The sequence below is a fragment of the Euphorbia lathyris genome, chromosome 5 (genome assembly GCF_963576675.1).
Source record: "Euphorbia lathyris chromosome 5, ddEupLath1.1, whole genome shotgun sequence".
Classification (NCBI taxonomy): Eukaryota; Viridiplantae; Streptophyta; class Magnoliopsida; order Malpighiales; family Euphorbiaceae; genus Euphorbia; species Euphorbia lathyris.
The window spans coordinates 3,674,697-3,818,875 of record NC_088914.1 but is presented as its reverse complement, the minus strand read 5'-3'; the positions used below and the strand labels follow the sequence as shown (position 1 = coordinate 3,818,875).

Below are 144,179 nucleotides of genomic sequence, written 5' to 3'. Positions count from 1 at the left end.
AACATATTGTGAGGTCCTTATATCTCTTGTGAATATTAATCTTTTAGTCATTCTGTCTATTTTTTTTAGATTTTTAACTGTTATATTTATCATAAACAGACAAACAGAAAATAATAGAGTACATGGTCATTTTGTATTCTACTATGGTTGTCTTGAAAGTTAGGATATGTTTGGTTAAGAATCTAAAAAAAGTAGACAAAAGGACCAAATGATCAATATTGACAAATCATAAGGATCTTATAGTGTGTTTTGCAAAATAGAGGAATTAAACAGTGTATTACGTAAAAAAAAGTGGGGACTAATAAATTATTTACCCTATTTTAAATGTTCCGGTGTCAAAAGTAAAATATGCCAAGTTTAATGGGAAAATTACACAGAAATTCATTTTTTAAAAATTATTTACAACTATGTCAAGTGATAATTTTAGATTATGTCAAATTAGTAAAATCAATACTTTTAATATATTTTAAGAATTAGAATTTATAAATTAGAAATCTAGAATATATTTTATAGGGTTTATGATTTATGAATTAGAGTCTAGAATTTTTAAATTATAGTGTAAAATCATAATATATAGAGAATAGTGACATATTAAGAATTAAGTTTAGTGATACATAACTTAATTGTAATTTCATGTATTTGACCCATTTTTTTAGGGTGAATTACATAAACATCACCTATGATAATAATATTTTGGCTTTAATCAAATTGATAATTTTTATTTGTATGATATCAAATAGGTTCTTTTTATTTTAGAAATGGCATACACTAATAACCACCATCTTTTAACCTTATTCAAAATAAATAGTTATTGATAACTTTCATATTGACAAAATTCAAAATAAAATTTGACATAACCATAAAATTTTCATGACATGTGATTTTCCATATAGTTTTTTTTTTTTTTTGAAGAAATTACAAGTAAAATCAGTTTTGAAATTTTTATTCTACCTTTGTTAAATATACAGTTATTTTTTTATTTTTTAAAAACAAAAAAAAAAAACAGTTTTATAGATTTAATTTGATGTTAAAAGTATTGTTAGTTTTAAAAATAATTAGTCTAAACATGATTATTATGCAACTTACCTTTTTTTTTACCAAAGCCCAGTTAAGGCCCACTTAATTTCCCTTCTATATATGCTCGGGTCAATTACATGAATATCATAATTAAGTACAAAATTACAACTAAATCATATCACCAAACTTAATTCTTAATATGTCATTATTCTCTATTTATTGTGATTTTACATTATAATTTAAAAATTATAGATCCCAATTCATTAATTCTAAACCCTAGAAAATATATTATAGACACCTAATTTATAAATTCTAATCTTGAAAATATATGAAAAATGCTGATTTTACTAGTTTGACATAATTCAAAATCATTACTTGACGTAGTTGTAAATAATTTTTCGAATATGAATTTCTGTGTAAATTTCCCTATATGCTCGGACTTTAAACTAAGTGGAACTTACAAGCCCAGCTCAAGCACGTCCATTTAAATATTTTAAAAAAATATTATTATTTTATTTAGAAATAAGGGTCCATTTTGCCCCTAAGATTAATGGAAAAGTTCAATTTGAACCTCGTCATACAAAACAACTCAATTTTACCCAAATAGTAAAAATCCTAATTCAATTTTACCATTTTCCAAGAAATTCCGTATGCTAATTTTTGTTGATATTTACTTATAAAAGGATAAATTCGAAATGAATATGGTTAAGATTAAATTGAATAGTTAATATCAGTAATGAAATAATTAGGACAAAGTAGGGGTCATATCTATTGAGAATAAAATGAGAGAAAATCGACTAAGGTGGTTTGACCATGTGAGACGTAGAGCGCTTGATGCACCGATTAGGAGAACCGAAGAGTGGCAAAGGGATGTAGTGGTGAGGGGTAGGGGAAGACCTAAGCAAACTTGGAGGAGGGTGATCGAGAGTGATATGAGTTTACTGGGAATTGAGGAAAATATGGTAGTGGATAGGACGGAGTGGAGGGAGCGAATTTGTGTCGCTGACACGACTTGATTTCACGGTTTTATATGATGGTTCATGTTAGCCGATCCCGAATCATTTCGGGACTAAGACTTTGTTGTTGTTGTATTTATTTTAGCAAATTTGATAATAAATTTAAAAGTTACCTTAAGTAGAAAGGTATGAGTATCAACTGCAGTTTGAATGTCACCAGTTGTGTACTTACTGACATTTTTGGAGTAAGAAAGCCCTACCGCACAAGGAGAGTCCAAATATATTATATTTGATACCTAAAAAGAAAAATTATAAATTAAATAAAAAAGCATAATTAAAATTAAAAAAATTGAATATAAATTAGAAAAAAGATTAATTTCAAAAAAATCTACCTAGTTTCGCTAATTTGCAGATTAGTTCTTATATTTTTTTTTGGCTTAATACATCATTCGTCCCATGAATTTATTCAAAAAGTTTCATTGACCTCCTAAACTTTCAAAATGTTCTGATAGCCTTATGAACTTGCATAAAATGTTCAGTTAGCCCTTTAAACTTATGTAAAATGTAATCAATTAATCATTCGATTGTAAAAAAAAAGTAAGTTAAATGCGGAAAATATGTTACACGTGCTCTAGAATGTTATTACATAATTCACAAAATAGATTAAAACATATTAAAAAATAAGTTCTTATTTGTTCAACTATAAAACTTTTCATTCTCTAATATTAGTATCGCATACTCTGACTGACCGTGGCCATTTTACCTTTTTAAGATGCATGCAATATATCTTACACATTTAAATTACTTTTTTTTTATAACCGAGTGATTAATTGATTATATTTTACGAAAGTTGAGAGGGATAAATATTTTATGCAAGTTCAATGTGCTATTGGAACATTTTGAAAGTTCAGGGGCCAATCATGTTTTTTGGACAAGTTCAGGGGCAAATGTTGTATTAAGCCTTTTTTTAAAAGAAAAGATGACTGGGGTTCTCGTCCATTTATAAATCAATGAATTTTAAGTTGAACTTGCTGATATCAAAATAAAAAATTCCAAAAATTGAATTTGTTAAGTATTATATTTACCATGAAATCACATTTTTTTATTTCTTAAAATCATCATTTTAAAGCTTTATCTCTTTAAACATTCAATTTCTCTCTCCTAACCAAACAACACTTAAATTTATATCAAAATTAAAAAGTTGAAAAATTAAAGTTTTGTAGAATATTATTAATTCTTAAAATTTTTTATTCCGATATTCAGCAACAGTCAAATTGGAAATATCAACGTAAAAATTCTTGATTTGTAACTGGATAAGAACCTCAATTTTCTTTTTTCAATAAAAAACGATAGATATCCATCTACAAATTCGGGAACCATGAAAGGTTTTATTTTTTAAATTAACCCTTAAAAATTTTTTAAAGAGTTACAAAATTTAGATAACCTTGGACCAGCTATATGGATTAAGATGCAATGTGGGCCCACTTCCTTTGGGCTGTCCTTCTTGGAAGTTGAATGGTCCTACAGACATTTATATAAAAGGATCAAATACATGGATATCATAAATAAATACTAAATTACAATTAAATCATATTATCAAATTTAATTCTATGTTATTATTTTCTATATATTACAAATAAAGTATGATTTTACACCCTAATTTAAAAATTCTAGATCCAATTCATAAATTCTAAACCCTATAAAATATATCCTAACACCTAATTTATAAATTCTAATATTTAAAATATATTAAAAATGCTGATTTTACTAGTTTGATATAATTCAAAATCATTACTTGACATAGTTGTAAATAATTTTTCAATTAGTTGTAAATAATTTTTCAAATCTGAATTTTTGTGTAAATTTTCCTATATAAAATTGTAAATTTTTAAGGGCTTCTACATAAATATCATAATTAACTATAAAATTACAACTTAATTAGATTATCAAACTTAATTAATAAATAAAGTATGTTTTTACACTCTAATTTAAATAATTTAAACTCCAATTCATAAATCTTAAACCTTAGACAATATATCTTAGATCCTAATTTATAAACTCTAATTCTTAAAACATATTAAAAATAATGATTTTATTAGTTTGACATAATTATAGATTGTTTTTAAAAAATGTATTTTCATGTAAATCTCCCAATTTTTAACACGATAATACGAAATTTTAAAAAATGTGTTTACTATGATTGCTTTTGTGTCATTTCATCATTTTATCATTGTTAAAAGACAAGGCTGCTTAGACCGTCTAGGTTCTCAAAATCGAGAATTTGTTTCGAACGTTTTTTTGGCCCTTAGACGATTTTTAGCCATCCGCCAAAACAACGTAGAACAAAATAGTTTTTATTATATTGTGAATTTATTGTTTGCTTTATTATAATTTATTTTTTAGTTGTTTCAATTATATTGTTTGTTAAACTGTTGATGTGTTTGTATATTTTTAAAGATATATGTTACAAATATACGTGTTTTTCTAAATTAAATAATTTTATATTATGATTTTTAGGTAGTATAATACATATTTTAATTGAATTTATATAACAATTTGTTGATTAACAAATAAAAAATACAAAATACAAATCCGATTAATTCCCAACTAATCTCCGTTTAATCCCAAAAACCCTATCCGTCCTACTAGCATCTAACCTTTTTTTACAACCTATATATATATATATATAAAATTAATTTTCTATTCTTTAACCAATCAAATAAAGATGCCAAAACACTCATGTGATAGTGTCATCATTTATTCCATTTCTATATGAAACAAAATTGAAATTAGAAAATGCTAAAAATGTCTCTTTCTTAAACAAAAGTTGTGGTTGTAGTACATGACCATATCCTAAACTTTTCAAATCAAATTTATAATAAGGTAAATAATTTATTAGTCACTGTATTTTTACCTAACATATTGTTTAGTCTTCATATTGTAGTAATATATTATTTAATTTTTAACCTTTTTTATTCAAAAGTTTATTCCCTTAGGACTAAATTGATTAAGAATTCAAATGTTTAAGGATTAAACTGTTAAATAGAATAAAAGTTATTGATTAAACAATGTAATAGTATTAAAATATGAGAACTAAACAGTGTGTTGTGTAAAAATATAGGGACTAACCCAATAATGTCATTTTGAGTTTGTATAGGGAGTCATTCCCGATGTGGTTCTAGTAACTATTCGAGTTTGTATAGGAGTAATTCCCGATGCAATTCTCGTAACCGTTTGAGTTTGTATAGAAGTCAATCCCGAAACAATTTTAGTGACCGTTCTAGTTTGTGTATGGGTTATTCCAAAATGGTATTGCTGAACATTTGAGTTTGTATAAAGGGCCATTTTTGACACGTTATGGTGACCGTTTGAGATTGTATAAGGAGTCAACCTGGTGCAGTTCTAGTGACCACTTAAGTTTGTATAGAGAGTCATTCCCGACGAGGTTCTAGTAACCATTCAAGTTTGTATAGGGATTCATTCTCGATAGTGACCGTTTGAGTTTGTATAAGGAGTAATTCCCAACGCGGCTCTGGTGACTGTTCGAGCTTGTACATGGAGTCATTCCCGACACGGTTTTGGTGACCATTCAAGTTTGTATAAAGGGTCGTTTCCGATACGGTTATAGTGACTGTCTGAATTTTTATAGGGAGTCATTCCCAATGATGTTCTAGTGACCATTTGAGTTTGTATAGAGGGTCATTCCTGACCTACAGTTCTATTGGAAAGCATTCTCAACGTGGTTCTGGTGACCATTTTAGTTTGTATATGAAGTCACTCTCGACACATTCGAGTTTGTATATGAAGTCATTCCCGACGCAGTTCTGGTGACCCTTCGAGTTTGTATAGGCAGTCATTCCCGACACAGTTTTACTGACCCTTCGAGCTTGTATAGGCAGTCATTCCCGACACAATTTTTGTGACCGTTTGAGTTTGTATAGAGAGACATTCCTAATATGGTTCTAGTGATTGTTCGAGTTTGTATAGAGGTCATTCCCAATAAGTTTGAGTTTCTATAGGAAGTCATACCTGATACGGTTTTGGTGACCGTTCAAGTTTGTATAGAGAGACATTCCTATCACGGTTCTCATGACCGTTCGAGTTTGTATAGAGAATGATTCCAGACGCAGTTCTAGTGACCATTCAAGTTTGTATAGAGAGGCATTCCTAACACAGTTCTAGTAACCATTCAACTTTGTATAGAAAGTCATTCTCGGCGCGGTTTTAGTCACCATTCGACTTTGTATAGGTATCGTTCCCAAGTCCGAGTTTCTATAAAAAGTCATACCCGACACAGTTTGGTCACCGTTCGAGTTTGTATGGGGAGTTATTCCCAACACTATAGAGAGTTATTCCTAACACGGTTTTGGTCGAGTTCATATACGTGCCATACGCGACGCGATTTCGGTAACCATAAATAGCCACTAAACCAAAATTTCAAAAATTGAATGAGTAGAATATAGAAGAAAGAGAAATACCATGTTCATAAACAAATCCATCAAAGCTAGAACATCCAGGTCCACCATTCAGCCATAGAACAACTGGATCTTTCACAGGATTCCTTTCAGAAACAACGAAGTAGTAGAAAAGATTCTTCTCCTCAAAACTCACATACCTAATTACACATAAATTCAATTAATTTTGAATCAAAACATAACAAAAACTAAATAAATTAAAAAAAATTACCCTGAATAATGATTTGATGGAAATTTTCCATTAAAACCAGGAATTTTGGTGATGAGAGAACCTTTTTGAGCTGCTTCAATGGATAATAAAAAAATATTGGAAAATAATAAAAATAAAACTAATTTCAAGGACTTATTATCCATAGCCATTTTATGGATGTTTGTTTGTTTTTCTTATGGCAATAATTGGTACAATTTCTTGTATATATATATAAAGTAGTGAGAGAAAACATAGGTGAGGTCATGAGGGCATTATTGATAAAGAAAAAGAAAGATAGGGATGAAAAAGTTATTTTCTTTTTTTGGTCAAAGAAAGAGAAAGAATGGAAAAAAGGAGAGTTGGTATGTAAAGTTAAATTCCTATGAGAGAATATTATTTAAAAGGGATTGGAGCAAATTTACCTCTATGGTAAAGTGTAAATTTACTTCTTAAGAGGTAAATCGTTTTACAAGTAAGGTGTTGTTTGATAAAACTGAAAATTAAATGTTGAAAAAATAAGTACTGAATTTTAAGTGTTAAATATTATAGGTACTAAAAATATTGAATGATATAACCTTTATAAAAATATTAATTGTTAATGTTTAACTTAAAATGTTAAGTTAAATATTCTGACTTATTAAAATAATTTTTAGCTTAATTAACTAATTTAAGTGATTATTATCAAACACACTTAAATTAAATAAGTGCTTAATATTTTAATTTAAGTGATTAAGTGAGTTATCAAACAAGGTCTAAGTATGACATGTTCATGAGTTGCGTCGGACCGGACTCGGACTGGTAATCAGACTTTGCATGTAATTACTTTGTCTAAGTCCAACCCAGTCCACCTATATTTATATCAGGTTCGGGCTAGGCTGGGCTAGATTATAAAAAGTAATTTCCAAACCTGACCCTGCCTGCCATCTAATATGTTGATATTAAAAAAATATAAAAATAAATAAATTTTGGGTTAAGGTGCAAAAATACCCCTAATGTTTTGCGTCAGGAGCAATTTTACCCCTAACGTCTAAAATGGTGCAATTTTACCCCTAACGTTTGTATCCAAGAGCAATTTTACCCCTAACGTTGATAAATTGGGTCAATTTCAGAAATAATTCATCAAAATGTCTTCTCGGTCATGAATCATATCATCTACACTTCATATATCCGTCATTTTATCAGTAACAAATCATAAACATATGTTGGGTTGTGAAAAAAATAAAAAAATAAAAAAATATACTGTCTTTTGTACGAATTAGACAAAAAAAATAAAAAAAATCACCGAATTTATAAATATTAATCTTCAATTCTATTATTAAATTATAAAAAACATGAAATCTTTTTTTAGAATGAATTGATATGCAATTGGTACAAAATAATGAACAAAAATATCTGTGTTTTATAATAGTGTTTGAAATTGACCCAAATTACAAACGTTAGGGGTAAAATTGCTCTTGGCTACAAACGTTAGGGGCAAAATTGCACCATTTTAGACGTTAAGGGTAAAATTGCTCCTGACCCAAAACGTTAAGGGTATTTTTGCACCTTAACCCATAAATTTTTTAAGACTTTATTGATATAATTCTCTTAAGTTATTTTCATTACAATGTGGCAAGAACAATTTTTTTCGAGAACACCATCTAATTATATTATTAACTAATTAGATACATTGTTATTAATTTCCTTTTCTCATCTAGTAATCTAATATACTATACATAATTAATAACATATATATATATAGAGTTAAAAATATTATATAATATAAAATCGGGTCGGACCGGGTTCACTTGGGGTTTTGAGACCAACACAAGCCCAACCCATTTTATGCCCGGACTTGTGCGGGCTTGGGCTGGACTGGGCAAACATCAAATATGAATGTTCAAGCCCTACACATAAAGTGCGGGATAAAAGAAACTTAGTAGGTACATTAGTGTTTTACATAGGAATAAGATGCAAAAATACCTCTAACGTTTACACCTAGGAGCAATTTTACGTCTAACGTCTAAAATCTTGCAATTTTACCCTTAACATTGGCATCCAAGAGCAATTTTACTCCTAATCTTGCCAAGTTGGATCAACTAGATAAATTATTCATCACATTGTCTTCTCGATCATGAATCTTGTCATCTACACTTCACATGTGAATCATTTTATCATTCATTAGTAACAGATCACAAATGTATGATCAAATGTGAATTTTTTTTAATAAAATTTTTAAAAATATACTGTATTTTGTACAAGTTGGCAAAAAAAAATTCAAATATTTTGCCAAAATTAAAAATATTAATTTCCAATTCTATTATTAAATCATAAAAAATATGATTTTTTTAAGAATCAACTTACGTTTAATTGGTGCAGAATAATGAACAAAATATCTGTATTTTATAATAATGTCTGAAATTGATCAAATTTGCCAACGTTAGAGATAAAATTGCTTTTTGCTACCAATGTTATGGATAAAATTGCATCATTTTATACGTTAAGGATAAAATTGCTCATGTATATAAAAGTTCGAGGTATTTTTTCACCTTATCCTTTTTACGTATTTTAATTAATGTATTATTATTATTATTTAAATGACTTATATAAAAAAGGAAGTGAGGAAAAAATAAAGGAGAGGTGAGGACACCAATTTTTTTTTTTTACTTTATTTTATGGTAAGGTGAGGATAACATTGATAAAGGAAAGAAAGGGATGTAACTTATAAGGGATGTTATTGAAAAATTTACTTTTTTATGGGTCAAAAGAAAAGGAAAGAATTGAAAAAGAATAAAAAGTTGGTATATAAGTTCAATTTCATATAATAAAAATTCTATATAAATTATTCTGTCATAATGGTTTGTCCAATCATCACACCATTATGATGATTTAATTTGGACCTATTCTATCCAAAAGAATCTAGTGAATTCATGTAAATTCCTCATCTTTTCAACTTTAATCAATCTTGCCCCTCATCTTTTATTTTTTTATTTAAAATAAATTTTTTATAATTTTTCTTGAAGCACATTAAATACATAAAAAAATATTTTTAAATTATTAAAAATGAAAATTTTATCTTAAAAAAATGAAAATTTTACATGAAAATAAAATTATTATTATTATTGTTAACTGGGTTTATTTTTTTAAATTTGTTTTAGCTTTTCGGAGCAGTATCTAATGTTTCACTTCAAATTTTTAAAAATATTACGTTTGGTTGGATTTATACAACAATACTTTTTAGCTTTTTTTTTTTTATAAAAATCGTAGCATTTTGGAGTTTTTTTTACGAAAAGCTCATTTTTAAAGTTTTTTATAAATAGTTATTAGTATTTATTTGATGTTGGCAAAATTAAGCTTTTTATTTCTACTATGATATTATTGTCGAAAGAACAAGATTTACGCTGTTTAATAAATTATTATTTTTAATTTCTATTTATTTAGATTATTTTTGTTAATTTGTGAATTACAATTTTTATTTTTGTAATTTATTTGTCGGCTGTAATTTATTTGTCGGCTAATTTAAAACGTCCTCATATTAGACATTTTACATACTAACAGTGGGGCAGAAATAAAAGGGATAGTTCGGTCCCCTGTTTTCAACAAATTAATGTTTGAGGTGGTTAATTAACTCATTGAGTTTGTATTTAATTACAAAATCCAACTTATTTAATATATGATTGTGGTTTACTTTTTGTCAAAACGAGGATTGGAGTTTCACACTTGGATTAATGCTATTAAAATCATCTTTAACGATCTGAAAATAATAATTTTCAAGAATTAAAGTTGTTAAATGTCATATTTTTTATGGAACTACATTTTCGATTTTCGAAAATCATCTTTTTAGAACTTTATCTCTCTAAACATTAACTTTCTCTCTCTTTACCAAACATCATCTAAATAATCTCAAAATAAAAAAGTTGAAGAATTAAAGTTGTTTAGAATATTAGTAGTTCTTAAACTATGTCATTTTTGAAGTCGTCAAGGGTGATTTTAATAGTATCAATTGAAAAAGTCCTTATTTGGCTAAAGTTGAAAACCTCAATCCTCGTTTTGACAAAAAGTAAACCACAGTCCTTTATCTAAAAATTAGTGAAATCACAGTGGTTTTATTTCAAATTTACCCTACTTTTAAAGTCCAAATTTAACTTAATTTTGGGATTTTCTAGCAAAAAAAACTTGAATGAGTCCGATTTAGCAAAAAAAAATTTTACGCAAACACGTGTAAAATTGGTCCCCCAACGGATTTATTACTGTACTGACTAACATTAACAGTTAATCACAATTTTACCAAAAGTTAATACTAACAAACAACTAATAGCAACATCAAATAGCTAATTGCAATAGCTAACAATAACAGTAACAACTGTCAATTAACAAACAGTTAAAACCAAACAGACTCTTAATATATAAAATTAAAAGATGTTTATCAATAAAAATTAAAAATCATGCTTTTTTATATTAGTTCTATTTATATTCCTACAATTTAATTTTTCAAAGTATAAATGTATGTCCTAAAAAGAAGAAAACAAAATAGATTGGTGACATTATTGGTGTGGTGGTGGGCAATGAAAACAAATGAAGAGACAAAGGGGAACTTTACTATAACCAGAAAATGGAATCTGGCAGCCCATAGGACATCATGGCCCACTTAATTCATTTTTAATTCTCTTTCTATTTAAATATTCTCATCTAATTGTTTCAAATATAATATAAGGTAAAATATTGCAACAACCCGGTTTAGAGTGGCTGACGCTGGGGTACAAGGTCTGAGCAATGAGCGGTTTTAAGGAATGATGATGTAAACAAGAATGAACTGAATCCCACATCAGAAATGGAGAGTGAGTGAAGACTTAAGATTCGTTTGTTTTACGTACTATTTGTTGTTTACTGTTACGATTTGCTGTTTGATGTTGGAAAGAGCTGCTTTTCCAAAAAGTATGGATTTCCTGCTTTTGTAAAATATTACTTTTCAGGTGTAAAAGGCAAACAATAGCTCCCTAACCAAACACCTAAAACTCTTCATTTTTGAAGTGAAAAGGTAAACATGAGCATGAAAAGTAGCAACTAAACACCCCTTTAATACATCATTTGCCATTTGAACGTGTCTAAAAAGCTTGATTGGTCTTGAACTTTCAAAGTGTCTCGATAGCCCTTTCAACTTGCATAAAATGTTCATATAGCCTCATCAAAATGTGTCAAATATAAGCAATTAATCACTCGGTTGCAAAAAAAAAAAAAAAAAAAATTACATGCGGAAGATGTATTGCATGCACCTTAGAAAAGTAAAATAACCAAGGTCGGGGTATCTGATTCTAATATTAGAGAAGATAAGTTTTATAGTTGAGAAAGTAAGAACTTCCTTTTTTTTAATATGTTTTAATCCATTCTATGAATTATGTAATAACATTTTAAGGTGCGTGTGATACATCTTTCGTATACAACTTATTTTTTTACAAGTGAGTGATCAATTGATTACATTTTACGCAAGTTGAGGGAGCTATCTGAATATTTTATGCAAGTTGAGGAGACTACCGAGAAACTTTGAAAGTTCAGGGGGACAATTAGGCTTTTTAGACAAGTTCAAGGGCCAAATGATGTATTGAGCCGTGAGTGAATGAGGCTTATTTAGTAAGGTGTGTATTCAATACATGTAGACACCTTTTAAATTCGACTTGGTTCGGGTGAGTAGCGCGGAGGTAAAAGGCCTGATAAGGAGCATCTCTAAGGGATTATGATATGGGCAAGAATGAACTGGATTTCACATTAGAAACATAGAGAGAGTGATTGAACCTTATTAGTCAGGTGTGTATTCAATACATGTAAAACGTAATATTGGAGTTAAAGCAGACAATATCTACATGATATTGGATTAGGTTGTTACAACTATACTAATAGCCATTGAACTTTACTCATTTTCATGGTATGGCCACCAGTGGCGAATCCAGGATTTGAGGGAGGGGGGGGCAAAATTCTACGTAAAAAAAATTTAGAAAAAAAAAGTAAAATTGTTCAATTTTTTATGACAAAAAAATGCAAAATTGTTCAATTTTTGGTGACGAAAAATGCAAAATCGTTCAATTGTCATGCATTATTTTCATGATTTTTTTGATAAAAAACGTAAATTATAATGTTTCCGACTCGTAATTATCCATTTCCGAGATTCTCGGGTTGTTACGCATCAAATATCCCTAACGTTTTGGGTCAGGTGCAATTTTACCCCTAATGTTTGTAGCCAAGAGCAATTTTATCCCTAACGTTGATAAATTGGATCAATTTCAGACACTATTATAAAATACAGTCATTTTTTCTTTATTTTGCACCAATTGCATATCAATTTTGTAATTTTGCACCAATTTTACCCCTAACGTTGATAAATTAGATCAATTTCAGACACTATTATTCATGACCGAGAAGACAGTTTGATGAATTATTTCTCAAATTGACCCAATTTATCAATGTTAGGGGTAAAATTGCTCTTGGCTTCAAACATAGGGATAAAATTGCTCCTGACGGGTATTTTTGCACTTTGACCCTTATTTTTGGACTAAAAAATTTGTTTTTTTTTAATGGGATGAGGGAGGGGGAGGGGGGGCCTACATCCGCCCCTGATGGCCACTAAACTTCAAAACGTAATATAAAAATCACTCAACTTTACACTTTCTAATATTATAAAACTAAACTTCAATTAACGTCTTAAAAAGACAGTTTATGATCTCAAAATAAAAAGAAATCAAGAATTTATGATATTCTAAGCAACTTTATAGGTGTTATTTAGTTAGGAGAGAAATTGAATGTTTAGAGAGAAACTCTATAAATGGTGATTCTGGACAATACAAAATGCAGTTCCATGGTAAATGAGATTCTAAACAACTTTAATTATTAAACATTTCTATTTTAAAGTCGTTAACCGTCATTTGAGACGTTAATTGAAGTTTAGTGACCAAAATATTAGAAAGTGTAAGGTTGAATGACTTTTATGTTATATTTTGAAATTTAGTATTTATATATATATTCACTAAATTAAAAACTTAATCAACTTACCAATTTAGGATTGACAAAATTGATGCAGCGGATACACTGTCATGGATTCAGGCGTGTATGGATGTGCTTCGGCCTTGGGAACAGGTACGTGCTGTTTGTGTCATGTGGTGGCTTTGGTTTCGCAGGAACAAACTTGTGCACGATGAGGAATGGATCGATGATGCGGTGCTCCAAACAAAAATTTTGGAATTTATGGTTGATTGACGAGTTAATGGCGAAGGAAATGTTCGTCGGAATTCCGAAACTAATTCTCTTACTCCTAACAAGATTTGGTATCCACCCCCGCGAGGGGTCACAAAAATTAATTGTGATGCTTCTTTTGGGGATAATGGATTGATCGTAAGGGTCGGGGTAATAGCGAGGAATGGAGAGGGACAAGTTCTTGCATCTGCTGGATTGCCAATTGATCCGTGTGCAGACATTGAAACAACGGAGTTATGGACTATTATGGAAGGGCTTAAACTAGCCAATGATTGTTTTTTCACCCGGATCTACATTGAGTCTGACGCCCAGATTGTTATTGATACGCTTCTAAAGAGACGGTCTCCTCTGGCATCCTTAACTTTTCTTTATGATGACGTTCTACAGTTCAGTTCGGGCTTTGAACTTTGTACTTTTAATTTCATTCATAGGGAGGGGAACGAATCGGCTCATAAGATGGCTATTTGGGCTCGGGACTTTAATTCTCCATTTGTTTTCATTGAGGATTCTCTGTCTTCTGTGTGGGAATCCATTTGTAAGGATGTTTCAAGAATCTGATTTATGTTATTTAAATTTTTATCAAAAAAAAAAAAAGATTGGCTCGAGTGATCAATGGTCTTAAGTTGTTTAAGTTAGATCTCGAGTTTAAATTCTAACATATGCAAAAAAAGAAAAAAAAAACTTTAATTGGAAAAGAATCTACCTAAAGGGGCTCTGACGAGCCTCAAACCGAGAAATTGGACAAACCGTAAAAATAAAAAAAAAATTGCTTAAATCACTATTTGACCCCTGATCTATCCAAAATTTTATCATTTGGCCCCCCGATCTATTATTTGATCACATTTGGCCATGATCTATCTCAATTAGTGAAATTTCATCCAATTTGTATTGAAACTTAACGGAATTGTTATCTCATTGATAAATAACGATATTTTGACAATTGGACTTAAAAGATTTTAGTTTAAGATTTATTTTTTATTTTCTTAATCTAATTAATTATTTTCATGTAATGTGGCAAAAAAAAAACTTTAAGAAATATCAAGTGTTAAGTTCAAGTGTCAAAATATCGTTATTTGTCAAATTGAGTGAAATTTCACCAATTGGAATAGATCAGGAGCCAAATGTGATTAAATAATAGATCAGGGACTAAATGATAAAATTTTGGATAAATCGGTCAAATAATGTTTAAGCCTAAAAAAAACATAATCAACTTAAACATATTTATACAATAATACAATCCATTCGAATTAGTTAAGTTCAAATATTTTATGCAATTCAATTAAAATTATTTGACTATAATATTAGTTTGAGATGTGAAATAAGTACTTGCATTAGTCCAAATTGGTGTCCTAACTTTTCATCTTTATTGACTACTGATTACTACGACTCACCACGAATCTCAACTTTTTTTGAACTGAATCGAATATTTGAATAAAAAGATTCAGAATTAGATTAAACTGTCAACTTTTTTAAAGATCGAATTGAATTGTATTATTGATTTCTATTAAATATAATTGGAGATTTTCAAATTCCTACTTATTGAGCAAATATATTAAGGATTCTTAAACTAGACTGAATACCCAATTAAAAAGTCAAGTTTCGAATTGAATCGTTGATTTTTTTATTAGGACCGAATTGAATTATATGATTGACTCTATTAGGTATAATTCTGGAGATGTTTAAATCTCCGAATTGGACCGAAAAAAACTCACCCTTACTATTGATTTAGCTTCTTCTTAAAACATGTGTCATCTCCAATTATAAATAATTAGGGGCCGTTTGTTTTGGGGTTTCAGGAAATGGTAAGGGAAAGGGAAACAAACTAAGCCTTTTAGTCCACACTTTAAAAGTAATATAAATAATTTCGCTCTCAACTACATAAGATATTAAAATACGTGTCATTTTCAACAATACTCTTCATACTCACTTCTTATTTATTTGTTTATTTTCATTACTAAATTTACTATTATATTTATCAATATGGAGATGAGAGACTCATCAATAACAAATTATTAATAAAAATTAAAATAGATAGTGGAGATACCCCTCAATAATAAGGTAAATTATACCCATGGCTATTGAACTTCGCTCATTTTCATGGTATGACCACTGAACTTTAAAATGTAACATAAAATCCACTAAACTTTACAGTTTATTACCACTAAACTCCAATCAACGCCTCAAAATGACCATTAATGGTCTTAAATTAAAAAATTCTAAGAATTGATGATATTCTAAGCAACTCTAATTCTTGAAAATTTTCGTTTTGAGGTCATTTAGGTGTTGTTGGTTAGGAAAGAAAGCGAATTTTTTAGAGAAAGAAATCTACAAAAATGGTGATTTTGAAAAATAAAAAATGTGCTTTCATGGTAAAATATCGTTCTAAACAACCTTAATTCTTGAATATTTTCATTTTGGGGTCGTTAAAGGTCATTTTAAGGAGTTAGTTAAAGTTTAGTGACCACAGATGTAACAAAGTGTAAAGTTCAATAACTTTTATATTACATTTTCAAATTCAATGGTCATACCGTGAAAATAGGTAAAGTTCAATGGCCATGAGTGTAATTTATCCCTCAATTTAGTGATTTGAGAATGAGCTAAAAACTATTAGAATTGAGTTTTGCGACATTTCAAAATTTAACCCGCTTGAGAATGTCATTGCAACACTTTATTGGCTAAATTACACCCATGGTCATTCAACTTTACGCTTACTAACATTGTGGCAACTCAATTTCAAAACCTAACATTAAAGTCATTAAACTTTAGTTTATTAATATAAAGGCTAAATTACACCTATAGCCACTTAACTTTACTCATTTTCACAATATAATCACTAAATTTCAAAATATAACATAAAAGTCTCTCAACTTTACATTTTCTAACATTATGAACATTAAACTTCAATTAACACCTCGAAATGATCGTTGACGAGTTCAAAATGAAAACATCCAATAATTAAAGTTGTCTATAACCATGTTTACCATGGAACGAAGTTTTTTTATTTTCCAAAATCAGCATTTTATGAGCTTTCTCTATCTAAACATTCACTTTCTCTCTTAACCAAACAACACCTAGATGATCTCAAAATAAAAAGGTTGAAGAATTAAAGTTGCTTAGAATATCAATAATTCTTGGAATTTTATATTTTGAGACCATCATTAGTCATTTTGAAGCATTAATTGAAGTTCAGTGACCCTAATATTAGTTGAGGTAAAGTTCAATGACCATGAGCGTAATTTTTTTTTTTTTTTTTTGATAGTAAAGCTTCATCATTTCAATAGATAACAAAGTACAAGTACATCATGAAAAGAGTAAGGAAAAAAACCTTACACAAATACATGCTAATGCCTAATACAACGTCCATAGAGGCAATAAAAACACTACAAAGAGTAAAAATAACCATGAAAGGTACAACTAAAACAGTAAAACAATAAAACCCATACTTTTCAGGAATCCAACTCCGCAAGAAGACAACTGCAAACCAATCGTCATCATTTAATCCCTTCCGGCTACTCGGATCTGAGTCCGTTTTACTGGTGCAACCCCGTAGATCTGTAAATCTACGAATAAAATAATACGTTTCCGCTCTTGCTAAACCCGAAAAGAGGATAAACCATGAGCGTATTTTACCCTTAACATAAAAGTCACTCAACCTTACCCAGTTTAATAGCGGGTAATCCTCAATTGTAGAAATGATGGTAATTGGTTATAAGAAACTTTAATTCTTTAACTTTTTGGTTTTTAGGTCATTTAAGTGTTGTTTGGTTATGAAAGAGAAAGTTTCAAAAATAACGATTTTGAATTTTTTTTTGTAAACACGGTTTCATATTAAATATAGTTATAAACAACTTTAATTCTTGAACTTTTTTATTATGAGGTCGTCATATTTTCATATTAAAATAATAGATGTGAGGAGGAAGAAGAAGATAAGCTTCATTTCATCCTTCTAGAAAAACTAGAAGTAAGATCCAAATTTGTCTATATTATTTTTTAAGAAATACCGACTTACTCCTAACTTATGAAATGATGCAATTTTATCCCAATATTTACAAAGAAGGTCAATTTTATTCTAACCTAACAAAAAAAATTGAACAAACTTATTGATAGTTACTCGACTTCCACACCATATCTTGTAAACAAATCCGTTGATAAACATAAATAATTTGTTTATTTTGATAAGTTGTTTATAACTATTTTAATAACATAGTAGACAATTTTTCATGGTTAACTTTTATTTGGCAGACTAAATGTTAGTATTTTGAAGAAAGAAAAACTTGTAATTCTGTTAGTGAAAGAATAATATTTTAAACCCAATTAATATTGGAAAGTTATAATATTACGTTTAAATAATAAGTTAAATAATAATAAAATAGTCTGTTAATATTTTCTTTTAGATAAAGTTAAAATTGTATTATTTCGTATATTAAAAGTATAATTGTACTTTTCCGTTCCTCCTTCTTTTCTGTTACCTTCTCTTCTTGAGGATAGGATTGGGGTCAGTCTTCCTAGACTGATCCCGGGTTAGGTTTTTGTTTGTTTGTTTTTTTTCTTCCCTTCTTACCAAAAAAAAAAAAAAAGTATAATTGTACTATTTCGTATGATAACAGTGAATATGCACTTTCTAAAAAAAATTAGTATTTATCTTCAAAAATTAAGAGTGACAGGTTTTTTTTAGGGTAAAGTACACCCATGGCTACTGAACTTTACCTATTTTAATACTATGGCTATTGAACTTCAATTTTTAACGGTATAACCACTTTTATAATCTTTAATACCGATGGCCAGTCAACTTAACTAACTCCTTAAAATAATCGTTAACGACCTCATAATGAAAATATTCAAAAATTAAAGTTGTTCAGAACGATATTTACTATGAAACCATATTTTTTTATTTTCCAAAATCACATTTTTGGAGCTTTCTCTCTATAAATTCACTATCTTCCTATCCAAACAACACCTAAATGACCTCAAAATGAAAATTTTAAAGAATTAAAGTTCCTTAGAATATCATTAACTCTTCGAATTTTTGATTTTGAGCCGTCAACAGTCGTTTTAAGGCATTGAGTGAATACTAGTGTTAAAAATTGTAAAATTCAGTGGCTATACCGTTAAAAATTAAAATTCAGTAGCTACAATGTTAAAATGAGTAAAGTTCAGTGGCAATGAATGATTAAAGTTCCTTAGAATATCATTAACTCTTCGAATTTTTGATTCTGAGGCCGTCAACAGTCGTTTTAAGGCATTGAGTGACTATCAGTGTTAAAAATTGTAAAATTCAGTGGCTATACCATTAAAAATTAAAATTCAGTAGCCACAATGTTAAATGAGTAAAGTTTAGTGGCAATGAATGTAATTTCCCCGTTTGTTAAGAAGAAAAGAAGGATGGCTATATTTTTTTTAATGTTAAAATTATTGTTTGAAAGTTGGCATAATAGCCAATGGGTCTCCAAACTAAAGTTTGGAGGTGAACTTAAACTATTTAAATCATCAATTAAGTCTATGAACTAAGTAAAAATTATAAATTAAGTCCTTATATTATCCTAAAATCAGAAACTGTGGCTATTTGGCATGGAATGTAATGATGTTTGTGTTGACTCAAAATGGATTTGGGAAAGAAAGTCTGAAACTGTGAAACCGAATGATTTTCAATAGTAGCTCAATTAATGATTTTTGCTTAGTTTAGGGACCTGATAGATGATTTTGATAGTTTAAGATCCTAATTAACTTTCAAGCTTTAATTTGAGCCAAATGGATATTATGCCTCCCTCCCACCTCCACCTCCACCTCCACCGCCTTCTGCTTCTTCTTCTCTCACACCCTTCTTAAACCGTCGTCTCTCCTCGTCTGCCTTTCTCTCCGCTGCTAGGAGGAAGAAGAAAGATTGTCTTCCTTCTTCCTCCTCCTACCGTTCTTGTTTTTCTGTTCTCGTTTTTCTTTTGTTTGTGTCAGTTTTTTAGTTGGATCTTATATATTTTATCGTATATCTGAATCCGTTTGAACTGCATCTGTTGGCTAAACTCTTTGTTTTTGTAACCTTTTCTGTTTTAGCAAGGACAGAAACGGTAGATCTTATCCGTAGATCTCTGGATCTACGTGGTTGTAAAAGAAAGGACTTAGATCTGAAGGTCCAGAATGGTTCAAAGACTGAAGATTGGACTACAGTTGCTTTGCGGTGAATTTGGAGTTACGATCTATATATGATTCAAATATTGTTTATTTTTAATGTATCTTTAATGACTTTTTTTGCTTTTAATAGTCATTTTCTTGCTTTTAGTAGTCATTTTCTTGCCCTCGTGGACTTTGTATTAGGCTTAGTCTATATGTATGTAAGGTTTTATTTCTTATCTGTCTCTTGTGTACTTGCAATGTTATGATTTAATGAAATATTAATATTATTATAAAAAACTCTTTTCTTTAATTTATTATTGAAAAATAATACTAATAGAATTATAGAAAAATACAAAAAGAATAGCATTAATTGGGTGTATGCCAGCTTTAGATGTTTCAAAAATTGGACCATGGCAGTCAACTTATTATGCTCCACTACTCTCATACTTGGGCCCATTTTTCCACCCATTTTTCTATTCTAATTTAAGGAAAATTTTGAACATAATTTTTTTTTGTTTTAAAAAAAAACATGTGTTTCACATATTTGTAGATAAAAGAGGAATTTATAGTATTATTAATAGCATGACACCTAAAAAAATTCACTTTTTAAAGTTTGTTTTGGTTTGTTTTTCTTAGATTGAGCATATAAATCCCTCTCAACTTGGCCAAAAAATGATTGGTCATTCTTAACTTTAACAATGTCTTATTAGACTTCAAACTTATTTAAATTTAAATGATTAATTTCTTAATTTCTAATTTTCAGTATCAGTAATTTCAGTTTAGTTTAGTAGCATTCAATTTAATTCAATTTCAGTCAAAAAGAAAAGAGTCTTAATTAAAGTGTCTAGTAATTTAAGTAAGTTCTGGAGATTAAAGGTCACTTTAAACCATGTTAGGAGATTGGTAAGTCATTTTAAGTAAGTTTAGAGATTAAATACGTCAGTTCCAATCAATTTTCTAATACAAGTATATAACCTTATGTATGAAGCTTTTTTCTTATAGTAACAAATTTTCTCTAACCGCTTTTCAATTGTTTTTCAACTGTTACAAATGTAATATTTTTTTGAGAATATCTCAGGGGTAAGGTTTAGATAAAAAAAAGTTTTTCATTGTAATACTAATTTGAGTCTTGTTATGATGTGATATCGAGATAATCAGGATGAAGTTCTCTGGGCTCATTGACCTATCTTGAGAGTGGTTGCCAGTGCACACTTTGATAAAGAGAAGGTGAGAGAAAGGGAGAGAGAATCTGACCCCTTGTTTAGAGGTCTTAAATGCCTTTATATAAGCTTTGGGGATATGAGGAAGATTACATTGTTGTCCTCTAGAGGGATCTGAAATATTCCCCTTGAGTAGGTCTGGGCTTAGTGGGGTTGTTGATGGGCTTTGAGCCACATGCCCTTACTTGGTGGGTATAGGCCATGTTGTGTCCATGCCCGTAGGGGCGAGGGACACTTGAGGTATTCTCGGACTCTCTCATTGCTGCATACTTCTCTCTTTTTTAAATGAGCGGTAAGGTTTCTCTTGGGAGGCCTATCAATGTTTGAACTTGAGCCGCCACCAGTCAATACGTAAGTATGACTATACGCTTTTTCTGTTTTATTTTGACCCCATAGAGTAATTTGGATAAAGTTGGTTTGCAAAGAGATTTCGGTTCGTTATCCGCTTATGTTTAGGGAAGAGATATAATCTCACTCTACCTAGACGGATAAATCGGTACTATTTGATGGGTTTTAAAAACGAAGAAAATCATGGTGGAAATATTTTCTAAGCAACCAAAAATCGATCCCAAGGATCCAAGCATGTAATAAAAGGTTAGAAAAACTATTTACCTATCTCCTTCGGATTGAGTATAGTAAACAAAGATGATTTGAATCGAGACGAGAATCTATAAGGCGAACTCCCTCTATAATACCACACGTGAAAGAAACGGCTAAATACAATAGTGTACTAGCACCTTCTCAATTGATCGAAGATGTTGAATTTTTTTTCTTTGTGCAAAGAAAAATCTCTATATGCAAGCTCTAGGGATAAAAACCCTAACTTTGCCCTTAAATACCAATATGTCTAAATGACATAATAGACCCTGGAGAGGGAGAGGGGGGCTAGGGTAGGTAAGGGAGAGAAATAATAAAACTTTTTTTCCATTTTCTTGGCATTTGGCATAGTATAACGATAAATAATAAGATTAAATTTGAATTGAGTGGCAGAAAAAAAGAATAAAATTGACCTAACCTAATAACAAAAAAGAATCATAAAATAAAAATAAAAAACAATTGTTAAATGAGGAATTAATCGAGAAATCCACATGAATCCATGTGGGGGGAATGTCAGGGACGGGATCCCCATGGGGCGGGGATACATATCTCGTTCCCACTTGCAGGGGACAAAACAATCATCATCCTCATCCCCACCATGTGGGGAATCTTCGTACCCATCGGGGCATCCTCATCCCGTTTGCATCTCTATATCTCCAAAATCTAAGGGTCCAATCAAGTTTCCGGACCAAGTAAACCCTATGTATTAAGCTTTTTTCTTATAATAACAAATATTCTTTAAACGTTACAAATGTAATATTTTTCACTTTTTTAGAACAATGTTTATTGAGAGAATATATCAAATGTAAGGTTGAGATAAAAAAAAGTATTTCATTTCAATACTAATTTCAATATTATCATGATGTGATATCGAGATAATTGGGGTGAAGTTTTCAGAGCTCTTTCTGTCGGGAGTGGTCCTTTACATACACCTCAAGAACCAAGTTAGTAACACATAGAGAGAGATTACCTTGTTGTTCTCCTACATGGATTTGAAAATTCCCCTTGAGTGTGTCTAGGCTTAATCGGATTGTTGATGAGCTTTGGACCGTAGGCCCTTGCTTTGTGGGTATAGGTTGTGTTATGCCCATTCTCGTGGGGAGCGAGGCGTGCTCGAAGTGTCTATGCACTCCCTCAATGTGGCGTGCTTCTCCCTCTTCTTAAATGGGGTAAGACCTATTTTGGGTGGCATACCCGTGTTGAAACTCGAGCCGCCACCAATCAATATGTAGCTATGATTAAACGTCTTTTCTGTAACTCTCATATCCAAAGGAGCCACATACCATATGACCAATGACATTGCACACTTACAAAACATGGAACCATACCAAGGGCATGACAATATTCAATTAGATAATTTCACTCGTGCACCTCAATCTTTAATAACTTTCATCTAAAAGATATTTTACTTTTGCCTCGCCTTACTAAATCTCTTATTTCTATTAAAAAATTTATTTGAGACAACTCATGTTATTTTGAATTTGACCATCTTACTTTCTAATAAAGGACTAGGTTAGTAAAGAAATCCTCTTGCAAGGACCGAGTAAAGACGACTTATATATCATCACTATGCCAAAAACCCCTTCAGACGACGGTTAGAAACCGTCGTCCCGCGAGATATAAATCTGTCACAGGGCTCGATACCGTCTGTTGCACCTTCAGACGACGGTTAGGTTCTGTCATTTGAAGATACTATACATGACATCATCTTAGTTTCGTACTGTCATATGAATATTGTTACGATACATCTTTTTATTTATTAACGTCACCTTTAATGTCATCACATGCCATACTAATAATTAAAAATATCAAGTAACTTGTATCAGATGGCATAGGTCTTAATCAATCATGTCAATAGATTTATTTTAGATGATAGATTCTTTTATTTTAATGTTTTTTTATTGTTGTTTAGATGATATTTTTTTAACCGTAAATGTCACTCTTTGCCTTCTTCTTCGAATGAATCTGGAAATGAACAATAATCAAATGAACAAGAATTTCTGTATATCAATGATTTTAATTTTATTAGAGACTAATGCTCATAATTTGTTTAGATTTGAATTACACAAATTTCTGAATGTAGTAAGATAAAAAATAAGCAATGTACATCTCCAAATCTGTCAATATGTCAATCTTTCAAGAGGTGTGGTGGTGTTGATTGGAAGCCAAATCCAACTTGATCTGCAGCATATCTAAGTCATTATTTCCTAGAATCCCCAAAGTCTTGATATCTGCAAAACCAATTGACGATGCTCATTAATTACGTACCGTATACAGATAAACCTAATTAATCTCGTTTTACCCTTTTTCCATTCTGAGACCCTTCACTTACCCACCCACATTATAAATATGAAGCCTTTAACAATTCTCAAGAGTCACCCAGGGCAACCTAACACTATACTTACTCTAGTTATATCGAGCATGGATAGACTTATAAGGAACCTCTATCGTAATGTTGAGTTTCAGATTGCCCTACTTCGATATGAGGCACCCAGGTGGCTTGTCAATATATATGCAGGTCCTAACCGTTGGCAATGGACTGCCATAATGAAGGGCCCTCCAAACACCCCTTATGAAGGAGGTGTATTCATAGTCCACATGGACTTCCTTGTCAATTTCCCCTCCACACCTTCAGTTGTAAGAACATGCATAAACTTGTTAACACACATAAATCAGTTCATATATATGCAAATACACTCATGACATTACTATTGTTCGTAGGTCATATTCAGGACCAAAATTTATCATCCTAATATCGGTCCCTTGGGGCATGTTTCTATGCCCCAGCTACTTGATCGCCCTGCCCATAGTATTGCCACGGTAATTACAAATCTACTTGGTAATCAATCTGATCTTCAATGTTGGCTCTATGCCCCTCCAATATTCTACTCCATCCATCCAGCTCCAGTGTTTCTTTAGCATCCAAATCTCATTTCTATTCGCGCATCACGCCCCTCTTGTATGCTATTCGCACGTCACATCATAATGCCCCCCTTCCACACTATCCTTTTTTTATAGGCAATACAAAGTAGACAACTTATTCAAGTAGACATATATATTTATATTCAAGCGACGCATAACATGCTATAACAAGTAGTCAACTTATTCGTTTATGTCTATTAAATTGAATCAGTTCTACTTCCTAACATATGTATATTCAAGTAACACATAACATGCTAAATTGATATGAAACATATGTCTATTCCTGAATCAATTCTACTTCCTAAACAGAACATAAAACAAGCCAACATGCTTCATACGTAGACATATAACACATAACATGCTAAATTGACATGAAACATATGTCTCCTCAGCATAACTCATGTTAAAATAGAAAGGAATCAGGCAAGTTCATCATTTTCAGCTTTAAGAGTATGCATGATCAGCTACCTTCTTAAACAGAATATCAAGTAGGCAACTTATTCGTGCATGTCTATTCCTTACTTATTCATAACATTTTTAGCTTTAAAGTATGCCTAACATGCTATAACAAGCTTAGTTATAAACTTGTGTTGTTAGAATTACTATGTACCTGCCTAAAGCCACCACTATGTACCTGCCACTTGGATTGAACAGTTCATGATGAAGTTAGCATGGTGATGAAGTGTATGATACTGTCACCACAAGCTTAGTCATAAACTTGTGTTGTTAGAATCATACAACTTCATCACCATGTTAAATACTTTTCCATAAGCATAACAAGCCAAGTGACATGATACATAGTAATGGAGATTTAGGTTGACCATATGACTATGCTTCACAAACCATATGTTGTAGGCATGAACATTATTTCACTCAATGAACATTCATAGCATAAGAGTATGGCCAATCACAACAATATCATACATGTAACTAATAAGTTACATGCCCAAATGAAGATTCATAGCATAAGAGTATTGCCAATCATAAAGAACATTCAAAGCTTTAGAGTATGCGTAATCAGCCACATGCTTAATGATCATTCATACATAAACTCTATGAGTCCTAGCTTCCTAAACAGTTATATCTAACCAATCAGTTCATACCAATCATTTCATCATCACCCACAACATCATACATATATGTAATCGTTTAGTTCAAACCCACATAACAATATATATACTCAAAATCAGGCTAGTTTCCTAAATCAATGAGTTCTATGTTCATATACATACACATACTCATTCAGATAACAAGCCAAGTGGAAGATATATTGCAAACCTATCTCAGCAGCACCACCCACAACAACATCATACATGCAACCAATCAGTTCAAACCAACATAACAACAATATATACTCAATAAGTTAAAGAAATTTCCCATATGCTAAACGCAAGAACTTATTGACAATCTCTTCAGTCAGCCTTCACATGTAGCATTCTTACTATCCTTGCAAATATTATGTTCAAATAAAAAGAAATCAGAACATCTTCAGCAACCGGCACTATATTGCCCTAGGTTAAAAAAGATAAAGACCCAAGCTTTTCAGCGGTGAATCTAACAATTAATACAATAAAATTAGTATCTAAGCGAGAGATCTAACCCTTTAAATCATAGGTCTGAAAATCAATAGATTCTTATTCCAGCTGCTGAAATCGACATACAGAAAAGTAAATCGGATGAGGAAAAGAGAGAGTAAGGAACAATGAAAATCAATAGATACTTACCAGTACCGTCTTTCGAGCTTACTAATTGCATGAATCAACCATGGAGATAGAGAGAGATGATAGGGGATCAAGATTGCGTAACCTAGAAAATGGGGTTTTGGGTGAGAGACAGACTTTTTATACAAGCTGGAATTTCAGTCAAACCATCCAGCGCCTAAATTTGGTATATGACCGCGTAAGTGAAATTTCGTTTGCCGCTTTTTTTTGTTTTCCGTATACAATGACAGTCATTTATTTCAGGTGTCATCTGATGAGTAAGCGAAATTTAACAAAAACGCACGTTTTCTTTGGATGACAGACTTCTGTAATCGTAATGTCATCTGAGAATCGAGCACATTTTTTATTTCCCCTTCAGATGACATAGAGTTAAAATACTGTCACGAAAAATATTCAAACGATACGAAAACAAATGTCTGTTATATATCTTGTGTCATGTGAAAGGGAAAATGACATAGTGCATGCCCCACTTTAAGACAAGCTTTGGTTAGAGAAACAATGACATGTTCGTTTTGGTCACTATCATCCTAAGATAGTTGCTCAGATCATCCAACACAACGGTCTTCCTTCTTCCAAAATTGATCAGAAATGCTTCTTATGTCCAATGGGCAAACTATCCAAATTTAATTTAAAGTCTACTTCTCGTTCTAGTAGTTTTATATGTGAATCAATACATTCAGATGTTTAGGGTTCTGCCTCTATTTTATCATTATTAGGCCATCATTGTTTCATTGTGTTTGTTGATGAATACGCTGGTTTTAGTTGGATTTATTGCTTAGAAAATAAAATTAATGTCCATTATGTGTTTTTGGAGTTTTATGCCAAGATAGTTCGTGAGTTTAATGTCAAAGTTTTAAAAAAATTATTCTGACTTTCAGGGACAATACCAGAAATTATGCCCCTTCCTTTCTCAAAATGGCATTTTGCGCAAATTGGCTTGTCTATTTATAGAGCCGATAAAAATGATATTTTAAGTAATTTTAATTCTTAAATCTTTTGGTTATAAAGTCATTTATGTGTTGTTAATTTGGTTAGGAGAGAGAAAACTCCAAAAATGGTGATTCTGAAAAAATAGTGCAATTATACCATTAATATTGGCATCCAAGACCAAATTTACTCATAATATTGACAAGTTGGGCCAATTGCAGAAATTATTTATCAAATTGTATTCTTGGTCATAAATCTTATCATTTACAATTCACATGTGCGTCATTTTATCACTTATTAATAACAGATCGCAAACATATGATTAAACTTGAATTTTTTTTAAGAAAAAATAAAAAAATACACTGTATTTTGCACGAGTTGAACAAAAAAAATCAAATATTTCATCGAATTTAAAAATATTAATCTTCAATTCTATTATTAAATCACAAAAATTATGATTTTTTTTTAGAATCAACTTACATGCAATTGGTACAAAATATCTGTATTTTATAATAATGTATGAAATTGACTCAATTTGCCAATATTATGGATAAAATGGCTCTTAGCTGCCAATATTATGGGGTAAAATTGCATAATTTTAGACATTAATGATAAAATTGCTTCTGGTTATAAATGTTAGAGGTATTTTTGTACCTTATCCCGAAATAAAATTATTTTTGACTTACAACAATAGAAATATTTTCCTAGTTTATCTTATTTATCTAATTTGGAATGAAAAAAAAAGAAAAAGAAAAATGAACATGTTTTATTATTGAATTAATTGAAATTAAGACAGGTTTATAATTGTGTGAAATTATATTATATTTGTCCATCATTGTCCAACCAACTCCTATAAAAGTCCAATGACTCTCTTGGCTTGTATTCAGGAACTGTATGTCCTGCACCCTGCATTAATTAATTAATTAATTAATTAATTAATTAATTAATTAATTAAACAAGTTTATTTAGTAATTAGCAGTTTAATTATATATATATATAGATTATGAAGTTAAAAAAGTAATTAATATTTATTAAATAAAATCAATAGATATATGCATTTGCAGAATATTTCAAACCTTGATGGTTAGAAAAGTGAGGTTATAATCATATCCTTGCAAGTACCTGCAATATTTAAATAATTAAAGATAAATAAATTTGATTATTATAATAAAAAAATAGGGAAAAGTAAAAAAAAATAATGCATGTGGTTTGTTTTTAAAAGTTTGCAGATAGAGGTCTGTGGTATGATTTAATTTACAAAATAAGGTATTTCATATTACACTGTTAAGTTCTGATTACAACCAACAACATTTTTATCTTGAAATTTTTTTTTTTCTTACATATCAACAAAACAAGGTCCTTCTCCCAAAATGAAGCTCCCTAAATCGAACCATAAATCATATGGTGGAAATTTTACGTTTTTTTACGGTTTATGAACTAAAATTGATATTGACATTCATTTTACACAACTGCAGTTTAATTTTTTAGTATGTGTTTTGTCAATATGTAAATGTAATTAAAAAAATAAAATAAAAAATTTCCTGATTTACATAAGAACATAACAATATAACATGAAATACCTTATTTTGTAAATTAAATCATACAACAACCCTCTATTTGCAAACTTTTAAACCACAGACATCTGTTTACAAATAAAGCAAACCACAAGCATTATTTTTGTACTTTATCCTAAAAAATATACCTAATTTTAATAAGAATTTAATTATAAGTGCTAATTCCAAAAAATAACTTTACGGATGGGATGCATGCGGGTTTTTTGTTGCAAAAAGAGGACAGAAGTCAACCTTTAGCAAAACCAAAGGTTTTTAGGTTGGCACTATCAATTTGACCATTAATGACATCAAAATAGAAAATTTCAAGAATTGATGATATATTAAACAACTTTAATTCTTCAAATTTTTAGTTTCAATGCCATTTAAGGTTGTTTGATTAAAGGAGAAAAAATTAATTTCTAGAGAGAGAGCATTGAAAATTCCATGGTAAATGTGGTATTAAACAAATTTAATTTTTGGAGTTTTCTATTTTAAGGTCATCAACGGTCAAGTATATATATATATATATATATATATATAGATAAGTCATTTGTTTTACTAGCAACGATGAATGTTATCGTCTTTTTGCAATAAAAAATCTACAGGCATCCATATGCAAATTAGTGAAACCAAAACGGTTTTTTTAATTATCTCTAACTATAATTAGAGAACCCCGAGAGCGGTCGCAGGGAACCACACACTACATGAGAGGCGGGTAGATACACTATGCGTGGTCGCAAGGAACCACACCATGCATGAGAGGCGGGTATATATCTAGAAAAAGGTCGGGAGGGAGTTTAAGTACCCGCTGTCGAATTTTTTTATTGAATATTATGGGGCTTTAATTATTTAGGGTAATGATACCCAGAAAAAAAAATGAAACATCTATAAACAATAAAACACTCCCTATAAATGAATCTTAAATCCATCACTCATAAGAGGGTGGTTCCTTCTGCCTTCGGTATATAAAAAAGTTATGTCCTAGTTAAAACTAAAAATACGTCGTTTTGGCTTAACTAGGGAAAAAATGAATAGATTGATAAGTCCTCTAATTTGCTCGTATTCTTCCTATGCAGTTAAGGATGTAAACAGGGCATGACAGAGTGATGATTACATTCTTCATCCTTGTTCCCCAACCAACCTATCGCTTTCCACACCCCATAACGTAAACTGCACAATTAGGTCCCCGTCCTGCCCTTCGACGAATCCATGTCCGTATGGGGATCCCATTTCCCCGTTTCATTATATTTCTTTTTTTATATATACATTACTTTATTTTTCTCTATCTTCTTAACATATGACAAACACATCAAATAAATACACAACCATAAAAATAAGTTTGAGTTTGAGTTGGTGGACAATATATATATATATATATATAGAGGAGAGATCAGGTATGATACATTTCTTATGGTGTGACAAGCCTTATTTTGTGACAATGACATATTTTATAATAAACCAGGGGAATGTCGCAAATTTATAAATAAAAGGAAAGAGAAAATTATTTTATTTCTTTTCTTTAAAATGCATTTTCCCGAATTTTTCAACCTCGTTTTTTAAAAAATTTTATACCGTTGGACTCGTCTTAATTAGACGGTCATTTTAAGATCCCAGAAGCTCAGGTAAAAAAAATTTTGGTGAATAGAATCCGGCGATTTGTTTTTCTGTGAGACAAAAAATACCCAAAAAAATTTCAAAAAATTACAGAAAATGTAAAACATTATTCTGAGAAACTTTAATTCCTGACTCAAAGTGAGATTCCTTACGGTTTAGTCCCAAATCAACGGAATCCGGCGATTAGGTGGGCGTTTTCCGGCGAGAAAACAGAAAGTACCCAGAAAATTCTCAAAAAAATTCCAGAAAATGTAAAACATTATTTTGAGAAACTTTAATTCTTGGGTCAAAGCATGATTTCTTACAGTTTAGTCCCAATAAAATAATTTCCTTAATTTTATCCATTTTATATGCTTCAACAATTTATTGGGTCAAAACCGTAAGAAATCTCGTTTTAAGCCAAGAATTAAAGTTTCTTAAAATGGTGTTTTACATCTTTTAGAATTTTTTAATAATTTTCTGGACACTTTTTGGTCTTGACTTTCAGCACTATGTGTTGCAATATTTTGTTGGAATAATATAACAATTTTGTTGGAACAATATAACTATTATGTTGGAACAATATAATTATTTTGTTGGAATAATATAAAAATTAGAATTATTTTCTAAATAATATAAGTAATATAAATTTGAAGATACTATATTAAATACTAAGAAACAAAAATGAAATTGAAGACATAGATAATAAAATTGATTTGTAACAATTGGTAAACTGATTTATTATGTTGGAACAATATAAGTATTATGCTGGAATAATAGGACTATTTTGTTGAAAAAATTGGTACGCTGATTTATTCTGTTCGAACAAATGATACACTGATTTGGAACAATTTCGTACACTGTCGGAACAATATAAGTAGGATAAAAAACGTGCCCAGAAAATTATCAAAAAAATTCAAAAAATGTAAGACATCATTTTAAGAAACTTTAATTCTTGGCTCAAAATGAGATTCCTTACGGTTTTGACCCAATAAATTGTTGAAGCATGTCAAATGGATAAAATTAAGAAACAAGTTTTATTGGGACTAAACCGTAATAAATCTCCATTTGTTCCAAGAATTAAAGTTTCTCAGAATAATGTTTTACATTTTCTGGAATTTTTTTAGTATTTTCTGAGTGCTTTTTTTTCGCCAGAAAACGCCCACCCGTATTCCGTTCACCGGAATTTTTTTTACTTGATCTTTAGGGATCTTAAAATGACCGTCTAATTTAGACGAGTCTAATAGTATAAAATTTTTCGAAAAACGAGGTTAGAAATGTCGGGAAAATGTATTTTAAAGAAAAGAAATAAAATAATTTTCTCTATCCTCTCTTTCCTTTTTATTTACAAATTTGCCACATTGCCCTTTTCCATTATCATCAAAACTATGTAGTTTTGTTATGTCACACAATAAGCTCATTGTCACACTGGATCTCACCCATATATATATATATATATATATATATAGGGGAGGGATCAAGTGAGAACCTCCTCTTAGGTGAGAACCACTAAAACTATGTAGTTTTGAGTCTAAAAATTAAAAAAAAAAACGCTGCTGCCATATATATATATGTATATATATATATAGGGGTGAGATCCAGTGAGAACCTCCTCTTAGGTGAGAACCACTAAAACTACGTAGTTTTGAGTCTAAAAATTAAAAAAAAAACGCTGCTGCCATGGGGGTTCGAACCTTAGACCCCTTTGTTTACACTCCAAAATACTTACCACTGAACCAATTACTTTCCTTATGTGTTATGTGCCGCGCTGATTAATATACCATCGCACTGTAGCTTTCATTGTTTTTTTTTTGTTTGGTAGAAAAGGAAAAGAAAAACGAATAACAACAAACTACCCAGGAATTAGCCTAGGGAAGCTAACCCCAATCCTATCTTCTAAGAGAAGATGAGAGATGAAACTAGGGGAAACAGGAAGGGTAGTAACGCCTAACGTCCCTTCATGGCCCGCCGCCGCCAAGCGATCAGCAACACGATTCTGCTCTCTAAAAATGTGTCTGAACTCTACGAACTCAAAGGAGGAGCAAAGCCTTATAATAGCTTTGATGAGGTTGCGACTGTTAAGACCCATAGAATGATTCTCAGAAATCATTTTGATTGCTTCCAAATTATCAGACTCTACAGAGAGCCTCTTAACATCCAGCCTTTTAGCAAGATTGATTCCAGTAAGAATAGCCCAGAGCTCCGCAGAAAAGGAAGAACCCAACCCTAAATTCTGGGAGAACCCAGAAAGCCAGACGCCCCCTACATCTCTAAGCACACCTCCAGCCGCAATCTTACCGTTACTGAGGCAGGAACCATCAGTATTCAGCTTCACAACCCCCTCTCTTGGCCTGCTCCATCCCACGAGATGGACATCACAACACTGAGAGGCTCTGGCAAGGGACTCTCCTTTGAAACTATCGATAATAGAGAAAAGTTTTTTCGAGAAGAAATCAGCTAAGTTTGTCATAAAAACAGTTTTATCTCCAAAAATCTCCTCGTTTCTCCATTTCCAAACTTGGTGACAGATAATAGCAAAGAAAATGTCACCATGCTCCATGTATGGAAGCAACTTTCCTCTAACACCATCAGAGAACCAGTCGACCTCAGAATGTGCCATGAAGGAAGAGAAAATATGGTGTGGGAGAATTTTCCTCCAAACCTCTTTACTATTAGAGCAATCTCTAAGAGCATGGCACAAAGTCTCAACATGGCCTCTGCATCTACTGCAAGCTCCAGAATCAGCCAAGTGCCTTCTGTGCCTATCCGAATTAGTAAGAAGCCTGTCCTTAACGTCCAGCCACAGGAAACTCCTAATACGGAAAGGAACTTTAAGGGTCCAAATCGACTTCCACACATCCGAGGGAGGATCAGATCTAAAGAGAGAGAAAGCTTCAAAGGCCGATTTGCAAGAATAAACTCCATTGTTAGTCAGCGCCCAACAGTGCCTATCCAAGTCTTCCTCTTGATTACTCACCTTCACTCCCCGCATTCTAAGAAGAGTCTCAAGGCTAAAGAAAGTATCAAACTTTGACCAGATCCAGTCCCCTTCCGAGTCAACCACATCGGCAATCCTCCAGTTGCGTATATCACTAGGCGGGGGTAGCTTTCATTGTTTAATATTTGACGCATGCACTTATTAATAGAAAAAATTAAGAAACAAGTTTTATTGGGACTAAACCGTAATAAATCTCCATTTGTTCCAAGAATTAAAGTTTCTCAGAATAATGTTTTACATTTTCTGGAATTTTTTTAGTATTTTCTGGGTGCTTTTTTTTCGCCAGAAAACGCCCACCCGTATTCCGTTCACCGGAATTTTTTTTACTTGATCTTTAGGGATCTTAAAATGACCGTCTAATTTAGACGAGTCTAATAGTATAAAAATTTTCGAAAAACGAGGTTAGAAATGTCGGGAAAATGTATTTTAAAGAAAAGAAATAAAATAATTTTCTCTATCCTCTCTTTCCTTTTATTTACAAATTTGCCACATTGCCCTTTTCCATTATCATCAAAACTATGTAGTTTTGTTATGTCACACAATAAGCTCATTGTCACACTGGATCTCACCCATATATATATATATATATATATATATATATATATATATAGGAGAGGGATCAAGTGAGAACCTCCTCTTAGGTGAGAACCACTAAAACTATGTAGTTTTGAGTCTAAAAATTAAAAAAAAAAACGCTGCTGCCATATATATATATATGTATATATATATATAGGGGTGAGATCCAGTGAGAACCTCCTCTTAGGTGAGAACCACTAAAACTACGTAGTTTTGAGTCTAAAAATTAAAAAAAAAACGCTGCTGCCATGGGGGTTCGAACCTTGGACCCCTTTGTTTACACTCCAAAATACTTACCACTGAACCAATTACTTTCCTTGTGTGTTATGTGCCGCGCTGATTAATATACCATCGCACTGTAGCTTTCATTGTTTAATATTTGACGCATGCACTTATTAATAGAAAAAAAAGAAATGTGCATAATAATGAATTATTAATAGAAAAAATTCAAAAACATGCTCCAATTTCTTATTTATTTAATTCCTTTATATTTTGTAATTTATGTTATATAAGAAAATATTTTTTTTAAACATACGTTATAACATATAATTTAACTTTTTTTTGAAACAACATATATTTTAACTTTTAAAACACGAACTATGAAGTTTAGAACATACGTTATGTTTTTTAGAACATGTGTTATGTTTTTTCGAACATGAGTTATAAATTATATTTTTGGAACAAATGAAAAAACGATCCAAATATCTACTGATTTTTTTAGAACATTATACTTAATTTTTGGAACACAAACTACAAACTTTAGAACATACGTTATGTTTTTTAGAACATACGTTATGTTTTTTAGAACATGAGTTATAAATTATATTTTTGGAACAAATGAAAAAACAATCCAGATATCTACTGATTTTTTTAGAACATTATTATACTTAATTTTTGGAGCACAAACTATAAACTTTAGAACATACGTTATGTTTTTTAGAACATACGTTATGTTATTTAGAATATGAGTTATAAATTATATTATAGAACAAATGTAAAAATTGTCCATATATTTACTGTTTTTTTAAACATTATACTTAATTTTTAGAACACAAATTATAAAGTTAAGAACACATGTAACAATATTTAGAACATCGTCATTAACATTTTAAAACATAAATATGGAGATAAATAAGAAATTAGAGCATGTTCTTGGATTTTTTTCTATTAATAATTCATTATTATGCACGTTTCTTTTTTTTTCTATTAATAATTCATTATAATGCATATTTAATCGATATTAATAAGTGCATGCGTCAAATATTAAACAATAGAAGCTAGAAGTGCAGTGGTATATTAATCAGCGCGCGACATAACACATAAGAAAAGTAATTAGGTCAGTGGTAAGTAATATGGAGTGTAAACAAAGGGTCTAAAGTTTGAACCCCCATATATATATATATTAAATGGGAAATTAATTGAAGAATCTGTGGGGATCTCCGTGGGGGCAATATTAGGGACCGGTATGGGGATCCTCACGGGGCGGTTATACTTATTCCCATTCCTGCCAGTCGAGAACAAATCAATCCTGGTCTCCACCCTGCAGAGATTCTAATCGGAGATTTTCTATCCCCGATGGGACGGATTCTTGACGGGAATAAGGAAACCCCACCCTACCTGCAACAAAGAAAAAGGAGCAGGTTGCTCCTCCTTGTCCCTCATTGCATGTCCTGCCACACCGACGATCAGTGGTGGAGCCAGAATCAAATAATCAGGGGATCGATGAAAATTTAGTAAGGAATACAAAAATTTTTGGGGATTAAGAATCACGACGGACTATCCATTGCAATTTCCATATGCGATGATAAATTTTGTTGTAAAATTCTAGAAATAACCAAAGTACCGACAGAATGTTTATGTTCATCGCTAAATATAATAATTTTTTTTTTGCTATTTTCTCCACGAAATCAAAGGCTCACGAGGGGTTCGTAGTCCGCCCCTATTGACAATCAAGCTCCAATAAAGTAAGTAAATTTGTATCTTCGGACATGAATTTCTGACTCCGCCACTGATTATAATTAATAAAAGAATTGAATTTGAAAATGAAAATAAAAATTACTTACCCAGCAACTTGATCATTAGAAATCCAAGACCTCCATTCATCAACTATCTTATAGCCAAGTGATCTAGTCCATGCTTGAGTCCCAGTATATGGCACACACATATCATGGTCTCCACTGCAATTAATATAAATTGAAATGCATAATTAATTTCTCACAACTCTACATATTTAATTAATTTCGGGGTTTTAGACGAATTCGATTAATCAGTTCGAGATTACTCAGACATTTTTTTAGTTAGTTGTTTTAAAATGTAAATAAAATTAGAGCTGTAAATGAGCTGAGCCGCTCATGAACGGCTCAGTATTCTGCTCAATTAATGCTCGAGTGTGTTTGGCTCAATTTATAAATGGTCCAAGTTTGAGTATGACAAAACTCGGGTCGAAAACTCGCAAGCAAAATTATAGATTTATGAAAATTTGAGTATAATGTTTATGAACATTCTTGTGAGCAAGCTTAATTTGGTTATTATTTTAATAATAGTATTTTTATAAAGCGGAAATATAAAACAACGTAGTTTTTTTTTTTTTGTAAATCTTAGTTTTGTAGGTATCAAAACTATGCAGTTCATGAACAAAAATAACGAGTTGCTTGTGAGCAAAGCTTGTGAACAAAGTTGCGAGAGCAGAATGTTGAGCTCGAGCTCGTCAATTTTGTAATGAGTCGAGCGCACACAGGCCAAATTTTGGCTCTAGGGCTGTAAGCGAGCCAAGCTGAGCCGAGCTTTGGTTTGCTCATACTCGGCTCGTCAGAAAATTGACGAGTTCGAGCTCAACATTCTGTTTGTGAGTTGTTAAAGAAGTGCTCACGAGCAAGTCGCTAATCTACTCATGAATTTCACTCGCGAACAACTCACTAATCATATTGATTTGAAATTTCTTTAACACAATTGAAACTTACAAAACTAAAATTCACACAAAACAACGTTGTTTTACATTTCCTCCTTTATATAAATACTATTATTAAAAAAAATAATCGAACCATGTTTGCTCATAAACGTGCTCATCAACATTATAATTAAACTTGTTCATGAACCTATAACTAATCGAGCCTGATCACAAGCTTCCACTTGAGTTTCACCCTGCTCAAACTCGGCTCGTTTATAAGTCGAGCCGAACACGAGCAAGTTTTTATCGAACCGAACACTAAGCTGCTCATGAGCAGTTCAGCTCATTTACAACCCTATTTAGCTCGACTCGGTTCGATTACAGTCCTAAATAAAATCAGGTTTTTGTCTTCATGTTTCAAAGATCAAAAGACAATATAGAGTATAAAAAATAATTACCCATCAATTTAATTTTTTTAGTTGAATAATTAAATAATAATAATAATAATAATAATAATGAAAATACCTGTAAATAAGTGCTCTATAGCCTTGAGTAGTTAAGTTGATGTGGTAAGGAAGCATACTTCCAGAGCTGAATCTTGCATAGCTAATTCTACCTGAGCATAATTCCCATTTTCCTGCTATTGCTACCTATTTCCATAAAAAAAAAAAATAGTAATAATATTTTTTATTGAAATTAATTTCAAAATAAATACCTATATTTATAGAATTTTCAAATAGGTTATAAAAAAACATTTATAACGTTGCTAATCAAGAGTAATTTTTTATCTCTAATGTCATACGTAAAAAAAAAAATACTCATAGTTACTGAGTTTGGTCGTTGTCACAACATGATCATTAAACTTTAAAATAATACAACAAAATCACTAAAATTTTCTCCGGACACAATAAAATCATTATTATTGTTTACTGTCCACATGACGCTGGATGATGATGTGAATGCTAGTCAAAAGAACTCCTTTGACAATTGTCTACTAGGTATGATAATTTTTCCACGTGGTGCCACGTGGAAAAATCATCCTACGTGGCATACAATTAGCATAAGGGTTCCTTTGATTAGTGTCCATGTCACCATCCCGGTGCCATTTGGACAATAAAACGGTAATAATGATTTTATTGTGATCAGGATCAAACTTTAGTGATTTTATTGTACTACTTTAAAGTGTAATGACCATACCGTCGGAACAACCAAATTTCAGTGACCATGGATGCTTACTATTTCAGTATATAGGTCAAGAGATAAGTTAGACAAGTTTAGACATCGTAAAAAAAACTCAAATATTTGTTTACGTGTTATACACTAATTACATATCAGTTGGTTACAAAAACAAGAGTTTTGATTTTTTTTTACGATTTCAATATATAGGTCAAGATATGAAATGTTTTTAAAAATCAACATAACATTTGTCTTTTTTTTATAGTCCACACGTGCAGAAACGTGATAATTAGGAATTCGGATGAAACGAGACATACACAATCACGACGCCAAGGATATACATATGTATGTCTTTGATCCGTTACTGATGAGTGATAACAATGACACGCATGTGGAGTTGAATGATAGGATTCATGACTAGAGAGAGCTCCGTTAAAATGTCTAAAATTGGTTCAGCTTGTCAACATTAATCTTTTCAATTGTATCGTTTTTTATATATTGGAAGTAAAATTGTTGTTAATGGGCAACAATATACACATTTTTGTACCTTATCCCGATAAATAAGCTAAATGATTTCAAAATAAATAGCTAATTTATAGAATTTTTATTGATTTACTTACTGGCTGAGCATGAATTGCTTTCCTTACAGATTCATCATTTAGCCACGCAGTAGCAACTTCATCATCCTGAAATAAATAAATGGCACAACCATAAATTTGATTTAATAATACACGAATTTTGATCCGGGGAGGAATTACATGAGTCAGAGGGTCCATCGACCCCGACTCAAGAGAAAATAACGAAAAATTAATTTACCGATAGACACTCCGTCAGTAAACATAAAAATTCCACCCAAAATTTCATTACTTACAAATTTTGTCTCAAATTCAACGGTGCGGAAGAAATTAGCGATGGAGTTTCACCCATGTTGGTCGTAGTTATACTTTTTTAACACTTGCAAATCGTATCGAAAAGGGTTTGGATAATCTAATAAAATTGGAGCAGGTACGCAGAAACATCCATCCCGCAACTATTCGTAGATTTGAATAGCTAAATTGTTTATTGTATAGAAAATTAATTTGGCAAAACAGTATGAGCGACTAAATTGAACCTTTACCCGTCGCGAAAAGAATAGGAAAGTAGAAGACTTACAAAGCACATAACACTGCCATATTGGTCGGCGAGTTCAGGCCACAAAGTACCGGGTTGAAGTTGACCTTTAAGGGGCCAAGCACGTCCGAACATTCTCTTTCGAACTTTCATCGGCTTTTCAGTTTCCCCTAATTTCTGAAAACTCGGAGGCAAGGTTGTGTTTCTTTCTCCGTTTTTGTATGCATTTGGGCTATGGTAACACGGTTCCAATATGTCATAAATGTTTAGTCCATCCAAAGCCTGATTAATTCAACACAAATATATATATTAAACATAATTAATTGTAGGACCCTCGATTTAGGGGAAAATTATTAGCAACACCAGTCAGATTGCGCCATGTGGCACAAAATCTCAAATTGCGCCACATGACACAATTTGAGCGGGATGTTAGCAACACCCGGTGTTGCTAATAAAACCTCCAATTTAGGGGGAGAAATCACTACAAAAGAAAATGCTTTTACTGTATCGTAGACGGTTAACGGTCGGTAAAATATTAGCGACGATTTATGAAACCGTCGGAAGTGTTATTATCGCTACCGTTATTATTATTACCGACGGTTTTACTAGGGCGTCAAGTTAAAGACAAAAATAGAATTTCTATTTGTCGCTAAATGTATAACTTCCATCAGTAATTCCTTTCTTTTCGGAATTTGTAGCGGATGTAATATAATTTATTACGGAAATATCCGTCCTTAATGCTTTTTGTAATTTTGAACATGTTTTCGTCCACTAACTCTAGTCTTATTTGTTTTGGATCAACCGTACTATCTCTTATATTGGCGGGGCTAGAGAAGAGTTTCTCGGAGTGCAATTGCAGACTCTTAGACCCTTAGAGTGAACTACTTATCCAAGATACATTTCGATAGTCGGGAATGCATCACACTATCCGTAACAAATATATATAGAGAAGTTAATTAGGATACTCTCACCGTTCCTTTTTACTGGCCGCTTTTCACAAAATTTCAAATTCCTTTATATTTATCGTTTTGAATTTCCATTGAAATTTATTATTCTTTTTCCAATTTTACCCGTATATTTTCATTCCATAATTATTAATGTTATTAGAATACCCAAATCGCAAATCAAGAGTAATATAGTCTTTAATAATTTAATTTTATCGTAAAGTTAAGATTGATTATACTCTTTAATCCTACCGAAAATAACAAAAGCGACAAAGTAAAATGAAACCGATCAGAGAGAATCAATTCGAACTAAATTCAAATACAAATTTTACCTCGTAAACTTTGTCGATGCTATTGGAGCAATTATCATTTGTGCCATTTCCATAGCAATTAGCTTGAACATCCTGAAAATTTTATTATTCTTAATTAGTTAAATCAATTAAACAAAATTTTCGGAATAAAAACAACAATTCAAACATATTGAAATTTGGGTCCGTCCATAACGAGTTTTAGCATGGATCCCACCCAACGGTGTAGGCTAATCATGTGGACCATGTGGATATAATAAGAATAAGATCGTATCCTTAATTAAGTTTATATCTACATGGTATTGGACCGGGGTGTTACAAAGTTGGTCGGGGTAGAATAAGATTTTATTTCTATATAGGATAAGTTTTTATCCTTTCATCACTTTAATAACCGTATAAAATTTCGAAATATAAGAAGGTACTTTTTACAAGTTGTACGGATTCCGAATTCTTGAGTTTTAAGGTTTTCTCTCATGCTCCCGAAACTATATCAATTATGCTCTTATTAGTTCGTGGATGGACATATTCTCCCTCATCATTTGGCGTGGTTGATACATGTTCATTAACACGAGAACCGTTCCAAATTCTAAAAGTAAATTACATCCATGACCTTTTAACTTCGCTTTTATGTTCATTACGAAGTAGGGAAGCTCCCTTTGATGTAGCTTGCCTTACAAGATGAAAGGCTGACCTGGATTTTAAAGTCGTCCATTATTATAGCTCCTGAACTTTGTACTTTACTAGTATTATGACCCTTTTACTTTTGACCAAGTCAAAATGATCGATACCGATCTCAAAATGAAAACTCTAAGTTGTAAAATTGCTTACAACCATATTTTCTTTGCAATCAGTGTTTCGATTTTTTAAATCACCATTTCCGGAGCCTTCTCTTTCTAAATAACCACTTTCTCTTTCATAACCAAACACCACATAAATGACCTCAAACTCAAAAAGTTTAAGAGTTAAAGTTGTAGCGAGTACATTTTTCGACAGAAAGAGCTTTTGCAACGCATATTCTGCGGTGAACTTTGCGGCGATTTTTGAATTCACCACTAAAAGCTTTTGTGGCAAAATTTAAACATTTAGTCGAAAACGTTTCCCCACAAAAATCATGTTTTGTAGTAAATGGATGTTAACTACTATTGGAGTGGTCATCTTAAAAGGGACTTAAAGTACAAAGTTTAACGGTTGTTATATTCGATTTTAAAGTTCAGGGACTATAATGAAAGTAAGAGCAAAGTTGAGGGTCATATGTGTAATTTACCCAAATTCTATATGTTTTCCTTATATTTTTTTATTTATATGTAGATTAATTTTTTTTAAGATTATAATAATTAAAATCCATTAATTTACATAATATATAATATACCTCATAAATATTATTTGAGATAAGTCCCATTCCATGTGCAAAAGGAACAAGGGAGATTAGCTCATCTTCAAAAGTAGAATCAGTAACTCCATTTCCTATCAAGTAACCCTGTTTTAATTTAATTAATTAAAATTAATTAATCCTTAATTAATAATCAAATTATTTCAGAAAAATAATTATAAGAAAATAAATAAATAAATAACCTTGAAATTGAGAACAGGTTGTACACCAGCCTTTATTCCTGCAGGAAAAATGGATAATAAAAAAAAACATATAGGGATAAAAGTTTCCGCTGCGAATTTCTGACACGACAACAGAGATAATCCACTCAATACAACTTGTTTGGCACTGTTATTTTTCAAAAAGCATAATTTTTGTCGTTTTAAAAATCAAGCTCCTGATCGATTATTTTTCCACATCAAACCTTTGATTATTCATTATGTTATGGATATAGTCTTTATTTAACTTTTTCACGTCGTTAGGGCGACATACATCGTTAGCGCGATTCAGCCTGTTGACGTGGACAAATACAAATAATAGTTTGGTGACTAGGAAAGGTATAGAGTAAAATGTAAAAAGAAATTACAGAAAACGATTTCCGTCTCTCCTATTTCGCGATTTCCAACATCAGAATCACTAAATCGATCTTCCCCCCTAACACTAAAATTCATTTCCAGCAGGTTCTTCCAAACTTGATTACAGTTTGGAAGAACCTACTGGAAATCGATTTATGTAATTGCTTTTTACTTTTTACTCTCTCTCACCCTATTAAAAAAACTTATTTTTTTTATTTGTCCACAGAGAAGTGAAAATGCCCACATTAGCAAGTCCAATCCCTTAATGTCGCGTGTCCTTCAAACTCGATGGAAAAGTAAAATAAGGACCGATGCATAACAAAATCAATAATTAATGGCTCAATGTGGAAAGATAATTGATCAAGATGCTTAATCCTTAAAACAGACAAATCCTTAAAACGGACAAACAGACAAATCTTAGGGGCTTAATTATTTTATTTTTTTTGCCTATTATTTTTGTTGTATTTATGTATATCGTATATAATCAGGTGTAATATAGAGAACATATAACACGATTATGACATGATAAACATTTTTATATAGAGAGAGAAACGATTTGGGTTTATTAGGTCGTAATTGTGCTTTATTATCTATATATTTTATATAATTAAATGCACAAAAAATGTAATCGTCTCATACATGTCGTGTTAGTTGAATTATCTATATAAATAGTATTATCGTGTTAGAAATTATCACCGAGTAAACTATATTATATTATATTTTATAAATATGTACCTACCTTGTACTACATTGAAAGAAAGAGTTGGGACATAAATTCCAGCATAAGATTCTCCAGAAATGTAAAATGGATTTTTCAGAAACTCTGGGTATAATTCAAACCACTGCAATTTCAAAAAATAAAATAAAATAAATAATAATTATAATAAAAACTATTAAAAAATTGGAATAATTAAATGAGAAATTCAGTTTTTTATTTAATTTAATTTAATTTAAAAAAAGTACCTCGAGAAGGAAAGAATGAGTATCAGCAGCAGTATGCCAATCATCAGTTTGATAATTACTTGAATTATTTGAGTAAGAAAGGCCAACCCCACAAGGAGAATCTAAATATATTATATTTGAAACCTGCACAATAATAATTATTTCACCAAAATTAATTAATTAAATCAAATTAATTTACAGTAAAACCTCTATATAGAAATAATCTATATTTTGTTATAAAAAAAACTCGGTCCCAATTTGGTAATAACATCTATGACCAAACTCTATTTAGTAATAACATCTCAATTGTTATACAAATAACCCGGTCTCAAATGTATTCCCATATAGAGGTTTTACTGTACTACTATTTTATAATATAAATAGTAACACTCGGCCCATTTGTTAATGGGAAATATCGTGTTTTGAAAAAAATTAGGTATGAGAATTTTTTTTGTTGGAAAATAAATGGCTACAACATCGGTAAACGAGATGAAGTGGTAGGTGGTTACTATTTTTAAAAGTGTAAGAAGAAATCGAGTAGGATTTCAAAAGTTTAGAAAAATGTTTTTTAGGGGTTATTTGTTTGCTACTTTTCATGCTAATGTTTGTCTTTTCACTTCCAAATAGAGAGTCTTAGGTGTTTAGTTAATAACCACCTGTTTGCCTTTTACATCTGAAAAGTAGCATTTTACTCTGCTTTTTGGAAAAGCAGTTTTTTCCAACAGCAAACAATAAACAATAGGTAAAACAAACGGACCTTTACTCTTTTCAAAAGGATAAAACATTTTCTTCACTTATTTCATACATTTTCGTGTTGACTAATTTAAAATTTCCTGTTAACTTATTTTACTAAACAAACAAACACCGAAAAATCAGGAAAATATTTTCATGCACAAAATTTTCCTACAAACAAATAGAGGCTTAGACAGTGACGGAACGGGAATAAATACCTCGGGTCCGTGGACAAAAATTTAGTAAGAATATATAGATTTTTATGGGATTAAGAACTAGTAACGGATTAATCCGTACTGACATGTCACAATTTATGTATACATTTTTATGGGGGCCTCATTGGGGCATTCACCAAGTTTTGTATGACGGAGTATCTGGGGTTCTCAACTAATCATTAAAAAAAGGAGTCAGATGGAAAATTGGAAATGGTCAATCAATAAACGTGTGGAGTGAGAGATGGTTACGTAATGAGGATGATGGCTATATACGAACCCCTATGGTGGAAGGGTTGGAGTATTTGAAAGTTAATGATTTGTTTATCCATAATTCCAGGGATTGGGATGAAGAGCTGTTGGAGGAAATTTTCGAGCATAGAGATATTACAGAAATTCATAAACTGACCGTTGGTACGTTGAGTAGTGAGGATCGGTTAATATGGAAATTCCATTCTTCGGGACGCTACACAGTGAAAAGTGCTTACCGATTAGCTAAAACGATGGAAGCAGGTGAAAGATTTCATGTTCAGGGAGCCTGGAAAAAATTATGGTATGCTGAAATTCCACAAAAGGTCCGGCATTTTGGTTGGCAATTAGCACGCAATTGTCTCCCAACGCGTGTGAATCTTCAATTTCGTGGGCTACATGTATATAGTAATTGTGTGATATGTAACGAACCTTGGGAGGATGGATGACATCTTTTTATTGAATGTGTAGGAGCTATAAGAGTGTGGAAGAAGGCGGGACTTCTGGAACGAATTAATGCGGAGGCGGCAGTGGCTGGGAACCTAACAGCATGGTTTCATAATATGATTAGAGCAGCACCGGAACAAATTGTAAAAACATTTTTGATGCACCTCTGGATTTTATGGCAGACTAGAAATACCCGTCTTTGGCAGTATGAAATTCGCACAACAGATCAAATAGTGGCTCAAGCTTGCACAATGTTTAATGATTGGTCAGAAGCAAATGCCTTGAGGAATCGGACTGGTACGGGAGAACAGTGAATCGGAAATACAGTAGCAGGAAATATTTCATCTGCTGGTTGCATGGCTTGGCACCTGCCATCGGAAGAATTTCTCTCGTGTTGTGTTGATGCCGCATGCTTTAACGCTGATGGTCGTGCAGGGATGGGAGCAGCAGTACGAGATGCAAATGGACAGTTTGTAATGGGGAGATGTGCGGGTTTGTTATGTTGTCCGACAACACGAGAATGTGAGGCCGAAGCTCTATTACATGCTATGCAATGGCTAGAAGCTGATGGAATAAGAAATGTGGTTTTCGAATCTGATGCTAAACAAGTGATTGATGCAATTAATTCTAGCTCTGTTGATGATTCTGAATTTGGGAATAGAATTACTCAAATACGATCGATTCTAACATCAAATGACTCTTACTCAGTCAATTGGATACATCGGCAAGCGAATGGGATGACACATGTGTTAGCACAGTCTTCTCGTTTATCCACTTGCCCTTCTTTTTTTAATTTATTACCGAGTTATGTTTCTGATTCATTGTTACAATTTTGTCATGATTTGGCTCATTAATCCATTGTTTTTTTTATTCAAAAAAAAAAATGAAATTTCAGAGTTTTGGAGAATTATCTAATAATTTGAATTATCTCAAACTAAACAAATCATTATTTTAAATATATTTTAAGGATCAAGGTTTATAAACTAAAGATGTAGGATATATTTTTTTAGGAGTTTTTAGGAGTTTTTATATTAAGCACTCGGTTTTTCATCACTCGGAAGACCTCTAATTCATAAATCCTAAACCCTAGATAATATATCTTAAATTCTTAATATATAAACTTTAATTCTTAAAATATATTAAAAACAATGATTTTATTAGTTTGCATATGACTTGATATAATTTATAGATAAGTTTTTTTGATATAATTGTAGATAAGTTTTTAAAATTGAATTAAATCTCCCTATAATTTTTTAGATAGAAAGCCCAAAAATAATTACCTTGGACCAACTAAATGGATTGAGATGCAATGTTGGGAAGCTATCTTGCTGTGGGCCTTTTTCATAATTGAATGGGCCTGCAATATTTTTAGGAAATTTTGATAATATCCAAACATAAATAATTAGAAATAATAACCCAATTATTTACAAAAAATAAATAAATTATATTTATGGCCTATTTAAAATTGTATTATTATAATTTTTAAAGTTTGGAACATTGTATTATTAGAACATTAAAGTTCAAATTGATGAAAATTAATTTTTTTTGGATAACTGTAACTACATTATTCGCTTTTTTTTTATCCATTTCACGTAAATATTATCATACACCTATTTTACCCTCGTATATAAAGAAAGAGTTGGAGAAAAATAAATAAAAATAAAATAGTGTAAAGAAGAAATTATACGAGGATAAAATAAATTTTGACCATAATTTATTGTGACAGATAAAAAAATAATATAGTTATCTTTATCTAAATTATCATTTCGTTAAATTTTATAATGGATGTAGTATTTTTTATAACACCCGTTTGGTTCTCTTTTTGTAGTTTCTTTTTTAATATTTTACTCCAAATAGAAAATAAATGAAATGTTTGGTTAGAATAATTAAACAGCGGCTTATAATTATTTATTTAGAAAGAAAATCTGCTACATCTAACAACTACTAGTAACGATAAACAACAATAACAAATAGTAACACCAACGATATTCAAACATGTCCTAAGTAAAAAAAAAGGAAATTCAAAAACCACGCTGTTAATTGCGCTATAATTTCAAAACCATGAATACATTTTACCCTAAAAAAAATCAAATTGCAAAAAAAAAAAAAATTGCATTAAAAACTAAATAATAATAATAATAATAATAATAAAGATATAAATATAGAAAATAATACCATGTTCATAAACAAAACCGTCAAAACTGGAGCAGCCAGGACCACCATTGAGCCATAAAACCACGGGATCTTGCGATGGGTTTCTCTCTGAAACTATGAAATAGTAGAATAGGTTCTTCTCATCGAAGCCTACATACCTACATACAGTGGTGGAGCCAAAATTTCATATTAGGAGTGGTTAATTTCTGTTCTATATGAAGAAAAAAATTTACATCCAACAGAGGGAGAAGGTCGACAAAAGCAAAAAGCAAAGTAAAAAAAAAAGCGTCCAACAAAGAAGAAAAGATGAGGGTAATTTTGGCAGAGGCAATACCCTACTAAGGGTCTCATCGGAGCAGGGAGCTCTGGCCTCGCCAATGGGTTGCCTCCGCCACTGCCTAGATACCGCTTCCAATTTTTCTTTTTTCTCAATACAATTTACATTTAAAAAGTATAAAATATAATTTATTAACATTAATATATAATGTTTACATACAATAATTAATATTAGGCCAGTCTAGCCTATTTTATAAATCTCAAGTCTGGTATAAAAATATATAGGCGACCTGGACTGAAGCTATTGTCATTTTGTTTGAGCTAAGCCTGATTCATTAGAGACGGGCCTCAACATATACTCGATCTCGAGAATATGTATACACAAAAATACAGGGTGCATATTCAAGATAAAGTTACAGGGGGATAAAATTATAAAAGGGATTGTTGATTAGGCTGAGCTTGGGGCTAGCCGAGGATTTTGACAGGGCCAACATCCTTTATCCACAATACTAAAATGTATTTTTGGGTTGGCTGAAGGGCCGAGGCTGCTCTTCCAGCCATAGTGTCAGTCCGCCCCTGCAAAAGTATGAAATGTGTGTAATACTATCTCTAGTATGAAATGGATTTTAAAGCTCAAATCCAGTACAGTCCGAATCTGCCTAAATTAAGAGCAATTGGTTGGACTTGAGCTAAGCATTTTTAAGCGAACACATGTTGGTCCCACACGACCCCAACCCAACCCGACTCATGAATATATGCTTACCCTCCATAGTGTTTAGAAGGGAGAGTTCCATTGAAACCAGGGACATATGTGATGAGATCATTTTCTGGAGCTGCTTCAATTATGATTATTGCTGCAAATAACAAAAAATAACAAATTGAGAGAAAAATCAATTTTATTTTTTCCATAACTCCCATTTTATGTTATAGAAATTTTATTAATGTGTTTAAATAGAAGAAAGAACAAAGAAAATGACAAATTGAGTAATTTGTTATAAATCTATGGAGTTTTCAATGTATTTTGTCGTATGGTGATATTGAGAAAATTATTATATGTTATATATTAACAAGAAATTAGCATTGTAACCAGAAATTTACTTTAAAATTAAAGGCTAAAAATTTAAAAATAAAAATAAAAGACGAAGTCATCCTTTATGTAATTATTCCATTCATAAAAAAAAAAAATAGGGTAATTAATTTATTAGTCCCTATATTTTGACAAAATACACTATTTAGTTCCTATATTTTAAAAAACACATGGTAAGGTTTCTAACCTTTTTCTCAGTGAACTGTTTAGTCCTTCCGTCTGTTTGTTAGATTTTTTACTGTTTATGACTTCGGAAATGACTAAATTACCTTTTACTATTTACCTTCAAACTTCAGAAGAGGAAATCCAATTTAGAAGAAGAAGCTATTTATATGGAGAACAAGAAAAAGAACAGACCCAATGCTTACGAATTTGAACGATTAAGAAGAAAATCAAGAAGAAGAACACTCAAAGTTGATTTCAGATGCATTAGAGTTTAAAGGAAATGAAAATAAATGAAAAGAATAACGCAAATCCAAATTGACTAACAGAATCTTCATGAGAGTCTAACGGCAGGGACTAAACAGTTCACCAAGAAAAACGTTAGGGACTAAACAGTTCACCGAGAAAAACATTAGGGACTAAACAGTTCACCAAGAAAAACGTTAGGGACTAAACAGTTCACCGAGAAAAACATTAGGGACTAAACAGTTCACCAAGAAAAACGTTAGGGACTAAACAGTTCACCGAGAACATTAGGGACTTTACCGTGTATTTTTGAAAATACAGGGACTAATAAATTAATTACCCTAAAAAATAATAGTATATCTTGATAAAAAATAATAGTATATCTCGATATAAATAATTAAAAAATGGATTAATTACAAGTAGTGTTCTATGGTTAGATAGATTTGTAGATGAGTACATGTGGTATTTTCCTTTACCAACACAATCATGTTGTGGCAAAATTTTACATTTTTTTCACTTTGCCAAATTTGGCCGATAACGACATCACAATGAAAATTTTCAAGAATTAAAGTTGTTTAGTATCATATTTGCTATAGAACCATATTTTTATTTTTCAAAATCATTATTTTTTGAGTTTTCTCTCTCTAAACATTAACTTACTCTCTCATAAAAAAAACATCACCTGAATAACCTCAAACCTAAAAAGTTGAAGAATTAAAGTTGCTTAAAATATCATTTAACTCTTGAAATTTTTTATTTTGAGGTCGTTATCGGCCAAATTTGACAAAGTAAAAAAAATGCAAAATTTTACAAACCAGAGAATTGAGTTTGTAATGAAAAATACTACATGCATCCATCTGTAAATCCGTGTAATCACAGAGCATCCACTTATAATTAACTCTATTTTAATTTCAATTGCTAGAGTGGCACAAATGGAATAAAATAAGTTTTACCATTAAAAAAACAAATTAATAATGAGATTGAAATTAATTAAAAGGGTTTCTTATTCATTTGTGTTTGTCTTAAGATAATCAACAACAAAATACAAACAAATCAAAGGTAATAATCAAGTCATAAATTATAATGGCAGGCCATTGTGAAACTATTTGCACAACAACATAATAAGTTTGACTTTGGGAAATTTGTACTTTTCATCCCAGCTAGGTTGACACTTGCATCCAGAACAGGTCTATAGGAAATTTAGGGTTAGAATACTCACTGATTGCTGAAAAACGACAAAAATTCTATGGAAGATGTGTATGGGTTTTTTTTTTTTTTTTTGTAAAAAATACTCCAAAAAGGATTAATTTAACATCTATAAATCAAAAGAAATCACAACAAGCACTCTCTATCAATGATTTGAGGATGCGTCACTGGTTACACCCATATTTTAATTGGACCGATTTTATAATTAATTAATTCATAGTTACTTAAATGATTTATTGGTTATTATATTAATTATTAAGTAATTATTTGATTAATTATAATTAATTAGTTTATTGAGTTAGTTATGTGAAAATAAGAGTAAAAGTTAACAGAAAAAGTTTGGAGAAAATAGCACGTGAGAGTCGGTTGTGGGTGACTGGCAAAAGCTTGGGAGCAATTTTGATCATGGGGAAACTTTCATATACGTGAATCATGGGGCAATCGATTTTTTGGCTTGACAACTGCAATATAAAAGGGAGAGAGCGCGTCAAAAAATGGGTACAACAAAATCAGACTGCAGTCAGTTCGACCGAACAAGCTATTATCACTAAAGAAGCGGGCTTTAAAGCGGTTAAAATTTAGCAATTTGTCTATAATGAACGTTTGTTGGAATGCCAACATTCGATCATTGGATGTATTACTCTGGCAAAAGGAGAATCATCCCGAAGCATACCGATTTAAGATTAAAATTGAAACAAAATTTGGAATCGTTCTATGGATTGGAAACTAATTTCTTGGGCAGGGATTTTATCACATTATTGTGCCATCTGTCGACACACTTCATAAGGTTTGGAGTCATGAGGCTCTCCAACTTAAGCCAGGTATCCTGCGCTTCTAAGCATGGTCTCCCAGCTTTAATCCAGACACCCATAAATCCACAACGGCTCAAGTTAGGGTAAGATTTTATAACTTGCCTTGAGAATTTTGGGATAAATGTATCATTGCAAGTATAGCTAGGGTAGTTGGGTTACCTCTCTAATTTGATAGGAATACGGTGGAAGGAGAATTTAGACATTATGCTCGGGTTTTAATTGATGTTGATCTCTCGAAGGAAATACAGTACCATTATGGGTTGATACAGATTCTGTCATTCAGTGGGTCCATCTGGAGTATGAGAAACTCCCGAAACTTTGCACTATCTGTCATTCATCAGACATACGACTATTGCATGTCGACGGAATCTAGGGAAAGATACATAGAAAACTGTTGGTACAGGTCAGCATGAGGGTAAGCAACAGTACGATTCTAGGGCTCGTTCTCAGTCTCGCCGAGTTCAAACAAGGAAGCAGCCTTCTAACCTAAGTAATCCTGAAATTTCCCATAAGGTTCAGGGATGCACTGATAACATGTTTCAGCTGGTTTTGCATTCGGTTGTACATAAATTATAGTCAGCACCTCTACCATATGGTATCCGACAGGGGACTAATTACTGTGACACGAATGAGGACCCATCAGGCTCTTCAAGGTCAGATAATGCATCTATTGCCGAACTATTAGTAGAATTTCCTCCTAAGAAAACAACAATTCATATTTGTTCTAATATCCCTGCAATAGAAGGTCGGGCGAGGGATTTTTTTTCAAAGTTTCCCGAGTGGGACATCTCACTGCCTCTGAATTTCCTCTGCAAATCGCAATTTGTCGGCCTCAAGTCAATTTCCCAGCAGCTGCACTCTTCGTCTCCGGTGCATCCAACTGAGGTGACTACGGTTACTCCGGTTTTGCAGCTAACATCCATTGAGTCGGAGAGCTCTTGGATGCAGGTTGTGTGGAAGAAAAAAACCAAAAATACAAGTCAGTAGTCAGATGCTCGAGCCAAACAGACGAGTGATAAGGCCAAAATATACCTAAATTAGCATTCATAAATATGTTAAATTTCATGTAAAATATATATTAATTATTTTATTTTGAAAAGATTTCACATTGGTATTTATTGTTTGTGTGCAAGGTGTTAATTATTTGGAAAAAGCTAAATAGGAGCAAAAATGGATTAGAAATGAGTGAGAAATCAAGCTTTCAGTGAAAATCACGTACGAGAATTGGAAGTCACGTCTAAGAATTGAAACAAATTAAAGAGGAAAAGAAGAGTCTCTGTCACTGTCAAGATTCTGAAAATCTCGACAAGGACGCGCACAGCAGCAAGAGAGGAGCCTCCTCCTTCCATTCTCCCCCCTGTCACTGCCGAGATTCTACGTTTATTTCTCCAAACGACGCATCATTTCATCCAGATAGAGGCAACTCTTCACCAACGGACACGTCTCTCCAACGTACCTTTTGGAAGATTATAAATAGAGGAAGAATTCAGAGTTTAATTGTTACAAAATTGTTACAAAAAACATAAATAGTTAGAAATACAAGTTATAGATTTTATTATTTACATTAAGGCTTACCCAAGTCGAGTTTATACTTCGTAGACAATCGATAGATTGCTATTTCGAAGGGTCAACGAGAAGATCCTGGATTAAGGGCGAACCACGGTGTGACAAACCTACGAAGTTGAGTAAAGGATTGACAACCCGGAATTCATGCTTCGTTCAATGCTTTTCAAACTTCTTCTTCTCTGTTAACTTGAGATGTTTATAACTCAAACTAATAAATATCTTTTAATTCAATTCCATTTTCACTATTGTTTTATTTAAAGTTGGATCTAGCGATATTCTTTAAGTAAGTATAAATGGTGTTTTCATGCAAAAATATTTAGAAAAAGATTTTTGTATTTTCTTATGCAAACTTTGTTGAACACTTAAGCAAATTCAGATTTATATTTAGTCATTAGGATAGGTCGAATAATTGGGTTTAGATTCCGAATTTGATTAAGGTTTTCAGTCTTAGGCCGATAGGAAAGATTGATAATAGTTCAATTTCTTTAAATTGACTCAATTGGTAATTTATTATGTCTTTTCTAAACCAATCAAAGTTTTAAGTTGTGTTTTTGCTTAGTATAAATTAACCTTAGAATAAGTTTTAATCTAAATTTAATCTCTGTAAATTGTAATTATAATTGTAACCATAATTAGAATTAGAAATCATTTAAACCATTAACGATTTTCTATAAACCTCGAGAAAACGAATTTAATCAAAACAGTAATTTTTAATCAAATTATCAGAAGTTCTCAGTGGGATCGATATCTTTTATTACTACAAGCGAAACCGTGCACTTGGGGAATTCGCCCAACAACGAGTCGTCCCCCCAAAAGGTATCAATGATTGTGCTCTTTTTTTTTTGGAATTGTAGGGGCATTATCAACCCCCGTATGGAGAGGAATTTAAAACTCCTTTGTCAGCAGTATATGCCTAATTTTTTATGTCTTGCTGAGCCCAAGGTCGGATTCAGAACCATTCCTATTACTTTCTCGAGTTCATTGGGACTATCATTGATTGTTTGCAATATTATAAATTGTCCGTCAAATTGGGTTTTAGCTTGTCACAGTTCCTCGATTGCTCTGGTGACTTCACATAACCGTCATGTTACTATTAGCTATACTTTTCAAAATACTAACCACCAATTGTGTTCACTTGGTCATTAAGGTCCATGTGAGCGCAACTGTACTAACCACTGTCTTTCATTTGTGTATGGTACTAACTCGGCTACTGGGCATCTTTCACTTTGGGCGGATCTTCTTGGTTTAGTTGACTCTTCAGTTAAACACTAACTTGTCATAAGTGATTTTACGATGTAACTAGTGCACATGAGAAAACTGGTGAGCCTCCATTTCCTAGCTCCTCTGGGGATTTTAAGAGTTTTTATTGATAGCTCCAGATTGTTGGATATCGTATCCTCGGGTGCCAAGTACACCTGGAATAATGACCATAGTGGCATTGCTCGAGTGGAATGTCATCTTGATAAAGCCTTGGTTTCTGCTGATCTATTGGACTTCTAGGATACTATCTCTTGTGCGGAACTTCCACATCACCACTCAGATCATAATCCTTTGCTTCTATCCTGTACTTCTCAGACTCCGATGGTGTCCAGGTTCCATTTCCTCTCAATATGGTGTACACTTCCTTTTATCCATGAGATGGTGAGTTCTCACTAGTCTTCTGCACATCTCTCACTTCCTCCAGCTCAATTGCTCTGTAACAAACTTCGATCCCTACAACCTATTCTCAGGAATTGGAATCGCTCTATTTTTAAGTTAGTTGGGGCTAACACATCAAGGAAGCCTCTGATATTTTAGCTGCTATTCAACTTGATATTGAAACTCTTGGCTTATCTTCGGATCGACAATTGAATGAGCTGGAGACTTAAGAAAGTTTAGACCTCCAATTAAATTGTCAGGAACTTCTGCTTCGAGATAAAGGCTGTATAAAATGGCTATCAGCAGGGGATAGAAAAACTACATTTTTCTACCATGTTGCTAAAATAAAGAAACTACAAATAGGTATGAATTCTTTACTTATTGATGGGGTTCTAACTTCTTATCATGTTTACATCTCTCAACATGTTATGGATTATTAGTCTAACCTCTTTAAGGGTAATTTCGCAGATGTTAGTCTCGTTCCTATTGCCACGGTAATTCCATCTTTAGTCTCTTCTGATGATAACACCTTCCTTACGGCTTGCCCCCCAGATGATGCTATCTGCACTACATTATTTAGTATGGATCGGGATAATGCTCCGGGTCCAGATGGCTTTAGTGGGGCATTCTATCAGAGTTTCTGAGATGTTATTGGTCCTGACATTTGTAATATGGTTAAACATTTTTTTAGTAGTAGTTACATTTTCCCAGGTCTAAATTCTAACCTAATGGCACTTATTCCAAAGACTCATTCTGCTAATCAGATTGAGAATTTCAGGCCTAATTTGATGAGCAACTTTAGCTTCAAAATTATTTCCAAGATTATTGCTGACAGGTTAGCGGTCATTGACGCAAAAATATCAGTTAATCAGTTTGGGTTTATGAAAACTCATAACGTTCATCATTGTATTGTCGTGGCTTTTGAAGGGGTTAATATATTGGGTAAACGTTGTTTTGGCGGAACTATGGCCTTGAAAATTGATATTAAGAAAGATTTCGATACATTAGATTGGAATTTCCTTAACGTCTTGGAAGCTTTCAATTTCTCTCTTAAATTTCGGGACTAGATTTTAAACATTCTATATTCCTCTCGTATTTAAGTTATGGTTATCGAGACAGGAAAATGATACTTTTGTTGCTCTAGGGGTGTCAGACACGAATTTTTTACACAACCAATTAAATTGACACGATCTCACCTGCTAACACGACCTAACATGCTAACACGACACGACCTGACCTGCTTTTTTTATACTCTTTATATTTATACTCTAATAAATAAGAAAAGTCATGTCTATTTTTAACCTAGTTTATTATAATTTTTAATTTTTTTAATTTCTTTAATTAAATTCCGGGTCAATTTCGTGTTTTCTGGTTGACACGAAAATTAACGTGTCATTTCGTGTCGTGTCATAAAACCCTAAACACTAACACTAAAAAAACATGTCGTGTTCGTGTCGTGTCATCGGGTCGTGTGTCGCTTTGCCGGATCTACTCTAAAGCACGGTTTCTCGGTCCTCTATTTCTGTCTTATTTTAGTAAATGGAAAGGAACGTCTTTATCATTCAATGTTCGATTAACATTAATTAAATCGGCCTGTTGCATGAGGAACTTTCTCTGGACTGTTGCATCGATTCCATGGAAAATCTATTGCAACCGTGTTGATCAGAGGGGTCTCAATATAAAAAATTCCAGCAGATTTAATACTGCTCTACTGGGGAAATTAATTTGGGATTTTCTTCAGGGATCTTCCTTTGTGATCAACCTCCTAAAAAACTATTTCTTCGCCTTGTCCGGTCTGCCTTGGCTTTCGTATTCAGGTTGGGGAGCATGGTCAGCTCGATCCTCGTTTTGTTTTTTAGTTTTTTTGAGTTGGCACCAATCATCACTTGGAAATATGTGTGCGGGCGTGATTGGTCGCCCTATATATTTGGATTGACTCTGTATATTTTAGTTTTGATAAGGATGGTCCTTAGAGAGATCGAAATTTGTTTTTCCGGTTACGTGTAGGGAAGAGACGTGATCTCACCCTAACTCGCCCGACGTATCGGTACTATTGTGATATTATGTGTTTCATGGCTTATTGGGTTATGTTTGTTTTAATTTGGAATTACGTATATAACATACATGTATCGAATTAAAATCTCATTTTTACACTTACGTATATCCCATATACAATAAGTAAAATATGAATTTCAATGAGGAATATTTCAGATGAATTCGAATGACATTTTCATATTGATTCGAATTAATTTAGTTAATTTTATTGATTCGAGATAACATCTCGAATTGATTTAATATAATTTGGACCTACATGTATAACATACACATAATTATATTTATTGAGTTAAAATTAGTTTTACGTATATCACATATACGCTGAAAAAAATATGAATTTCAATGAGGAATGTTTTTTTTTAAGTATATTATAAATTTGAATTATATTTTCATATCGATTCAAATAACTTAGACTATTTTTATTGATTCGAAATAACATTTTAGATAGTTTTATTTATTATTTTAAATTATGCATATAACATACACGTAATCGCTATTTTATTGAATTAAAATCCAATTTTATTTTACGCATCTCCCATACGTGCCAAATAAAATGTGAACTTTTAATAAAGAGTGTTTTGAGGAGTCAAATTAAAATTGGAACAAGTTAGAGGAGGGTAATTGTAATTCGTACGGACTTAACTGAACTTAACTTAAACGGCTGGGATCTAATTAAAACATGGAGGGATTTGTTCGCGACCATTAGAGAAAGGGGGTTGAATTCACAAATTAATAAAATGGGGGGGGGGGGGGGGGAATATGTGATTTGTAGGGGTACGTTCGGAATAATGTAGAACGGGGTATAAAATTTGGATATTAGGATTTTATTTCTCATTTATGTTTAGCAGCGTCCTCTCTTCTTCCTCTCTCAGAAAAACGCAGCTCCCTAAAATTTGGATATTAGGGTTTTAAACATTAAGCCCTCGTTTAGTAAGTCATAATGGACGTTATAATGGAATACCTATTATAATGGAAGTCAATCACCATATTTGGTTAGCCAAATCATGTATGTGATAATGTAATCACAGATATATCACTCAATTTTTCTTACAAATTTATGTAATGACATTAAAGATAAAACATGCACAATTGACATTACATGTAACCCTTATATTATTATTATTATTATTATTAATCATTATTATTACAATTGACATAAAATGAAAAAAGAACGAGAAGACGAGAAAACAATAAAAACGAGAAAAATGAAAAAAAAACAAAAATGTAAAAAATATGAAAATCAAGAAAAGTGGAAAAAAAATGAAAAACAAGAATAATGGAAAAACGCACAAACACAAAAACACACAAAAAAAAAAGCATCGGAAAAAGAAGACGGTAATACCTTGGTAATTTGGTATGCAAAGCTAGAGTGAGAGTTTGAGAGATAAACCAGAACCATCCAATTTTTCATGCATCACGTTTTCAAGAATTTTCTTCTTCGAGGGGCTTATATGATCAACCCATTTCCCCACCTCACCTTTCCTAAAATAGTTCTTATTTGGGAATGTGGATAAGTATAAACCTGTTTTGTTCACCTCTAAGTTCTTCAAGTTGCTTAAACTAGAGATTTCCGTAATTTCTTGAATGGCTCCATCTCTCTCTTCCTCCTCAGTAAAAGGATAACCAATAAACTCAGCTATTCTCTTCAAACAAGAAACAATATCTTCCTTCATATCTTCGTACTTTAAAAACAACACCTTATTCGGATTCTCTAAACTTTCTTTCCAGTACCCCAACACATGATCCCAGTAGGGTCCATACCAACCCCTTCCCTCAAAATACACATCAAAAAAATCCTCGATATGCATTTCACCATCTTTGTATAACCCCATTTCACGACAATGGTGCCAAAGAGAGACTGCAGAATCAAAAGGGTTGCGGCAAATGTAAACAATTCGACACTTCGATTCCTTAATAGATTCGGGCAAAGCTGAAAAAGGAAAGTGCGAGCTTAATAACCGAGATGCAATAGTAGTGGTAAGAGGGTTTGGAGGAGTTAGATTGTGATCAATGAACGGAACAAGATCGTGAGGGTTTGAAGTAAGCAACGGAGTGTTAAAACGGGTATAATGGGTTCGATTAACAATCGAAAAGGTCAAAGCTTTAAGCCAAGTAGTTCCGGATTTTGGATTGGAGATAACTAAAATGTCTTTGTCATGAGCTTGGAAGCATCTTTGGATGAACATCACACCAGGAAGATAGTATATTGGACACCAAAATCCATTATAAAAAACCAACTCACTAATTGTCCCTTCCAATGTTTTGGGAAGAAAAGGAAGCATCTCTTTAATTTTTTTATCAACATCTTCAACTACTATTAAAGAAGAGGAAAATTTGGTCTGGTCTTGCTCCAGTTTGTTTTGTCTGTCCATCTAAAAGGTGTCTGACGAACCTCGAACGGAGAAACAGGATAAACTAAAAAAAAAAATATATGAGCTTGATTTATATCGTATTATTAGGTGTTTTATGCATATGATTAGTTAGTTGTTAGTTATAAAATCTTAATTTTGTATCTATTTTAACTATTAAGTTTTAGATAGAAGTGCGTACGGACCGGTTCGATGAGATCATCGAAACGAATTCTAATGTAGTTTAATGAAATTCTTTTAGCAAGTACCATTAATATTGAGATTACGACTGCAATAGAGCCAAGCGGAGCTGAGCTTTGCATGCTCACGCCTGGCTTAACAAAAAAAATTGAAAATTAATATTACTTTTAATGCTTATATTTATATAAAACTTCAGTAAACATATATGAAAATTAATTAGTGATAAAATGGTAAAATTATCATTTTATATAAACTTTATGGATGGCTAAACTAAGTAGTTAGTTCTATTAAAAATCAGGAAAGTTATGGTGTGTTTCTAAAAAGAGAGAGACTAACTAATGTAATATACACAAAACTCAAGGACCAATAAATTATTTATCCAAAATATTTTTAAAACAATAAAAATATTTTTATCTCTTTATTAATACACAAAAAAAATAGAAAACATATGTTTATTAGGTAACGATAACCATTACAGGCAAAATAGTCTTTTTAATATAAATATTTCAATCATCCGTTTAAAAAAATTCATTTCACTAGCTTTTATCAAATTAGCAGTTTGAATCCAATGTGTTTTTTCAAACCGTTTTTCACCAAATACTACTCCTGAAATCTCTAAATATGATCCAAACTTTTAATTTTCCACAAAAACTCTCTCCACCAAATAGGCCAAGATGGATCAAAAGAAATAACTTTAAAAAAAACATAGGTTATTTGAACTTAACAACATCGGAGACCGAACCACAATCAAATACAAAGGTTCAATGGCCAAAAAGAAACACACAAAAAAATTTGGTGGATGGGGGTTAAGACCACGGACGGAAAATTCCGTCCCCAAGTCCGTCAGTGATGTTAAATTTGTCTCAAATTTCTAAAATAATGACACAAGTTTTATGTTTAAGGACAGTAAAATCTGTTAGTACATCTAATTTTTTTATCTCTGAGTCAGAGGGTTGACCGACCCTCTGTAACTCTCTATAGTTCGCCAATAAAAAAGATCGAATTATCTAGCTACAATTATTCAATAGTGAAATTCAAATAAAATTAGAATATATGTATATATATATATATATATATATATATATATATAGGTTAATTTTGAAAAAAAAAACCTATTTTGTTAAAAACAGAGCTACCAAAAAAAACACTATCTCCGACGGATCTGACGACAACATTTTGCATCAGAATACCGATAGAATATATGTGTTAGAAAGCACATACACATTCACCTACAGATTTTCAGCTTGTGTAGGTAATTATTACCGTCCTATTTACCAACATATATTGTCGGTGATTAGAAAATATCAGAAAAATCACCAACACTTTATTTAGACCCACATAATATATGTGGCGGTGACTAAGAATTTTTTCCATTTACAAATCAAGAATTTTTAGGATGACGTTGTCAATTTGACCGTTGATGACCTCAAAGTAGAAAATTCCAAGAATTAAATTTGTTTAGTATCATCAATTCTTGGAATTTTTTATTTTGAGGTTCATCAACGGTTCAAGTGGCAATATCAACCTAAATGTCATTGATTTGTAGATAAAAAAAAAATCAATCCTCTATTTTTAACCCAAAAAAACACAGACAACTATTTGTAAATCAGTAAAACCATATATTTTCTTTTAAAGTAACTCATATATATACTGTAATTTAATAGTAATTTAGTATCACTCACGTGAAATAATTATAAAAATGTAAAAAACATTTAATTGGAAGAGTATTCACCAAAATGATGTGATGAGCCTCGAACCAAGTGATCGGAAAAAGAAGGGTATTTTGGGAAATGTTGAAAGCTTCTTTTTGTTAATGGGTGAAAGTTTACAGAGTATCCACAGCTTAAATAGCAAGAAAGTTTGAAAAAAAAAAATGAAAATTAATTGGTGATGATTAATAGCTGGAATTTTAATTTATTTAATTTACACGTCACTATTATCAACTTGTTTATTATTATTACTATTATTATAATTATTTATTAGGGTAATTAATTATAAAACACACTGTTTAGTCCCTGTATTTTCAAAAACACATGGTAAGATCCCTAACCTTTTTCTCAGTGATCTGTTTAGTCCTTCCGTCTATTTGTTAGATTTTTTTATCGTTTATGACTTCGAAAATGACTAAATTACCTTTTACTATTTACCTTCAAACTTCAGAAGAGGAAATCCAATTTAGAAGAAGAAGCTATTTGCATGGAGAAAAAGAAAAAGAACAGACCCAATACTTACGAATTTGAACGATTAAGAAGAAAATCAAGAGGAAGAACATTCAAAGTTAATTTCATATGCATTAGAGTTTAAAGGAAAGGAAAATAAAGGAAAAGAAGAACGCAAATCCAAATTGACTAACAGAATCTTTATGAGAGTCTAACAACATGGACTAAACAGTTTACTGAGAAAAACGTTAGGGACTAAACAGTTCACCGAAAAAAACGTTAGGAACTTTACCATGTGTTTTTAAAAATACAGAGACTAACCAATGTGTTTTGTCAAAATATAGAGACCAATAAATTAATTACCCTATTTTTTTATTATTTTATAAATATTGTAAGTTGGATGTCACATCTATCAATCAGATGTTTTTCTAAAAAAAATTCTTTCATTGAATAATATACTATGTTTTCATTCGATTATCATAATTAAATATAAAATTATAATTAAGTCATATATCTAAATTTAATTCTTAATATATCATTATTTTTTATATATTATGATTTTATATTATAATTTAATTTTAAATTTCAATTTATAAATTATAAATCTTAAAAAATATATTACAGACTTTTAATTAATAAATATTAATTTTTAACTGTCACTTCAGACATTCCAATGGGAGCGAAACCATCCTTAATAAAAATAGTTCCAACAGTCAGTAAACTATTCATAATAGGGATAGTTTATGCGGTAGGGAGATCTATATCATGTGGGTCCTCCACTAATTCTAGCTAAACATCAATTACTTTCATATAGATATAGTAGAAGATCTCTCAACAAATAAATGATGACATATGATAAATGGGGAAGACTATAATAGAAAAGGATGGACCTATATAAATTGGCAAATCAACAACTATAAATATTTTAATATTTTAAAAAAAAAAAAATTGTGCGCAATGTATTTATATTAAACAAATGAAGATTACATTAAAAAGAAAGAAAAACCTTCAACCCACCTCATTCATGTGATTCGAACCCATAACTTCTACGGTCACAGATAAGCTCTCAATCATCTGGCTAAAAGCTTCACCACAAATATTTTAATATCTTATTTATAACCAATTATACAAATATATCTTATTCATTTATGTCTCTCAAGAAAATATATCTTATTTATGTTGGGTAAATTACACCCATGGCCAATGAATTTTATTCATTTTAACATTATGACCAGTGAATTTTAATTCTTAACAGTAGTTCACTGAACTTTACACTTTTTAACACCGATTGTCACTGAACGCCTCAAAATGACCGTTGACGGCCTCAAAATAAAAAATTCGAAGATTTGATGATATTCTTTAATTCTTGAATTTTTTTGTTTTGAGGTTATTTAGATGTTGTTTGGTTAGGAGAGAGTGATTTTGAAAGCTCCAAAAATATGATTTTGGAAAATAAAAAATATGGTTTCATGGTAATGTCATTCTAGACAACTTTAATTCTTGAATATTTTCATTTTGAGGTTGTTAACGGTCATTTTGAGGAGTTAGTTAAAGTTTAGTGGCCACCGATATTAAAAAGTGTAATACCATTAAAAATTGAAGTTTAGTGGCCACAATGTTAAAATGGATAAAGTTCAGTAGCCATGGGTGTAATTTACCATATTTATGTTAGGGTAAATAATTTATAAGTTATTACAGTTTACGTATTTTTAATAATACATTGTTTAGTCTTTAATTTTTGTTTTATTCGATATTTTAATTCTTTAAATATTTGAATTATTAAACAGTTTAGTCTCTCCATAAAGGATTAAACTGTTGAACAAAAAAAAAGCTAAGGATTAAACAATGTAGTATTAAAATTAGACCTGACAATTATCGTGTTCAAGTCGTGTTCGTGTCGTGTCATTTTCGGATTCGTGTTAAAAAGAGTAAACCCAAACTCAACCCAAAAACTTTCGTGTCACAATCGGGTTAACCTGTTCGGGTTAGTGTTGATTTCGTGTCGTGTTTTCGAGTTATATGTAATTTTATTTTATATATATATAGGGTAATTAATTTATTAGTCCCTATATTTTGACAAAACACATTGTTTAGTCCTTGTATTTTCAAAAACACATGGTAAGGTCTCTAACCTTTTTCTCGATGAATTGTTTAGTCCCTAACGTTTTTCTCGGTGAACTGTTTAGTCCCTCACGTTAGACTCTTATGAAGATTCTGTTAGTCAATTTGGATTTGAGTCAAATTAAACTCACCATTGAGAGTAAGCATGAGTGATTCGATCATGGGTTAGAGATTCAATCCTAACAGGAAGAGTAAGTGAGTTAGATTTGAGTCGATTTGTACCTTCAATTCAAACAGGAAGAGTGAGCATGAATGATTCGATTATGGGTTAAAGATTCAATTCTTTCTCCATTTTTTTTGTGAGCGCAAGTTGTGAGAGAAAGACATAAAAGTGTGAATTGCTTTTGACTGATAAATGGTAAAGGGTAATTTAGTCATTTCCGAATTCATAAACGGTAAAAAAATCTAACAAACAGACGGAAGGACTAAACAGTTGACTGAGAAAAAGGTTAGGGACCTTACCATGTGTTTTTAAAAATATAGGGACTAATAAATTAATTACCCATATATATATATATATATATATATATATATATATATATATATATATATATATATTAATGATAACTTTTAAAAATATAAAAACATATGATACTAATTTTAAATACTTTATGTCATTTTTAGATCCGTGCGTTAACATTAATCATAGAAAAATCTGCTAATATCATGTTAGATTGTCATATATAATGTGTTGAAAGAAAATTAGGAGGTACGAATCATATTTTCAAATAATAATTATAATTGTGTTATCTTTATCAATAAAATGATATATAAAAACATGAAAGAATTAAACAAGAATTTATTCGTGTCATTTCGTATCGTTTTTAGGTTAACATGTCAATTATAAACCAATCCAAAAAAATTTGTGTCAGTTTCGTGTCAATCCAAAATTGACACATAATCTACTAATCTAAACCTAAACACTAAAGGGAAATCCTCACCAAATAAGAGTTGGAGCTGCTTAATTGGCGGTGGTTGGCACCCCAACTACAGCCAATTCTCCACATCAACGAGGCGTGGAGTGCCAACTTTAACCATTTTTGGTTGAAGTTGGCTGTTTCACTAACAATTTTTTTTTTTATTATTATTATTTTAAAATTCTGTAATTTTTATGTTTTGATGAAAATTTTTAATTTGTTTTTCTCAAACAATATTTTGTTAATTTAGGTTTAATTTTAAAGATTTTTTAGTTAAATGTTATTAAAAAGTATAGGATTAAGGTGTAAAAATACCCATTTTTAGTTAAATGGGGGGAGCAGGGGGGGTGTTTCGCACTACTCGAGGATTTGCTCGGGGTTGTTTGCGTTTCGAGTGGATACCCCTTCTGCGCATATTTCCGAATTGAAAGCCGTTATTTTTGCTATTCAGATTGCTTGGGAAAAAGGATGGCACAAATTATGGGTGGAATGCGACTCTGTTTATGTAGTAAATTTGCTTAGGAAGCGCTCTTTAGTTGTTCCATGGGCGTTGCGATAGGATTGGATTACTTGTCTCCGGCATTGTTCTTTTATGGATCTAAATGTTACTCATATTTTTCGCGAAGGAAATAGAACGGCTGATGCATTGGCTAAATTTGGCGTCACAACAGATCATATTGTTTGGTGGAATTCTGCACCAGCTTTTTGCAATAGATTTATTTCTGATGATATGTATTGTTTAGAACAATTTCGTTTCTCTTAATTTTTCTCCTGCATTTTTTCCTCGTTTTAATAAAATTCGGGTCTAGGTTTTTGTTTGGTTTTGTGAAGATGCCAACCTAGTTGGGATCTTTGCATTCCGATCTTAGCCTGTAACCCAACCTTTACTTTAAAAAAAAGGTGTAAAAATACCCATAACGTTTGGGTTAGGAGTAATTTTACCTCTAACGTTTAAAATGGTACAATTTTATCCCTAACGTTTGTAGCCAAGAGTAATTTTTCCTCTAACGTTGATAATTTGAGATTAAATTATTTCTCAAATTGACCCAAATCATCAACGTTAGGGGTAAAATTACTCTTGGCTACAAACATTAGGGATAAAATTGTACCATTTTAAACGTTAGAGGTAAAATTGCTCTTTAGGGGTAAAATTGCACCATTTTAGATGTTAGGGATAAAATTGCACCTGACTCAAAACGTTATGGGTATTTTTGCACCTTGACCCATAATTATATTGTGTAGTATATATTTTTTTTATAAATTAATGTATATTTTGGATAAAATTGCAAATGATTTTTTTTATAGAAATTGGGACGAGACAGAACTTGGGCGGGGTGAGCACCCGTGGCACAAGAACTGACAAACCCGTAATATATTAATAAACGAAAAATGAGTGTTTGAACAAGAGAAGAGGAAGGAGAACAAACAAAAAGAGGGGGGGAGAAAAGTTTAGGAAAGTCAAGAAAAACGCAAGTGAGAAATACTACAAATGTCATCATTGATAAACCTGTGGCAAAAAGCAGGAGCTGAATGCCACCAATTGATCACTAAGGAAGAGACTCTAAACTTTGCCAGTGCATCAACAACTCTATTTTCTTTCCTAAAGATGTGTGGAAAAATAATGTTCATCCTAGAGCAAATGTAGACAATGCAACCATTCTTGACGAATACTCCAAGGAACATCCATGGAACGATGTCTAAGCAGATTAACAACGTACATTGAGTCTGACTCAACCCAAAGCTGATGCCAATTTTTCTCCCAAGCAAGTTCAATTGCAAAAATAACGGCTCTCAATTCAGCCATGTAAGCAAAAGAAGGAGGAGTAGAAAATGCAAAACAACCTTTGGGAAATCCACGATAGTTGCGAAAAATACCTCTCGCTCCTGTCTCGCCTGGAGTGCCAAAAGCAGAGCCGTCCACATTGACTTTAACCCATCCCGGAGGAGGTTTAAACCAATGGACCGGAATAATGTTGGGAGCTGGAGGCGGCCTAGGAGAAGCCAGAAGATGGGATAAGATAACATCATCTCTCCGTGAAGAGCAAAAACCTTTAGAAGTGGCAAAGGACTCTCGAATCATTCGAAAGAGGGTGATCTTCGAGTGCTGAATAGAAGGAGAAACTTCCTTAAAGATTGCTTCATTCCTGCAATGCCAGATGCAAGTGATAGCGGCAACATGCCAGATCATCGACACCTGTGAGCCAAAATGAATGCTACGAAGAGAGCTGAAGAAGTCGATGAATTGTGAATAACAAGATAAAGAGCAGTCAAAGTGAAACTCAAGGGCTCTCCAAAGAGAACCTGCAAAAGAACAGCTAATGAATAGGTGGTTAATGGACTCAGCATCCCTATCAGATAGAACACAACGAGAGGCAAAGGAGAATCCAAGATGCTGCAGGAGGTCGTGAGTCGGAACCCGGCCATGCAAAACTCTCCAAAAAGTGAAGGAACGAGAAGGGGGAGTGTGAACATTCGAAACAAATTTATACCAGTCCACCGAAGAGGAATTAGGACTGATAATCGAATAGTACTCTTTGGCAAAGAAAATACCTTTCATAGAGGAATGCCAAACTCAGAAATCAAGATCATCTCTACCCCTGTGAATAGATCGAATACTGTCTTGAACAACCAAAGGAAGAGTGCCTAAGTCAAGCCATTCCGAATTAACCAAACATCATCAACAGAATTAAAGCGTGAACGCTTATCCTCATTATCAAGACCCAATTTGTCTGCCACTGATGGAATGATCCATCTATTTGTCCAGAAATTGAGCTTTGAAGACTGGCCAATCCACCAAAAGGTCTGGTCCCAAATGGATGAATAAATAAACTTACAAGAAGACCAAATCGAGGACGGAGCAATGGAAGCTTTCGGCAAATCAGAGACAGCCAGAAATCGAGACTTCATCAGAGAAATAGCAAGACTGGTGCCTTGAATTAATTTCCAACACATCTTACCCAAGAGAGCCTGGTTAAAGATCCTAAAGTCCTTAATGCCCAAACCTCCATCCTCCAAACTTTTGCAACAAGTTTGCCAGGGAACCGTGATTGACTTCCTCTGATCAACACAACTCGTCCAAAGGAAATTCCTAACACTTCTATTGAGCTTATTCAACAAACCCACTGGCGACTAATATATCAAGAATGAGTGAACCAGAGAACCAGTAATAGCAGATTTAATTAGAGTTAAACGCCATGTAAAGGAGAGAGAGCTACCTTTCCACTTGCTAAATTGAGAGAGAAATTTGTCTGCAAGGCTACTGAGATAACAAGCTCTTGGAGCTCCTTTAAATATAGGGACTCCTTAGTAACTGAAGGGGAGAGACTCCAGACGGATACCAAAACAGTGAGCAAGACGAACCTTCCTCGAGGGACTCACCTGAGAACCAAAAAAGACAGCAGATTTGTCCCAACTAACCAGTTGACCGGAGATCTGTCCATATAGCAGGAAGAAATTCTTGAGAGCATGCAAATTGCTCAAGGATTCCACTCCAAAAATGAGCATGTTATCAGCAAAAAGAAGGTGAGAGGGAAAAGAATTTCCACCAGAATAATACATAGGAGAATAAGTACCCTCCCTCACCATCTTAGTAAGCCAATGAGAGAAAAAGTCCTCAGCAATGTCAAACAGAAGAGGAGAGAGTGGGTCCCCTTGTCTAACCCCTCTAGAACAAGAAAAGTAACTCTTTGGAGAACCGTTAATCATCACAGAAATACGAGCAGATAACGTTCTTTGAACTTTAAGATAACGTTATATTTAAAAAATCATATAGTAAAACTAACGATAATTAAGATAACGTTCAATTTGAAATAACATTAATTAAGATAACACTACAAATATATAATTTAAAACGACAATAATAATAGTAACCTAAACACGACACGATTAAAACAAAACGACATGACTTTTGGAACATGTTACAACAATAATACTAGAGACACAATTTAAATAAAATAACAACATGACTATTAAAATACTAATCTATTCCATGAAAAAATTATAATCTGGTAACTCATGGCTTGGTGGTTGAAGATTGTTCAAATAACTAAAGTTGTTCATGTTGGATGGCGGAGGCGGTTCAGACGGTTGAGATTGTTCTGCAATCCTAGCTTGCAAAACTTTTTGTTTTTCTAGCTTCTAGTATTCACGTTCAACTGGATCTTCAATGGCATTGATATCTTCGACATTATGTAGAATTCCATTTTCTTTTCACGAATTTGATTTGCTTTGTCACGAGATTGAATTGATCTTTCTACCAAATCATAAAATTTTGGATCTTCTTCATTCGTGTTTTCCATTATTGCTTTTGATCGAGTTTCTTTTTTCTTTTTAAGTTTTGCCTTTTTAACTCCTAATTCTCTTTCCGATCCTGATGTGGAATTATTTTCATTGATGTTAATACTCAAAATCAGACAGACCTGGTGATTGTTGTGTTAGAAATTCAGAAGTTGGAGTCTCGGACTCCGACGATAAGAATGAAGACTATGACTTTCTCAATTTATTTTTACCCTTTTGGACATTATCATTAAATTTTGGAAAATCTTTCATCATAGTCCAAACATGATCAAATTTGAACCCCGTTTTCCATTTGATATCTGTCTTCATCAGTGTTCTTTCTCTTTCCATCTGAAATAAATTAAAAACTATTATGAAAGATTCATCATGCCTACAAATTTAAACAACGTGATTAAAGAAATAAGAAATACTAACTATATCTTGAGGAGATGCACCACTTATCCTCATCCATTCAATCTGTCAGATGCATCCTTTGAACTTTCTTATAGCCTTCTCAATTTTTCCTACTCGGGACTCTAATGATCTCCGGTTTCTCTCCTCCCAACTCATCTATTTCCTTCCATTATATGCAATTTCTACTCGTTTCCACATTTCTTGTCTATTTTGATTTGTCCCCGTAATCAGATCTTGTGTAATCTCCATATAAGCAGAGCATAAAAGCTCGTCTTCTGCATGAGTGAATTCATCTTCACGATTCATTATGTAAAACTACATGTAAAAATAAGTATTTTGAATGAAGTGAATGCAATTTAAATCTAACGAGTAAGGTATTTATATAAGAAAAAAAAATTTCTTTTCCCAATATACTAACTCTTCCCGATGTACTAACTGTGTCCAAATCTTTCTGACATATAGTAACTGTGCCCAAAGCTTCATAGAAAAAAAATATTCATATTCCCTAGATTCTAACTCTGCCCAATAAAGCAAATGATGACATCCTTTTCAATATTTTTCATGGACATGTTTTTTTTTTCAATATATACTTATTGTGCATCATTCTATTTTTCAATAAAACAAATGATGACATTCTTGGATATTTCTTTCCAAAATGTAATGATTATGCCCCCAATTTCTTTTTTCCATAAAGCAAAAGATAATATTCTTGAACTTACCTTATTTTAATTGTATATAAATACTAGACACCACTTCAACTCATTTTATTCACACTTCTTTATTACATTTTATTCGTACTCAAACTTGATCCATTTCGAAATGAGTTTATCTCTTACCAGTGATTCATCTTCAGACGATGACATTGATCATAAAATCACAATGAAGTTATTATCTCGATATAAAAAAATAAAGAACATGGTAGTCAGAGTAGCGGTTCATCTCATGTTGGCTCAGTCAAAGGTCATCGAGTTATCTATCGTAACCATAAAGAAGCAGATAAAAATATAAACGAGGATTACTTTAGTAGTAATCCATGATTCGATGTTAAGACTTTTCAAAGAAGGTTCAAAATGCCCCGTGATCTTTGTATCTGTATCATAGATGCAGTCAAAGCTCATGATGTTTACTTTCAACAACGTCGTGATGTTATTGGTAGACTGGGATTATCATCTATACAAAAAGTAACAGCTACCTTACGAATTTTGGCATATGGAGTTCCGGGTGATGTTGTTGATGAATACTGTAAAATTGCCGAGTCAACATCAATAGAGAGCATGAATTTTTTTTGTCGGGCCATTGTGGAAATTTTCTCCAAGCAATATCTTAGAAGGCCAAATGCAAATGATATTGCTAGATTGCTTCATATCGGGGAATCTCGTGGTTTCCCTGGTATTTTGGGTAGTTTGGATTACATGCATTGAGAATGGAAGAATTGTCCGACAGCTTGGCAAGGACAATATAGTGGATGTTCTGGTTTACCGACAATTATTCTAGAAGCAGTGACATATTATGATCTAATATGGCATGCATATTTTGGTATGCTTGGAACCAATAACGACATTAATGTGTTAGATTATCTAATCTATTCTTTGATCTTGCAAATGGTATTGCACCTCCACTGCACTATACTATTAATGAAAAAGAATACAATACAGGTTATTATTTAGCTGATGTTATTTATCCTAAATGGTCTACCCTAGTTCAAACGATTCGTAACCCACAAGATCCAAAGCTGAGACATTTTACAAAGGTACAAGAATCGTGTAGAAAAGATGTGGAGCGTGCCTTTGGAGTTTTAAAGGCGAGGTTTGCCATTATTACTAACCCAACACGATTTTGGAGGAAAAACATACTTCATGATATTATACGAACGTGCATTATCCTACACAATATGATAATTGAGAATGAACCTGATCTATCGTTACCCATTCAAGATCCACTTACAGCACCCTCAAATCTAGAAAGTCCAATAAATCATGATACTCAATTCCATGATTTCCTACAACGACATCGACAAATTAGAGATGAAAATGCACATTTTGATCTTCGTAATGAATTAATAGAGCATCTTTGGAAGGTATATTTTGATTCGATGAATTAGAACGATCGAGTTGGTTCAACAATTACTTTTATGCATTTAATGTACTCGTGTTGTATTATTTTCAGTATATGGCATACACTAAGTAGCACTTTATTTGTATGCTGATTTTCTTATATTATGTAATCCGTTATGGTTTTAATTCATTATCTTGGTTCTATTTTAGGCTTTTTCAATATTAATTTTTGCTAATCTAAAAATTTAGCTATATTTAATTATTTAAATAAGTTTAAATAATTGTTAGTTGTTTACAATTAATAACCTTGTTATGGCATTTTTTATTATTTTTAATTAGCTTTCGAATTTATTTTTTATAATAGATTATTGATAATGATAATAATAATAATAATAATAATAATAATAATAATAATAATAATAATAATAATATATGTAAAAAATAATAAAACATTAATAAAAGTGTTAGATAGGATGGAATAAAGTAGAGAATATTTTTTTTGATGTAATAAATGGTGTAATGGGTTGGAGAAAAAATAGGATTTGATGTATAGATAATAGAAAATGGAGATAGAAATAGCGTAATGAGTTTGAGATGGCCTAAAATCACGTGTCGATTTCGTATCGTGTAATCGGATCATGTATACTTTACCACATCTTAATTAAAATACAAGGACAAATAGTGCGTTCAGTAAAAATGTATGAACTAATAAATTATTTACCCTTTAAGTTATGTGTATTTAATCATGATGAATGATATGGTCATAGGCGGCTCTAGGAGAGGTAGTCTAGGCGTCGGCCTAGAGACTCCCATTTAACAAAGTCTCATTTAAAATTGTAATTTAATTAATGTATACTGAGATATTAATTGTAAAAAACATCTCTATAATTACGGAGTAAACTATTTATATAGGAATACATTTGAGACCCAAACTATTTGTATGACAATTAGAAAGGTTATTACTAAATAAATATTGGTAAATTTAAATGGCTTAAGATTTGAGTATGCATTGTTTATATATAATATAACAATAAACATTAATGAGAAAAATTAAATATTTAAAGGGTAAATTACACCTATGGCCATTGAATTTTACCCATTTTAACATTGTACTCACTGAACTTCAATTCTTAACGGTATGACTACTGAACTTTACACTGTTTAACACCGGTGGCCACTCAACGTCTCAAAACGACCGTTGGCAGTCTAAAATTAAAAAATTCGAAGAGTTAATGATATTCTAATGAATTTAATTCGTGAAAAAATTCATTTTAAGGTCATTTAGGTGTTTCTTGGTTAGGAGATAGAGTGAATTTTTAGAGAGGAAAAACTCCAAAAAATGTGAGTTTGGAAAATAAAAAACGTGGTTTCATGGTAAATGTCGTTTTGAACAACTTTAATTTTTGAATATTTTCATTTTGAGATCCTTAACAGTCATTTGGAGGAGTTAGTTAAAGTTGAGTGGCCACTTGTGTTAAAAGTGTAAAGTTCAGTATACCATTAAGAATTGAAATTCAGCGGCCATAATATTAAAATGGGTAAAGTTCAATGACCATGAATATAATTTACCCAATATTTAAACTTTTAAATTAGAATTTGTGTTTTCGATATATATAGATAATTGCAAAGGTTTTATGAGTAAAGGTAAACATCAATGAAAATATTAAAAATTTGGACTTTCTAATTTGAGTTTGCGTTTCTAACTCATAGATAATTGCAATAGTTTTTATGATAAAATGGAATCTTATAAATTTAGTTTGAACTGTCACAGGTTCATCTTACTACGTTAAGTGACCAATGGTGTATTTAACCCGATTTTCTACATAAAGAATAAATTAGCTCTTCCTGAAAAACTTTTATTCATATATTTATATAAATAAACTGATTTTTTTCAATGGAATTTAAATATATATGGGATAAAAATTAGGGTTTAAATTATTGAAAATAAATAAATATCTTAAATTGGTAATCCATCTAACCAACGAGTATAGAAATTCAAAGACTCTTCTGGTTTATATTCCGGTACAGTATGCCCTGCACCCTGCAATATAAAAAAAATAATACATTATATATATAAATATCAAATCAAAACCGATAAGGACCGAATTTAACTTCAACGTTTTAAGCGAAGTATAGATTTAATCCTAACGTGTGAACATAGTACAAATTTAATTATAACGTTTCCAAGCAAGATCAATTTTAGTCTTGCGCTGTCGAAAATTTGAAAACACTGGTTTTACTGTTATTTAACTGTCACATAGGACTTTCCAAACAAGTTTGTCAATAAATTGAAACTGTTTCGTACATTTTTTGTAACTATATTAATATCATAGTAAATATTTTAAATAGTTTGACAAAAAAAAATAAAATTGTATTAACTTATATGAGACAGATTTAGTTTTTAGCATTTTAATAGAATTTTTGTAATTTTGTTAGTAATACACTAAATATCTTAGACATAATTGATATTTTCATGGTCTGAAGTGACAGTTAAATACCAATCAAACAGTTTTTTCTAATTTTAGATAACGTGTGGCTAAAATTGATCTTGCTTAGAAACGTTAGGATTAAATATACGTTAAGACTAAATCTGAACTTGCCTTAAAACATTAGGGTTAAATTTGATCATCCCAATTTAAAATCACTCAATAATTAATTTATAAATTATAGGGTAAATAATTTATTCGTCTACATATACGTAACATTGTTTAGTCCCTTTAATTAAAAAAATTACATTATAAGGTCTATATCTTTTATCACTGTTAATTTTTTAAACATTTTGTTTATTTTTTTTAGATTTTTAACCAAACATATCTTAACTTTATGGACAGCTGTAGTACGATACAAAATAACTGTTTACTCTTTTATTTTCTATCTGCCTATTTATGTCGAATATAACAGTTAAAAATCTAAAAAAATAGACAGAAGAACCAAAATATTAACAGTGATATGGACCTTATAATATGTTTTTCAAAATAAAAGGGTCAAACAGTGTGTTAGATAAACAAGAGAGAACTAATAAACTATTTACCCTAAATTATATAATAGCTTATATCCTTATCATGGTAGACCATATATTCCAGTTATTTTATAGGAAAAGTACAGAAATAAATCTTGTGCTTTGTCTGATTTTTAATAACGATCCTCGTGATTTAAAAGTTTTGCAAACAGAGGTTTTATGCTTTGTGCAGTTTACAAACTAAGTTGTTTCGTCAAAAATTGTTGCCATGACTTTACCCTGAAAGGGAGTGATTTGAACAATTAAAAAACGTGATGATGCAAATTACTCAAAATATAAGGGCTGATTTTATAAATTAATTAACTACAAGTATTGTTTGATTGAAAAATTGACTCACATATCATCTAACTGTAAATTTCACAATAACTGTTTTTGCAAATAGGCCAAACCACAATGTTTATTTTTGTACTTTTCTCTCGATTATATATATATATGAATTATAATTAAGAGTCAAATTGTCCTCTAAAGTTGGCAGAAAATTTCAATTTAGCCTAAATCGAAGTTTAGGTATCAACTGAGTTTTGAAATTGGTAATATTTGACAAAGTCGCTTAAATTTGACAAATTTTTAGGCACTGAAATTGATTGTATTTGGTCTAATTTGTCAAATATTGCCAATTTTGACACTGTGTTGATACCTAAACTTTGATTTAGACTAAACTGAACTATCTGTTAACTTCAGAGACCAAATTAACCCTTAATTCATAAGAATTGTAACTTGTACATGAGATATCGTTTCCTTTATATAATAGGTGTGCCAAGCAAGTAAATGAGAAGTTCAACTGTGTGGACTGACATCACTACTGGTCACTCCACTTAGATAATGTCATATTAGTAATTGCGCTAACGTGATATCGTTTGAATGGACAGGATTAGTACCGGTCCCGAACCATTATAGAAATTTTCCAAATAAAGTCTAACATGGTATCACTTGGATAGATTTATTCAAGGTCGGGTATCTAGACATGCGTTGAACGGATTAGGTTTGGACAAAGAAAAATGACATAAACTTCAACAAGACTATCTATTTTTGTGTCAAGCTTGAGATTTATAAAGATGGAGTGGGCTGATCTTATCCAGTCGGACCTATCAATATTAATTATATATATAGTGACTGTCAATTTGACCGGTCATTATAAGATTTTAATCTCTACCATAAGATTTTAATAAAGATATATTTGATGGTGACTGACAATATTCACTGACCAGATAAAAATCACCGAAATACAGTAATTTTCACCCGGTCAATGACTCATCAATTTTCACATAGACTCGATATTTGATTTCAAACCTAAACCCGACCTGAACCCGATGAAATTTATAACGGGCTAACTTAGACTTGGATTAAGTATTTTATAGATATAAGCCCGTGAAATCCGGCCCGAACTTAGAATAATACTTACCTTAATGGTGAGAAATGTAAGGTTCTTCTCATATTCTTGTAAATAGCTGCAACCAAATTAATATGAAAAAATTCACTATATATTATTTATTTGGCAAAACATTTAAATATATTTAAATTCTAAAAAAGAAAATTAAAATTCATTTTTTTTAAAACAATTAATAATTAAAATGCTAATTAAAAAAATAATTACCCAGCAATTTGATAATCAAATATCCAAGATCTCCATTCATCAATGATTTTATATCCAAGTGATCTAATCCATGCTTGGCTTCCAGTGTATGGTACACACATATCATGATCTCCACTGCAAATTAATTAATTTAATTAGAATATTTTTTTGCTTAATTAATAAAGGATGAATTTAAAAAAAAAAAAAAACCTATTACACTTTTTGTAAATTGCATATATGTGGTTTTTTTTTGTGTCGAAATTGGGACTGAGGTTTTTTTTTTCGCGACGAGAAGATGACTGTAATTTTTCGTTTTTGCTATAAATAAGGATTTTTTTTAGGTTGACGCTGTTAAAATAACATTTGGCAACTATAGATTTGAAAAATGCCAAGAGTTGATGATATTCTAACAATTTTAATTCTTCAACTTTTTAATTTTGAGATCATTTAGGTCCTGTTTTAAGGAGAGAAAGTGAATGTTTAGAGAGAGAACGCCCTGAAAATGATGATTTTGGAAAATAAAAAATTTGGTTTCATAGTAAATTTGGTATTAAACAACTTTAATTGTTGAAATATTTTATTTTGAAATCGCTAAATGTCATTTTTATAGTATCAAACTAAAACATCATCGTCGTTTAACAAAACAAAAATCTCAATTCTTGCTTGGAAAAAAAAAATCACAGACTACAATTAATAAAAAAAGTGTAACTATAGGGTTTTTTTTGCAATTTACCCACTAATAAATTAACGATTTGATATTTAATTTAAGGCATAACGCATCCAAACTAAAGCTTTAAAGTCAATTAGGATTTTAAACTATCAAAATCATCAATCAGGTCTCTGAACTAAACAAAGATCATCAATTGAGTCATCATTCTAAGCAAAAATTATCAATTGAGTCCTTATCGAAAATAATTTGGTTAAACAGTTTTAGACTATTTTTTTCAAATCCATTTTGAGCCAATACTAAGATCATTATAGTCCATATTAAATACTCACAGTTTTTATTTTAGAATAAAATGAAGACCAATTGATAATTTTTACTTAATTAGGGAACCTAATTAATGATTTTAATTAGTCCTACTGACTTTTAAGTTTTATTTTACGGATTAAAATGAGTATTATGTTTAATTTAATTACATTTTATATTTTGAAATAAAATGAAAAATAAAAAATAATTACCTGAAAATAAGTGCTCGGTAGCCCTGAGTAGTGAGGGTTTTGTGATAAGGAATCATACTTCCGGCATCATGACGAAATAGCAATCTATGTGTGCATAACTCCCACCGACCCGATATCGACTCCTACAAAAAATAACACGAAAAATAACACGATTTATAGAAATAACACGTTTGATATGATTTGTTTTCAATAGGTTTAATATTTCCTCCGTCTCTTAAATTTGTCTCATTTTATTACGTAACCATCTCTACCTAGTGAACAAACCAACAGTTCTCTCAACTAAAAAATTGGCATACATTTGATCCAATTTGGTGAATTATTTTTCAAATTGACTCGATTGTAAGGATAAAATTGCTCTTCACTTCAAACATTAGGGGTGAAATTGCACTGTTTTAAATATTAAAGACAAAAATTACTTCTAGATATGAACGTGAACGTTAACGATATTTTTGACCTTATCCCTAAATTAAATAAACAAAATAAATAAATAAATACCGGATGAGCATGAATTGCTGCTCTAACAGATACATCATTTAGCCATGTAGTTGCAATTTCATCGTTCTGCACAAATGCATATAATTAACATGAGAAAAGTAAAAATTAAAATTAAGATTGTGGTTTGGTGGATTTGTAAAAACAGTCTTCGTGGTTTTAAAATTTATAAATCGGGGGTTTGTATTTTACGAATTTTGCAGTTAAAAGATATGTGAGTCAATTTTTAGGCAAAACAATATTTGTGGTTTAGTTAATTTACAAAGTTAGATCATGTATTTTAGATAAATTACAAAATCGGTTTTTTTAATTACTCCAAACCACTCCCTTTTGGAATAACAAAAAGTACATATCCTCATTTGCAATCTTTTAAACCACGATGGTTGTATTTGCAGATCAAATAAACCACAAGGTTTATTTTTATACTTTTCGATAATAATAATAATAATAATAAATATTATTATTATTATTATTATATTTTGAAACAAGAATTGACATGACGTTATCTGAATGGCCGTAGGAGTGGTTTGATTATTAATTGAACCGAACTGTCGGTTAATCAAACCGATGTTTGTGCAATTTTAAAAACCGAACCATATCAAATAATTAAAATAACTGAATTTGATCGACCAAAAAGATTTCTGGTTTGATTCGGTTACCAACCAAATAACCGAAATTTTTATATTTTTAATTTAAAAGTTTAAAATATTTTAAATTATGAAATTTGAGCTTCATTGATTTGAAAATTGGAATTTCAAAATCAATTAACTAAATACCTCACATATTACAAATTAATTTAATAAAGTTTAAAACTAAAATTTTGGGAATTTTTTTTTACAGACTGAAGTATGAAGAATATATAATATAAGTAAAATTGTAATTTTTATTTAAATATAAATTTGGTTCGGTTTTCGATTAAACTAATATTTTTCGGAATAACTGAATACCCAACAAGAAAAAATTGACAATCGAATCAAACCAGATTATTAAAATAATCAAATCAAACAAGAATTTCAATTTGATTATTGGTTCAGTCATCGGTTTTTGGACTTGTTGCTCATCCCTAAATGGTCGGAACGGGTATTGATCCGGGTCCATTGTAATATTTTTATTATTATTAGAGTAAAGACAGTTGCGTTCACATGGACCCTGATGACCACGTAAATTTGGTCATTCGCCGTTAGATTTAGACGCCGCCTAGATCTAACGGTGAATGACTTAGATCTAACAATGAATGATCAAATTTACATGGTCATTAGGGTTCATGTGAACGCAACTGAGTAAAGAATAAAACTTACAATGCATCCAACACTGCCTTGCTCAGCTAGTTGAGGCCAAGAAGGGACAATCCCATCTTTGACAGGTGTCCATAAGGGCCAAGCTCTACCAAAGATTCTCTTTCTTACAGGAATCTTTTTACTTTTCCCTAATTCTTGGAAACTTCTTGGCAAACTTGAATTCTTCTTTTTTGATTCTGATTCTGGATCATGATAACATGGCTCAAGTATGTTATAAATGTTTAGCCCATCCAATGCCTAATATAATCACATGATTAGCACATTTTAATCACTTATTATCAAGTAAATTAATATTAAATAAAACTACTAAATTAGTTCATAAATAGATCAAATTTTAACTACCAAGCACGTGATTCAGATAGTTAAAGTATTGAATCAGCTTAACTATTCGACTACAGTTTGAATCTTAAAAATGGAATGCAGATTTAATTAAAATATTTGGTGGGAGAGTTCGAATCTGAATTAATCTAGACTATTGAATACCAGATAGATAGATCAAAATTAGATTAGATGTTACAAAATTTAAGCCTAACTAGATTAGAGAAAAGTTATGAACTTATAGCATGACGTGAGAATAAAAAATAGGGGCTACAGATGATACATCACAATAAACGGGGACGGAGGCAAGGAGTCACGAAAATTATATGACATTATGTTGACTCTCCATATAGGGGAAATAAAGAAAAATTTAGAATTTTTGTGGAAGTTTCCGTCGAAATTTAGTTGTCATACTGTGAAAATGAGTAAAGTTCAGTTGTTATAGGTAGGGGTGTGCATCGGTGCAAAACTGAATCGAACAAAAAAAACGAATACCGAAATGATCAAAATAATTGACACCAATACCGAACCGAATAATAAGTAAAACCGAAATATTTGGTTCGGTTTAAACCGAATTAAGTTAAAAATAAAAAAAAATAACAAATAAAAACAAGTTTATTTTCTCATTAAATTTACCTCAATAACAAAAAAAAATTCAAATACTTTCAAAATATATCTATATAGACTATATTAGGTTATTATCTCAACAATAATAGAAAAGTTTAAACTTGTAAAATCAAATATATGTATGTATATATGTTTAAGAATGTAAAATATGTGTAATTCAGTTGCTTTTTATATTTTTTGCCGAACCGAATATCGAAATACACTTAAAATTAAAACTGATAATGAACCGAAATGTCAAAAACACTGAACCAAAAAACCAAATTCAATCGGTTCGGTTGGATATACAGTTTAAACCGAACCGATACATACTCCTGACCGTTGGTGCAGTTACTCAAAATTTAAGACTAACCACATTAAAAAAAAAATTGATTAATTTACAACATGAGGTGAGATTAAAAAAAAAAAAATCGATTCGAAGTATTTCATCATTTGTCCCTTAAATTTCATCATTTTCTATTTGTTGTGTTTTGAAAATTTAGTAGAATGTTCAAAGTATTTCTCAAGTTAATTTTAATCTTCAAACTTTTGAAAACTTCAGTTTGTCAATATATTATTTTAGTATCAATTTGGAATGAAATTAATTAAATTTAATCTATCATCCTAACTTGAGAAATACTTGAAATACTGTATTAAATTTTCAAAATATAAAAAATATATATTTAAGATGATTGCTTCAAAAAAAAATTAAGATAATATATTAAATTTAATTAATTTCATTAATTTCATTAATTTCATTCTAAATTGATACTATGAGGATGTTTGTTTATCTACAAAAGCAGAATATCTGCTTTTTGGAAAAACAGCATTTTTCAAAGGCAAACAGGAAATAGGAACAGCAACCAGCAAACGGCAAGTAGCCAAACAGAAACAATATATGGATCTATTTAAATTTGGATAGGGATAATATAGTAAAATAAATCATTTTATCTCTATCCATATCCTACATACTAAACATGAGATAATAAGTCTCCGTATCTTATTTTTATCATTATCTCAATCTTTTATTTTTATTTTTATCCTTATCTCTATCCCCATAGAATACCAAACGCTCTGTAATTTCCATATGAAGCACGGACGGAGGGAAGGAGTCACTGAAATTCTGTTGAATCCCTATTACTTCACGGAATTTTTTTATTTTGAAATCATCAACGGTTATTTTAAGATATTAATTGAAGTTTAGTAACTACAATGTTAGAAAGTGCAAAATCGAGTGAATTTTATGTGACATTTTAAAGTTTACTGGTTATAATATTAATTACGGTAAAATTCAGTGACCATATGTTTAATTTACCCTAAATAGATGTAATAAAAAAATGCAATACCTTCTCAACTTTTTGAAGAGTTTGAATGCAAGCATTGGTAGGTTCATAGTAATCTCCTTTACAAGCAGCCTCAGTTTCCTGCAATAATTATTATTGAAATTCATATAAATATGTTTCCATGAATTTAAAATAAATTCTAAACATATAATTTCTTAACAATTTTTTCTGATTGTTAAATCTGATTAATCGGTTGGAAGTTTACTCTGAACACTTTTTAAATAGCTCTTCTCCCAATTAAAACCTACTGTATATGCTCGAATTCAAACTCGAGATATTATATTTTTAAAAAATCATAATGTGAAATTGATTATATACATTAGACCTGACAATTATCGTGTTCGAGTCATGTTTGTGTCGTGTTATTTCAGGTTCGTGTTAAAAAGAGTAAATCCAAACCCAATCCAAAAAACTTTCGTGTCACAATCGTGTTAACCTGTTTGGGTTAGTGTCGATTTGGTATTGTGTAATCGAATCGTGTGTACTTTTGCCACCTCTAATATACATCATTTGCCTCTTGGAAGTTTTACAGCTCAACAAGTAAAAACTTTGTTTTTAATATTTTTTAATTTATTCTATCGATTATGAATAAAATTCCCAAGTACGTGTAAGCAAGGTTGTAAAAAACTCTAGGTTTTAGTTAGGCGGATAGGATCCTGGACATTTATAACATATATGTTTAAAAATATGTATTATACTGTCTAAAAATAATAATATAAAATTATTTAATATACAAAAACATGTATATTTATAATATATATCTTTAAAAATATGTGAACATCAACATTTCAACAACAATATCATTCAAACAACTCAAAAGTGAATTATAATAAAGTAAAAAAATAAATTTGCAATAAAAAATGTTTTTGTTCATCTAGGCGGTCCATGTCCTTCGAGGCGGCTAAAAATCATCTAGGAACCAAAATAACTCCTAGAGGGACTAATCGGAGAAAACCGGGAAATATTCTCGATTTCAAACGCCTAGATTTTGAACATTACGTGCAACACATTTTTCACATGTAACTTACTTTGTTGCAGTTTAAATTAATTAATTATATTTTAAATAAATTGAAAAGTCTATCTAGATATTTTAAGTAATTCGATGCAGCAATCGAGATACTTTAAAAGTGTTTTATAAGTTACAGTCTTGATCACATGCATTTTGATGAGTATGTAAAATTACCTGATAAATATCTTCAGAGATTAGACCCATCCCATGTGCAAAAGGGACAAGAGCATTTCCACCATCAAATTTTGGATCTGTGACCCCATTTCCCACCATGTAACCCTACATTATTTCCAAAATCATTCGATTATTTTAATATAATTAATTTTATTATTTTTTTAGTTTTCTAAAAAAATGAGATAATGTACAAAAATACCTCTGACTAAAAACACATGAGGTCTAAAATGGTTCAATTTTACTCATAACATTAACAGTCAATAACAATTTTACCTCTAACATTGACAAGTTGAGTCAATTTTAGAAATTATTCATCAAATTATTTGCTCGGTCAATGTCATCTATACTTTATACGTGCGTCATTTTATCACTCATTAGTAACAGACCATAAACATATGATTAAACGTGAAATTATTTTATAAAAAAATTAAAAATATATATTGTATGTTGTACGAGTTGGACAAAAAAAATTCAAATATTTCATCAAATTTAAAAATATTAATCTTCAGTTTTATTATTAAATCATAAAAAAAATATGAAATCTTTTTTTAGAATCAATTTACGTGCAATTGGTGCAAAACAAGAGACAAAATATCTGCATTTTATAACAAAGTTTAAAATTGACCCAACTTGCCAACGTTAAAGGTAAAATTGTTCTTGGCTGTCAATATTAGGAATAAAATTGCACATTTTTAGATGTTAAGAGTAAAACTGCTCATGTATGTAAATGTTAGAAGTATTTTTACACCTTATCCCAAAAATATCTTATATAACAAATAATATGACTGTCAAATTCAACTTACCTTTAAGTTGATTTTTGGCTCTGCACCAGTTTTGATTCCTATTGACAGATAAATTAACGATATCAGTAACAAATTAAAGACGTGTATACATGTAGTTTTATATGAATTCTATCTTGTTTGGACTTTTATGGCGTCTTCTCCACGTGTTGGGAATTTTTTTTATAGTACTTCAAGAGTAATACATCCGACCAATGAAAATCGTTTTGCATACCACTACGTGAGAGATAAGATGAATGATGTAAAGAAAAAAACATATATATAATATTAATTTATTGGTCGGGTGTATTATTTTCAGAGTACCCTAAAAAGTTTCACGTGTTAGCCAAAAAAAAAATATTCTGTTGAGTTCAAAAGAGATTCACAGTAGTTTTCACATGGACTCTGAATAGCTTTGGATTGGACATTCAAAAGTAGATGCCATGTAGTTACACGGATTTGCAGATTGGTACCTGTGTTCTTTTCCTTTACAAACACAATCATGTTTTTGCAAAATTTTACATTCTTTTTTACTTTGCCAAATTTGGCTGATAACGACCTCAAAATGAAAATTTTGAAGAATTAAAGTTGTTTAATATCATATTTACTATGGAACCATATTTTTAATTTTTCAAAATCATCATTTTTGGAGTTTTCTGTCTCTAAACATTAACTTTCTCTCTCATAAAAAAAAACACATAAATGATCTCAAACATAAAAATTTGAAAAATTAAAGTTGCTTAAAACATCATTTAACTCTTAAATTTTTTTTTATTTCAAGGTTGTTATCAGTCAAATTCTAACAAAGTAAACCCAATTGCAAAATTTTGCAAACCACATGGTTGCGTTTGAACAAAAAATACCACAAATACCCATCTGCAAATCCGCAAAACCATAGTACATCTATATCTAATTACAATAGCGTTCATCTGGATCCTGAATGACCAAATGAATTTGGTCATTCACCGTTGGGTCTATACTCATTATAATCCTATGGTGGATATCCAAACCATCCTAAGATGTAGATTTAATGAGCATAGATCTAACGGTGAATGACCAAATTCATTTGGTCATTCAGGGTGGAGGTGAACGCTACTGTATCTAATTAACCCTTAATTATATTACCATCATAGAAAAAAAAATATTATTACCTTTGGCTATTTGAGAAGCAAGAGTGGGTACATAAATACCACCATATGACTCTCCAGCAACATAGAATGGATTCTTTAGGAACTCTGGGTATAGCTCAAACCACTAAATTAAAAAATAAATACTTATTAATTATTAAACTAATGTGTATATATATTAATTTTTTATAAATCCATATATAAAATTAATTATAAAAATTAATATGATGAAAATTAAATTACCTTAAGAAGGAAAAAATGAGAGTCAGAAGCAGTTTTAAGGTCTCCAGTTTCATAATCACTTTGATTTTTGGAGTATGATAAGCCAACCCCAACTGGGGAATCCAAATAAATAATATTTGAAACCTGAATTATATTAATTGACCAATTATTTAAATTTTTATGATATTTATTGGAAATTTTATAATAAAATTTAAAAATTCTAACCTTGGACCAGCTATATGGATTGAGTTTTAATATAGGCAAGTTTCCTTTTGATGGCCCTGCTTGAAAATTGAATGGACCTACATGTACATTGAAAATAAATAAATTACAAAATTAGAAGGCATAAAAAAATAAAAAATAAATAATAAATAATAAAAAATAAAAATATTGTTTTGGGACAGTGGAAGTAATTATTAATTAAATATAACTCAAGTAGTTAATATTAATTAGCAGAATTTCGTATAAAAATTTAATCCAACTCATAATAAACAAAGTATAATTTAATAAAGGGTAAATAATTATAAAGTCCTTATGTTTTTGCTTAACATACTAGTAGGTCTATTCTATTATTATAAGGTCCTTAAGTTTTATTTTAATCAACTCTTTAGTTCTTCCATGTGTTTTTGTAGATGAAAGTCCAAATTGCCCCTAGTTATTTACATAAAAAAACTTTTTTTTTTAATTTCAAATTTAATCGAAATAGTTTTAATAAAGTTTATGAAGTATATATATATACTGAAATTTATGTAATTGTATATACTAATCATTAAAAATGTATTTTTATTCTCTTAAATTTTTATTTTTTAATATAATGTCTTTAAACTAGCATTAAATATTAATAAAATTTTTTTAACAATCATTTTTTTTTTTCATTTATAAAATTTATTAGAGATAAATAAAGATTACTTTTTACACTTTATATAGTTTTGCTCTTATTTTGATAATTTTTGAAATATTTTTCATTCATTTTTTTAGTCACTAAAATTTTGGCTACTAAATTAAATTTCTATAATTATATAAAAGTTAATAAATTAATTACTCTCAATATTGTAGAGATTATGCAGGGAAAAAAAATTGTAGACACTATGTAGGAAAAAAGGAGATAAAAACATAAAATATCAAAAATAGATTTTTTATTAAAATATAGAATAAAGGGTAATTTTGGTATTTTGAAATTTATTTGGTATGGTTTGACCATTGACTCAAACATAAGGACTAAGGAGTTGATGAAACTAAAAACTGAGAGACTATATAATTATTTGTAAAAACAGAGGGACTAACTAGTGTATTAAGTAAAAACTCAGGGACTTTATAATTATTTACCCTTTAATAAATTATATGTCTGTTCATATGTTTGTGATCTGTTACTAATGATAAAATGACGCACATGTAAAGTGTAGATGATAAGATTAATAATAAAGAAGACATTTTGATGAATTCTTTCTGGAATTGATCGAACTTGCCAATATTAGAGATAAATTTGCTCTTAACTACTAACTTTTAGGATAAAATTGCATCATTTTAAATGTCAGAGATAAAATTATTGGCTCTTAGCATTAAGGGTATTTTACACCTTATCATTTTTAATTTGAAGCAAAATAATTTTGATATTAATATAAATTATAATTACATTAATTTATGGAATATATTATTATTTAAAATATAATAATAATATTATTAGAAGTAATTTTACGCATAAAGTCTAAAATGGTGAAATTTTAAAAAAAAAAGTTAAAAAATATACTGTATTTTATACGAGTTGGAAAAAATTCAAATATTTCACGAATTTAAAAATATTAATCTTCAATGCTATTATTAAATCATAAAAAAAAATGAAATCTTTTTTTAGAATCAATTGGTGCAGAATAAGAAACAATATATGTATTTTATAATAATGTCTAAAACTTACTCATAAAGTTAGGGATAAAATTGCTATTAACTGCCAACTTTAGACGTAAAATTATACCATTTTAAATGTTATAGGAAAATTACTCATACCCGTAAACGTTAGGGATATTTTTGTAACTTACTTCTTAAAAATATAAAAATAGAGAAAAACATACCATGTTCATAAACAAAACCATCAAAGCTTGAGCAACCAGGGCCACCATTCAACCACAAGACAACAGGATCTTTGCTTGGATTTCTCTCAGAAACAACAAAATAATAAAACAGATTTTTATTTCCTAAATTCATATACCTACAACATTTTCAATACCCATCATTAGTGTTTTTTTATATCAATAAATAATGTATAACATTAAAAAAAAAATCATATGTAGTTGAACTGACCTACCTATGAAAGAGAAATCAATATAATCAATTAATAAAGAAAAAAAACAAAAACTTAATTTATAAATTTCAGTACAGATCAGAAATCTGAGTAATGAGCGACCTATAGTAATAATAGGCAAAAAAGAACTAAATTCAATATCAGAAATAGAAAAATTCCAGTACAGATTAGAATAGAAGATCTGAGCAATGAGCGACCTTACATGATAATAATAATAATAGACAAGAAAGAACTAAATTCAATATCAGAAATAGAAATAAAATGACTGCATTTTAATAGTAAGGTAAATATTTTTAATTCGTGTAGATGCGTTTTAAAATTATTAAGCCCAATATGTTAGATTTTGGTAAAAATGTACGATTTCTACATAGTAATAGACCAGTTTATTACATAATTTGTTAATCTAGTTTAAATTTACCCTTAATAAAATTGGGGAATTTACAAAATAGTGAATGATATTGTCTTTATTGTGCTTTCAAACAAAATATTGTCTTAATTGTAAAATGGGAAAAGTAAAAAAAAAAAAAAAAATTATGGTTTGACTTGTGCATTTTGCAGTTTACAATTGTCAAAATAATTATTTCGTGTCTATTTACTTCAAAAGTGAGCGATTTTGAATAATTAAAAAGACTGATTTTGCAGATTACTCAAAATATAAGGTTTGATTTTGCAAATTAACTAAACCAAAAGTGTTGTTTGATTGAAAAATTGACTTACATATCCTTTAACTTCAAATTTCATGAAACACATAACCTTTGTTTGCAAACTTTTAAACTATGGTGACTGTCTTTATAAATCGGCTAAACCATAATATTTATGTTTTTTTACTTTTTTTCTTATAAAAAAATTCTAGTTTAATCTTTACACCGCGGAAAATAATAACAATAACAATAATAAATTAAGAAAAAAAAAGAATCAATTTATTCAATTTAGTCCAAATTAAAATTCAAGTATCAATTAAATTCTAAAATTGACAATATTAGACAAAATACAATCACTTTCAATACTTGAAATTTTGTTAAATTTACATTAATTTGTCAAATAACTTTGAAGACCAAATTTACCTTATTTAAAATAAAAAAATAAAAAAAATCTAGCTCACTTACACCGTTGCCTAAGTAAATACCAATAAAGTCCCTTAAAATGGTAAACTTGAGATATAGCTTTTACTATATTGAACCGTTTCATACAGTAAATATTTTTATTTTACCTTTCTAAATATTTTAATGGCAAAAAGCACCCGTGATTTTTCATGGTTCATTAAGCTCTTGATCTTTCATTTGAATACATTAAGCCCTTGATCTTTTATTTTTGGTCTCATTAAGCCCTTTATGACCAAATTAGTAAGTTATGAACATCTAATTCTATTAAAAATACGTTATTAACGTCATTTGTATTTAAAATTATTAAAAAAAACATTTTTTACAGTTTGAACGAAGGTTTTAACAGTTTTCCTACAACCACATTACACATTCAAAACTGCTTTCAAACAGTGAAATTGCAAATTTCGAATGCGGGTGCAATGAATAACAGTCAGTTAACCGAATTAGATGCTCATAACTTACTAATTTGGTCATAAAAAGCTTAATGAGACCAAAAATAAATGATTAGGGGCTTAATGTATCCAAATAAAAAATCAAGAGCTTAATGAACCAAAAAAAAATAAAGATGGTAATGATATTTATTTTTTTTCCTATTTTAATTGTTAGCTAAGTTCCTCTATTTAGCTCATTTTGGTTAAATGAAAACTAATTAATATCTGTGATCAAACAACTAACATTTAACTAATATGTAGTACGGACACAGAAACAGATTCAGAGATCAACACGAAAATGGATACCGAAAAACGTTCTTTTTAAAATATAACTTTAATAACATAGTCTTTAAACAGAACATTTCCGTATCAGTAAACAGCAACAACCGAAACTGAAAATAAATTGAGCAATAATTAATTAAAAACACTTACCCGGAATAATGTTTAGAAGGGAAATTTCCATTGAAACCAGGAAGAAAATTGACAAGTTGAGCTTGTTGATCTCCTTCAATGGTGGAAATGACAACACTCAGAAACATCAACACCCCCCAAAACCACCCCATCTGCACCATTTTCACCTATCAGAGATTTTATGAAATCACATGAAACTATATGAAATCACAAGAAAGTAGATGAAAAATCACATGAAAGTGTATGAAATCACAAGAAAGAGTATGAAATTTGGGGGAATCTTTTATGGAGAGTTTGAAAGTAGAGCATGAGTAGATAAGCAAATGCTGAAATTAGGCAATAATTAATTAGTGGAAAATAAAAATCATGGCGAGAATTTCAATGTGTAATAGTGGGGCCAACTTATTTTGTTTTTTTTCAACATTTGAATAAATTTTTGTTGAGTTTTTTGGTGTATAGTGGGATTTCATAATTTGAATTTGATTGGATAAAGTTGCTTGGTGGTTTAAAAGAGATATCTAGAAACAAATACCATGAAATAATTTAGACAACCAAGAATTCACTTAAATAAATAATTTTATTTTATTTTGACATCAAATAAACGACAAAGTACTAGAAAAGAAAGAGATAAAAAAAACACCATCTACACAGTAGTTCTCCTTCACCGCCGGTATCCGTTCCGCTCCAATATCTACCGCTTCTGTTCTTTATCACCTCCGGCCGCCTCTTTTTTCTTCACCAAAATTGAAGTGAAAGAAAAAGAATCGGAAACCAGAAATTCGGCCGTCTCTTTATCACCTCCGGCCGCCTCTGTTGTTGTTCTTCTTCTTCTTCTTCTATATGTTGAATCGGAAACCAGAAATCGCATTCATAACAATTTTGGGTTTTTTCAAATACAATCTTTAATTTCTAAAGGAAGGCAAAAGACAACTTTGAAATTAATAGATTAAAAAGAAAAACAGTATCCATCTTCTTCTCTGTAGATTAAAAAAGTAATTTTTACACTTCAATCAACCCATGAAATATATCTATGTATTTATATTAAAAAATCTAAAAAAAAGCAACACAAATCGTTATTGGTGGATATCACCGGAGACAGTGGATACCGGAACGACAATGAATGGAGGCCGACGGTGATGGAGCATGGTGGTGATGGAGATCGGTGGAGATGGTGTTCTTGGTTTCTGCTTTGTGGGTAGTTTTTTTTTACAGAAAAATGCTCAAAATAAAATTATTTATTTAAGTGACAGGTGTCGAAATATAAATGGAAGGTCTTTATATGATTTGGAGAGCCGGGTGCCTAATATAAATTCCCCTAATGGTGACACATATGATGTTGAAAGTGAAAGAAAGTTGTCATTGTAAATATCCGGTTCTAGTTCAGTTCGGTTTAAATCGCATACCAAACTGTATCAATTGAATTCGATTTTTCAGTTCAGTTTTTTTTTACATTTCGATATCGGTTTTAATTTTAGGTGCATTTTGGTATTCGATTTGGTCTGGTCAAATCGTCACAAAAAATATGTATTATTTTTATGATTTCTTTGATAAAAAACGTAAATTTTAATATTTTCGACTCGTAATTCCATTTCTGGGGTTCTCGGACTGTCATCCATTATTTTCATAATTTCAATTATTGTTATTCGGGTTTATGATTTTGGAGAGAGAATTTTCAGTTTTTGATCAAAATTATGTAAAGGGCAAAAAAGTCTAAATAGGGATGGTGATAAGTAAAATGGGGGCGATATTTAGCAATCCACTAAATTTAATTTAATGAGGAAATGTAATGATTTTTATTTGTTGTTTTTTTTTTTATCTTTTTTAACTTAATTTTGTTTAAACTCGAACCGGATCAATTATTTTGGTTTGATTATATTTTGATTTATCTAATATTCGGTTCGGTATCGGTATCAACTTGATAACTTGTGGAAAAACTCTTGATCGGAGCACTTCCCTGTGAGGCGCCGTTGGGATCGGCCGGGGACACTCCGATGCCAAAGTCAGTAATATTTCTGAGAATAAACTGTAAGCACAAAAGTAGAGAATCAGTAAGTGTACCTTTGAGCCTAGGAAGCTGGGGTATTTATATAGGTTTTTGTAACCTTCAGCATTAATGGGGAAGCAGGTGAAGAGTCGTGTCATTACTCGTCTTTAATTGCTATCAATTCTCCATTAATCCCAGTATTTAGCATTGAAACCCTCAGAATTGAGGTATTCGAACAGTCAAGTCTTTATTCCCCTTTAATGGCTATTAATTTCCATTTAATTGTATTTATTCCCATTCATGGATGGTAATAAAGGCGTCTTTTCGTATTCTTTGATCCGTCAAGGCGTATGTACGCTCTCCTTGAGAGCTATGGCTGGTCTCCGCTACTCGCTCTCATCGGGCGTATCTCGTTATGGCGTATCTCGCCATGGTCCACGTGGCGTGGCATAATGCTAGAGACTCCTTCCTTTTCCTCATTATTTGCATATTCGCCCCTGCATTAATTATCATTAATTCCACATTAATCATGCATAAATATCTCTTTTAGAAGGAATAATGGTTTGCCATTATTTCTATTAATTTTCCCTTATTCCTTATTCAAGAATAATTTGAGCTGTTATCAGAAGCCCCCCTAAAGGTATAAAAAGCTCTTTTAGGGCTGTCTAAATGGTGTTTTATTTTTCCATCTTGGAGGAAAGTGGACCCGCCCTAGATGGGATCATATATGGATATGATGCACTTTTAGGGGTTTTTTCTTCTTCGTGAATAGGTGGTCAGCTGTATCCATTGTTAGCCTCTAGGGGATTTTTGAGAGTTATATTTCTTTTAGAAATGGAATAACCCGCCCTTTATGGGACCATTTGTTCCTACCGCATAGGATTATGATTCGCCTTAGGGACTTTTTTTTTCTTCAGTTCTGCCATATTGAGGAGAATGACCCAACCTTAGGGATCAGTAAGAATGATCAACCATTTAGGGACTTTTGTGCATTTTGTGGAGGGTTTTGGCACTCTAGGCACTTGCATTTTTAGCCTTTACTCATTTTCCAAAGTGTTTTTACTTTGCATTTATGAAGGCGAGACTTCGTTATTTCTATGATGAAGACGTGAATTCATTACTTTGATGAAGACGAGGCTTCATTATTTGGAGATGAAGACGAGGCTTCATTACTTGGATGAAGATGAGGCTTCATTGCTTGGATGAAGACGAGGCTTCATTGCTTGGATGAAGACGAGGCTTCATTGTTTTGATGAAGACGAGGCTTCATTATTTGGATGAAGACGAGGCTTCATTATCTTGGATGAAGACGAGGCTTCATTATCTTGGATGAAGACGAGGCTTCATTATCTATGTATTTATATTAAAAAATCTAAAAAAAAGCAACACAAATCGTTATTGGTGGATATCACCGGAGACAGTGGATACCGGAACGACAATGAATGGAGGCCGACGGTGATGGAGCATGGTGGTGATGGAGATCGGTGGAGATGGTGTTCTTGGTTTCTGCTTTGTGGGTAGTTTTTTTTTACAGAAAAATGCTCAAAATAAAATTATTTATTTAAGTGACAGGTGTCGAAATATAAATGGAAGGTCTTTATATGATTTGGAGAGCCGGGTGCCTAATATAAATTCCCCTAATGGTGACACATATGATGTTGAAAGTGAAAGAAAGTTGTCATTGTAAATATCCGGTTCTAGTTCAGTTCGGTTTAAATCGCATACCAAACTGTATCAATTGAATTCGATTTTTCAGTTCAGTTTTTTTTTACATTTCGATATCGGTTTTAATTTTAGGTGCATTTTGGTATTCGATTTGGTCTGGTCAAATCGTCACAAAAAATATGTATTATTTTTATGATTTCTTTGATAAAAAACGTAAATTTTAATATTTTCGACTCGTAATTCCATTTCTGGGGTTCTCGGACTGTCATCCATTATTTTCATAATTTCAATTATTGTTATTCGGGTTTATGATTTTGGAGAGAGAATTTTCAGTTTTTGATCAAAATTATGTAAAGGGCAAAAAAGTCTAAATAGGGATGGTGATAAGTAAAATGGGGGCGATATTTAGCAATCCACTAAATTTAATTTAATGAGGAAATGTAATGATTTTTATTTGTTGTTTTTTTTTTATCTTTTTTAACTTAATTTTGTTTAAAATCGAACCGGATCAATTATTTTGGTTTGATTATATTTTGATTTATCTAATATTCGGTTCGGTATCGGTATCAACTTGATAACTTGTGGAAAAACTCTTGATCGGAGCACTTCCCTGTGAGGCGCCGTTGGGATCGGCCGGGGACACTCCGATGCCAAAGTCAGTAATATTTCTGAGAATAAACTGTAAGCACAAAAGTAGAGAATCAGTAAGTGTACCTTTGAGCCTAGGAAGCTGGGGTATTTATATAGGTTTTTGTAACCTTCAGCATTAATGGGGAAGCAGGTGAAGAGTCGTGTCATTACTCGTCTTTAATTGCTATCAATTCTCCATTAATCCCAGTATTTAGCATTGAAACCCTCAGAATTGAGGTATTCGAACAGTCAAGTCTTTATTCCCCTTTAATGGCTATTAATTTCCATTTAATTGTATTTATTCCCATTCATGGATGGTAATAAAGGCGTCTTTTCGTATTCTTTGATCCGTCAAGGCGTATGTACGCTCTCCTTGAGAGCTATGGCTGGTCTCCGCTACTCGCTCTCATCGGGCGTATCTCGTTATGGCGTATCTCGCCATGGTCCACGTGGCGTGGCATAATGCTAGAGACTCCTTCCTTTTCCTCATTATTTGCATATTCGCCCCTGCATTAATTATCATTAATTCCACATTAATCATGCATAAATATCTCTTTTAGAAGGAATAATGGTTTGCCATTATTTCTATTAATTTTCCCTTATTCCTTATTCAAGAATAATTTGAGCTGTTATCAGAAGCCCCCCTAAAGGTATAAAAAGCTCTTTTAGGGCTGTCTAAATGGTGTTTTATTTTTCCATCTTGGAGGAAAGTGGACCCGCCCTAGATGGGATCATATATGGATATGATGCACTTTTAGGGGTTTTTTCTTCTTCGTGAATAGGTGGTCAGCTGTATCCATTGTTAGCCTCTAGGGGATTTTTGAGAGTTATATTTCTTTTAGAAATGGAATAACCCGCCCTTTATGGGACCATTTGTTCCTACCGCATAGGATTATGATTCGCCTTAGGGACTTTTTTTTTCTTCAGTTCTGCCATATTGAGGAGAATGACCCAACCTTAGGGATCAGTAAGAATGATCAACCATTTAGGGACTTTTGTGCATTTTGTGGAGGGTTTTGGCACTCTAGGCACTTGCATTTTTAGCCTTTACTCATTTTCCAAAGTGTTTTTACTTTGCATTTATGAAGGCGAGACTTCGTTATTTCTATGATGAAGACGTGAATTCATTACTTTGATGAAGACGAGGCTTCATTATTTGGAGATGAAGACGAGGCTTCATTACTTGGATGAAGATGAGGCTTCATTGCTTGGATGAAGACGAGGCTTCATTGCTTGGATGAAGACGAGGCTTCATTGTTTTGATGAAGACGAGGCTTCATTATTTGGATGAAGACGAGGCTTCATTATCTTGGATGAAGACGAGGCTTCATTATCTTGGATGAAGACGAGGCTTCATTATTTAGAGATGAAGACGAGGCTTCATTATTTGGAGATGAAGACGAGACTTCATTAGTTTGATGAAGACGAGGCTTAATTGTTGGATGAAGACGAGGCTTCATTACTTTGATGAAGACGAGGCTTCATTATTTTGGATGAAGACGAGGCTTCATTATCTTGGATGAAGACGAGGCTTCATTATTTAGAGATGAAGACGAGGCTTCATTATTTAGAGATGAAGACAAGGCTTCATTATTTGGAGATGAAGACGAGGCTTCATTACTTTGATGAAGACGAGGCTTCATTGTTTTGGATGAAGACGAGGCTTCATTATTTAGAGATGAAGACGAGGCTTCATTATTTAGAGATGAAGACGAGGCTTCATTATTTGGAGATGAAGACGAGGCTTTATTGTTGGATGAAGATGAGGCTTCATTATTTAGAGATGAAGACGAGGCTTCATTATTTGGATGAACCCTTTTCTTTCCAGAACTATTTTTACTAATGCATTATATCTTTTAGCAAGTAACTTTTTAGAATCTGGTTTAGGATTTCTCCGATTGATTAGGGTAGGTGGCCAGCCGTACCCTAATGTGTGAACCTTTGTGAAGGTTAGAAGCTTTTATTCCTGGTGAGGAAGTTAAGCTGCCTTAGGCGATCGATTTGCTTCCTATCTTTGAGGTGAATCGATCCGCCGCCAGGTCTTGAGACTCTTCTTTGGGAAGAGTATTTGAGAGTGTAAAGTTCTCACGTCTGAGAAATGTTTTAACTCTGTCTCTGACGACGATCAATCGTTTCCTATCTTTGAGGTAGATCGATCCGCCGCTGAGATTATTGTTCTCCTATCTTTGAGGAGAAAGTTTAGGGTGTAATTTTCTCATGTTTGAGATAATTTTAACCCGCTTTTGATGGTGACCAATGTTTTTCCTATCTTTGAGGAGAGAGTTGAGCTCATTTGAAAGCTCTTGAGGGTATGTGGTTCTTATCTTTGTGGAAAGGGGATCCGCCCGTGATGGGGATCAATTGTCCTATCTTTGAGGTAATTGATCCGCCTGTGGAACTTTTCATTCGCCAGCCATTGGGCGTATATCACCTCTTTGATTACATCTGCCTTCTTCAGCTTTGCTATTTCTTCTTCTATAGAATTTGGAAAGATATAGAACAAAAATAGGCAAATGAATATAAGAAGTATGGTAAGAAATAAGAAATTATAAAATATAGGATACGATAACAGTTTAATGCACATATAAGAATACGTAAAAATACTGATTTTTAGGCCTATGGTTCCGTCTTTTCTGAGCAACTAGAACCGCATCCTCAATGATGTTTAACTTATGAGTAATCACATCTGGGCTTACTCCTGTGGGGATCTCATTCTCCTATGCAAATAGGCTTTCAGACTCAATGAGAACTTTCGTAACATCCTCCTCGATCTCAGGTTTTAATCTTTTGGCGATCCGCACCCGCTTTCCATCAGCAATAAGGAGCGTTTCTGTGTCGCCCAAAGCTGTAGTGACAAGTTCATCTTCCTCACCTTCGTCATCTTTGAATAGTGGGCGGATCGATAGTGACGCCGAGTAGGTCTCTTGAGCCACCTTTTGGTTTCCACTAATCATTACTCCTCCTTTGCTGGTGGGAATGTACATTGCCAGACGGCGGATGGAAATTAGGGCTGCAACCTCTGAGATGAACGGTCGCCTAAGAATGATGTTATAAGCTGATTGTCCATTCATAATAGAGAACTCCAGATCACCAATCCACGCTTGATCATCATCCGCCAGCTTGCATTCCAAAGTTACCTGGTCCTTGGTCCGGATAGTGTGACCTGTCACTCCCATGATGTCAACAATGGTTTTTTCTATTTGGATCGGATCAACCTTTAGTTTGGAGAATGCACCTATGGTGATGACATTGCAAGAACTGCCCGTGTCTACCATTACTCGCTTCATTTCATCTCCCATCCTTCAATTGTCAACGCATCTGTATGTGGAGAGATTACTGGACCTGTTTCTGCAAAAGGGGCAATTGAGGGATGTTTTATTCAGAACGGATATTTTTGCTTTTTCCACGGGTGGCTGATACACTGGTCCATCTGCTATGACATCAATGACACTTTTGAATTTCTTTTTGGGATCTGTCTTCTGCTTGTCGTCTTGTTATTTGTTATTCTGGACAAAGCTATCTAGTTTGCCAGCTCCCAGCAAGCTTCAGTGTGGTGGCCAACTTGTAGTACGCTTTGGCATTTCTTCCAACGGTTACATGCTCCCCTTATTTGGGTTCGGGATATGTAATGTCCCGCTTATATTGATTCTTTTCTTTTATATTGTGGCAAGTTGGAAGCTTTAATCATTTTTTTCACCTCGTACCCCATGATTCGCGCTGTGAATGGCGAATTCCTGTTAACTGGATGGCGTATCTTTCTGCATTGTTCTCTTGTCTATCCAGAGCAGCATGCACTCACCTTTCAATCTCATCATTCGTGTGTTCAATGTTGAATCATGATGGTGAAGCCGGCTCTTGATCTTGATCTCGATCATGTTGAGGTTATGCTTGGAGCTATGGTTTAACGCAGATGGATGTTGTCACAACCGTGGGAGCCATTTTATCTAGCTTCGAATATCTTATCTCCGCATCCTTCAAAATTTTGCTAACATAATAGATGGAGAACTGCTGACTTTCTTCTTCTTGAATAACCACGGTGCACATAGCTTTATCCATGACAGATTGATACAAATGCAGGTCTCCCCTTCAGATTGGTCTGCTCATCAAGGGTGGTTCTGCTAGGAATTGTTTTATACCTTGATATGCTTGTTGACAATCTTTCTAGTACGATGATCCGCCCGTTCAACCTCTGGATCTTTCTCACCCATAGTGGGGCTTTCATTTAGGCGCTCTTTTCACCTTTTTCCTCGCATGGCTTTTATTTAGGCGCTCTTTTCACCTTTTTCCTCATAGGGCTTTTTACTTTATCTGGATTTGCTCTAACTCCTTTTTTGCTAATGACATAGTCAAGGAATTTTTCTGAAGTGACTCTGAATATACACTTCTCTGGATTGAGCTTTATTTTTCATACTAGTGTTTGGCACTGGTTGCATTATTAGCAATTCCCTTGTACCTGTGGGTTAGCACTGAAAGAACTCCAGAAGTGGGGCATACCCTGTCCATTATTAAAAGATTGTGGTAAGGCATAAAAGCTATATTCACTTACCTTGGGGATCAATGGCTTGATCCACGGAACATACTTCATAGCAAAAGACTGTTTGCATTAACCTTGTGGGCAAATATCATGTATAATGCAATGTCTCTTTATGGAATTTTTAGTTCATCTTGGAATCAATTTAGTAATTCCTTTACGTTGGTCCCTGACTCTAGAATGAACTTAGTCAAAGGATAAAACCGAGTAAATATTATATGTCAAACAAATTCATAATAGAATTTTATTCATGCTTGTGTTAATAATACCACATATAACGGTCATAACCATAAAGATTACTACTGCACATAAATATCATAATGAATTCTTAATAAATAACCATAATGAGAATGGTTTAAGAACAATGTCCTTTTGTATTTCAATGCGCATTAATATCCAAGATAGCATATTTATTTTAAACATCGTAAAAGTTATGACATTCTATATTGGGTAAGATATCTTATATAGTTGCTATTTACTTGCAATTAATATTGTGCATCCATGCATTAATGACATTCAGAGATCATTAAGGCCTCATTTGAATGAGGTATTATTAAAGTAAGGTAAGTGATGATTTAATAATGTAGTTATATATAAAATTACTCTTATATCATTTCATTTGTATAAATAAAATAAAATACAAAGGGTAATTTTGGAAGAAAAATACATGTACCATGATTCTCCTCCAATTCGGGGTGTAAGAAAAATTACTCAAAATTCACCCTCACATACCTTCATATACCAGTATCCAAACAATCTCTAAAAAACTCTCATGTATATCCTAAGAACTTCGCATAAATTAATGTTCTGATCCGAAACCGACACTTGCACTATTTTGTAGTTAGCTCAGGACATGAAAGTTTTGTTTATCCAATTTGGTAATTCATCAGCCCATAATGGCCTTAATAGTTAGGGACAATTACAGGATAATTACAAATAGACTCAATATTTTCAAGTCTCTTGTGTTGGTAACAGAAATTCTAACAATGTCAAATAAACATTTTTTATATGAATAGACACATCCTTGTAAAAAAAGGAATGAAATAACTGTTTGACAAAACAATATTCAAAAATATGAATTTCTGATATTAAAAGTACTATATAGGAGAAAAGCCATATATAGATGGTGAATTGTACAAGGAAAAACCAAATATGATTTTTTTATAATTTCTTCTAATAGTTATATGCATGTTCATCCAAAAGACCGACCAGATCTAAATCATTTGTAATTACATGAGCCCTTTTATGATATTTTACTATCAAATGACAAAATCACATTGAATGGATGATTTTTTTTTTTGTAAATCCCAAGATTACGGGTCTTATACATGCGTTTGTACTAATTCAATGATAATATCATATTACACTTGTCATGCATAAAAATATGAGGGCATAGTAAGCATGCAAGATTTAATGAAAGATTTGTGTCTATGACTTCATCTTTCACAGTTTATTAGATTTATCATAATAACATGTAATGATATTCATAGCACTTTATAAGAGTGAGGGATCTCAATTTTCTTTAATTAAAAATGGAATAAGAAAGGGGAGGAAACTTATCTTTTCATCATAAAATTCCAGATTTAATGTAAAAAACTCTTTCCCACCAATATATGGAGAACTGTATCTTTGGATAGATTTGTTGTACTGATTGAGCCAAAGTTTGAGATTGTGATTTCTATTCTATTGACTCCATTGTTTTGTTCTTTGTGAAACTCTATACAATCAAGATTTTGTGATCTTCTGTTTGTTAGAGATCCACGCTCACCGCACCAATTGATAACTTGTGGAAAAATCCTTGATCGGAGCACTTCCCTGTGAGGCGCCGTTGGGATCGGCCAGGGACACTCCGATGCCAAAGTCAGTAATATTTCTGAGAATAAACTGTAAGCACAAAAGTAGAGAATCACTAAGTGTACCTTTGATCCTAGGAAGCTGGGGTATTTATATAGGTTTTTGTAACCTTCAGCATTAATGGGGAAGCAGGTGAAGAGTCGTGTCATTACTCGTCTTTAATTGCTATCAATTCTCCATTAATCCCAGTATTTAGCATTGAAACCCTCAGAGTTGAGGTATTCGAACAGTCAAGTCTTTATTCCCCTTTAATGGCTATTAATTGCCATTTAATTGTATTTATTCCCATTCAAGGATGGTAATAAAGGCGCCTTTTCGTATTCTTTGATCCGTCAAGGCGTATGTACGCTCTCCTTGAGAGCTATGGCGGGTCTCCGCTACTCGCTCTCATCGGGCGTATCTCGTTATGGCGTATCTCGCCATGGTCCACGTGGCGTGGCATAATGCTAGAGACTCCTTCCTTTTCCTCATTATTTGCATATTCTCCCCTGCATTAATTATCATTAATTCCACATTAATCATGCATAAATATCTCTTTTAGAAGGAATAATGGTTTGCCATTATTTCTATTAATTTTCCCTTATTCCTTATTCAAGAATAATTTGAGCTGTTATCATAACTATTTTGATCATTTCGGTATCGACATCAGTTATTTTGATCATGTCGGTATTAGATTTTTTTTGGTTAGGTTCGGTTTTAAACCGATATCCACCCCTAGGTTAGGGTAGAACTGTCCATGGCCGGGTTGGACGGAAATCGGGTCGAACCTAATGAGTTTTTATATCAAAAATACTAAGTACAAGCCTAGCTCAGCTCAGTCCTCTATTAATTTAGGCGAGCTCGAGCAGGGCTAGGCTTAAGGTTTAAAAAAACAAATCTCAATCCACCTAAAAAAATATACATAAGTTTTAATTATTAAAAAAATAATATTTTAATATATAAATTCACTAATTAATATTAAATAGGATGACCTAACTAGGCCTGACCGTGCTAACTTTATCAATTCCAAACCCACCATAAAAATAGGCATGTTTTAATGGACCTCAGCCGGAGTAGGCTTAAGGTCGATTTTCCTTGTCTAAGCTGACCCAAATACATGGGGTTGGACCGGACGGGTATCCAGGCTCGTGGATAGGTAATAATCTGTGAGATTGTGTTACACTATGTACATTTATGAAAGGAGTTCTTGTCTTTTATATTATAGTGGAAACTTATAGTATAATTAGGAGAAAAATGGCTCGGATTCTAAGAATGAACTCCAAAATTGGCAAATTTTCTTATTTAATGCCGCTGTCTACGCACGCTAAGAACTCCTAAATAGTATGCAATGAGGAACCTTATTTCGAGAAGGAAGAAACTGCCAAAAGCACAAGCTGGACGTCCGAGTGAAGGGGAGAATCTAGGTAAGCCTTTTAACCCGAGCTGCCAAATATTCACATTTGTTATAAGGTGGTGAAAAAAGGGAGAAAATATGTTGTCCTCATTTCAGTGTCTCTTTCCATGTCTCTCACGAAAAAAAATAGTCCTTTTTTAATGCGTGGATCCTCCTAGCGATTAAAATATATTATTTTAATTAAATGGAGTTCACTTTTTTTGTAAGAGGAACATGGAAGAGACACTGAAATAGGGACAACAGAAGATCGTGTTCGGTTCGATTTTATAAACGAATCGAGTTTAAGCACGATAAAATTCGGTTGGAGAGTTCGTGAGGAGGCTCGATTATAAGTTTATGAATAATATAATGTTCATGAACACACTAGTAAGCAAACTTGGTTTGATTTTTTTTTATAATAAAAAAATGTAAAACAACTTAATTTTAAATAAAATTTAGTTTTCGATGTTTCAAAACTATATAATTTTGTGTTATTTTTTTCTAAATAAATGTAATTAATAAAAAAAATGTGTTCTTAGAGCATCTCCAACACTTCTCTTCAAACCATTGTATGGTCAAAATTAGCGAGAGAGGAACTCCAACAGAGTGACCTGGCTGGCTATTATTTTGGCGAGAGGTGTTTCACTCGCTTCTTTTACTGAGCTCTGTTCACTCTCTATTTCTATTGTTTAATATTAAATTCTGTCTCTTGATTACTTTCTTTCTCTGTTGTATACAAGAACGGTCCGCACTAGAGCTCTACAAGAACGGTCTGCACCAGAGCTCCATCTTCCCTGACGGTCGAAAATTGGAAAAGTTGCCGAGAGGCTTGGTCACAACAGATTGCAATCGATAAAGGTTAGGGTTTTTCTTGGATTATTACTAATTTTTGGGATTTATTTTACTGCTCAATTAATTTTTGGGTTTTTGAAGAGATTCAGTTGGACAAGGGTACCAAGTTCACAGCGGAGGATATAATGCAATCCATCGATTGATTTTAATTTCAATTTTGAAAAACTAAGGTGATGTTTTTTGTTTTAAATTAGTCACAGGATGCTTTTTGAGAGTTCTTTTATATTATTCTTAGCTTTCTGAATTTGATGAGAGTGTTTCTTATATTTGCCTTTCTTTTTGGTAATGATATCTCATTTTTAGTTGCTTCTCTTGTTAAATTGCATGATAAACTACAATTTAAGTTAGTAGTTGGAATTTTGCATTTAGTCTGTTGAAGATGTGAGCTGTTCTTGGATTGCAAGATGTGTCTTATTCTGGTATGTTATTAGGTCGGGCATTGCACTGATTCTGCTAACTTGGACACTTGTGAAATCGCATCTGCTGAGTATTTTCAGAATTGAAAGTAAAGTGAATTGCTTATTGTAGATTATAATCTGTGCTAATATGATGAATTTGTGTGTTGGTTTTATCTAAACTGATTCATGCTTAGATTTGTTTGATTCTAAAACATGAAAATGTCCAAGAGAACTGTGATACTTGTCACTCGTTATTTCTGTTGTTGCAATATCCAGGAGAACTGTGATACTTGTGACTTGCATTTTTACTAAAAGTTAATAAAATTTGAGTGAAAATTTTATTTTCACTTAAATCTAACGGGTAAAGGCTTCTACTGGGACATTTGATCAAGCATACTTGTGGCTAATGTATTGGGGGTGGTCTAGAACATCAATGTTCATAGATTTCATCCGACATTCTGAAAATATAGTTCTATACAATGAATACTACTATACTAGTGTACAGATTGGTGATGGTGTTTTAATCGAACGAGAAACAAGAAAAGAAGCGAGGGAAACGGAAAAGGAAGCGAGAGAAAAAGACAAGGAAGAACGAGAACGAAGAAAGGAAGAGCGGGAAGAAATGCTTTATGAAGAACGAATATTATCTACTGATACTACTAACATGGATGCAGATCAAGTTGAATATTTTAGTTCTCTCAAAGCTTCCATTATGAAAAAAAGACGCATTAGAGGATTTCAATTGTAAACTACTATCTTTATTATTAGAAACACTAGTAAAAAAACATCAAACTTACTAGAGCACTCGATAATTCAACCATGAACTTTCCATATGTGCTCAATAAGATCATTTTGGAGTTGAATATGAGCTTGTTTGTCTCGAATTTGATGATGTATCTGTATGAACTCCATAATTTCTTTTGTGCAATTGTGAGACACAGAAATTGTTGGAGTTTCAGCAACTGTATCATAATTGAAATCTGCATGACTTATTTCCCGTTCATCTTCAACAATCATGTTGTGCAATATTATACAAGCCATCATAATATGTTTCATTGTTTCGACATCCCAAAAATGCGATGGTCCACGCACTATTGCAAATCGGGCTTGTAGCACTCCAAATGCCCGTTCAACGTCCTTTCTAGCAGACTCTAGTACAGTTGCAAAAAGTTTTCTTTTATTTCCTTGAGGCGATGCAATAGTTTTGACAAAAGTAGGCCATGAAGGATATATACCATCAGCGAGATAATAACTCATGCTATATTTATGTCCATTAATGGTATATCTTACCTGAGGTCCACGACCTTCTGCTAAATCTGCAAATACATGTGATCGATCCAATACATTGATGTCGTTTAGCGATCCTGGTAAACCAAAAAAAGCATGCCATATCCAAAGATCATATGAAGCTATTGCTTCTAAAATAATGGTTGGTTCATGAACATGACATGTGTACATTCCATGCCAGGCAGTTGGACAATTTTTCCACTTCCAGTGCATGCAATCAATACTGCCTAGCATACCTAGAAAGCCACGCTGCTCAGCAGAAACCATTAACTTTGCAATATCGTTATCATTAGGTCGTCTCAAGTATTCATTGCCAAATACTTCAACGACTCCTTTCACAAATCTTCGAAGGCTCTCTATTGTCGTGCTTTCGCCGATTCTAACATAATCATCCACAGCATCTGTAGGTATTCTATACGCAAGCATCCTCATTACAGCTGTTATTTTTTGTAGTGAGGATAAGCCAAGAACTCCTACGGCATTAGCTTTTTGAACAAAATATCGATCATGTGCTTCCACAACTGCTTGGATTCATGAAAATAGTGATCGACGCATTCGAAACCTTCTACGAAAAAATGACTCGGGGTATGTAGGATTGTTGGAGAAATAATCACGAAAAAGTCTATCATGACCTTCAGCTCTATTACGATCAATGATGCGATGATGCATTACTGATCCACCATGGTATGTTTCATGATTTTGACGCCTACGTCGACGACGTTCCACAGCAGCTATAGCAATATTCATTGTTGTTTCATCTTCTTCCTCTTCCGCATCAAGCATTTCAATCATTATTCGTATGTTGTTAGACATGACAACTTGTATATAATGACTCAAATTAAAGTGGTGATGAGTTTAATTGTTTCACCAAATGTATCATCTATTTATAAAATCAAAATATAGCCGTTGGAATATGACCGTTAAAATATAGCCGTTGGAATATAACATTTAAAAATAATCTCATTAAAGTTTATGAGTAAAATAATGAAATAGAGAGTTGGATAACTAGTAGTGTTGGAGCGCACACACATTTTGAGAAAGTTAAATTTAGCTTTGTAATATTTTATAATATTTTAAAGAGTCATTTGGCTAGTGGTGTTGGAGATGCTCTTATATATTATAGTCAATCCTCTAATTTTAAGGTATATTTTAGAATGAATTAGGTCTTTGTTTATAAGATGTTCACAAACGAATTTTATAAATAGAATTAACGAACTCATCGCGAGCAGCTCATAAACATCATGTTAGCTGTTACTGTGAATTTTGGAGAAGTAAAAGTTATTTTATTGTGTCTTTAAATTAAAAGGAAAGTAAATTATCATCAAGAACTAGGGATGGCAACGGGTAGTGTATCCACGGGTACCCGGTGTCAAAGGGCCTACCGTCGGGGCCCGTGCGGCGCTTACTTGTCTCCCCAGAAGTAAGCCAGCCAAGGGAACTAGATCACTCTAGCTGCAAAGATCACACGCAAGGGTTAGATAGGAACCACATATAGTGAATATAATAGCATACATACGATACCAACATAAGGGCAACCATCTCAATCATGCACACACAGGGATAACATATAGAACACTCAAGAAGGAACAATACACGGATGATGTTATTCATAGATAAGCAAGAGTGTTACACCACGGGTCCCATCTCGTAGTAGTAGGGGGGCAACTACTAGAGATGGTAGACTACCAACAACCGAGTGACTGTCCAGTATGACAGGTCACTCCCCCCTATAGTGTTTCTTATGCCAACTCGAGTCCTACCGCCAATGGCTATTATAAAGCTCCCCACAACACAATAGAGTAAGTCTCTCCCCATTGTTACATAGTTTGATTACAAAGATAATCCCCCCCTTACACTCTCCCCCACTCAGAGGTTCGACGTCCCTGTCGAACGGGTTTTGATGAAGTCTTCAATCTTTTGTTGGAAAGGTTGGAGGTCAGTTGCTTTCTCCCAGCTTGTTTCTTCTATTCCTTGAGCTTTCCACTTGACAAGGTACTCTGTGTGAGGGCGGCGGTGACATGCCGTTGCTGTGCGTTCGGCAAGGATTTCTTCCACTTCTTTGCTGGCAGGTGCTTTCTTTGTAATTGGAGGTCGCTTTGATTTGTTGCGCTGGTCGTCTACTGTGTCTGGGTGATACTCTTTCAAGTTGCTGACGTGGAACACTGGGTGGAATGACATCCACTGTGGGAGATCCAGTTTGTAGGCTACGAGTCCCACTTTAGCTAGGACCGGGAGGGGTCCCTCGTACTTCTTGACAAGTCTTCTATCTCTGTTCCGTAGGCAGCGAAGTTGTTCAGGTCGAAGTTTGAGCAGGACCATGTCTCCCACTTGGAACTCTTGTGGACGTCGGCTTGTATCCGCCCATTTCTTCATCCTCCTTGATGCCTTCGTCAAATGCGCCTTCGCGATCTCCTCGTTCTGCTTCCACTCTTTGGTGAATAGGTATGTTTTTGCATTTTTGCCTGTGTATGGAATGTCAACTGAGTGAGGCACCAGCGGCTGTTGACCTGTAACAATTTCAAAAGGTGATTTATTAGTAGCAGAACTTTTCTGGCTATTAAAGCAGAATTGCGCCACATCCAACAAGGAGGGCCAATTTCGTTGACTGGCATTGACAAAGTGTCAAAGGTACTCTTCTAGCATGCTGTTAAATCGCTCTGTTTGGCCATCAGTCTGAGGGTGATAACTAGTGGACATGTCGAGGCTCGACCCCAAGAGTCGGAATAATTCAGCCCAAAAAGTTCCCACAAACCGACCATCTCTGTCGCTGACAATACTCCTTGGGATTCCCCAATATTTGACTACATGCTTGAAGAAAGCCTGTACCGTCACTTCCGCAGTTGAGTTATGGGACGGGTGTGGGACGGGTATGGGATTAAAAATACTACCCGTCACGGGTATGGAAAGACCCCCCAAGGTACCCGCTACCCATTGCTCATTATCCTTATATAGAAAATATATTCATAAATGAGAATCCAACCCATGCTCTTCTACCTAAAATCAAGGAGCCTTACCACTTCGCCACTTTGCTGCTATTGCATACATTCAAGTCGTAATTGATTTATTATATTAATTTAGTTATTAATTATATAAAACAAAAACTCTAAAATTACACTGCCTCCACCACATTATTATTTCATTTGTTCATTACTCAAACTTCTTCCGCCTCCATTGCTCTCCTCCCTCACCGCTTCTCCATCACTCCATTGATTTGCTCACTGTCGACGCCGTCAACCATCACCATGTCGCCATCATCTCGTCGTCAGAGGCCCTCCACCCTTGGTTGTTACTTGCTTCGACTCACCGTGCCGCCATCATCATCGTGATTTTGGATGGTTTTTAAGGTTGATAGTTTTAGTTTGCCCTTAGAAAAAGCACGCAAGGCATACATACTTTACATATATTCTCTCCATTTTGTGTTTTTGTCTCTTTTTTATTTAAGTTTAATAATGGAAGAAATTCTGAAAGAGCAACAGCCTGCTATTGTTGTTATTGGTATAACTATTTGCCGTTCTTGGTTTTCATTTCTTTTTTTATGGATTTTTTATACTCTATGGATTTTTGATCTGGTTAATCTGATGTTCATATTTGATGTTCATTCCTCATATTATTTATGTAATTTCATTTCTGTTTTCTATTATTAATCATTATACGTTCATTCATGTTTTTATTATTAATGTAATTTATGATTTTGTTAAATTTTATAATATGGTGTTATTTTATATATTATTTTTTAACGGGTAAGGGTACCCGCGGGTACCCGTGGTATGGGATGTAAAAATGATACCCATTAGGATAATGGGACATATACAGGTAATTCAAAGATAAACGGGTAAGGGTATGGGAAGGACACTACCCGCGGATACCCTAACCATTGCCATCCCTATCAAGAACCTCGATTTGATCAAATAAATTAGGGTTATGCTATTCGTCGCCCCTATTTTCCTTACCGTCGCCTCCTGTTTGACATTTTTGCCCTTTTCATTTTTCATTCAAAAAAATGAAATTCTCTCAATCCCGAAGAACAAAACGAAGAAAAATCATGTTTCCAAAACAATGAAAAATACTTGAACATCTAAGTTTCGTATTAACCAATAATCTAAAATTTAACAAATTTAACTTGAAACGAACTTTTTTTTTCGTTGAATTTACTCTAAACGGGTAGCCCATACGGTCCGGTCCATGGACCGACCGCATGAACTACCAGTTTTTCCTAGGCAAAATCGGGTAGCCTACCCCTTTTTACCTAAGCAAAACGGGTAGGCTACCCAAGATCGGGTAGCCTACCCGTTTTGCCTAGGTAAAAAGGGGTAGGCTACCCGATTTTGCCTAGGCAAAACTGGTAGCCTACCCGTTTTCCTTTAGAAAAACGGATTTAGCTTTCTTTTTTAATTATAATAAATATTAAAAATTAATTATTTATTTATTGATTTGATAGAAAAAACGTATAGATAAATTATTGTTGGAAATAAAAAATACGGTATTGAAGTGTCCAATTAATTTTTATTTGGTAAATTATATTTATTTACCTTTTAGAACGTAAACTTAATTATACGTAAATTATGTATTGACTGGATAGAAAAAACGTATATATAAATTATTGATTGAAAATAAAAAATACGTAATAACGCGTGCAATTAATTTTTATTTGTTAATTTATATTTATTTATCTTTTAGAACGTAAATTCAATTATTGATAAATTATGTATTGATTGGATAGAAAAACATATAGATAAATTGGAAATAAAAAATACGTATTGAGGCGTCCAATTAATTTTTAATATTTATTATAATTAAAAAAAATCCGTTTTTCTAAAGGAAAACGGGTAGCCTACCAGTTTTGCCTAGGCAAAATCGGGTAGCCTACCCCTTTTTACCTAGGCAATAGGGTAGGCTACCCGAGCAAAATCGGGTAGCCTACCCGTTTTGCCTAGGTAAAAAGGGGTAGGCTACCCGATTTTGCCTAGGCAAAACTGGTAGTTCATGCGGTCGGTCCATGGACCGGACCGTATGGGCTACCCGTGTAGAGTAAATTCAACGAAAAAAAAAGTTCGTTTCAAGTTAAATTCGTTAAATTTCAGATTATTGGTTAATACGAAACTTAGATGTTCAAGTATTTTTCATTGTTTTGGAAACATGATTTTTCTTCGTTTTGTTCTTCGGGATTGAGAGAATTTCATTTTTTTGAATGAAAAATGAAAAGGGCAAAAATGTCAAACAGGAGGCGACGGTAATGAAAATAGGGGCGACGAATAGCAATCCACATAAATTATTATTAATATAAATAAAAAGGTTACAAATTCTTTTTTTTATTATTATTTTTTAATGCATGACCCATCACTAGTTGCTCTCAAGAAATACAGTGGCATATTCACATGATCGCATCAAATAAAAAGGTAGTATTGGGTAAATTACACATATAACCATTAAATTTTACTCAATTTTACGCTATAGTCACTAAACTTGAATCTGTGATATAAAAATCATTCCACTTTAGATATTCTAACATGATAGCCACTAAGCAACTTCATCTGCTGATAATTTAATTGAGAGACGTGTGGATTTAAGTCACATATGTTCATTATATGGTTCGGTTGAGAAAAGTTTTATGCATGTTTTATGTGGCTGCAATATTTCCATTCGAGTTTGGCAGATTGCAGAAATGGGAAGAATTCTAAACTGGAGATGTCACTTCTTCAAGGAGTGAGTGAGCTTTATTTTTAATACACTGTCTCTTGATTCTATTTGTGTGTGGATTATAGTCATTTGGGGTATTTGGACAGGTAGAAACAATTACATTTGGAATAATGTTAAGATGTCTCCAAGAGTGGTTTTCCAAATGGCTTGTCTCGATTTGAAGGAATGACAGGATGCACAAACATTGCATCATGGCATAAATTGTTCGACACAAAATTCATTAACACATAGATAGTGCACAGCGCCTAACCAGATTGACAAGTTAAATGTTGGTTTTTTCCTGATTCTCGGTCCTGGTTTGTTAGGGGTTGGAGTTGTGCTTTGTAATAGTGAAAGTCAATTCTGTGGTGCGTTTTTTAAGCTTCTCTCATACAACTATCAAGTCAGAGATGGAGAAGCAGTAGGTATAAGGAAAACGCTGAGTTGGTTAAAAAAATAAAGGTATGGGAAGATGTAAGATTGAATCGGATGTTGCTATAGTAGTTAATCATCTTAGGGAGGGACCTTTTAGATCTGCTTATGGTTTTATATTAGAAGAGTGCAAATCTCTGTTAGGTTCTTTAAATGACATTGGCGTCAATTTCGTTAGCCGTTATGCGAATAGTGTAGCCCATGAGCTTGCTCGGGCTGCCTAATCTATATCAGAACTGATGGAATGGTCCTTAAAACCTCCTGATTTTATTTGTTCTATATTGTATTCTGATTTTCATTAATGGAATTTTCTTTTTGCTTCAAAAGAAATTATTTAAAGTTTTCATATTGGATTATTTAAGTTTTGTTTGGTTAGAAGAGATAATTTAAATTTTTAGAGAGATATAACTCTAGAAATAATGACTTTGAAAAATAAAAAATGTGGTTTCGTGGTAAATATCGTTCTAAGCAACTTTAATTCTTGGATATTTCTATTTTAAAGTCGTTAACGGTCATTTGAGGTGTTAATTAAAGTTTAGTGACTATAATATTAGAAAATATAACATTGAGTGATTTTATATTACATTTTAAAGTTTAATGGTCATATCGAAAAATTGAGTAAAATTCAGTGGCCATGGGTGTAATTTACCCCGGATAATACAAAACATAGTTTTTTTTTTTTTTTTTGCTCTCAAAAAAAAAAAAAAAAAAGAAAACTAGCCTTTGTATTATTACTTTGTCCATCACTGGGGTTGGGTTTATTTAGATAGATTTGAGCTTAGATTTGAAATCAAATCAAATCCAACCCACATAAAATTTACTTTAAAACATATTTTTTAAATAATAAAAACTAACATTTATACTTAAAAATAAAAATAAATATTATATAATTAAAAGGCAAATGATATATACAACCCTAAGGGTTGTATATAAGCATTATTTTTTGATAGAAATTGGGACGAGACAGAACTAGGGCGGGGTGAGCACCCATGGCCCAAGGACTGGCAAACCCGCAATATATTAATAAAAGGAAAAAAGTGAATGTTTGAACAAGAGGAGAGGAAGGAAAACAATCAAAAAGAAGAGGGGAGGAGAAAAGTTTAGAGAAAATTAAGAGAAACGCAAATGTGAAATACTACAAATGTCATCATTGATAAACCTGTGGCAAAAATCAGGAGCGGAAGGCCACCAATTGATCATTGAAGAAGAGACTCCAAATTTTGTCAAAGCATCAGCAACTCTATTTCCTTCCCTAAAGATGTGAGAAAAGAGAATATTCATCCTAGAGCAAATATTGAGACAGTGCAACCATTCTTGTCGAATACTCCAAGGAACATCCATGGAACGATATCTAAACAGATTAACAACGTACATTGAGTCTGACTCAACCCAAAGCTGATGCCAATTTTTCTTCCAAGCGAGTTCAATTGCAAAAATAACGGCTCTCAATTCAGCCATATGCAAAAGAAGGAGGGGTAGAAAAAGCAAAACAACCTTTGGAAAAACCTCGATAGTTGCGAAAAATACCACCCGCTCCAGCCTCGCCAGGAGTGCCAAAAGCAGAGCCGTCCACATTGACTTTAACCTAGCCCGGAGGAGGTTTAAGCCAGTGGACCGAAATAATATTGGGAGCAGGAGGTGGCCTAAGAGAAGTAAGAAGACTGGATAAGATAACAGCATCTCTCGGTGAAGAGCAAAAACCTTTAGAAAAGGCAAAGGACTCGCGAATCATTCGAAATAGTTTGATCTTCGAGTGCTGAATAGAAGGAGAAACTTCCTTAAAGATTGCTTAATTCCGACAATGTCAGATTAACCAGATGCAAGTGATAGCGGCAACACGCCAGATTGTCGACACCTGGGAGCCAAAATGAATGCTACGGAGATTGCTAAAGAAGTGGATGAATTGGGAATGTCGAGGTAAAGAGCAGGCGAAATGAATCTCAAGGGCCCTCCAAAGAATTTGCAAAAGAGCAGCTAATGAATAAATGATTAATGGACTCAGCATCCCTGCCACAAAGAACACAGCAAGAGGCAATAGAGAATCCAAGGCGCTGCAGGAGATCATGATTCGGAACCGGTCCATACAAAACTCTCCAAAAAGTAAAGGAGCGAGAAGGGGGAGTGTGAGCATTCCAAACAAAATTATACCAGTCCACCGAAGAGGAACTGGGGCTAATAACCGAATAGTATTCTTTGGCAGAGAAAATACCCTTTGTAGAGGGTTGCCAAGCGCAGAAATCAATAACATCTCTACCCCTGTGAATAGATCGAATACTGACTTGAACAACCGAAGGAAGATTTCCTAATTCAAGCCACTCTTAATTTACCAAAAATTCATCAACAGAATTATAGCGCGAACGCTTTTCCTGATGATCGAGACCCAATCTGTCCGCTACCGAAGGAATTATCCACCTATCAGTCCAGAAGTTGAGCTTTGAAGACTGGCCAATCCACCAAAAGGCCTGTTCCCAAATGGAAGAATAAACAAACTTACAAGAAGACCAAATCAAGGAAGGAGCAATGGTAGCTTTAGGCAAACCAGAGACAGCCAGAAATCTAGATTTCATCAGAGAAATAGCAAGACTGGATCCTTGAATTAAATCCCAACACATCTTACCCAAGAGAGCGTGGTGAAAGATTCTAAAGTCCTTAATGCCCAAACCTCCATCCTCCAAACTTTTGCAACAAGTTTGCCAGGGAACCGTGATTAGCTTCCTCTGATCAATACAACCCGTCCAAAGGAAGTTCCTAACACATCTATTGAGCTTTTTCAACAATCCCACTGGCCACTTATAAATCAAAGAATGAGTGAACCAGAGATCCAGTAATAGCAGACTTAATTAGAGTTAAACGCCCTGCAAAGGAGAGAGAGCTTCCTTTCCACTTGCTAAATTGAGAGAGAAATTTGTCTGCAAGGTTGCTAAGATGACGAGCCCTAGGAGCTCCAATAAATAGAGGGACTCCTAAGTAATTGAAAGGGAGGGACTCCAAATGGATGTCAAGACAGTGAGCCAGATGAACCCTCCTCGGAGGACTCACCTGAGACCCAAAAAAGACAGCAGATTTATCCCAACTAACCTGCTGACCGGAGATCTGTCCATAGAGTAGGAAGAAATCCTTGAGTGCGTACAAGTTGTTCAAGGAATCCACTCCAAAAATGAGCATGTCATCGGCAAAAAGAAGATGAGAGGGAAAAGAGTTTCCACCAGAATAATGCATAGGAGAATAACTACCCTCCCGTACCAATTTCGCAAGCCAACGAGAGAAAAAATCCTCAGCAATGTCAAACAGAAGAGGCAAGAGGGGATCCCCTTGTCTAACCCCTCTAGAACAAGAAAAGTAACCCTTTGGAGAACCATTAATCATCACAGAAATACGAGCAGATGCTAGAATGTTAAGGATCCAATCCCTGAAAGTGAGAGAAAAACCAAAGGAATCCAGCACAACCAAGAGGAAGTTCCAATCTAAAGTATCAAAAGCCTTACGAATATCAATTTTTAGAGCCATGTGTCCACCAAAACGTTTTCTGTCAAGCATATTAACTCCCTCAGAAGCTAAGGCAATGCACTGATGAATGCTTCTACCTTTAAGGAAACCATACTGGTTGGGAGAAACAATCCTTGCAGCAATAACTGCAAGACGATCAGCAAGAATTTTTGAGATGATTTTGAAACCAAAGTTACTCATTACAATTGGACGAAAGTTCTCAATTCTGTCAGCTTCAGCAACTTTAGGAATTAAAGCCATAATACTAGAGTTTAAACCAGACAGGATGCAACCATGATCAAAGAAAACCTGAACCATATTGTAAACATCATGTCCAACAATATCCCAAAAGGAACGATAAAAAATTTCCCCCAAAACCATCAGGACCAGGGGCACTATCAGGATCCATGGAAAAAACCGTGTCCTTAATAGTCTCAAAGGAGGGTTTAGAAATTAAATCCTCATTTTTCAAAGAAGTTACTAAGTTGAGAATTACCACATTAATAGGAGAAAGATCAATATGCTCCCTAGAACTTCGAAAGAGATTAGAGAAATATTCAATAATATGATCAGATAATCTTGCCGTGTCAGAAGTAGGACCCTCATCGCTGATCCTTAAATGATTAATGCCGGCCCAAGTCTTTCTAACTCTAGCAGTTCTTTGGAAAAAAACTAGTGTTTCTATCCCCCTCTTTAAGCCATTTAACACGGCTTTGCTCTCTATACCTCATCTCCTGCCGAAGAAGTTGTAAATCAAGGTTGGAGTAGGCGGCAGAAACAGCACTACTCAACTCCAGAGTATCACCTTGCTCAAAGATTTGCTTTTGAATATCTGCAAGATGAGCTTCAGCTAGAAGGATATTAGAATCAATTCTGCCAAACACGTTTTTATTCCAGTCCCTGAGAATAGGTCTAAGAGTGCGAAGTTTATGACATAATAATTGAGCAGGAGGAAGAGAGATGTGGGAAGCAGTCCAGTGATTAGCAATTATCCCCTTTAAAGAATCATTAATGGTCCACATTGCATGGAATCTGAACCTAGCAATCCTAGTTTCCCAAATTCTTCATTGAAGGAGCATCGGGCAATGATCAAAACAATACTTTGCCAAAGCCGTGCAAGAGATAGAGTCCCAAGAATCTAAAAAGCCCTCAGACACTAAAGCTCTATCCAGACGACATTCAACATGAGCCGCCCCAAATTGACCATTGGACCAAGTAAACCTCTGACCCAAAGTATCAATATCAATAAGATCACAATCATCAATAAAATTCCTGAATTCCCTACAGGATCCAGCAGCAAGAGTGGAACCAAGTTTCTCATGAGAGCCAGTAATAGCATTGAAATCCCCAAACACCAACCAATTATTATTAGGAAAGGCGCAACTATAAAGAGAAGACCACAACTCCCTTCTTTCTGAAGCCAGATTACTACCATAGACAAAAGAGAACATAAAAGATTTATCACCCAGCTGGTGTTGAACAGTAACATGTTGTGCATGAGAAGAATGAAGAGAGAGAGAGAAGAAGCATCCCTAGTAAGAAGACAAAGAGTCGGCGAATCCTTATCATTCCAAACAAATAGAGAAAGACCTAGAGATCTCCAAAACCTATCAGCAGTGTCACTAAAACAAACAAGAGGTTCTATAAGACACAAAAAAATCAGGACGATGTTGTAGGCACAGAAGCTTCAGGGCTCGTTGAGTGCTATCATTACCGATGCCCCTACAATTCCAATATAACACAATCATTGAAATCGCACAGGCGGCTTGCTATGCCGTTTACCACTGACCTCAAGGGGAATGTTGTTGTCTTTTTGCTTCTTCCTTTTCTGAACTTTAGACCAAGTCTTTTCCTCTGAATCATTAACCACCTGCAAACTGTCACCGTTTCCTGAATGCTTAATGATTTGTAACTTAGGAATTTCAGAAACCTGAGAATTGGGATGAGAGGTTTGCCAACCCAAGACTCCCAGCTCTTTATCAAATTGATAAGAAGGAAATCCAAGAGTAGGAGAGGCGGGGGCCGTGCCAGAATCAGAGTCAAGAACTGAGTCACTAATCTTGACAGAACTATGAAGTACCATCTGCAAGTCGCAGTTATTAGTTTTGTCAAACTCTCCATTGGTAGAAGCCCCTTTAGAGGATTCACCAATATCAATGTGAACTCCTGGCTTATGTTTCCAAATCCGAGTAACAGACCTACCTCGGGGCTCAGGAGATCCCATCTTCTGCTTCCCATTTCTTTGCTTTAGTTCAACTTGCTCTTCACGACGAAGGTTCCTCCTACAAGCTCCAGCAGAATGACCATTGGAATGGAAAATGGAGCATAAGTCCGGAAGTCTTTCATATTCGAGAGAAATCCAATGCATTGAGGTGTCAGTATCCACCCGTAGCTTATATTGAATTTCCTTAGAAAGCTCCACATCAATCAAGATACGAGCATAGTGACCCATTTCACCTTCCATGGTATTCTTATCAAAACGAAAGGGCACCCCAATCGCTCTTGCAATGCTTGCCATGATCCGTTTATCCCAGAATTCCCAAGGAAGATTGTAGAATCGGACCCAAACTTGAGCAGAAGTGGATTTGTGAGAGTCCGGGTTAAATTCCGAACTCCAAGGAATGAAACGCATAATCCCCGGCCTAAGAGCAATGGCACCACGACTCCAAATAGATTGGAGAGTCTCTGCAGACGAAAGAATGATGTGGTAAAAACCTCTACCCAGAGAAATCAATTTCCAATTAGGAGAACAACCCCAAATAGCTGAAAGTTTGGCTTTCAAGTCCGGCTGCTTCCAAGGAGATTCCCCTTTAGCAAGAGTGATACGTCCTATAATAGAATGCTTACAAAGATTGAGTCTTTCATTGTAAATATCCTGCTGTATTTTGATGACTTTAAAACAGCCTTCTTCGGATATAAGAGATCGATCCACAGAGAGAGAAACATCCGGAGAAACATCCGGAGAAATAACCGCAGAAGTAGCATTACCAACAAGTGTAGCCGCATAGGACCTAGGTCCAGCAGAGGGCCCTGATCTCAAAGGAGGGTTACTAGATCCCGGCAATGCATTTTTCAAAAAAGAGGGTCTAGAAAAAAGATGAGCAATGGAACAATCCATCTCCATCAGATCTGCTAGAACCGACCAAACAACTAGCCTCACAAACCCTAGAAAAACAGATCAAGCCAACACAGATCCAAACCCTAACAGAGCTACTTTCTCGATAAAATCACCAATTAGATTATCTTCAACATTTCACAATCTACTTCATCAATTTCTTTTAATGTTTATACACTATGAAATGATCTTTTCCTTTTCTTATTAATTTAATATATCAATAAAATAAGAGATATTAGGTTTCTTATTATTTTAATATATCAATAAAATAAGAGATATTAGGTACTGCACTTTCCAAGCCAAAATATTTAAAGATCCGACAACACCGGTGGCAGAGCGAAAGTCCGGCGGCGGCGAGCGGTCCGACGACGGCAGCCGCACGCACGACCCTCACAGATCCGCGGCGGACGAAAACAGAATGACGCCAGACGGAGGCGCGGACGGCGGAGAACCACGACGGAACGGACAGATCCGCGCGAAAGGGTCGAGATCCACGGCGAAAGAACGGACACACCACAGAAACGGAATAAGAAGGGGGAGCGGCAGACCAAACCACGGAGCGACGGAGAGAAGCGGCGGAGCGGCTAAGAAGGGGGCGGCGAAGAGATCAAGCCAAACCCTAGCAGATAAAAAGGGGGCGGCGGCGTTTTCTCACCTTGTCTGTTAATATCATCTCCCCTGTATATGAGCATTAATTCTCCATATGTTTTTAATAAAATAAAATCAAAATCTTAATTTCAAAGCATTTATTTGCATTGGAAATACTATTACTTTACTAGTTTTTATGAGTATTTAATAAAGCATCAATAAATTTTATTATAAAATTATTTTAAAAAACAAAATTAACACTAATAATAGTAATTAGTGGGTTCTTATTTACAGCTTTTAGGCTGTAAATATCAGGACACTAATTAAAATTCTAATTTTAAATTTATATATTCTTTATTTTATAAATTATATATATATATATATATGACCGTCGTTTAGGTCCATGACAAATTCAAAGGTAGAAGGAAATAATGAATTTGGTGAGAAAATGATGATCTCGTTCAAATAAAATATGTTCTATTAAAACCATATTACTTACAAAAATTACGATTAAAAAGTTAATTTTAAATATGTTTTTTTTATGTGTTATAAATAAAAATATATTTATATACCCTAATTTATAAGTTTTAGACTCAATTTATAAATTCCAACTCTAAAAAAATGTATTAAAATGCTAACAATTAAGTCTGTCATATACAAGTTAGTTATAAAAAAAATTATGCCAATGTGTCTAAAATATGTACTGTATTACATATATAGTGATAATTGGTTTACCTGATTTTGCTTACATGTCCAAGTCGCCTTGGTAATCTGACGTCGTTAATAACCAACAAAACAGTAGCGTAGGTCAGATATAGTCGTAGTCCGACGAACCGCTCTGATACCTAAGTCAGTTTTTGATTTAGATCGGATTGAATGATATGAATTAGTTATGAGATAGTAGCTAATGTACCTTATTTTGTGTCAATACTTATTTATTTATAAGGTTTTCTAGATTTAAGTTCCTCACATCTTTAGGAATCCTTACGAGGGATTCCATATTCCTCAAGGAATCTGAGTTCTGAGAGGAATCTTTTATCTTATCTTTCGAAATAGGAGGTCGGTGCTTTGATCGTTATCTTAGTTTGAACTCCTTCGCACGTGTTATCTTAGTTCGAACTCCTTCGCACGTGCCTTTTAGCTTTAAAAGGGGCGGAACTGACGTCATTCACGTGATGTCATTTTGCATGATATCATAATGTTACAAATAACCAATAAAAAATATACGAAACTGCTTCAATTTATCAAAAAATTTGTTTAGAAGGTCTAATGTGACAATTAAATAACAGTCAACCCATCTTTTTCAAAATTTGGACAATACAAAACTAAAAGTGATCTTATTTAGAAACGTTACGGTTAAATTTAGATAATTTCGTATATTAGAACTAAATCTGCATTTCACCAAACATTGGAGTAAAATTTGATCCTTACCCCCCTATATATATATATATATATTTTCCTTGAACTTGTCCAAAAAATTTGATTGCCCCTCTGAACTTACATTATGTCTCATTACCCCTTAAATTTGCTTAAAGTGTCATGATTAAGCCTCTAAATCTATAAAAACATCATAAAAATATACAAAATAAAAAGTTAAATTTCTTTTAAAGACTTAAAATCACAAATTAAGCCTTTACTTTTTAAGTGTTGAATTTTTTTATGGATTTAGAAAAATTGCAAACTATGACACTTTAAACAAGTTAATGAGGTAAATTGATCACTGTAAGCAAGTTTAGGTGGCAAATAGGTCATTTCAAGAAATTGAGATGGTCAATATATTATTTTAAATAAGTTGAGAAGCAAAGAAGACAATTTGTAAGTTTACGAGGCTAATCAAACTTGTTGGACAGGTATGCTGGGCTTCTGATGTATTAAGCTGTATTAGTATTTGAAAAGCAATTTTAGTCTATTTTAAGGGGTTCATTAACATATTTGAGCCATTTTGCTTTCATCTCACGAAATTAGATACTTTCATCCACTTTGGACAAGAATACCTTTATTTCAATTCATCTTTTTCCTTAGACTCTTAACGTTTTCTTCACCATCCCAACCCGACGAAAGCGGCATTACCTCCAAGTCTAGAGAGAGAAAAGACGGTGGTTTATAGAGAGAGAAAGAAGAGATTATGAAGCTCCATTACGAAAATGGTATCGTTTCAATTTCTTCCATTTTCCTCCATTTTTATCGCATTTGTGATGAATTTTTTGCATTTCGTCACAAATGCAATAAGAGTTGTCGCATCTGTATCCAAATTTATCGCATCTGCGATAAAATTACTCATGTGGCAGCTGCGACGGCGAAAATGCGACAACTGTTATCGCATTTGTGACGAAATGCTACAAATTTTGTCACTAATACGATAAAAGCGGAGGAACTTGAACGATACCATTTTCTTCCACATAATTCTTCTTCTTGACCGCTAAAAAATCAAAACCGCGTCTAAATCCTCCATATAATCAACCACTGAAACAACCGGAAAATCAAGAAATAAACTCAACCATGGCAACTCCGTCCAAGGAAACTCAGATCAATCATCAGCCGAAGGTGGAGGAACACCGATGAACGGTAAGAAATTTATCAGCAGCAGGCGTATTTGGTTTATTCTCCGGTGTAGAAGCCGAGTAATAATCCTTTAGACCCCTTCAGTTGAAACGAAAAAGAAGAAGACGAAAAAGCCGGAGCAGAAGCAGAAGTCGAATGGAACTAAAGGTATATTTATCCAAAAGAGATGAAAGTATCTAATTTGGTGAGATACAAGCAAAATGGATCAAATATGTTAATATACCCTTTCAGTTGGTCTAGATTTGTAATTTGCCCTCAAGATATTTCAACCAGAGTAATTAGTGGTTCTCTTTGTATGACGTGGAGAAATCTTGACCCTATAACCCAACAACAAAAGTCTAATCTAACGTACACAATTCCACATTACCTTATCCAAATCGAAACGACACAAAATCACAAAATAAATAAATAAATAAAAATAAAAACTCTAAAAACTAAATTTTTTAGAAAAAAATAATGGAAAGAAATGAGTGCCTCTGTTTCCTCTGTTCTGCCTAAATCCTCTGCTTCTCTCCCTTCTTCTTCCGGTGGTTTCCTCCGCCGTCTCCGCCGTTGCAGTAAATGTATTTTCACCTCCTCCCGTCCTCACCGCCGGTTTTTTCTCAAAGGTACTTTCATTTCTTTTTGTGTCTTTTCGTTTTACAATTGCAACGATTTTATTACTCAAAAACTATGATTCAACGTCAACTATCGGCTTGAGTTTTTAATTCAATTGGGTTTATTACATGATATCGGAACCTATTTTAGGGGTGAGTATGTTCGGTATAATTCGGGGATTTGAAAATCTCCGGAATTTGTATCTACTAAAGTCAAGGTACAATTCGGTTCGGTTCTAGCAAAAAAAAAAAAGTCAACGGTTCAATCCGGCTTTGGATTTTTTTTTCCGGATATTCGGTCCGGTTCTAGATCTCCAACATATTTATTCAGTAATATTAGAAATTTGAAAATCTCCAAAATTTTACCTAATTAAGTTAACAATACAATTCAATTCGGTTCTATTGAAAAAGTCAATGGTTCAATCCAATTCTGGATTTTTTTTAGGATATTCGGTCCGATTCAAGAATCTCCAAGATCCATGCTCAGTCTTAACCTATTTGACCAAAAGGTCGAGAGTTCAATTCCCGACAAAACTCAAGGGACATTTGCGAGTAGGGGTGTGTCATAGCTTGGACTTTTAGTTTAATTGGTCCCACGACAACATACACTTTTTTTAGTAGTGTTGTAAATTGTGTCATGTTCGCAGAGGTTTCAGTTTCCGTTTCGGTTTAAAAGCTATTAGAAGTGGCGATTATCGGATTCGTGTTGTATCAATTTCAGATTAGTGTTAAAAAAGTTCATCCTAACCCAACTAAAAAACTTTCGTGTCAACTATTGTGATAACCTAATCGGGTTAGTTTCAATTTCTTGTCATGTTTTCAGGTCGAATATAATTTATTATATGGTGGCTTTTAAAAATGTGTGAGGATATGGTACTATTTTTAAATATTTTATGTCATTTTTGGATTAATATGTTAGCATTAATTATCTAAAAGTCCGTTAATATCATGTTGAGAGGTTATGTAATATGTTTATAACAATAAGTGAGGTTTAAGCTGTGTTTTCAAATAATAATTGTAATTTTATTAATAAAGGTCAATTGTAAAAATATGAGAGAATATAACAATAATTTCAAATAATCGTGTTATTTTCGGGTTAGCATTTCAATTCTAATCCAACCAAAAAAATTTCATATCAACCAAAGAATAACACATTTTCTACTAAGCTAACACAATTAATTCCTTAAAATAAAGAGTTTTTAAGGTTGGAAAAATAATTAACACATAAGAATTTTTAAGTTGACACATCATTATATCTAAGTGGAAATGATATTTTAGTCTTGTGCCACGTATGATTTCCTTATTTGTTACCGACACATCATTAACGGATTCCAACACAAATAACTTTTTATTCAATATTGGTGACATTTTATCTAATTGAATAGGTCAGGAACCAAATGTGACCAAATAATATGTGAGGATCAAAAAGTGTGTTTTATCGTATTTTTATTCTTACACATTTTCACCACGTTTCCACATCCTATATTTTTTATAAATATCGTTTTTTTTTTCAATTTCCATTTCATTTTCCGTATCTGTTTCCATGTAACATAGGTTATAAGTAGAGATACAAAATCGACACGTACTTTTAGTATTTGGATTTAGCTTAGTAGGGAATATGTCATTTTTGGACTAACAGCAAATTTTTGGGTTGGATTAGTGTTGATATGCTACCCCGAAAATGACACGAATATTTAAAATTATTGTTATATTCTATCATGTTTTTTTTATATGTTATTTTATTAATAAAGATAATAAATTATAATTATTACTTGCAAATATGATTCGAACCTCCTAAATTATTATAGATGCATTACACCCCTAACATGATATTAACGAATTTTTCAGTTACTGTTAAGATTCTAATATAAAAATGACATAAAGTATTTAAAAATAGTATTATATTTTCTTATATTTTTCAAAGTTGTCATTAATATATATGCATAACAAAATTACATGCAACCCGAAAACACGACACGAACTCAATCCGAACAGGTTAACACGATTGTGACACGAAAGTTTTTACATTGGGTTTACTCTTTTTAACACGAACCCGAAAATGAAACAACACGAACACGATAATTGTAAGGTTTAGTTATAAGTGACTCTATCAACTGCTTAGTTGTTTTCACCGAAAACGTTAGAGACAAATTTAACGTAAATGTTTCGTTTGTGATTATTTACAGTTACAAATGATTCAAACAAAACACAAATTTCTTCTGATCTTACAACTGATAGATCAGAAGCTGATAAGATTGTAGATGGAATGAATTTTGGTGAACTTTGCAATGAATTTGAGTGCATTAGCAGCCCTTTGGTTGAAGCTACAGCTAGACAACTAGCCCGAGATATACTCGAATTACGTGAAGGAAATCGCGCACTCGGAACATTCGCAGTTTCTGTTCGATACAAGGTATGTCTCTTTCCTCCTCTTCAACATGTTCGGGCCGGGAATACAGGTTATTGTGTCGTAATCATAATTGTGCTATGTTATATGCATATACATTAGAGATGTTCATGGGTCGGGTTGGGCCGGGCCCGGTGAGCTTTTATCTAATAATACTCAGCCCAAGCCCAGCCCGCTGTTAATTTAAGCGGGGTTGGATTGGACTGAGTCCAGGCTCAAAAATCAAATCTCAAGTCCAGCCCATATAAACCCACCAAATATATATGTATAGTTTTTAATAATAAAAAATAAATATTAATATATATATATTTATTAATTAATATTAATAGGCAAGTCGGACTAGGTTGGACCGGTCCGTGCTATTTTTATAAATAGCAAGTCTGCCCAAAAAATAGACGTGCTTTAACGGGTTTGGGACGGAGTTGGTTTAAGGATAATTTTTCATGTCCAAGTCCAGCACAGGGGACACGGGTCGGGCGGCTACCTAGGCCCGTGAGCAGGTACATATACTACTTGATAATATATGAAATAAATGTAATAAAATGAGCGTGTCAATCGAGTTGTATCTGTATATCATATTCGGGAGCGGCAATTTAGGTCATATCCAGGGGCGGATCTAGGGGGGGTAAGGGAGGGTCTCCCGACCCTCCGACCCTCCGGAACACCCTTGATGAATAGTGGTTCAGTCCCGATAAGCCCCTCAAAATAGTTAAAATTAATACTTATAATGTAGAATGTAATTATATAACATGAAACTAAGTTTGCATAGTTGGTGGTAGTGATAATTAAAGGCATCTCTACATCCAAGTGGTCTTGTGTTCAAATCTCCCTCTCTTCACTTTTTATCTCATTTTAATTTTTTCCCTTAAACCTCATTCTCCTTTAAAAATATCAATATTAAATATCATTTTTAATCATTATTAACCCCATTCTCCTTTATTATTTTTAATTATATTTTTTAGTTACAAAATTCATTACCGAGAAAATAATTTGATGAATAATTTCTCCAATTGACCAAACTTGTCAACGTTAGGGATAAAATTGCTCTTGGCTCCCAATATTAAGGGTAAAATTGCACCATTTTATACGTTAGAGGTAAAATTATTCTTAGGTGTAAACATTAGAGTATTTTTGCACTTTATCCTTACTTCATATTGAATCTCAGTTGTTTTGTACCTTAATTTTTCCAATTATGATCAAATTTACCCTTATATTATCAAAAATTTGAAAATTTCGATTTGACTACTATGATTCAAAGCCTTAAGTCGTTATTAAAAAAAATCTTCATGCAATTGAGCCCCTCCGGACCTTGAGCTCTGGCTCCGCCACTGGTCATATCATAATCATAATCGTGCTACGTTATATGTATATAATATATGATATAAATGTAATAAAATGAACGTGTCAGTCGAGTTGTTTCTGTATATCATGTCCGCTTGAAGTGTTCCTATATGCATATCTTAGGACATAATATATTTTTTAATACATCTGTTACCTGGCCCGAAACTTCAACTGCTCCCATGAACTTTCAAAAGTTTCAAATGACCCCTGTTCTTATCTAATTGCATTCAATAAGCCCTTATTTCTCAATAGAATTTGTTGGATGCAGAAAATCAGAGACACGTTCAGCCACGTATCAAAACTCATCACATGTCAAAAGAAAATGTCAAATAGACAAATAATTTGAAACTTTTGAAAGTTCATAAGAGTAGAAGTTTTGGGGTTATTGAATGCAATTAAACAAGAATACGAGGTTATTGAATGTAATTAGACAAGAATAAGAAGTCATTTGGAACTTTTGAAAGTGCGCAGTTGAACTTTTAGGCCAAGTACAAAAGACGACATATATATTAAGTATTTTTTTTTATTTCTTTTGCTTATAGTGAACCAGACTTTGTACTTTCTTAGTAATTGCAGGATCCGGTTAGAAGTTTTATTGGTCGTGAGAAATATAAGAGACCGTTGTGGATAACCGGTGCACTAGACAAACCCTCTGTGGTGAGTAATCTACCTCTCAATATACACGTGTCAAAATGGATTATCGTGTTATAATCGTGTTATATAAGCTATATATTCCATATGATTATATATGATATGAATGCAATAAAAAATTATAATTGTGTGAGCGAGTTTTGTAACATTTGTTCCCCTATGGCCCATGTCGGACTCGTTATCTTTCCATCTATCTGAGGATCAAATACCACAAATTAGGCCAAATGTTACCAAATCATACCATAATAGCCAAATGTCACAAATTAAAATACCGCATGGATCAAATGTTACCAAAACATACCGTAAGAATCAAATGCCAATATTTTGGATGTCACAACTTTAATCCTTAAAAATATTGCACGTGGAAAATAAAAAAATGAAATAACTTTTTTCATTTTTTTTATTTTCCACATGCCATAATTTTGATGATTTGTCGTCTACATGGCATCTTCCGTGGATAGGTTTACTAGTTTCCGAACAAAAGGACAATGGATGAATAAAAAAACGACAATGATTTTCTTGTTAAAAATATGAAATTTAAGGAAAAGCACAAAAATAGCCGATTTATAAGACATTTCTCATGGTTTAAAAGTTTATAAATAAAGTTCCGTGCTTTGTGAAATTTATAGTTAAATGATACGTGAATCAATCTTTCAATTACTTGTAGTTTAATTAATTTGCATAGTCAGACCTTGTAATTTTTTACCAATGACTGAATTTGTAAACCGCACAAAGCATAGAACTCCCGTTTACAAACTTTTAAACCACGAGGACTGTCTTTAAAAGTCGGTCAAACCATAAGATTTATTTTTGTACTTTTCTCTAAATTTTATATTCTTAACGAGAAAATCATTGTCGTTTTTTAGTTCATCCATGGTCCTTTTGTTCGGAGACCAGAAAGCCCATCCGCTAAACTACGGGTTTAATCAATTCCATTTATAATATTCAGAAGGATTAATTACATATAGATATCATGTGGTTTCATCAATTTGCATATGGATACTTGTGGTATTTTTTTTGCAAACACAGTCCTGTAGTTTGCAAAATTTTGCATTTGGGTTCACCTTGTCAAAATTTGGCCGATAATGACCTCGAAATGAAAATTTTCAAGAGTTAAATGATATTTTAAGCAATTTTAAGATTTGAGGTTATTTAGGCGTTGTTTTTTATGAGAGAGAAAACTCAAAAAATGATGATTTTGAAAAATTAAAAATATGGTTCCACAGTATACTAAACAACTTTAATTCTTGAAAATTTTCATTTTGAGGTCGTTAACGGCCAAATTTGGCAAAGTAAAAAAATGCAAAATTTTGCAATCAAAAGGTTGCGTTTGTAAAGAAGAATACCACAGGTACCCATCTGCAAATCCGTATAATCACATAAATCTACTTGTAATCAACCCTATTCAGAACTACGGGTCTAATCTAATCAACTCATTTTAAACTCGATACCTTCTTCAAATTCGTGTTTTCCTATCTTCTTCCCGCCCATTCTCCCAACAAACCCGCCGAAAAACGCAAAAAACATCCGGGTACCAATTAATTTTCGTGACGGTTTACTTATTTTCTCTCTATTACAGACAGTGCAAGAAATGATGATGCTATCAACTAGTGAATTGAGCATCAAATGGACAATAAAAGGGAAACCAAAAGCTGTTCTTGTTGGAATTGGAGATTTGATAGTGAAAATAAATTCAAAGTTCATTTTAAATCAGATTAGTGGCCAAGTAATTGAGCATCAAGAGGTGTGGGATTTATCTGCATCATCACCATTAGCTCAGGCATTTTTTTGGACATCCCGTCGGCTATTTTCCGCGACGGAAACCGGCAAAGATCTCACCGATTTCCTTAAAAATCTGCCGAGTCGTCTTCCGTCCCAGAGGGAAAACATGGAGATTTACCCCGATCCTTCGGGGGATCCGACAAAGGTATGTTCTACTTTTCTAGTATCATATTATGTAGTGACGGAGGGAGGGGTGTATGGGCAGTGACGGATTTAGGATTCACTGAGAGGAGGGGATGTTTAATTTATTTATAGATGCTAAATCGATAATTTTTTAGCGTCTTTATATAAAACATTAAAACAATGTTCACAGTTTCTATAGAATTTTCGACATTTTTAGCGATTAGTAGGCGCTCAAGCACCCATAAACCCTCTTGGCTTCGTCCCTCTGTACGGGGTCTGTTGCATCCGTAGCCACAAAAATCTACCCTAAGAGGGGTGGTTTCGGGTGGCTAAGAGTCTGGGAGTGCTACAATTAGGAATGAGTAAATTTCGGTGGTAACCAAAACCGAACGAATAACAAATTGGAGTAAAATTTTGATTAGGTTATTTTATAGGGGAAAGTACGAAAAAAATGCTTGTGGTTTGCCCATTTTGCAAACAGATGCATGTGGTTTAAAAGTTGGCTTAATAGGTATCCAGCCCCCTAAACTTGTAACTTTTTTTCACCTGGTCCCCTCAACTTAGGGGACAACCTTTCAACCCCCTTAACTCTCCAAAAACATCACATATAACCCCTTAAACTTGTAACTTTTTTTCACCTGGCCACCTCAACTTAGGGGACAACCTCTCAACCCCCTTAACTCTCCAAAAATATCACATACAGCCCCATACACCTCTATATCCGGTCAAAATATTGATCCATGTAGAAAACGCGCTTGACTGTTGACCACACCAATGTCACATGTCATTTTTTTTCTTAAATTTTTCCATGTAAATCCAGTAAATTACCCCATAATTTGGGCATCCGTAGAGTCTTCTTCCTTGATTTGCAGGTTTCCACGAAACCTTAAGTACAACATATTCACCACAAAAACATGATTCATGAGTACCCACCATGAAATCGGTTTCAAGAACAACACAAGCCCTAACCTAATTAGGGCTGTAATCGAGCCGAGCCGAGCCGAGCTTTGGCCTGTTCAAGCTCGGCTCGCTATAAAATTAACGAGCTCGAGCCCGAGCCGAGCTTGCTATAAAATTAACGAGCCGAGTCCGAGCCGAGCTTTGGCTTGCTCAACGAGCTTGAACCGAGCTTCGAGCTTGTTTCGAGCCCAAAATCCTCTTTTGGACTTGGTTCATTAAGAAAATTATTTAACCATGAATTGTTTGTGAGTAAATTGTTAATTATATTTGTGAAATTTGCTCGCAAATAACTCTTTAATTGTGTACATAAACAAGCTCACAAGCAAAGTTCGTGAATAAATAAACAAGATACTTACAAATAGTTCGTCTATTACTTATTTATTATGTTTGTGAACGAACTCATCTAATAGCGAATGAAATAATATTAAGTTTAGATATTTATGAACTAACACAAAACTATATAGTTTTCTACTAAACAAAAATTTGTTCATAAATGTTCTAATCGAGCCTGCTCGCGAGCATTCGAGCCGAGCTTTGACCTGTTCAAGCTTGGCTCATTTACGAACCGAGCCAGTAAATCATGTTCACGAGCGGCTCGTTTACAAATCGAGCCGAGTCGAGCCGAGCTTTTATTGAGCCGATCACTGAGCCGCTCATGAGCGGCTCTGTTCATTTACAGCCCTAAACCTAATTGACAAAAAAAAAGGAATTATCTCAGAAGAAGAAAGAGGCAAACCAGAAGAAGAAGAAGAAGGAGAAGAATAAAAAGCGGAAGGTAGATGAGGAATAAAGGAGATGAAGGAGATGATACTTATTGTTGAACTTGAATCAGAGACCGATCGGAGACAGAAAAAAGGTGAATCGAAGGAATCGGAAAAAAGGAAGGAAGGATTTCTGAGGAGAAGAACGTTAGGGATTTAAGAAGAAAGGGGATTTTTTTACCGTTTAAGTTTCTAAAGTCAACCTTCACGCGCTTTCTAATGAGTTCACTCCCAACTTATTCCATGTCAAAGCCACATAGGCGTTAAGGGGCTATATGTGATGTTTTTAGAGAGTTGAAGGGGTTGAGAGGTTGTCCCCTAAGTTGAGGGGGTCAGGTGAAAAAAAGTTGCAAGTTTAAGGGGTTGTATGTAATGTTTTTGGAGAGTTAAGGGGGTTGAGAGGTTGTCCCCGAAGTTGAGGGGGCCAGGTGAAAAAAGTTACAAGTTTAGGGGGCTGGATACCTATTAAGCCTTAAAAGTTTACAAATAAAGGTATGTGATATGTTTTATTTACAAAACAAAGTATTACAATTACACAGTTAAGTTCTGATTACAATCAAAGATATTTTTATCTTAAAAAAAATTATTCTTACATATCAGCATAACACAACCCCCGAAAAAAACAACTTTCTAAATCGAAAAAATCAATAATATGTTGGAATTTTGCGTTTTTTACTAAACTGACAGTTTGTTAACTAAATTGATATTTAAGTTAATTTTACAGTTGCAATTTGATATTGGTATCTGTATTTTGTCAATATATATAAATGTAACTGAATTTTTTTTTTAAAATGCTCTTATTATCATCGATTACTTAAAAATGTAATTTTAAATACTTTGTTTTGTAAAAAAAACATACCACATACCTTTATTTGTAAACTTTTAAACCACGGACCTCTATTCGCAAACAAGGCAAACCACGAGCATTTTTTTCGTACTTTGCCCTATTTTATATTTCAGTTTAATTTCGGTCAGTATTTTACGATTTTTCGGTAATCAAATAATTTTTAGTAAAAGAAATTGTGTAAGACGAAGCAAACTGAAATTAATTTTTTTAAGAGAGTACAAAAATAAATCGTGCGGTCTGAATCCATTTGCAAAACAGTTCCCGGTATTTAAAAGTTTGCGACAATGCTTTTGTGCTTTGTGAAATTTGCAGTTAAATGATGGGTAAATTACATACTTAGTGTATAACCTTTATTCTTTTTCACACTTCCGTGTACAACCTTCAATTTTGTACACAAAACCGTACAACCTTTAGGTGACCTCCCACTAAATTGTACAACCGATAATTATGACCGGTCACAATTACGATTTGTACACTTTAGTGGAAAGTCACCAAAAGGTTGTACTATTTTGTATGCAAAATTGAAGGTTGTATACCAAATTGTGAAAGAAAGCAAAAGTTGTACATCACGTATGTAATTTATCCGTTAAATGATGTGAGTCAATTGTCGGTGAAACAATATTGTATTTGTGATTTAGTTAATTTACAAAGTCAGACTTTATACTTTGAGTAATTTGTAAAATCAATCTTTTTAATTCATTTAAATTGCTTCTTTTTTGGAGTAAATAGTCTCGATAACGAATTTTTTAACGAAATGACTTAACTTTTAAACTACGAGTACTGTATTTATAAATCGGTTAAACCATAGAATTTATTTTTGTACTTTTCTCTCTATCTTTTTTTTTCGGTGTATATATAACATTTATTTTATATTTCTATTACTATTATTTATCACATTTAATACCAATATACTACTATTTTTTCTTGTTTCATATTTTACTTCACAGCTATTATAGATATTTCTAATTTTATATATTTTTAACCTATTATAATTAAATTCGGTTGATCGATCATACATTAGTAACCGAACCAATAAATTTCGGTTCGGTTGTTACACTTTTTCGGTTCATTTTAATAATTAAGAAGAAATAAATTACAATCTACCGAATTTATTAGTATTTAAACCAAATCGAATGTGACCGTAGATACAATTACACCCCAGACTCTCTTCTCAGACTCCGGTACCGACATTAAAACTTACCAAATGATACACGTGATACGAGTTGCGAAAATAACATCATTTCATCTGTTTATGTTTTGCAGTTCTTTCAAAGAGATGAAGGCTTCCAAAGAGATGCATACCAAATTGCACTATTTCTTGCAGTCATCTATCTTATTGTACAGTTCCTAAAAATAACCTTGTAATATATATATAATTTATCGTGTAATATTGCGATACCGAAGAAAAGTGAATGAATTTATAATATATACTGATAATTTTGTGTTTCGAAAGATCAAAGGATTAAAAGAACATGTGTATCGGAGAGAAATTTTCTTCTTTTCGAGGATTTGTGCTCAAGAATCGAACTATACCGAGCTGCATTTGATTACAATGCGGGGCAACAAAATAAATTAATGGTGTTTACCGCCCCCAAATTACTTATCACCGACCCATTTGGACAATTTTGCCCTTTCCATAAAAAAAATTTCAGAACTGATTTTTTTTTTAGAGAATCGGCACGGACGGATGCGGCATCCGCCTAGGCCAAATTTTGGCCAATGTAAAATTGTAAAATTTATAGTGACGAAAAATACTGAATCGTTTAAATTTTTGTGACAAAAAATGCAAAATTCTCTAATTTTTTGTGACGAAAAATACAAAATCGTCATAAAAATATGTATTATTTTCACGAGTTCTTTGATAAAAAAAACGTAAATTTTAATGTTTCCGACTAGTAATCGTCCATTTCCAGGATTCGGGTTTGTCACGCATCAATTATTTTCATAATTTCAATTATTATTGTTTGGGTTTATGATTTTGGAAAGAGAATTTTCAGTTAATCAAAATTATGAAAAGGCAAAAAAGTCCAAATGAGGGCGGTAATAAGTAATTTGAAGGGCTGCTAAATACCGAGCTGCCTTTGATGTATGTGATTGTAGAATTTTCATTGAACTCTATTGAATACAGCGAAAACTAGTAACGAAAAGAGCAAAGCAGTTCCGCTTATCAATCGAGGAGCCGAATTAATGTTATGATAACAAAGAAAAGTGAATGAATTTATAATATATTCTGATAATTTCGTGTTTCGAAAGATCAAAGGATTAAAAGAACATGTGTATCGGGGAGAAACTTTTCTTCTTTTCGAGGATTTACACTCATGAATCGAACTATACCGAGCTGCCTTTGATTACATTGTGGCGCAACGAAATAAATTAAATGATGTGTGTGATTGTTGAATTTTCATTGAACTCTACTGAATACAGCGAAAACTAGTAACGAAAAGAGCAAAGCAGTTCCGCTTATCAGTCGAGGAGCCGAATTAATGTTATGAGCCCCAACGGAGTATACCCCGCCAGTTGAATCCTTCAGCTTAATGCTTGAAGAGCCTAAAGAAAACAAAAGCAGAACAAGAGAAAGCACGAATAAATGTTCGGTTCAAGTCCATACCAGAAAAGAAAAGACGATTGAAGTTCCGTTTACTACAGTCATGCAGATTGAAAAATATGAAGCGAAATGGAATGGTTAATGAATAGAAAAGGAACTCACAGTTGTGGTTTGTCCAGCCAATGGCCTGGTTTTCGAGATCGTATACAACGAGCTTGTTCGAGAGCACTAAATCTGCATCGAAAAGATTAACACGTTACGCAAAATCGACTTCTGGTCTAGCTCTCTGCTGTAAAATTCGGCTTTGAACATGATTTATGCCGGAACATTAGATGTTACGGTTTGTATTTGCAGCGCGGTAGCCATTATATGACAATATTCGACTGAGTTTAAGGGTAGTAAATTACACCCATGGCCATTGAACTTTACCCATTTCAATTCTTAACAGTATGGCCACTGAATTTTACACTTTTTAACACCGGTGGTCACTCAACTTTAACTAACTCCTCAAAATGACAGTTAACGACCTCAAAATGAAAATATTCAAGAATTAAAGTTGCTCAGAACAACATTTACTATGAAACTACATTTTTTATTTTCCAAAATCACCTTTGTTGGAGCTTTCTCTCTCTAAAAATTCATTTTCTCTCTCCTAACCAAACAACACCTAAATGACCTCAAAACGAAAATTTTTAAGAATTAAAGTTCATTAGAATATCATTAACTCTTCGAATTTTTTATTTTGAGACCGTCAATGGTCGTTTTGAGATGTTGAGTGGCCACCGGTGTTAAAAAGTGTGAAGTTTAGTGGCCATACCGTTAAGAATTGAAGTTCAGTAGCCACAATGTTAAATGGATAAAGTTCAGTGGCCATGAGTGTAATTTACCCCTGAGTTTAAAGTAGGAAAGTGATTGAAGACAATACCTCCCAAGAGAGTCATATCTCTACCGTCTTTCGATTGCACGCCGCTGTTCTGCCAACCGAAACACCAAACCTCTTCCTGTAGTAAGTCGAGAAAATAATGTGTCATTTGTCCCGGAAACAATTACAGCTACAAAAATAACCAAATGAAGAACTAAAACATGAAAACTCGGAAATAAAGACGCCATCGAACATATTCATTCAAACGTCTTCATTTGAAAATAACCAAATGAAGAACTAAAACATGAAAACTCTGAAACGCCATCGAATTGCAGCACCTCTAGCCCCTCTTCCCAAGTAGAGTGCCGCTTGTAACCACACCTGTCAGGGTGGATTTCCGTAGTCGGAAGTGCAACAGATCCCGTGGGGTCCATTGCACCCTCGACCTTAGGGTTAGTGGAGTCCTAGAATATCATTGTTAGTCTTTTCCTTATTAGCTTTCTATTCAAAAATTCCCTCCAACTTGCATCGAAACGCCTTATGATATTCAAAACAATTTTTTCGGCCCCTTAACTTGCTTAAATTGTCATGGATAACCACTTATTTTATGTGGCAATACAGCATACTCTATGCGCCATTAACAACTTAAGCAAGCTGAGATGGCAAAAAGGTCGTTTTAAGCAAGTTGAGGTGGCGGAAAGGTCGTTTTAAGCAAGTTGAGGTTGCAAAAAGGTCGTTTTTAAGCAGGTTGAGGTGGCAAAAAGGTCGTTTTAAGCAGGTTGAGGTGGCAAAAAGGTCTCTTTAAGCAAGTTCAGGTGGCAAAAAGGTCTCTTTAAGCAAGATGAGGTGGAAAAAAGGTCGTTTTTAAGCAAGTTGAGGTGGCAGAGAAGTTGTTCTAAGCAAGCTGAGGTGTCAAAAAGGTCGTTTTAAGCAAGATGAGGTGGCAGAAAAGTCGCTTTAAGCAAGTTGAGGTGGCGGAAAGGTCGCTTTGAAAGTTTTGTGGTTCATTAGGCGTTTGAGTGCAACTTGGAGGAGTCGGGTGTAATTGGGCATGTCAAGAGGTCAGAACTGTCTCTATCGAGTTCTAAATATGAGGTTAATGAATTCAACTAATTCATAGTAAAATAGGTAGAGAAAAGTAATCTCCAAAAGAATCGGAACAAAGAGATTTAGGGTACAAGTAACAAGGTCCCGTAACTAGATCCCGGACCCAATCTGGTAACATGTATTTTTCGGCAAATCCTTGAAAGCCATAAAGGGCGGCCCGGTCGCATTACGCGTCCCCGCTGAGCGAGGGTCCGGGGAGGGGTCCCACCGCAAGGGTGTATTGGGGGCAAGCCTTCCCTTGCCAATTTAATTGGCAAGAGGCCGCTCCTAAGACTCGAACCCGTGACCTCTGGTCACACGACAACAATCAATACCATTTAGATAATATTTCTACAAGTTCAACGGTAAACTGAAGTTCAGCCCACGAATCACGACAAACATTGTAACGTGTAAGGCAACGATCACCAAGCTATCTTTTCAGAATTTATCAGCTCTGAACAGGAACTAAAGAGAAAACCCTAGCACGTTGTACTTCGTGGTAAAATACAACCATCGCCCCTGAACTAAAGTGTTACTAACATTATGGCCCCTAAACTTCATTTCATGAAACGAAAAAACCTTGAACTTACATTAATCTAACATTAAAGTCTAAATAAATAAATAAAAACCTTAAAAAATCAACAAAATGATGAACCTGAATAAGTTTGACGACATCATTGCAAAAGTTCAAAAAAACCACCGCAAAAACGATAAATATGCGATTCTAATTAAGCTGAAGAACAAGTACTTACACGAATTCGGAAAAGATATTCATCAGGATGAACATTTAAATTAAGCGAATCTTCAAACAAAAATTTGACATCGGGGAATCCATCGTTAACCCTGCAAGAATACAAGGATAAACCAAATTTAAGAAGTCACACATGTATAATAATACAAAACCCACCGTAATACGGGTTGAGTACGAAAATAGATTATCGGACAGTGATGAACAACATGGTCTAAGGGCCTGTTTGGTTCACTGGTTATTGCTAGTTCTTTGCTTGTGATGGTAAATATTAGGTAATTTTTTATAAGCATCCGTTTCTCAATGCTAAACTAAACATTATATATCTACTCTTTGGAGTAACGGCAAAAGGAGCTAGAAAAAGCAGAACGAAATACGGACTAAGGGAGCGTTTGTTTACTCCATTTTCTACTCCTGATTGCCTTCTCATTTTTACCCGGATCCCACGAGTGAATAGAAAGTTCGATCTACATTGGATCTCACCTGAATCACCCCATCTATCCTCATGAGTTTTAGGTGTTTAGTTAGGGAACTACTGTTTGCCGTTTATAAGCAGGGTTAACTACATCATTGGTCACTGAACTTTTGTCTTAAAATGGTCACTCAACTTCAATTTGTCTCAATAAAATCACTCAACTCTAGTGATTCAGTAATTAAAAGCGATCGGAATGATGACATGGGTGACACATCGTCATGAGTCAACTCAGATCTCTGACCAAAACGATACATGGACTCCACGTATGTGCCACATGGCAGCCAAGTGTCAGTTATTTGTATGAAAAAACAGGTGGCTGTCACATGTCGTTTCGGTCAGAAATCTAAGTTGACGTGTCAGCCATGGCATCATTCTGATGCCTTTTAACCACTGAAATCGCTGGAGTGACCTAATTGAGACAAAACTCAAAGTTGAGTGATTTTATCGAGAGAAATTGAAGTTGAATGACCATTTTGAGACGGCCATTTAAGTTTAGTGACGTGCATTTAACCCATGAAAAGTAGCTTTTTCCAACAACAGGGAATATTTGTTGTTCCAACAGCAAAACAGGAAAAAACAAGTAAACCAAACGGGCCCTAAGTCTAAATCTAAAGACGTTTCACATTAAACGGAAAATTACAAAATCGAAAATTATCAGGAATAATTGCACTTGGCACCTTACTTTCCACTGTACTGAAAACACATGAACTGCTCTTCGACTGTGTGTAATTTCAATCCAGGTTGATGACTCAAAATCTGATTCGCCAAAACAAGTGAACTCGTTATCAATACTAATATACTTCAGAATAATGTATAAAAAATTTAGAAAAGAAGTATTCCGACATCCTTGATCTTTTTAATTTTTATTGATTAAGCCTCTGATCAATTACATTAAGCTCTTGGTGACCAAGAAAGTTAGCTTTAAACATAAAACTCGGAAAATAGAATGACATTCATTTCATCTGAGTTAAAGTTTACATTTTTTGTACTCCGAACCACATTGGCCGACTAATCCGGATTCGGGGCGGGTCCAAGGATTACGGTATTTAAACCCCTCCCAATCGCCGTTGTGGGGGATCGATCCTGAGACCGCCCTACCAAGTGCAGCCCCATGCTACCACTACGCCAACCAACGATTGGTGTTAAAGTTTACATTTTTAACCGTTGGAAAGCTATTTTTCATATCTTCGATGAAAACCTTCTTTCAAATTGTTAAAAATGCAAATCCCAGATACGGCTGTAACCGAGCCGAGCCAAGCTTTGGCCTGCTCATGCTCGGTCCATCAAAAAATTTATAAGCTCGATCTCAATATTCTGCTCGTGAGCTCCCTAGCAGTTCGTTAATTCACCTCATGAACTTCGCTCGTGAACAACTCATTAATTATATTCATTTAAATTTCTTTAACACATAGTTTTGAAATCTACAAAACTACTTTGTTTTACATTCCTCTTTATAGAAATATTATTATTAAAAAAATAATCGAATCAAGCTTGCTCACGAGAGTGTTCATAAACATTATAATCGAGTTTGCTCATGAGCTTGTTCATGAACCTATAATCGAGCTGTTACGGTTGTCTTATTTAGGTTATATTATTTAGGGTTTTTTATTATTTAAGTGTCTTTAATATTTAGGAGTCTTTTATTATTTAATATTTATTAATTTATGTTCAGTATTTCTTATTTAATTAGGTTAGACTTTTTAGTTGTGGTAGAATCCTAGTTGTGGTAGAATCCTAATTGTGGTAGGATCCTTTTGGCTAAGGATACCTTAGGTGTTTAGGAATCATTGTACCTCTTTATAAAAGAGGATTTTCAATTAGATTAATGTCATCGAGAATTTTAAATCAGAAATTGATACAGGGAGTTTTAGCGATCTCTCACAAATCGCTATCGAGTTTTCAAAATAGGTTCTACGAAGAACAGGAGCAAGAGTTTTCAAAATAGGTTCTACGAAGAACAGGAGCAACAAGGGAATTCGAAGGAATTTTCCGGTGAACAGACCTGTGACGAGATCCTATTCGCGGGCACATAACACGAGCCTGCTCGCGAGCTTCCGAACCAAGCTTTTCCGTGCTCAAGCTCGGCTCGTTTATAAATCGAGCAGCACACCGAGCCTCTCATGAGTGGCTCGGCTCATTTACAGCCCTAATTCTAGATGAAGATGAAATAAGTAATTCTATTTCTACTGAATTTGATGATACTCACAATTAATTAATTTGGTAAGCAGAAACTTAACATGTGGAATTATAACTTGATCGAGGGCTCAACGCATTAAACTGAAAGATCAGGGGCTCAATTCAAAAAATCGAAAAGATCAAAGGGTTGAAGATGCATTTTTTCCACGAATTTACGTACCTTAGTCATCAATGGTTCATAAACAGAATTTGGAAGATAAGCCAAGGTGGTACCACTATCAATTATAGTTCCTTTCCTATCAGAGGAATCAAAGACATCTGATGGAAGATCCAAAACATCGCCATCAACCTCGATTTCCCTCATAACCACATTGTAATGTGCCCTAAAATACAATTATGAAACAAAAAATTAATTTCAACAATTGGAATTTGGAAATAATTGCTTAAAACATAGTTATTAAAGGCGCAGGCACACGCCTGAGCGACATATCTAGGGCGTACTTGGCCAAATAATCCAATTCGCCTCTTGAACTTTGAATATGTCTCATTAGCGTCCTGAACTTGCTTCAAGTGATCTATTGGCTTCCTGAACTTTCTCGTGATAGGCGCTTCAACTTTTGCGAATTCTCCACTTACTCTGCCACATAGGATTCTCCAAAGTTCAGGGGACCAATTGGATTATTCGGCTAAGTATAGGGGACCCTAATGTATTAAGCCATAAAAATGCATAAAATCATAAATGATAATATTTAAGATATAAGAAATGATAAATTTTAAAATCAAAATGCAATAAATACTAAATCATGAGAATATTCTTAATCGTAAATTCTGACATGCAATGAACCTCGTATTCTAAAGTTCAAGTGCTAAACTAAATAGTAAATCCTAAATTGGCTAATAGCTTCAACTTCAAGTTCTTCGGGCTTTGTCTGCCTCTTTCTTTCTTTTTCGTTATCTGGTTTTTTCTCCCTTCTTTTTCTCATTGTGGTGTCTCCGTTTCTTCAAAGCTTGGGAGATAATCTGTTGTCCCCACTTCGGTGTCCCCTTCCATGTCCGTCACACATAAAAAATCAATAATTTTATGTGTGAGTCCTCCAGACCCACATAATATTTTATTGTAAATAAATATTAAGTTTTTATGTGAGAGGGACATGGAAGGAAACACCAAATCGGGGACAGCAGATTATCTCCCTCAACGTTGCTTCTTTCTTTTTTAGCCTAATACATCCCTAGCCCCTTATACTTGTTAAAAAAACTCAATTTCCCCCTATACTTTTAAAATGTCCCCTTTACCCCTGAGCTTGTTTAAAGTGAACTATTAACCCCCTAAAATTCACGCGACCGAGCAAGGAGAGATTTTGGAAATGTTGAAATATATACACTTAAGCAAGTTCAGGAGGCCAATAGATATAAGAAAGTTCAGAGGGCTAATAGGTACCTTTCAGAGAGTCAATGGGTCACTTTAAGCAAGTTCAGGGGTAAATAGAACTTTTTAAAAGTACATGGAACAATTGACTTTTTTAGACAAGTATAGGGGCTAAAGATGTATTAAGCCTTTTTTTTTTACACTAGATGTGTCTACTCCAACGGTGGAGATTAAACACGTATCTAACTCTTTAAAAACCCAATAAAAACCACGTGACAAATAGGTGTACCTCTTATAACCATAGGTAGGTGCACAAAGGCACGCCTTGGCGGTCCCCTAAGTTACAGGGCCTGCCTTCCAATGTATGTTTAATTTTTATATATATACACGCAATGTATTAGCATTAATCCACCACTGAAAACACGTTACATCTTAGGAAACGAGTTTCCAATTTTTTTTAAATTGACTGGAAAAGTTCCATACAAGTTTCTAGAGAATTTTGGTTTCGGAAACGCGTTATCCTAGCCTTTTCTATCATTTCCTCTATATGCATACATAAGCTGCTACGGAGCAAGCACCAAAGCAATATGATACTAGAAAAAGATAGCTAAAAAAGTAGAGAGTCACATACTGATTAGGTACCATTGGGGTTGTATTTACTTTTGGTGAGACCACATTCCCAATGGCGAAAATTCCGCCTCCTTTAACGTTATCCAGACAATGCGCAAACATCTTTTTCACCTTTCCTTCAGCAGCAAGTTGCGAAATCATCGAAGAGTTTGCTTGCCCGAAACCAAGTATTCCATCTAATGCTTCACTCGATGTACCTAACTCCCCAGATTGTTTAGCTCCACACCTGCCCAAAGATCATATTTTAGAATGAACAGCAATACAGCAACATATGTTTTAACCAGAACCGAAATCACCAACTCTCAAGTCGAACCAATTGACCGAACTAAAGAAAAGTAAGCATGTATAAAAGTACATATAGATAGTAAAGAGTAAAAGAATGCACATTTGCGTCTTTTCCGTTGGTCCGATCCATTGGACCTTATGTTTTTTAACAAGAACCGAAATCAATAACTCCATCTTGGACCACCTATTCGGTTCATCCACATTTGATTAAGTAAAACATTGATTTAGTATTTATCCGGAGAACTCGACTGATGAAAAATAAGCATATATAGAAGTACATAGGTAGGATAGATAGATAGATAGATGGCTTAATACATCATTTGCCCCCTGAACTTGTCCAAAAAGCTTGATTGGCCCCGTGAACTTTTAAAGTGTCCCGTTAGCCCCTGAACTTGCATAAAATGTTCAGTTAGCCCCCTGAACTTGCGTAAAATGTAATCAATTAAAATCACTCGGTTGTAAATAATTAAGTTAAATGCAGAAGATGTGTTGTATGTACCTTAAAATGTTATTACATAATTCACAAAATAGAATAACACATCTTCCGCATTTAACTTACTTTTTTACAACCGAGTGATTAATTGATTGCATTTTACACGAGTTTAGAGGGCTAACTGAACATTTTATGCATGTTCAAGGAGCTATCGGGATACTTTGAAAGTTCAAGGGGCCAATCAAGCTTTTTGGACAAGTTCAGGAGGCAAATGATGTATTAAGCCTAGATAGATAGATATATTAAAGAGTAGAAGAATGCACATGTGCCTCTTTTTCATTGGTCGGTTCCATTGGACCCGGACTATTGTAGATTATTCAATTTTGGGGTAGTTTCCATCACAAAGAAACATAATAGAGATAGTATTTGAATCATGACTTTTGTTTATAGGCAATCTAGCACGGAGGAGGAAATATTCGCAATCAATTGACTACGCTCACACAACAACGGGCTTGGAGGTGCAACTTCTCCAACAAAGGCGGAGGCAGGGGATACGGAACTATATGAATAACAGAAAACGCCCATGAAAGAAAGATTAATGATTCATATAAATCACTTAATGGTAAATGTCCCCCAAAAAAACGAGTAACCGAAAAGACTAGCAGCTTCTCTGTGCATATATATTTATACTCCACCCGTGGGAAATACGAGATCACCCCAAGGACGCCCTCAGTATCCAGGGGTCGCGGACCGACCATAGAACCCTGTTCAATAAGTGGAACACATTAGCTGTCCGCTCTCAGGTTGGGCAGTAAGGGTCGGAGAAGGGCAATCACTCATTCTTAAAACCAGCATTCTTAAGACCAAAGAATGGGCGGAAAGGGAGGGGAAGCACGGCACCCCTGACCGCCACGAACCAACCCTGAGAGGGGTGGTTCCGCCCTGCCTTGGCCCTACAATTTCGTCTACTAGTGGTGCAATTTGCACCTCCAAAAGATGAAGGAGATGCACAAAAAAAGGGCGGCCCGCTGCACTATGCGTCCCCACTAAGCAAGGGTCCGGGGAGGGGTCCCACCACAAGGGTGTACTGGGGGCAAGCCTTCCCCTGCCAGTTTTTTTGACAAGAGGCCGCTCCTAAAACTCGAACCCGTGACCTCTCAGTCACACGACAACAAACCCAAGCCAAAAAATAATAATAATAATAAAGCTTGGCCCGTATTTGCAACTTATCCTTGCTTTCCAAGAACCGTAGAACGGGTTCTAATATCAAACTTGCTACACTACAACTATACGCATCAAAACCTCAAACCCCTCAAACAGCTAGACATCTCAAGAATTGTTGATTGCTCATTGTGGGCATTGCAACTCACCCGAATACAATACTTCCATTTGTCGGTGTAGTTTTATCATCTCCAGTCGCCTGAGCAAGCACAACAGTGTCTTTCACAAAGAATCCAGCTGTTGAGCTTCCATCACCATAAACAACATTATATTGGCAGGGCAAGTCCTTCGTACAACCCTCGAGTACACCATTATACGTTGCAGCACAAAAATCATCGCCGCAATAAACCCTTGACATAGTACCGGACTTTTTTGGATCATATAATGTCAATTCCACCTGGTAGAATGCAAGAAAACAACAGGATTTCCGGAGCAAACAAAGCAGAAACCGAACATTAGTATATCAACTTGCATTCAAATAGAGAAATTTAACTAAGGTGTGAAAGAAACATACACCGAGATCGCTTTTCGTCGGACATTTGTCACAATTGGCACAATTCACCCAAAGAATGTCACTTCCAGTATCAACTTGCACAAAGTAATCCTTGGATGGGTTTCCTAGGCCAATTTTAGCGAAGTAAAGGCTAAACAAATCATGAAAAAACCATATCAGCAGATGAACAAAACAAAACCGAAAAATATGTCCAATTCTCATTTTCAAAACCATAATCAGCGATACGGAAACAGCCATAGTTATTAAAGGCGCAAAGGGTCCTGAAGCCTAGAAGGTTCAGGCGCCTGCCTGAGCGACATAAGATGTACTAAAGAAAAATAATATATAAAATCATAAATAACAACAACTGACGTTTCTAAAACGCAATGAATAGTCAAATACTACATCAAATCCAGCTACCCTTAATTTTAATCGTAAAATGCATGAAATGAAGTACAAATTACCTACTAACTCTTCCATAATCGTAATTCATAATAAAAATTCTAATCTAATGACCAGTGGCGGATCCAAGATTCACTGAGATTGGGTGTTTATCGTGATTTATGAGATCTAATTGATTTTTTTTTTTTACTGTAATTAAAGCCTCGTTCACAGTTTCCATAGAATTTTTGGCCTTTTCCTGAGAGCACTGGGTGTTCAAGCCCCTAAACCCCCTCTGGATCCGTCCCTGCTAATGACTAAAGTTCAACAAATCCTAAGTTAATTAACTAATAGTCTAATAACTACTTTTTTTCATCAAGACTAAAGTCTCCATTTCCGATATTTCTAAACTCTTCAAAATGGAGCAGCGTAAATCTTTTTTCCTTTTTCATTCATTTCTTTTTATTCTAATTTAATTTCAACCGTAGATCATATAGATAGGAAAGAAAACCCTGTAACTCTTAAATTTGCACCTAGGCCTGCACCTACAATCAGGGCTGTAAATGAGCCGAGCCGCTCATGAGCAGCTCAGCATTCAGCCGACCGTGTTCGGCTCGATTTATAAATGGCCGAGCTTGAGCATGGCGAAACTCGGCACAAAAGCTCGGGAGCTGGCTCGGTTATAGGTTCATGATAGATAAAGGCCCAATTCATATTAATATCTGACACATCCTTGCAAGCAAACTAAAAGGGCTTGAAGCACACACAACACAGGCCCGTATTACCATGTTCTGCAATTAAATCAACAAATGAGATTGTCAGGAATCGAACTCTTGATCACTTGGTGAAAGAGGCTCTAATACAGTGTCATGGAACCAACTAAAATAAAAGCTTAAGCTCATAGTTTTGAAATGTAAAACAACGTAGTTTTGTAGGTTTCAAAACTATGTAGTTTTGTTTTAAAGAAATTTTAAATAAACATAATTAACGAGTTGTTCGCAAGTGAAGTTTATGAACAGAATTAATGAGCTGCTCGCGAGCAAAGCTTGTGAACAAGCTCGCGAAGTGCTCACGAACCAGATGTTCAACTCGAGCTCGTCAATGTTCTAACCAGCCGAGCATAAGCAGCCCAAACCTCGACTCAGCACGATTACAGCCCTACCTACAGCAAGGTGCTAGGCTTAGAAAGGCGCACTCAGGCAGACAGCCCGTCTTTCGGCTTCTCAGGCGACATGCCTGGAGGAGCCCAACGAGGCACGCCTTATAACTATAGATTACAGAAACAACAGCAGCAGCAGCAGCTAGATCCAAAACAATAAATGGCCGAGCTTGAGCATGGCGAAACTCGGCTCGAAAGCTCGCGAGAAGGCTCAGTTATAGGTTCATGATAGATAAAAGGCCAATTCATATTAATATCTGACACACCCTTGCAAGCAAATGCTAAAAAGGCTTGAAGTGAACACAACACAGGCCCGTATTACCATGTTCTGCAATTAAATCAACAAATGAGATTGTCAAAGTCTCTAATACCATATCATGGAACCAATTGAAATAAAAGCTTAAGCTCATAGTTAAAGGCCCGGAGAAATGTAAAACAACATAGTTTTGTAGTTTCAAAACTATGTAGTTTTGTGTTAAAAAAAATTTAAATAAACATAATTAACGAGTTGTTCGCAAGTGAAGTTTATGAAAAAATTTAACGAGCTGCTCGCGAGCTTTGCTTGTGAAGAGCTCACAAACAAGATGTTCAACTCGAGCTCGCCAATTTTCTAACTAACCGAGCATAAACAGCCCAAACCTCGACTCAGCACGATTACAGCCCTACCTACAGCAAGGTGCTAGGCTTAGAAAGGCGCACTCAGGCACACAGCCCGCCTTTCGGCTTCTCAGGTGACATGCCTGGAGCCCAACCAGGCAGGCCGGATAACTATAGATTATAGAAACAGCAGCAGCAAGATCCAAAACAATAACAAATCAACTAAAATTCCTTAAAAAATCAAAATTGAAGCAAAATCCCCAATTTTCAAAACCAAATTACAATCTATTTCATCATTCAAAACCTAAATTAAAGCATACAAAATCCCAGCCATATCAATTCAAATTTAAAAAAAAAAAAAAAATTAAACTAACCCAGCTTCAGCAGGATGACCATTGCCGCCTAAAGGAAGATCAACATCAACGGTGGACAAAATTCTACTATGCCGGCGAGCATCATGAGCTCTTAATGCACTAAGAGATCGTTCTCGACCATTAAACTTATGTTGAACCTTGAAAACGAAATTCCCCGAAGCTAAAACCGCAAACCCCAATTCAAAAACAACCACCGCCATTAAAATCGACACCAATCTTCCCAGATCCATTATCGCTCCACCGCCACAGAATCAAAATCAAAATCAAATTAACCCCTCTTTTAATTTTATTTTCTTGTTTCGAATTCCCCTTTCTTCCTAAGTGGCGGTGCTCATGGGTTTCTCGGGCAATTGAGAGGAGGAAGAAAAGGAGAATTGAGAGGAAGGGGAAAAGGGGGGAAATTGGGGGAAAAAGAGAAGAAAATAACCCGAATTGCACGTTTTCAGCGGCAAATGAGACGTCGTTGTAAAAATGGAAACTTTGGGTGTGATTTGGGGGTTTTTTTTCCTAGTTTCTTGGCGTCACGGTTCTGTCTTACTTTTTTTGACTGGTGATTTTTCCATTTTTAGATTCTGAGTTTGGATCTTTTTATAATGTCTGCAACTCAGAGTCTGAGGTTTGAGGTTTCGTATTGACTTGATGTTTTTTTCTATCTGTCCTTTTTTTCTTTTTTTCTTTCTTTTCAGTTTTTTCTGTTATGGATAATTAATTAAATACCTTTATTATCATATTCTTTTAAAAGGATAATTATAAAAATAAAATTTATGGCTTTTGGTGTATTTATGGATAAGGTATTAAATAATAACAAGGTTTTTTTTTTTTTTTTTGAAAGTGATAGGATTGAATTCCGAAAAAGTCAACTTGTCAACTTGCGATTGCATATAAACAAAGTTAAAAGGAGGACGTTGTCTAATCACCCGTTTTAATATCGTGGTCAATTTATAAAAGGTTATAAACAAGGTCAAAGGGAGGGTAGTGTTCGGCCAATTCGCTCGGATGCCTAATTCAATTTATGAAAGGCTGAAAGATGATCACAATCAGTAAATAAAAGTTGCAACATAAGTATACCTTGAGCTGGTCTTACTTTATTTGTATGGATATCAAGTTGTAGAAAACAATTGTGAGTTGTAGAGCGGGGTGGGCAGGGCCGTCTTAAACATTTACGGGGCCCTGTGCTAAATGAAAAAATTAGACCTTATTCATTAGAAAAAATTAATACATTCACACATAACAATACTGTTTCTACAAAATAAAACACAAAAATACTTTAACTTTATGGTTTGACATAATAAATATAACAAAAATAATTTAATTAGATATTGTATAATAATAAGGGTTAATTATAAATAACTACCATGTGGTTTGGTTGATTTGCAATGTGGTACCTGTGGT

At 33.1% G+C, this 144,179-nt stretch overlaps 6 protein-coding genes and 1 pseudogene across 8 annotated transcripts in view; 2 read left to right on the top strand and 5 right to left on the bottom strand.

Moving 5' to 3' along the window:
* The window catches only part of LOC136230678 (serine carboxypeptidase 1-like), a 19,048-nt gene extending 12,200 nt beyond the window's left edge, over positions 1-6,848 (bottom strand). For both annotated transcript variants that reach the window (XM_066019833.1, XM_066019834.1), the window contains exons 1-4: positions 6,660-6,848; positions 6,452-6,588; positions 3,418-3,494; positions 2,147-2,269 (exon numbers count right to left, since the gene is read on the bottom strand). In XM_066019833.1, the coding sequence (XP_065875905.1) occupies positions 2,147-2,269; positions 3,418-3,494; positions 6,452-6,588; positions 6,660-6,808 (486 nt within the window). In that variant the 5' untranslated portion in view covers positions 6,809-6,848. The remainder of the gene's footprint in view (positions 1-2,146; positions 2,270-3,417; positions 3,495-6,451; positions 6,589-6,659) is intronic.
* Positions 6,849-28,173: 21,325 nt separating this feature from the next.
* Positions 28,174-48,364, bottom strand: LOC136229652 (serine carboxypeptidase 1-like). Its single transcript, XM_066018567.1, has 14 exons — positions 48,219-48,364; positions 47,201-47,337; positions 46,306-46,382; positions 43,407-43,529; positions 43,183-43,285; positions 42,072-42,109; positions 41,869-41,976; positions 40,524-40,595; positions 39,290-39,529; positions 38,758-38,823; positions 37,487-37,611; positions 36,138-36,251; positions 28,431-28,476; positions 28,174-28,260 (listed from the first exon to the last, which is right to left on the bottom strand). The coding sequence occupies exons 1-14, from the start codon at positions 48,362-48,364 to the stop codon at positions 28,174-28,176; spliced, it is 1,482 nt and encodes a 493-aa protein (XP_065874639.1).
* Positions 48,365-57,488: 9,124 nt separating this feature from the next.
* On the bottom strand, positions 57,489-60,581 carry LOC136231148 (cytosolic sulfotransferase 15-like). The gene is made up of 2 exons (XM_066020440.1): positions 60,509-60,581; positions 57,489-58,642 (listed from the first exon to the last, which is right to left on the bottom strand). The coding sequence occupies exon 2, from the start codon at positions 58,597-58,599 to the stop codon at positions 57,592-57,594; it is 1,008 nt and encodes a 335-aa protein (XP_065876512.1). The 5' UTR covers positions 58,600-58,642; positions 60,509-60,581; the 3' UTR covers positions 57,489-57,591.
* Positions 60,582-69,481: 8,900 nt separating this feature from the next.
* LOC136229649 (uncharacterized) lies at positions 69,482-70,849 on the top strand (annotated as a pseudogene).
* Positions 70,850-72,551: 1,702 nt separating this feature from the next.
* On the bottom strand, positions 72,552-88,447 carry LOC136230871 (serine carboxypeptidase-like 20). 2 transcript variants are annotated; one of them, XM_066020065.1, is made up of 15 exons: positions 88,330-88,447; positions 88,118-88,248; positions 85,922-86,058; positions 84,081-84,157; positions 83,877-83,999; positions 83,658-83,760; positions 82,531-82,568; positions 81,728-81,832; positions 80,548-80,625; positions 78,281-78,517; positions 76,986-77,051; positions 76,491-76,612; positions 75,330-75,443; positions 75,138-75,183; positions 72,552-72,757 (listed from the first exon to the last, which is right to left on the bottom strand). In XM_066020065.1, the coding sequence occupies exons 2-15, from the start codon at positions 88,246-88,248 to the stop codon at positions 72,674-72,676; spliced, it is 1,461 nt and encodes a 486-aa protein (XP_065876137.1). In that variant the 5' UTR covers positions 88,330-88,447; the 3' UTR covers positions 72,552-72,673. The 2 variants fall into 2 exon arrangements, with proteins under 2 accessions (XP_065876137.1, XP_065876136.1); XM_066020064.1 differs by having other exon boundaries at positions 88,118-88,428.
* A 30,522-nt stretch (positions 88,448-118,969) lies between these two features.
* On the top strand, positions 118,970-129,442 carry LOC136231073 (uncharacterized). The gene is made up of 5 exons (XM_066020327.1): positions 118,970-119,136; positions 121,311-121,537; positions 123,449-123,529; positions 125,103-125,450; positions 129,260-129,442. Exons 1-5 carry the CDS (start codon positions 118,995-118,997, stop codon positions 129,359-129,361), a joined length of 900 nt encoding a protein of 299 aa, XP_065876399.1. The 5' UTR covers positions 118,970-118,994; the 3' UTR covers positions 129,362-129,442.
* Positions 129,443-130,205: 763 nt separating this feature from the next.
* LOC136229021 (aspartic proteinase 39-like) lies at positions 130,206-143,436 on the bottom strand. Its single transcript, XM_066017563.1, has 10 exons — positions 142,788-143,436; positions 140,298-140,427; positions 139,933-140,180; positions 137,846-138,070; positions 136,069-136,231; positions 134,395-134,468; positions 133,242-133,332; positions 131,467-131,542; positions 130,704-130,775; positions 130,206-130,543 (listed from the first exon to the last, which is right to left on the bottom strand). Exons 1-10 carry the CDS (start codon positions 143,015-143,017, stop codon positions 130,398-130,400), a joined length of 1,455 nt encoding a protein of 484 aa, XP_065873635.1. The 5' UTR covers positions 143,018-143,436; the 3' UTR covers positions 130,206-130,397.
* Positions 143,437-144,179: the final 743 nt, after the last annotated feature.

Coding starts and splice junctions, on each gene's coding strand:
- LOC136229652 (XM_066018567.1), bottom strand. CDS start 48,364: ATGGAAAAAATAAAATTGATTTTTCTCTCAATTTGTTATTTTTTGTTA. Junction 38,824..39,289: donor ATGGCAGTGTTATGTGCTTT/GTAAGTCTTCTA, acceptor TATTTATTTCAG/GATGATGAAGTTGCTACTGC. Junction 37,612..38,757: donor AAGCAATTCATGCTCAGCCA/GTAAGTAAATCA, acceptor TTATGGAAATAG/GTAGCAATAGCAGGAAAATG.
- LOC136231148 (XM_066020440.1), bottom strand. CDS start 58,599: ATGGACAGACAAAACAAACTGGAGCAAGACCAGACCAAATTTTCCTCT.
- LOC136230871 (XM_066020064.1), bottom strand. CDS start 88,257: ATGGTGCAGATGGGGTGGTTTTGGGGGGTGTTGATGTTTCTGAGTGTT. Junction 83,761..83,876: donor CTCATTTTTTCCTTCTTAAG/GTAATTTAATTT, acceptor TTTTTAATTTAG/TGGTTTGAGCTATACCCAGA. Junction 75,184..75,329: donor TTTGATTATCAAATTGCTGG/GTAATTATTTTT, acceptor ATTTGGTTGCAG/CTATTTACAAGAATATGAGA.
- LOC136231073 (XM_066020327.1), top strand. CDS start 118,995: ATGAGTGCCTCTGTTTCCTCTGTTCTGCCTAAATCCTCTGCTTCTCTC. Junction 121,538..123,448: donor CAGTTTCTGTTCGATACAAG/GTATGTCTCTTT, acceptor TAGTAATTGCAG/GATCCGGTTAGAAGTTTTAT. Junction 125,451..129,259: donor CTTCGGGGGATCCGACAAAG/GTATGTTCTACT, acceptor TATGTTTTGCAG/TTCTTTCAAAGAGATGAAGG.
- LOC136229021 (XM_066017563.1), bottom strand. CDS start 143,017: ATGGATCTGGGAAGATTGGTGTCGATTTTAATGGCGGTGGTTGTTTTT. Junction 138,071..139,932: donor AATGGAAGTATTGTATTCGG/GTGAGTTGCAAT, acceptor ATCTTTGGGCAG/GTGTGGAGCTAAACAATCTG. Junction 131,543..133,241: donor AATATCTTTTCCGAATTCGT/GTAAGTACTTGT, acceptor GACTTACTACAG/GAAGAGGTTTGGTGTTTCGG.